At 46.7% G+C, this 121,896-nt stretch overlaps 1 protein-coding gene across 1 annotated transcript; it reads left to right on the forward strand.

The window, feature by feature from the left end:
• Positions 1-33,196: 33,196 nt before the first annotated feature.
• BACE2 (beta-secretase 2) lies at positions 33,197-120,120 on the forward strand. Its single transcript, XM_060150952.1, has 9 exons — positions 33,197-33,496; positions 66,964-67,052; positions 83,783-83,999; positions 87,235-87,363; positions 88,725-88,859; positions 90,809-90,910; positions 96,365-96,514; positions 100,426-100,594; positions 119,639-120,120. Exons 1-9 carry the CDS (start codon positions 33,197-33,199, stop codon positions 119,890-119,892), a joined length of 1,545 nt encoding a protein of 514 aa, XP_060006935.1. The 3' UTR covers positions 119,893-120,120.
• Positions 120,121-121,896: the final 1,776 nt, after the last annotated feature.

Here is a 121,896-nt window from a genome sequence, read left to right on the forward strand (position 1 = left end):
TGTCAAACAATGAAGCAAATCCCAACAGTATATACAAAAAACAGCTTTGCATTTACAAAAGATTGTTTCCCATACTGATTAATCCAGGCAGCTAACTCATCGGGAGTCCGGGATGGGAGCCGGTGGGAGATCACACCCCTTTCAGTCCCCCAGCAGGACTGAGCCCAGAGGCCCACGGTGGGAGTGGCTTCCTTCTGCTGGGTTCCATGTCTTCCCAAGTCCCTGGGATCGCTTCGCCAAATAACTGATGTGCAGGCTCTGCGCTGGGAGAGAACCCAAGCTAAGCTGTGTGTGTCACAGGGCCCTCAAACACCGAGAACACGTCACTGCCTCAGCCCCACTTCTCCCTGCCGCCCCTCCCCACCATCTTCCCATCTCCGAGGTCAGGGCTGCGCATCCGAATTCCTCGCAGGCACCCTCGTTGATTCTTAAATACATTCAAAGGTGAAAACCACCTGTCCAGGGTCTCTCACGTAGGACCCTGGATGAAGCGTTTGGGGAACGCTTAGAGAGGGTGTCCGCAGAAACCCTTTCTCAGGCTGAGTGCCTGTTAGGCCACGGCCCGGGCTGCCCTTCTCGGCGTGCGTGTGTGCACCCCTCCCAAGTCACCTAGGACGCCCACCGCCCCTCTGAGGGCAGCATGACTGCGTCTGGCATCCGCACGGGACCTCGACTGCCTGTGAAAACGCCCTGCCCCCGGTGTGATGTGACGTGAGCACCAGGTACGGGCCAGGCTGGCGCGCCCATCCCCTCCACCCCGAGTCTGACGACCCACCCCCCACGCTGCCTGCGGGCACAACCTGCGTGAACGAGGCTGCCGGCTCTGTGGATCTCAGCACACTCGGGCTCCCCCAGCCTTTCTCCACTTCTCGTGGACGGACCCACGCAGTTCACAGGCCCCCACCGCCGGGCTCAGCAGGGCCCCCCTCGCACTTTTCCACCATGAACTGCGGGCTGCATCCCTCACCCCGTCGTACTGAGCTCCACGAGGGGGCATGACCGCACGGCAGACACTGAGCTTCGAGAGACGTGCGCACATGCTTGTACACGCGTGCGCAGCGCGTGCACACTCCCCCCCCGCGCCACACACACACAGAGGTTATCTGCTTATGCTCGTGACCCAGAGGCCACTCAGGGCAGTGAGGTCCAGGGCCTCCTCTCCCCCTGTCCTCCCTCCTCTTCCTCCCTGGGAAGCAGCAGCCTTCAGTCCCCAGGCCCATTTGAAGCTTTGGGGACTTAGTCAAGTCCTTGAACTACTCTCTCCCTCAGTTTTCCCATCTCTAAATTGGGCAAAGTCCCACCCACTTCACGTGTTTGTAACGCAATTTAAATGAGTTGTTCGAGGGACTCCGGCAATGCAGAGGTCTTCCTCCCAGCTGCTGCAAGTTCTGGGATTCTGCCTCACGGGGCAGGACTCCATGGATGGGTCGGTGGGGCCCGTTAGTAGGAGCCGGGCTCCCTGGAAAGTGGAGCCAGAGACGGAGTGCTCGTGGCTAGTGCTTTAGAGGTGAGTCCAACCACTCAGTCAGGGGCAGACCGAGCGGGGCCGGGTTGGGGGTGGGGGACACAGAATCGATGCCAGGGAGCTGGGAGAAGCCATGAGCACCCGGTATCCAGCGGTCTCGGCAACACAGATGCCCCGAGAAGCGTGATACACCTCACTCAGGGGCACCCCCTGGAGGGGAGCCCCTGGCCCAGTCCTCTGAGCAGGTGATGGCAGTGGGAGGGGGTCAGAGGGGGCACTGCAGGTGGTGAGGGAGGGAGCTGGCGGGAAGAGGAACAGGGGGTGCAGCAGCGGGTGCTGTCAGGGCGCACACCTGTGCAGCCGGCAACACCCACCCCGAAAAGAGCTCAGGGCACAGGTGAGGTCTCCAGATCTGAACTGGAGCACGGGTGGTTCCTGACACACCTTGTTTCCAAGTGGAATCATCCCTCTGGTTTTCTCTGTTTTCTTTCTAATCTTGACTCTTGTCACCTCGCACCTCTCAGCAATTCTGGGGAAAGCTTGGGCTTGTGAAGATATCATCGTCCTAAGAAGCATCCTTTCATCCGACCAGGGGGCGGGGCCACTCAGCGTGTGGGATTCACTCCCAGGGCCACTCACCTCCTTTGCCGGGTCCTTGGGGAGCGCTGATGCCGTTGTGTTGCTGTGTGTGGTTGCTGTTCTCTTGTTGTCGCTGTTTAAGTCCTGGGATCGTTGAAAATCCAGAACTCTTCAGGTCTGGAGCCTTCCAGAACTCTTAGAACCAAGTTTCCTGCCCACCCCCCGTCTCCCACAGGCCCTGGCACGTGCCCGGCACACTGTAAACTAGGATTGATGGAAGATATTCCCGGAGAATAAATATTATTAAATTTAAAACAAATGAATGGCACTAGCAGGTACACGAAAGCCTATAGCTTGTGCCTGGGGCCAGAGGCGAATAGAGAGCAGCAGACGCAGGTGACAGGCATGGCTCCTGGAGGACTGCTGGGCCAAGGGGGTGTCCCTCCTCCACCAAGCATGTTCCAGCCTCCTGCCCTGCCCCACCCCACATGGCAAGGACTCTTCGTGTCATGGAAATTTGGGGCTACCCAGTGCCGAGGCGGGGAGCTCTGCTGCCGGGGGCTGCAGGATCGGGTCCGCTGGCCCCTCCGTTTATGGCCCAGCTGGGTGGCTTCTGCAGGAGGCAATGGGCTGACTCACTGGCCACCTGAGCTGGGAACTATCTGCTAGAGTGTTCCTTGCACCCCCTTTTCAGGAGAGAAGCAACAAGAAGGGGGAGCCCAGCGCTAACCCACTCCCCCAGTACGTCAGTCAGTTCGGGACATCCGGGCAGCGTCTTCCATGTCTGCTGGCTTTTCCTGTGGTGCCCCCGGAGGCCTGCCATGAACCACACCTGAGAGCTGGCCGGGGGACATCTGGGCCCTCCACCACTTCCCTGGGCGGAGACGGTGAATCTCGGTGTCCCTGGAAGCCCAGGACCCCCAGGTCCTCCCCTCTAAGGTAAGGGCCGCTGGACCATGGCGCTGCCCCTGGTGGAGACCCTGGATATGTGAACACTGATACCAGGACATGAGAGCCAAGCATCCTGCAAAAGAAGGGTGTTACGGTCCGGCTCACTAAGAAAGCCGTGGAATCTCCTTCTCCCTCCCACGCCCCACCTCTCCAGGCCTGGCAGGAGTGTGGGGAGCCTGTGGGACGTGGGTGCATCCCCTCACCACTGTTCTGGTGCACTTCCCAGAGGGTGGGCAGCGGCCACGGCTCCATCCATCTGTTCCTGGGTTCTGGGCAAGTGACCGTCCCTGTGCTGCAAAGGCCTCGCCCAGCATCCAAGGAGATGGAAAGAGGGAGGGTCTTGCTCCCCCACTGGGTCCCTCCGGTCTGAAACGCCGGAGAGAATAGCAAGCCCGGTGGGCTCTCACCGCACGTGAACTGTGCACCAGCCCTGGGGGGGGCCCTTTGTGTCCCTTCTCAGATGTTCCTGCCAGCTGTGCGGCAGGCTCTCAGCCTCGTCTTACATATGCAGAAGCTGAGTCTCAGAGATGGGGCTGGCGGTGCCCCACTGGCGCCACTGCTGGTAAGTGGCAGAGCCTGGATTTGAGCCCAGGTGTGTCTGATTTCCAAAAGAAGGAGGCAGTGGAGGTTTTCACCTGCACAGGGAGCCAGGAGTATGGGGCCTGAAACAGAGACATGGCCAGGAAACTGGCAGCACGTGGAGAGGGGGATGGAGAGTCCCAGGCGAGTCCCTCAGCCTCTGCTGAGGGCTGTGGCTCGTGTCCACGGCTGCAACGTGGCCTCTCCTGTGCCACTACGCCCCACCCCGACCCAAGAAGGTCAGGTCCACAAGCGTACGAGTTTTTCCTGCCTTGTTTTTTGCTGGATTCCCAGTGCCTACACCTGTTGTCTGGCTGTACTGGATGCTCAGTACATATTTGAATAAGTCAATGAGTCAGCTAGTCAATCAATTAATAGAATGGCTGACCACATGGGCTAAGAATTGAGCAGACCAAAACTCCCAATTCTGCGCGTTTACTCTCATGGAATTCATCCAGACCTATTTTCACTGTAGTCATTTTGAACATCCTTACATAATACGCCTCTCTCTCTCTCTCTTTCTGTCTCTCTCTCTCTCTCTCTCTCTCTCTCTCTCTCTCTCTCTCTCTCTGTCTCTTTAGCAAAAACACTACCCATCTGCCCCATGAATTATGGTCAGTGAAAAGTATAGGAAAGGGCAGGGGCGTTGGGGTGAGAATTCCGCGATAAATACAAATTCCTCCCCATTCCTGTACAGCCATCTCCAGACATCTCATTGGGGAAAAAAAGAAATTTAAAATTGTCTGCGTGTGAAACCTTTCAAAACTAAAAAGAGAAAACAGGGTTTTTCTCCCCCTCTCTCTATCTTGAAATTGGCTCACAAAGAAGTTTGAGAAAAATCTCTGTCCGTCTGCTGCCTGGTCTTCCCTCAGCTGAATGTTGCTGTCAGGGTACACGAAGCTGAAGAAATCATGAAAATGTGCAGAAAATCTCATCCCAGCCCACACGGCTGATCATTTTCCAAAACAGCGCTCTTGCCAAATGGGCTCCTGGCTTCATCCACTCAAACGCCTTTCTTGCGAGCTGCTCAGAAGAGGCGTTTTAGCAGGAAAAGGGATCCACGGCGTGAGCTTGACGCGACACTCCCGTTCTGATCGAAAGAACTGGGGTAGGAAACAAACACGGACACTCAGGTGAAGTTTACCTAGCGTTCTCCTTCTCCCCCAGGACGTCCCAGGCATCCTGGCAGCTACCTCTCTGCACACAGCTGGCTGCTCGCGTTACACACTCATTTCACAGACGTATGTTTAGGGCTGCGGTCGGCCTGGCACTGTGTAAAGTGCCTCGTGGGCACGAACCGTTCACAATCTGTAAGGTTGATATTACATCCATGTTATAGATGAGGGGGCAGAGGGTCAAGTTCAGGAAATTGTGTGAGGCCACACAGCTGGCAGACAGCAGGGCCAGGATATCCCTACGGAGGCCTCTGCTCCAGGGCCATCCATGTGCCCCACCAACACAGGGAGCCTTGAGGTGGACCAGCCTGGATCTCACCCTCAGAACCCCCGGGGAGCAAGGAGCTGGTCTGCTCATCCTTCTGTTGCTGATGGGAGGGAGTTAAAAGACTGTCTCCAGAAGCTTCTGTGCCCAGGCCCTTTCAGAAGCCACTCTCTTCCATTTAACTTTAAACTGGGGATGGGGCTCCCAGAGGGAGATGTTTCTGGCAACTTTACACCAATACACAAGTATCAAGTGGCCACTGTGTGTAAGCTTCTCTCACACCAGTCATTCTAGAGAATCCAAGACACTAGTCATTCTAAAAACTCTGAGACGACTCTCTTCTCCTTGCTTTTTTCTGAGGGCCGTTTGACAGGCTCAGAGGTGAGGGGGGGCACTAATGTTTGGGAACAAGAAGGGTTTTCCCAGCACCCTTTAAAGCCTCAAGGTTGGCAGTGGGTCTTGTAGGAAGCATCGGGAAGGCACAGTCTCTGACGGCCTTGCTTCTACTGCTTTTGGTCACTACTAACATTTGCTTTGTGGAACTTTATATCTATTTGGTTATAAATGCCCACCTGTTTCCTTAGGGCACCGTGACCTTAGAAACACTTGGTCCTCGATGTGGAAGAACCAACCAGGGAAGGTGGTTGGCTGTGTCCTCATCTGGAGAAACGAGAAGAGGAATCAGTGGTACAGATGTGTCCAGGGCACTTCTGGAAAGAAAGTGGGATCGGAAAGAGAGCACTGTGCGTCAGGAAAATCAGTGTGGCCTCACGCCTGAAAGGGCCTGGGCTGTCCAGGAGAACCTCTGCCCGTGGAGCAGCCCTCTGCAAGGTCACAGGTGGGAAAGAGAGAGCCCTGGACCACAAGGCGAGAGGCAGATGGCAGCGTGACCCTGGCAAGTCGCATCACCCAGGCGAGAAAGGCTTTGGCTTGGAGCAATCGCATGCAAATTTCTTCCCCACAGAACTTGTTCTTCCCAAGAAATTTTACTCAGAAACCTATCTTGGACCTGCCAGAGTGAGGAGAGATTTCCCTTGATGATCCTCTGCCCTGTGGGGTCCTTTTCTGTCCCAGCAGCCCAGGAACCCCTGCCCTACCCGCATGCTGGGATCCGTCGAGCAAAGGGGCGGGAGTGTGTCACATCAGCCAGGCTTCCCCTGCTTCAAGGCTTCAAGTACAGCTTCTCAGGCCGTTATGCTTCTCCAAGACAGAAATGAGGACCCAGAACTGGCTCCCGGTCACCATTCTCTTAAGAATGTCCGAGCGCCGCCATGACACAGCACCGCACGTGGAGTGGCTTAAACAACAGAAAATTACCATCTCCCGGCTCTGAGGCTGGAAGTCCACGATCAGGATGTCTGCAGAGTTGGTTCCTAATGAGGCTGTGAGGGAGAATCTGTCCCAGGCTCTCCGCCGGCTTCCGGGGCTCTGTTAACAATCTCTGTCACTCCTCGGCTTATAAACGCATCGCTGCCATCTCTGCCCTTCATCCTCATGTGGCCTTTCCCTGTGTGAATGTCTCTGTCCAAATTTCCCCTTTTTATAAGGACACCAGTCCTATCGGGTTGGGGTCCTCCCCACTCCGGTACAACTTCTTTATAACGGAATACGTCTGCGATGACCCTATTTCCAAATAAGGCCACATTCACAGGTACTGCGGGTGAGGACTGCAACCTAGGGATTCGATGGGAACACAGCCCAGCTCACACCCATTCTTACTCAACAATTAGGGCAGATGGAGCCGTGCCATTCGATCCCAACTTTCCTGCCTCGTTTCCGGAGTGAAGACGCTTCTTTTCCTCTTCGTCAAGACATTTGTTGAAAAGCAAGAAACTTCATTTCTGGATAAAGAAGGACCCCCACTGTGGCTCCTTGCTGGGCCAAGAGGATGCAGACTTTCACGGTAGCTTCACAAAGAGCAGTAACTGTCACAGCCTGCGAGCTCCGCCGCCTTCCTCAGAGAAAGAGAGATCGTGCATGTGTGTATAGGGGGCTCTTCTAGCCCTCCAGCGGACTTTGGCTGGGGGTCTTTCTTTAAAAGCCCAGTGTGGGAAACGGATGAAGAGAGAAGCTCCCTGGTGGGAAGAGGGAGCGGGCAGCTGAAGCGTCTCACTGTGGGATACTCCCAGGTCTCTCACCTCAGTGCCTTGTAAGCTTCTCCCGCCCTCCTGGAAGCAAACATGTATTTCATTTGTCTGTCAGGCCTCTCTCCGAGGCGCATCAGTGTCAGGCCGCCTGCGGCCGAAGCGTGCGGGGCATCCCTGGGCTCCTGCGGCGGGGAGGGCGTTGCTTCCATGAGCACAGGGCTTGCCTCCCTTGGGGTGCCCCCCGCATCCCGGCGCTGCACCTATGGCTGCAACACAGCCTCCCCCATCCTTACCTTCACCCCAAGCCCCAGCTGCAGACGCCGGCAGACGGCAGTGCCCTCCAGGGACAGCCAGGGCTGTAAGGCCCCGGCCACAAATGCCGCCACGGGGCCCAGACTCACGTGAGCGAGTCCGTCCAGTGATCTCTCCCATGTCATTGGCAGAAGAGCTCTGCCTCGTTTTTGACGCATCAGTCCCAAATTGCGTGACGGAGAAGTAAGTAATGGCTTCTACGAATAGCATATCTGCCAGGTTATAAAAAGCACTTACAGGTGATGAGAAAGTGCTCTGTGTTTATAAATTAGGAAGCTCAGATGCGCCCAGACCACGAGGGGCCCATCGTGTGCCCTAAAATTGCTTATCACATCACAGCCCTGGGAATGACATGCCGCCGTCCCCTGACAAACCAGACTTCAGAACAGAGGGCCGAGGGCTTTCCTGCATCAGCAGAACCAGGCAGAAGTAAGGCAGGTGTAGGAGAGTTTCTGTCTGGCGGCACTGGAATCAGCTCTAGAGCCTCCCAGGCCTCTGGGCTCCCGTCACCCCCGCCTCTCAGCATGAAGGCCAGACACATGAGCGTCTCCAAGCCTGGAGAGCTTGGCATCTTGCAGAAGAGCCCCATCAGATGTTGTATTAACCTCCAGATTTCTCTCCTTCCATTTAACCACAGTGACACTATGGCATCGGGTCCGCCTGGACTTTGGTTCTAAAACCAAAGGTTTTCTGAATTGTCCCTTTTGTACACAATGAAGCAGAGTGGACTTATGTTCTAATTTTAGTCACGTTGGTATTGACAACTTTAAAATGATTCACTGAACAAATCTGGGGTTTTCCGGTGTCCTTAGTCTTTGGCCTAATGTGGTGGGAAGAGGGGGCCCAGAACCCTGTGCGCCAGGCTTATGACAGCACATGGAGTCTTCCTGTCCCACGAGGGGAGAACGATTGCCCCACTTCACAGAGGTGGAAACTGAGGTCAAGAGAGGGTGAGACGCTTCACCCAAAGTCCCATAGCTGGGAAGTGGTGGCTGCAAAGCTGGTTTACTTTCCAAGTCTGTGCCCCTTTTTACGGCACCAGACTGCCTTTTTTTTTTTTTTTTTTTTTTTTTTACAGTACGCGGGCCTCTCACCGTTGTGGCCTCCCCCGCTGCGGAGCACAGGCTCCGGACGCGCAGGCTCAGCAGCCATGGCTCACGGGCCCAGCCGCTCCGTATCATGTGGGATCCTCCCGGACCGGGGCATGAACCCGTGTCCCCCGCATCGGCAGGCGGACTCCCAACCACTGCGCCACCAGGGAAGCCCCCAGACTGCCCTTTATAACTGGATGCTGAAAGCATTTGCTCCTCAAGACCTTTATAAAAACTAAAATCAGCACATCAGGGAGCCTCCAGAAACCAGTGTTCATTATTGACATCTAGTGAGGCAGCCATAGGAACAAACCCATGTAGGGAATCATGATGAAATGGGGATGAATTTTTCCTGTATAAATGTGATTTTGGGGTCGTTATGTGGAAAAATAAAGGGAGGACATTTGAGCTTTTGTTTTTTTTTAATCCTAGTGAATACAGTTTGCAGATTGAAGGCATAAAGAATGCCGGGGTAATGAGCAAGACCCAGTTTTGGTTTTCTTTTATAGATTTAATTTAATTAATTTATTTATTTTTGGCTGCGTTGGGTCTTCATTGCTGCGTGCGGGCTTTCTCTAGTTGCAGCGAGGGGGGGGCTACTCTTCATTGCGGTGTGCGGGCTTCTCACTGCGGTGGCTTCTCTCGTTGCAGAGCTCGGGCTCTAGAGCGCAGGCTCAGTAGTTGTGGTGCACGGGCTTAGCTGCTCCGCTGCGTGTGGGATATTCCCAGACAAGGGCTCGAACCCGTGTCCCCTGCATTGGCAGGCGGATTCTTAACCACTGCACCACCAGGGAAGTCCCTATCAATACCCAGTTGACAGGGTATTACAGAAAAAACACTGAGGGGCAAGCCTGCTGCTTGTGTCCAGGGAGGGGCCAGCTCAGACAGGGTGGAGGTGACGTAAATGTTTCCTGTGGCAAAGTATTCGGAGCTCATTTAGAAAACTACAGACAAGAAGAAAGTATATTCAGTTACAAGACAGGTTTTTCTAGTTTTACCTAAAATTTCCAAGTGAGCTTAGTAGCCCTGGGGATAAATCAGGGCAGCCCTCCTAAATCAGCAAGGACCAGGTTAACAGGTGTTAAACTATACCAATAAAACAACCAGTTATTTTACCAGCCACGCAGGTTTCTTTGGGGGCAGCAAGGAACGGTAACTCAGGACAGGCAGCTCTGCGGACCCACCTACTAGCCCAGTAAAGTAAAGGAGAGGAAACACCGAGAGGAGAAGGGGAGGTGGGAGAGGCTCTCACGAACAAAAGGTCCATTGGAGGAAACTGGGCATATGAAGGATACTGGCTTGTCATTGGCTGAGCTGTTGCCAGGCAAAGAGAAAGCCTCCCTTCCTCCTGCTGGGGTTAGTAAAGCCAGGTCCCTTCCTGCCTGAGATACCAGGTACTTCTCTTTTCTGGGGATCTGTGTTGATGTCCAGTGGAAGGTGCAATCAGAGCGCCCCCTTCTGGCCTCCCAACTCCATCTTGTGAGGTTTCTCTTTATTAATTCTCCCACGAGATGACCCCACCCATCACTAGCTGGTTCCCACCTTCCCCCTCACTCCTTACTTTCCACCTTTTTCCCTCTCTCCTTCCCCCACCCCAGGTGTGTCTCTGATCCAACAGCCACTGTTACTGAACTCTATGTGTCCATCACTTGGGTACATAGCTAATGAACACACCGAGTACCTTCCATCAAAGCAGAAGCTTTATTATCTGTGACAAATAAGGAGTCAGGCAGAGAGCTCTCAAAGCACTGTCCCCCCCGACAGCAAAATCAGGGAAGTTTTAAGCCCAGGGTGCAGGCACATTAGAAAAGGGCAAGTGTGACCTTCCACGTAGAGGTGGAGTCCTAGAGCCCTTGCCCGGTGTGACAACAGCTCCAACTTAAGTTTCATGTCCAAATATGGCAGCAACCCGTGCCCTCGGGGCAGAGATATTAGCATTAAAACGAGGCAACGCTTACTCCAGGTTGGTGTCGTGCAGGTACCTAGTTGAGTGACATCATAAGGGTCAGCAAAGGTCAGCGTCATCAATCCTTAGGCTCCAGTTAGCCTGGAGCACTCAAAGGGGGTTGGATCCTGCAAAACAGCTCAAGAACATACATCAGGCTGATCTTCACCTTTGGAACAGAACTGGGAGTCTTCGAGACTGATTCACTGTATCTGCTATAGTGACTTCTCTTGCCTGATAGTAGTCATTTCTCTCCACCTTCATTGTTCCTTTAAAATCATCAATTACTGAGATCTACCCTTTGTTCCACATGAAGACCTAGGAGGCCATAGTTTGTCTTTCTCCCAGTCATCAGTAAAAAGAACTCAAAAGGCTTCTGAAATACACTCTCTGGTTCTTAACTTCAGCTTGTCCAGCACCATGTTATTTAATTTCTCTTATCACCCGGTATTCACACACCCTGGTTTAACCCAGCCCTCCCTTAATACTGTCCCACGAACACCAGCACTCCTGTTTTCACCTGCAGTTCCTACCTGAGGCTCCGGAGCACAGGTGCCCCAACATGGGTTCCTGTGCTCGCTGGGGCTCCCCATCTGTTGAACCTACGGCAGGGCAAGCCCCCCACCCCGGGGCCCCATCCCTCCTCCAGGAACTCACAGTACATGGGCTCTGTGGCGCTCTGAGTGGATAAGACACGATCGGCGGCCACTGTTCAGTAAAAGGGCTGTATTGTTGAGACGATCCACCCCCAGTCTTCAGGTAGGAAAAGCTGTGGTGAGGATTTGCTTCAATCACAGAACTACGTAGTTGCTCACTTTTATTCATCAGGAAAATTGTCCAGAAACCCTCCTTCTCCAGGTCATGAGGCGAGTCTAGCCAGGCCACATTCTGCAAACTTTGGGCAGCAGGTGTGTCCCCAGCACGATGCCAGGGATAGTGGGGCCATCCGAGACTGTGTTGATATATCAGCTTCCATGGAGAAACTGGAGGAAAAAAAGCATGAAAAACGAGTGAAAGGTGTGTGTGGAGGGTCGGTGAGGGGCCTGTGTTCTGTAGGTCATCGGAAAAACAGAGAAGGTGCATCTCTGAATGGCTGCATCTGGTGTTGGGAGAATATGCACACGTGCACCCACACTTGTTTCTGGTGTCTATACCCAGAAGCCATAATTCTAGGAAGGAATTTGAGGTCTACAGTAGAAAAAAGTCAGAAAATCTAAAATCAAATCAAAACCTACTAGTTATTGGTGACTCCTAACAGTTCATCAAGTATATAAGCCTCGGTTTCCTCAAAATGTAAACTAGAAATAATCTTTCTTGCCCCCGACCCCTGGAAAGCTTGCTGAGACAATCCAATTGAATGAGTGAATTGAATGTGGGTTTTTTTAAACATAAATCACTGTAAAGACGCAAGGTACTTATTCGTCCCCTGAAATAAAGAGAACATTAGCATACTTGGTGTCGTTATATTCACTTTCTACTCCTAGGTTTTGTGATGGTGATGATGTGCTATAGATTGTATAGCCCCCTGAAAAGCTTTATTAGACACTGATCAACGACCAAAAAACCTTTTTTCAAATATGTGATGTCTGAAAACGGCAAAATGTTTATTATAAAACCTAATAAATGCCTCTTTAGAAAGATAATCTAGCGTCTACCCATTTTCCCGTGGCTATCGTGAGGCGCGGAGGACATAGTGAAGCTGAGACCTTTGAACTCTGGAAAGTTGTTGCTGGTGTCACTGGCCGTGTCAACTGGGGAGTAGCATGTGACCAGTTCTGAGTGCCACCGAAGGGAGGTTCCAACACCACTGGAGGCTAAGGAATGACGAGGGGCGTGGGGATGGGATGATAGCCATGAGGGGGAAGAAGGTGGAAAGGAACGACAGGGGCAGAGAGCACAGAGGTTCCCTGGGCAGGAGAGGGCCTCTCCCCAGCCCCTGATGGCTACCATTACCCTCACCCCAAAGACTGCACTCCAGCTGCCCCTGAGCAGGGCACCCCTGGGCATCGGACAGGAGCATCTGGCCCCCCCCCGGCCCAGTGAAGGTCATGAAACATAGCATGTTCTGAGACACATGGCCACCCTCAGCGGACACTGTGCAGCCATTAGGTCAAGGTCCTGAGACTAGGCGCTTGCCTGACTTTCTTCCTGGTCTTTGAGACCAAAGCAGCTGCCCGCCCTTGTCCTGGGTTCTCACGTCTGCTTCCCACGGATGTGACTGCTGGCTGCCTGCAGTCACAGTGTCCCCTTTACGTCCTGGAGCACCTCATCAGGAGAGGATTGTGAAGCAGGTGACACCTGAGAGGGCGGCAGGGACAGCTGACACGCCCCCCACCCCAGGAGCTGAGGGCTTCGGGACACATTCCTGGGCGGGGGTGGGAAAGGCTGCCAGGGCTCCCCAGAGCGGGTGTCTCTCCTGAAAGCACCCGTATTCTTCTTCGCCATCGTGGTGCCACTGAGCAGGGAGGTCACAGCCCTGGATTATTAATTAATTAGTGTGATAAAACTGGTATTTCCAGATGGCTCTGAGCCAGGTGTTACACCAAGCAAATGAGGTCTCTGGAGCAGGGTGTGGACAACACTGGCCCGACGGACCTCATTCCTGCGAACTGTGCTAGGGAACGGCCCCCCAGGGCTGTCCCGTCCCAACTGGCTCCATCCTGAGACGATCTGCAAGTCCATCTCCTCCAGAAGCAGGTCTCTGAGGACAGAAATTGACCCTGGTAACGAGGAGGTTGGTAGGTCACCGTTTGGGGAAAAAAGAAAATAAGCAGCTAAGTAAGAGACGCGGTTTCTTCAACTCCACTCCGTTCTATGGCATTCACTTCCTCAGCCACTTGCTTCTGGGAATGTACTCACTAGTCTGGAAATACCCCCTCTCTGTTGTTCCTTGAAAACAAAGAACGGAAACACAAGAAAAATCCTTTCATTACCTGGTACAGTGCTACACATGGACACAAGACGGGGGGAGATCAAAGCGGGGTTTGTAGTAGCGAACAAAGAGGGATTCATTGACTCAGCTGCAAACAGGCTGACACACAGCAGACAGACCAACCTATGCCTTTTCTTTTTTTTTTTTTTAAATATTCTAGAAAGGAAAAAAAAAAGTTTGATTCAGTGAGAGGAAAAATCAACCAGGCACTGAACGGATTCCAATGGATCTGAAATCCACATTTATATTCTTAAAAGGAACCCCGGGCACAATCTCCCCGCCCACATAAGCAGGGGGCCCTGGAGAAAGTTAGCGTTTACCCCCAAGGGATTTCCCAAGAGGGACGTGATTCTAAACCGGCCCAGGTGTCACTTGAAATGTTTTCAACGATTTCTTCAATTGTGAAAGTGGATTGCAGACAAGACCCAGGCTAATCCCTTCTGCCCTGGAGCCCAAACCTACATGCTTAAGGGAAGGTGCTGGTGATGGGTGAGAACTGCCAAGCTCGCGGGATCTTCCAAACCTCTGTCAATTGATCAGGAAAGAGAACATATTTGCAGACACAATGTGCCCCCAGGTTTATAAATTCCTATCATGGGATAAGCAACACTGTTCATTTTCCTCACACAGGGCATTTCACGCACGTTCCCTGACTGAGCTGCCTTGGCTGGAAGGGGGTGTGTGGAGAGGGGACAGGGGTCAGGGCACAGAGGGGGCTGTGACTGAACCCCTCCTCTGCAGGGAAGATGCATGGCTTCTCAGGGGACTGTGCCCCCAGAGAGCCTGCAGAGTCCCCCAAGATTAGGACCCTTGGGTTCCAAACCACATCCCCAGGTGCCCGGAGGTGTTCACGGCAACCCATCTCTGCTGACGCTCTGGGCAGAACCCTCTTTTTTTGTTCTAGAGGAGTCTGTCCAGAGTCAGAGTGCTGAGCAGGCCCAGGAGAAACCTTTGCCCACGAGAGCAGATGCCCAGGGGCTTGTGGCTTATGAGCCATCAATAGGTGGTCTGTTTGCTTGTGTGTGTGTGTGTGTGTGTGTGTGTGTGTGTGTGTAGGGTGTGTGTGTGTGTAGGGTGTGTGTGTGTGTGTAGAGTGTGTGTGTAGGGTGTGTATGTGTGTAGGGTGTGTGCGTGTGTGTGTGTGTGTGCCGCATGCGGTGTGTGTGATGGCAGAGGGCAGGGGTCACTGTGGACTGGGGTGCTCTGGGAACCTTCCAAGTGCGTTAGGACTTGTTGGTGCTCCCCAAACAGGAGGATGGGCAGAGCGCTGTTTGAACTGCTGTCAGGAAAGCCCACGCGATCACTCTGGGCAACCAGATGCAGGGAGGTGAGTACTGGTTGGTGGGTAACGGACCCCAGATCCCAGATCTCCTCACCATGAGACACGATGATGTGAGAGTTAGGATGCGTGTCAAGCGCCTCTCAGGCAGCCAGCGCTCCAAAGAGCTGCCAGCGAAGCCCTTAATGATGTTGTGAACTGTGCCCTGCAATATTCTTATTTTAATATTGTAAAATGTTCTTGCAGTAAAAGATTTTATTCAGACATTGGAATAATCTATCCTTCCTCTCCTCTAGAGACGCACAAGGAATAAAGCCCTGAGGCTTCCTTTAGGTTTGTATAGGGTTTTACATTTTGCAAAATACTCTCAAATGAAAACTCATCTCATCCCAGTCACCTACCCACCACTTACTCTCCAGGCTACTGCCCTAACCGTTTCGCACCCTAGTTTCTGCTTCTGTGAAACAGGGTTGATTGTTTATAAACAACTTAATAAAAGTAAAGCATCTGTACCTGTGTACACAGTGAGTTCCCAATAAATGTTAAGCAGCCTCCCAAGCTGGTCTCCTGGGCAGCTTCTCTGCTCTGCTTCAGATGTTTGGTCCTGAGTCAAACAGGGTCAGTCGGCCTGGTTGATAGAAGATACCCATGAAAGTGAACCTCAGAAAGAAACCAGTTCAAAAGGAAGAAGGAAGGGAGGGAGGAAAAGAGAGAAAGAGAGAAAGGAAGGAAGGAAGGGAGGGAGAGAGGGAAGGAGGGAGGAAGGAAGAGAGAAAAAAAAAGGCAGAAGGAAAGAAGGAAAGAGAGGGGACCAGCCAGAACACGTATGGGAAAGGTAACCAGACCACACATGACTCCAAGTACAATGTAACATGTTTCCATTTTCCTCTTTGATTTCCTCCCCAGCAGAACTTCCCAGCATACAGAGCTGGGGCCAAATCCAACATCTTACTGTGTTGTCTCTGGCTAGAAGTATAATTGAAAACCATGTACTATGTCCGTATCCAGATCTACTCACATTAACACTATTTCAGAGTTTATGCATCTGAACTCCCAAACAGCACAGTGACTTTTTTTTTTACTGAAGTATAATTGACTTACAATATTATATTAGTTTCAGACGTACAACGTAGTGATTCAAAGTTTTTATAGATTATACACCATTTAAAGTTGTTATCAAATATTGGCTATGTTCCCTGTGCTGGACAACATACACTTGTAGTTTATTTATTTTATACATAGTATCTTATACCTCTTAATCCCCTACCCCTATCTTGCCCCTCCTCTCTTCCCTCTCCCCACTGGGAGCCACCAGTTTGTTCTCTATATCTGTGTCTGCTTCTGTTTTGTTATATTCATTTGTTTGTTTTATTTTTTTTAGATTCCATATGTGGTAACATAAGGTACTTGTCTTTTTCTGTCTGACTTATTTTACTAAGCATAATACCCTCTAGGTCCATCCATGTTATTGTAAGTGGCAGAATTTATTGTAAGTGGCAGAATTTCATTCATTTTTATGGCTGAGTAATATTCCATTGTGTATATATTTATTTATTTATTTATTTATTTATTTATTTATTTATTTATTTATGGGATGCAAAGATGGTTCGATATCTGCAAATCCATCAGTGTGATACACCACATTAACAAAAGGAAGGATAAAAACCACATGATCATTTCAATGGACATGGAAAAAGCATTTGACAAAATTCAACATCCATTCATGATAAAAACTCTCATTAAAGTTGGTATAGAGGGAACATATCACAATGACTTTTGTAAAGGCATTTTAGTGCAAAACTATATAACATGGGAAATAGGTGTAGTAAGAAATAAATGGACTTAAAAGAATCATGCCTTAGAAAAGTGTTTAACATATATATATTCTGGGAATCAACTGGGTTTACGTGGCATGTGTAAGATGAGTTATATATATCCTAAATATTTAGTGACAGAAATGATGAAAAATTATCTCATCAATCTTTTGCCAAAAATTAGAAGCTTCAGTGACCACTCACTTGAAAGTAACTTAAACCCCCATGACATCATTTTTAATTAAAGTTTTATTTACTAGGATATTCTTGTCAGTATCGGCAGAAACAAAACAAGAATTTTGATGTCCTCAGTTTGTTCTTCTAGCTTTTCCTTTAATATTTATTTTGATTGAAGTCTAGTCGATTTACAATGTTGTGTTATTTTTTTGGTATGCTGCAAAGTGATTGTTATACATCATTTCCATCATAGTTTATCACAAGATATTGAATATAGCTCCCTGTGCCATACAGTAGGACTTTGTCGTTTACTTCTAGCCTTTCCCTGATAGATGTTTCTTTTGGTCTGCACCAGGAGTGTCTCCCGCCCAGGAGAAGATGAAGAATGGGTTACAACCACATGTCTTGGGCCCAAGGCACCGCCATTTTCATAGCTTAGTAGACAATTCAGCTCAACTAAGAACTAACACAGCCTCCCACTCACGAGAGCGATGTCACTGGAGAGTGGCCAACAGAGCACCCAGCAGTGCACCTAGTGCAGCCCACGGCGGCAGGAATCACATTAGCCAGGAGAATTTTTAAGGGCTACCCAGGCTGTAGGACGTGCTGGGACTCTAGGAAGGAAGAGGGGCCCTGGGGGCAATCGTGGGATTCCTTCAATTCTTTCCTTCCCTCCTTCCTTCCTTCCCTCCTTCCTTCCTTCCCTCCCTCCTTCCTTCCTTCCTTCCTTCCTTCCTTCCTTCCTTCCTTCCTTCCTTTCTTGCTTCCTTCCTTCCTTCCCTCCTTCCTTCCTTCCCTCCCTCCTTCCTTCCTTCCTTCCTTCCCTCCCTCCTTCCTTCCTTCCTTGCTTCCTTCCTTCCTTCCTTCCTCCCGCAAATATGCACTGAGTACTTACAGCATGCCCACCTCTGTCCTAGGCGTTTGAGATGTGTTAACAAACAAAACAGGCAAAGATTGCTGCCCATGTGGAGTTTATGAGCGGTGGGAGGGGGGTACTCAGGGAGATAGACAGTGAGCAGTAAAGAGAAAACAGAATGAGTGATTCACTTGTCTGGTTTGTTATAAAGCGAAAAGTGCTATGGGAAGAGAGAAAGAAGGAGGGAGGACGGAAGCAAGGAAGGGAGGGAGGGAGGAACTGAAGGAGGGAGAGAGGAAGGGGAGGGGAGGGAGGGAAAAGAAAGGAAGGCTGGAAGACAAAACAGTAGAGGCAGGCAAGGGTCAGGGAGCACCTGGGCCAGTCTGGGGAGAAGGGCGTGGTTGTGACTGGGAATAGAGAGGTAGCCTCTGAGCAAGGGCTTGAAGGAAGTAAGGGCGTGCAGTGTGAAGCTGTCCAGAGGGCGAACACTCCAGAAGGAGCAGGCAACAAAGAGCCCTAAGGGTGCAGCACATCTGAGCATTCCCTGGAATAGCAATGAGGCTGGATGCCCCGAGGGTTCCAGGAGGAGGGGCCTCCCCAGAGGGCCTCGCAGGTCACTGCAAGATGTGAGCCCCTGGGAACGATTGCAGAAGTCTGAACAGAGGAGTGACATGATGTGACATATTTTAACAAGGTCACTGTGGCCGCTGGGCAGAGAACAGACTACGAGGACAGGTGTGACAGCCAGGAGACCAGCTGGGAGGCTAGGGCAGGTGGGAGATGATGGTGGCCCAGACCAGGGAATGGTGGAGGAATGCGAAGTGGGTGGTCAGTTTCTCATAAATTTTGAAGGTGGAGTCAGATGATTCCTGATGCACGCGTGGGGTGTGAGGGAAAGAAAAATCAAGGGTGTCTCCTGAATTCGTGTTCTGAACAACTAGAAGAATGGGTGGGATATTAACTGAGGTGGAGAGCACAGCATGGAGATGGTTTAGGGGAGGGGTGGAGGGGAAGGGTAGTAAAGCAGGACTTGGTTTTGATCATGTTGAACTTGGGATGTCTATTAAAGATCCCAGTGGATTGTCAAGGAGGCAGAGGCCCTAGGGCCCTAGTGTTGGGAGTCGAGGAGAGGGCTGAGCTGATACTGAAAACTGACGTGATACTTCACATCTGGGTGAGACCCCAAGAACACAGGAGTGGACCAAGGATGGTACCCCGGGATCTCCAACACTGAAGGGTTGGGGAGGGAGGAGCCAGAACCTGAGAAGGAGAGAGAACAGGGAGAATAGAGGAAAAGTGGGGCAGAGATGGCAGAGAGATCAGTAGAAAAAAGAGTGAAGGTGGAAAGGTCAGCCCTGAATCAAACGCTTCTGAGGGCCCGGATCAGATGGGACCTGAGAACTCACCAACTCCCTTCTGGGGCTCGGAGCCAAAGATCATTTTCATACCCTTGATTGTCCTTCCTGGGTTGTGCAAGATCATCCCTAGGGTTCATGCCTGGTTTTCGTCAAGGGAGTCCATCAAGTTCAATGTCCAATGTGGTGAAAACAAGACTCAAGGAGAGGAGCTTATTTATTTAGCCTTGAGCTTCGAGTACAAAATGCCCCAGCCCAAGGTTATTGCAAAGAGCTGGAAAAAGAGAGCCGTTGCAGCCATCACATACCCAAGCAGAAAGGCAAGTTCACCACCCTCATTTGTAAACAGAAAGCCACCAGCCTTCAAGACCCGATAAGGCAAGGTTGCTTCCACTTCACGGGGTGGAGGTCGGGAGAGCTGAGCTCCACGACACCCTGATAAACTACAGATGCGTTAACAGTAGTTTCTTTCAAAACCAAATAAAAGCTTCCCTCAGATGGAAGTAATCTACAGGTACTGATGAAAGAAAAGCCTAAGGAAATATATTGCCCTCAAATTCTTCCTGAAGCTATGTACACAGTGCATAAGAATCTGTTACTCCCGCCTGGGGGCCAACATCCTCTCCACCTGCCACGTGGCAAGTTCCTTAACTTGTCGGGGTCTCCATTGCCTCCCCTGTAAACTGGGGGTGATAATGTTCACTGCCCACTGCTGCTTAAGGATTCAATGAGATAAAGTGTGTAAGAGCCTGGCATAAGGCGGCTGATGAATAGGAACTATTATGATGGTGATTGTCTGGCTTTAAACACTTCCCAGGAAGATAAGTTTCGCCAGAAGTCCTCATCCCCCAAGCCCCCAGGAAGCCTGGAAGTCCAGTACTGAGAGCTCTGGATCCACCCTCCCTGACCAAAACCCCTGAGTGACTCTTACGGGAGGGTAACCCAGGTGAGAACACCTGGCCCCCAGGTGTGTGGGAGAGGTCGCTCTTGACCTTTTCTCCTCTTCATGCAGGGAAGTAAGGCCCTTTGCAGGGGTTTGGCTGGCTGAAGGGAGCTCCTCAGTGCACTGCTGGCTTGTGGTTCAAATCCTATTCTTGTGGTTTAAAAACAAATAGTTACCATCTCACTCTGTACACAGGTCCACATCCTGCTCTTTGCCCGGAGGCAGAAGTCTCCTGCGACTTTCTTTTTCAGGTACTTTCTTGTTGGCTGTAGGCTCGGCCCCCATCCACCTGAGTGGGAGAGGCCCCAACCTCCCAGGAAAAAGCAAACAACTCCATCCTCCAGACCCAACCCAAGCCAGTCAGCCTGGCCGGGTCCACCTGCCTGGCTCACTCAGGGACAGGGCACCACACCCGCCTGCCCCAGGTCTTTAGAAAGGGATTTCCTCCACAGGACGCCATGGGGCACAGGTATGTCACCAGGGCAGGAGTGTCAATACTCCAAACGCAGAGTATACGTTGAAAGGGTTTCTGGTAAGTTTTTTTCTTTCTTTTGCCGTACGCGGGTCTCTCACCGTTGTGGCCTCTCCCGTTGCGGAGCACAGGCTCCGGACGCACAGGCTCAGCGGCCATGGCTCACGGGCCCAGCTGCTCCGCGGCATGTGGGATCTTCCCGGACCGGGGCACGAACCCGCGTCCCCTGCATCGGCAGGCGAACTCTCAACCACTGCGCCACCAGGGAAGCCCTGGTAAGTTTTTATAATGGTATAAATGAAGTTCTACGTTTTTAAATTTAAAAAAATATGTTTAAACATGGTTGAACCTGTATTTTTCTATCCCATCAATAATAATAATCATTGTTATTCATTAAAATAAAAGCTAGTGACTATCAAGCAATTAAAATGTGCTAGCTCTGGATGAAGTGATTGGCATTTGTTATGTACTAATTTCATCGTCTCCAGTGAAGTGGGTTTTCTCTCCCATTTTACAGATAAGGAAGGTAAGGCAGTGTGAAGATGGGACATAGTAGAGAATCCTGCGTCAGGATTCAGTCCTTGTTGTGGGACCCGGGGCATCTCCCCTCTCTCCTCAAGTAACCCTTCCCACACACACCCCCACCATCCCCACCCTAACCCAGGCTAGACCCCTTCCCCTCATCCCGCCCTACCCCTCCTCGCCTAAATGAAAGAGCTTGGCGAAATTATCAGGACACGGGGTTCTCAGTTGTTGAGCGGTTTTATTTTTTCACCTCCTGCCTCCTCTGCTTCAAGAATCCTTCCTCAACAATTGCGTTAAGACTTTCAGTCCTATTCTCAACAGCCGTTCAGATTCAGCTCTGAGATTTACAGTATCACTGGTCACTGTCTTTTATACACTGCGCCTTCCTTTTCTTGAATTCCTCCTTCTAATTCATTTTTTTCCGTTTGGTTGAGTATTTCATGAATAAGATCTTTTTCAGAAGTGGCACAGGAAGGCACACCACACTCCCCGTTCCCTCCCAAAGGAAAGAGAATCCTGGTGTTACCGACAGATCCAGCTGCTTACCGCTCAAAAGTCAATCCTCGAGAGAGGCAAAGGTAGGTAGAAAGGAAGCTTGCTTTTAATCAGAAAGACAGCAATCTGGGGGAACAGTAGACTCAGTGTCTCCCAAAAACCACCCCCGAAGATTCTGCTCAGCCATGAAAGCTTTTAAAGGGAAACAAGGGGGGACTTCCCTGGTGGTCCAGTGGTTAAGACTTCGCCTTCCAATGCAGGGGGTGCGGGTTTGACCCCTGGTGGGGGAGCTAAGATCCCACATGCCTCGTGGCCAAAAAACCAAAACATAAACCAGAAGCAGTATTGTAACAAATTCAATAAAGACTTTAAAGAATGGTCCACATCAGGAAAAAAATCTTTAAAAAAAGTGGGGCGGGAGGTGGGAGGCTTCCCTGGTGGCGCAGTGGTTAAAAATGCGCCTGCCAATGCAGGGAACACGGGTTCAAGCCCTGGTCCGGGAAGATCCCACATGCCGCGGAGCAACTAAGCCCGTGAGCCACAACTGCTGAGCCCGCGTGCCACAACTACTGAAGCCCACGTGCCTAGAGCCCGTGCTCCGCAACAAGAGAAGCCACCGTAATGAGAAGCCAGCGTACCTCAATGAAGAGTAGACCCCGCTCACCGCAACTAGAGAAAAGCCTGTGCGCAGCAACGAAGACCCAACGCAGCCATAAATAAATAAATACATAAATAAATAAATAAATAAATAAATAAATTTAAAAGAGGGGGAAACGGAAGTAATCTCAGTTAATCATTGAGATGGGGGTCAGAGTGATCGCCATCCCCCACTGCGTGCAGGCTTGTTGACTCCTTGTGGTCTTTCTTTAGATGCTACATTGTTCCTACAGTGTGTTCGTGAGACTACTGAAGGGGAAGCTAGGGAAGAGATCTGGCCATCTGTTAATTACTTAGTCTTCATTTCTACTTCTCTGATCTACAGAAAGAATCCAAAAGTTAGGCAAAGTAGGGCTTCTCTGGTGGTGCAGTGGTTGAGAGTCCGCCTGCCGATGCAGGGGACACGGGTTCGTGCCCCGGTCCGGGAAGATCCCACGTGCCGCGGAGCGGCTGCGCCCGTGAGCCGTGGCCGCTGAGCCTGCGCATCCAGAGCCTGTGCTCCGCAACGGGAGAGGCCACAATAGTGAGAGGCCCGCGTACCGCTAAAAAAAAAACAAAAAAACAAAAACAAAGACCAAAAGTTAGGCAAAGTATTGCGTGAGCAAAAGGTTTGAAAAGTGCGCTTCAGTCTAAGATGAGTAGAGTATGGGGGTGCCTAGTTTAAGGTTAGTGACAAGACAGAGAGGCCTGGGGCAGAGAGCTCTTTCCCTCCAAAAGCTGCTCACACTGGGACCAGCCCCGTTCACCTCGGATTGGTTGTTCTGCCGCCATTCAGGCTTCTGGAAACACTCCCCTGCCAGCCAGACCGTTGAAACAATTTCCTCTTTATCATTGAAATTCCTGAGTGTCCTTTTCAGTAATTGCACCCAGTATTTGGTGAGGATTTTTGACCTGATGTCTTTAGCTCAAGGAATGTTTGTATCTTTGGTCTTTGCTTCTCCTCCGTCATTTCAGTTCTACCTTCCTGAAACTTGTGACATGAAAGTAAACGTCCCCTAGATCCCCTTCCCCATAAATCTATCCTTTCGTGGTCCCCACCTCTTCATCTCTTTACTCTGGGGCTGCCAACCATTCCCTGACCTACACTGAGCCGCTCATTTACACTTCAGATTTCAGCTCTGTCCCTTTTGCCATGCACTGCCTCTATGAGTTTTTCTTTTATTCTCAAAAATTATGTTTTTATCTCCAAGAATTCTTTTTTGAGCTCCACTCGCATTTTTTTTTTAACAGTAAAATCTCTTATTTCCTTCTTAGAATAGCTCCTGAAATTTCCCTCAGGAGCAAAGTCTTAGAATTCTGTGTTAAGTTCTCCACTGCCCCCTCCGACCAGTGGCTCCCCTTCAGCCGCTGGTTCTCCTGGAGTGTCTGGGAACTTCTCACTGTCTGCACGTATTGGGAAGTAAAAGCTAAGACTGATGAGTCTAGGTAGTAGCGCAGGTTCTCTCTGTAGCCAGTTTAGTGGGAGTCCTTGGGAGAGGAGAGAATGGGATGGGGGCCGGGTGTCAGCTGATGTGCTTCCTCTTGGGGATGGAGCAGGGGCAGGGTGGGTGCAGGTGCCCAGACCTAAGAACCAGGGTGCTGGGGGTGGTGCTATTTTGAGCCGGGGTTGGGGGATGGGCAGTGCCTAGCTGCAGGCCACAGCTGGACAGTCACCCTATATGTGACGCTCTGGTGGAATTTCTGAGATCTTTAATGAGTTCTCCCGTAACTGCTCTGGGTTTGCCCACCCCATTTCCAGCGTTTCTGCTGGTGGGATTTTATTGGTGTCTCTGCAGTATCAAGACAAGGGCCCAGGAGCTCAGGGCAGGGGCCGGGCACGCTTGGGCATTCCACTGCTGCCTGGAGCCCTGCTCCCACCTTTGACAATGGCATCCTACAAGGAAATGCAGCACTGCCCTCTTGGTCTCCACTGTCTGCTAGGACCTTGCCAGACCAGTTGTCCCACATCACACAGTAGGTCACCCATGGGGGCGATCTGAGGTCAAGTGCCAGGGTTAGCTGCTTTTTGGACACCAGGGCCTTTCTGATTATCTGCCTCTTGGGGTCCTTTGCCTTCACTCCTCCAGCCCCACCCCGATGTCTCACATGGGCTCCTGCACCCTGAGCTTGCGGGGGAGGGCAGTAGGGAGGGCATCCTATGCCCTGAGCTTGAGAGAGAGGGTGTTTTCTGGGGCCCATGTTGCTTTTTTCTCCTGTGCGAGGTGAAGCTGATCTGATTTAAACTGGACGAGCCAGGGGCTCTGAAACTGCACTGGGCACGGGAATCTGCTGGGAGGGGGAGGGGGAGATGATGCTGTTTCCCAGCCGTTCCCCACACCCACTGCAGTCTGACTCACATTTTCTCCTGCCCTTTCTTCCTTATTCTTTCCCCTTCACTCCCTCCCTTTTTCATGCTTTTACTTTTTTCCTCCCACAAACTCATAAATCCACATAAAAGACAGTCCCATTCTCTAAATGGCCCCTGTCGAAACAGATGCTTTTGCATGCGCTAGCTTGAATTTGTCTTCCTCCAGACTTCTACCAGGAAAGGGAAGCGATTTCAGACGGTGACGGAAGTAAAAACAGCACATTAAAGAAGACGTTTGTGCAGAGAATGAGTTGGTCTGTGGCCGGCAACGCACTTCTGAGTTCACCATTCGAGGACTCTGCCTGCATTGGCACGAATATTCATTAATTACGATGATGTAAAAATCACCGAACTTGAAGGAGCTCTGAACTCCAGAGCTTCGCTGAATGCGGCGAAGATTCCACCCTCTCACCTGTGCCGTCATAACCAAGTGAGTCCCAGTCTCTTGAATGAGAAATGGAAACCGTTCCTAGTGCAATGGCAAAGAGCAGCGAAGTTGCAGAGGGGGAGGGAGGGCATCCCGACCACACCCTAGAGCCGAGTGACAGGAAGGATGACAGTGAAGATGGACACTCCCCCAAATCCCAGATATACACAGCCACGGGCACAGAGTCTTAAAATCTAAGACAGTATTTTCTGGAAAGGTACAGCATTTCTTGAGTGTCTACCGTGTAGCAAAGACTTCCACAAGTGTTGTCAATTTCACCAACTCTAATCGTGGTAAGATACACACCTCAGCGGAAAGAACCACTTATTCATGCACCACTGAGAAAAAAAAAATGTTACCGTTAAATCATCATACAATACTTTCTTAGCACTTAGGTATTTTGTTTAATGCCTAGAAAAGAGGTTTTCGGCCCAATTTAGGTATTGCTATATAAACATAAAATATAGGTGAAATAAGCTGGTAAGTGATTCTTAAAATTTTTCATACTCCAGCCAGCTCTCCTGAATCCTTTTGGGACTCACAGTCATCAATGTCTGTGTTTTTCCCTACAACATCAGTCTCTGTGCTATTAAAGTATGAAGGGATACAGTTTCCTAAGAGTGGTGTGTTAGTTTCCTACTGCTGCTGTAACAAATGACCACCAACTTGGTGGCTTAAAAACAGCATGAATTATTATTATCTTAAACTTCTAAAGGTCAGAGTCTGACTTGGATCTTGCTGGACTAAAATCAAAGTGCCAACAGGGCTGCTTTCCTTTCTGGTGCCTCTGAAGGAGAATATTTCCTTTGCCTCTACAACTTTCTCAGGTCACCTGAATTCCTTGGCTTGTGGCCCCCCCCTCCCTCTTCAAAGCTAGCAACATTGCATCTTTCTGACAGTTCTTCTGTAATCATGGCTCCCTCTGACCACAGCTGGGAAATTGGGACAATCCAGGCTGTTCGCCCAAGCTCAAGGGCCTTAATTTAATCAGGTTTTCAAGGTCCCTTCTGTCATACAAGGTAACTTATTCACAGGTTCCAGGGACAAGGACATGGACATCTTTAGGGGACCATTATCCTGCCACCACAGGGGTTTCCTACTGTGGTCCCCAGGAATCCCCCAGCCCCTGACACCTCTTTGCAAGCATTTATGCTGGGCTTTCTGGACGTTAACAACAGAAAGTTTCAGACAATCCCATGACTCATACACCTTTCTCAAATGATCCTTAAGCGGTTTGGCAACTGAAACGCCAAGGACAGTGGTCTCCACCCATGGCACAGGAATCATAACCAAATGCATGCTTTCTCAGGTGACTAGCATCTGCATCCTGGCTTTGCAGCAGTTACAGTGTGAACAAAGAGAATCATGGAAGCCTAATAAAGCAAGCAAAACCATGCCGATACACAACTCCAGGGGGCGCCATCCATGCTGATTCGATGACAACACACCCCTGGAGGAGGGTGTTTCCTTAGAAACCAAGGCTGAGAGAGCAGAAGAAAGTTGTCTGAGGATGTTCCAGTGGTCTGTGGCAGAAGTCGATCCCAGGTCTCTGGGCTCGCAGTCTTTGGGCCTTCCTTTGGCTGTTACCTCCGCACTCATTCAAAGAGCAGGGCTGGCGGTGGACAAACATTTGGAAACATCCACGAGTTTGGCAGCCTACCTTTCTAGGTAGAGCCTTGCCTAGGTGGAACCCAGCTGATGTAATATAATACTGATGGGCCTTATTTATCCAAGTGATGTGTTCCTGAAAGTGTACATGGCTTTCTGTAAAGTCATGACCTGTTTTAAATGCACAAGGGAAGGGAAGGTTGGTATAAGGAAGTCGGAAGTGAGCCCTTACTTCCCTGTGTCCCAAGATCTGCCTGATGAGTCATTTTAAGAAGACAATGTATAAAATAACGACATTTTCGCAACACGGATGGACCTAGAGATTATCCTACCAAGCGAAGTAAGTCAGAAAGAGAAAAACAAATACCGTATGATATCACTTATATGTGGAATCTAAACTATGACACAAATGAGCATATCTACAAAACAGAAACAGGCTCACAGACAAAGAGAACAGACTTGTGGTCACCAAGGGGGAGGGGGAAGGGGAGGGGGAGGGAAGGATTGGGAGTTTGGGATTAGAAGATGCAAACTATTATGTGTAGAATGGATAAACAACAAGGGCCTACTGTAGAGCACAGGGAACTATATTCAATATCCTGTGATAAACCATCATGGAAAAGAATATTTTTAAAACATGTATATATATGTATAACTGAATCACTTTGCTGTACATACAGCAGAAATTAACACAAGGTTGTAAATCAATTATATGTCAATAAAATTTTAAAAAAATAAAGGCGGCAACGTGGTTTAGGAAAAAGAACATAGGCTTGGGCAGTTTATGGACCGGATTCATATCAGGTTGGCTAGTTACTGGCCGTGATCTCAGGCTGACCTTCGACCCTGCCTGGGTGCCCATCTCCACGGCCTGAGCACAGGATGCCCACCTCGGAGAATAAGTCAGAGGATGTGAGTAGAGCTAAGAGCGTCCAGGATGTGGTGGGAGCTCATTGCTCCTGTCCCTCAGCGTCCCCTCATAAACAGGGACATCTGCCACCCCCGCCTCCCACTGTTTGAGGATCAAGGTGAGATGGGATTTGTGGCTCAGCTCTGAAAGTGGACGGGCACCAGCCATGAGCACACAGAAGCCATGATAACACAGATGTCTGTATGCTGTGTGCTAATGTGAGCCCTATCACCCTTCTACCCTATGTTGTGCAGATTTAACTTCTCAACATGAAACGCTAAACTCTCCTTTTCAGTGCCCGTCGCCATCATCCTCACGGACTCCTGCTGTGACCTCCAAATTGGTCTCATCTCCAGGCTCACCGCCCTCAACTCTCCTCCACTCAGAAGCTGGAGTGGTGTCTCCAAAAAAGAAGTATATTTACAGTCTGTCTGTGGTCTCTGATGGAAGGGGCTGTCTGGTCTTATTGGTCCATGTGGCTCTGGCTGTAATGTGGCATCTGACACAGAGGGGCACTCAACGTGTGTCTTTTAAAGGAGCGATGTGGATCCGTGGACGCTGTTGGTAGGCTCTCCCCGGCAGGTGTTCCTCTGGAGGTCCTTCCCAGCTCGACCGTCCTGTGATCTTCAGAAAATCCACATCAAAGGGGTGGCCCAAGCCCCGTGACGAAGAGCACAGGATCTGAAATCAGAACTCAGATTTTGAATCTGTGCCTCGGTTGTCACCTGTAAAATGGGAATAATAATGATGCCTGTGGATAGGGTTAGTTATTAGGATTATCTGTTTCACTGAGAACCCTGCCTGGTACTTTCCCCACCAACCCATATTATTTTGAAACAAACCTCATTTCATTCGTAAACACTGCAGTATATGCCCCCACTAGATGAGAACTCCACACACACACACACTCAATGCCATTATTACATCTAAAGTGTTAATAATTCCACAACATCATCCAACTAGTGCTCAAATGTCTCTGTCTCATAAGTAACTTTTTCAATATGTTCAAATCGGGATCTAAATAAAGTCCCTAAATCGCAGTTGATTGATAAGGGTCTTGGGACCCTTGTGATCTAGAGCAGGGTTGGCAGACTTTGTCTATAAAGGGTTAGGCAGTACATATTTTAGGTTTTAAGGGCCATACAGTCTCTGTTGCAACTACTTCAGCAAATAGGTGTGGCTGTGTTCCAACAAAGCCTTATTAACCAAAACAGGCAGCAGGCCAGATCTGTCTCCCAGGATACGGTTTGCCAACCTGTGGTCTAGAGGCTTAATCAGATTCAGGTTTGATTTTTTGACCAGAACATTTCACAGGCAGCATGGTGGCCTTCCATCAGGAAGCACAGAATGCTGTGTGCTGTTATCAGCTGTGTGTGCTCAGTGCCCAGATCCATTAATTCTTTAGGGGCTGCAAAATGACAACAGTCTAATTCAATCATTCCTTCACTTATTAGCTGCAATACTTCTATAAAGAGGAATTTCCCTTCATCAGTTATTTGGTTCCACTGAGGCATGGTTTATACAAGAAAGTCAAAATAATAAATGCTCGATTCTTTTCCTTTCTCTGCCAGTTTTTAAAAACAATGAATTGGGTTCCTCAGCATTCTTCAAAGATAAACAATGGACTTTTTAAAAGAACATTATGAACGAATAAGTTTCAACATAATTGAAGTGTTCTGAGCCATTGCAATTACTACTTTTAATGATGTTTCAATTGTTGCAGCTCTGCCCCAGCTCCTGATAGGACCTCAGGAATCTTTGATAACATCCTTACTTTCTGGTATGACAGAATGTCCCAGGGTCATCTTGTTGGGTTTCTGTTCCAAGCCTGGAGTCAGCCTTCTCCAAGGAGGCCTGGTATAGAGGGAAATGATATTTAGAAACCCTAATTCAGGCACTGGGGATGCTCACGTTTTCTAGGTCTTTTCAGTCAACACAGCAAGGAATCGTTTTTTTGAATTTGAAAGACCTCAGGGATGCATACTGAAATTTCAGGATTATGGGGGCACTGAGCCTCTTCCATCTGACGTTTTATCTCATTTCTTCCAGGCTCAGATTCCAGATCCTCCTGGAAGCTTTGAAAACTAGCAATTCTGGAGCTCTGCCTCAAGGCGCAGGCAGGATCCCCAGTGATCCTACTGAAGAGTCAGGCTTGAAAATGCCAGGCGTGGATGAAGAGCCCAGTGTGCAATGCTGTCAAGGGGGTGGGTAGGGACAAGGATGGAGAACTGTCCACAGGGACACAGCCTGTCAATGTGTGGGCGCAGAGTGGGAGGTGAGGAGTGAGTGGGGGAGGGGAAGAAGTTGGGACGAGGGGTGCAGGCAGCATTTCCAGTGGGGGGGCATCAGAAGCAGTAGCTGCAGAGAGGCAGGATCAGGACAGGTTTAAAAAGCGAGAGAAGAGGAGCCTTTAACTTCAACTTTCATAAGTTGCTGAGAAGGAGCCTGGGGGCAGGTGGGACATGAAGCCGCAGGGGAATGAAGAGATAAATCCACAAGCTTCCTCTGGGCTGCAGGTGGCCTGGGTCCCCCTCCTGCTAAGTCTGGGGGGGCGCCGCTAGGATAAAGGAAAGCGCCCCTCCATCTAGTCCGCAAACGTAAGGACCAGCTCTTATCTTGCCTTTTCCACCCAGTTGTTGACACAGTGCCTGGTACAAAGGAATCTTTATATTGAGAAGGACTTAAGATGCAAACATAGAAACCATAGAAAGCTAGTGCAAAACAACTGTTCTCAAAGTGTGGTCTGACCCTTCAGGGGGTCCTTTAGCTCAAAACTCTTTTTATTTCCTTGTTCACGCTCATTCTCTCCTGCCTGTTGGTAGAATTTTCTAGAGACTTCGTAATAGACTGAATGTACCATAGAAGCAGATATGAGAATCCAGCTGCCTCCTATTAAGGCAGAGAGGAATTTGCAAAAATGCAAAATAATGTCACTTCTAACTTTTCTCAGAAGTTAGTTTTCATTAAAATGTTATCGATCTTGTGGTGTGATGGGTTTGTTATTATGATTTTTACATGAATGACTACATACTGTTAAAATGTCTCAGTTCTATTTCCTCATTTGCTGACTATTGGTAGATATGATCCACATAAACAAAGGCTCTTTGGGGTCCTCAATTTTTAAGAGTGTAAAGGGGGCCTGAGACCAAAAAGTCTGAGAACTGCTGGTATAAAAGGAACTCAGAGCTAGTCCTAAGAGCCAGGGAACATCAACATACGCATCAATGACAATCTTTCTGGCCAAGTGCACCTCGTATTCCTGGAAGGAATCCCTGGTGAGCTCCTTGGGCTGGGGGGTGAGACCCTTCCTCACCTCCTGCTGTCCAGGGACACGATGATGGTGTTTGCTCTTTGCAAGGAAGGACGGCCCATCTCACTGTAGGGCTTTGGTTTTCCTGAATGGACCAAGGAAGTGTATGGCTGAAAATGGAGGTGCTCAGGCTGGAGGGAGGGAGGGGGAGAAGGGGAGGCTATGGATGAGGTGAGGGAGCATGGGCCAGTCTGGAGAGGATGCGGGGCTGCTATCAAGGAGTGAGGGGGTCACCTCCTCCCTCCCCACTGCATGGGTCACCAGCACCATGGAAAGTGGCTTCTTTCTTGGAGAAGCCCTTCAAGGATGCTGTAAAGGAAACCCAAAGCCAGCCAACGGGAAGACTGCCACACACGATTTCAGTTAAAACACCTGGGAGGTAAAATGATTGTTCCCCAAATCCAGCCAACACCATAGTTCTGAGTAGGGACCCAGAACTCTAAGACCATTCATAAAAACAGAGACCACAAAGGGTACGGTCATCAGATGCTGTCCCTTCTGCCTGCATCATTTTCTGACGCGGCAGCTCTGCCCTCCATTAAAACTGCACAAGTTTCTCTGTGACTATACCTACTGCACTTGTTTACTCACAAACCTAAACTAGCCCCCTTAAAATGAAAAGCTCATGGATACTCGTACTAGATGGAGTCCGGAGTTTCCTGAAGGACCAACCTTAATTAGACTGGATTTTTAAAAACTTCTCTTGTGCTGCTTAATTACTAGAGCTAACGTCTCTAATGTTGCGACTTCTATGTCATGTAGCCCATATGTCAGTGTCCTTAATAAATTTCACGGGCTTTTTACAAGGTTACAGTCTTCTGAGAACTGTCTGGATGTCTTTGGAAACCCCTCAAGACTGGACATTGAAGAGTATAAATAACCATTTTTGAAAAAAATTACACTTCTTCTACAACCTTGAATTTGAAATGTGAATATATGAATGTAATAGTTCTGGGATAACTATGCAGATTTATGGGGAATATCAACTTAGGTTATATCACGGGACCCAACCAGGCCTTTCTCTGTGTGGCTGGGGATTCGTTATAGTTGGGATATAGTTTGGGGAAATGTGATTTATAGTTAAAGCCATCTGAAAATCAATACTGCTGAAGATCTCTGACATAAGGGTCCCTTGCAGAGCTAGACCTGATTCTAAAATTGGGAAGACAGCAATAAAAATCAAATCTTGAGTAGAAGTAACTGGAAGCTACAGGGAGGAGGGAAGCTTTCCTCCAACCTCCCCGCTGTTTGAAGATGGGCTTGTTTTTTTTTAAAACAGCCAACGCAATTCAGCTGGAGGAGGTAGAGTTTTCTACTTCTTGTTTCCGTAGAAATCGATGGACTTTAGCTTATGGAATTGTCTCCCCTGCGTTTCGTATCTAAAATAAAATAAAAACCCTTGTGGCTCGCATTACTGAACGCATTTCTGGGTCTCGGTGTCTGTGGCTAAACAAGTATTAATTAGATAATCCGCGGAGAGCCCGGGGGGGGAGCGGGAAGCGGTGGGGGGGGGCGGGGAATGGAGGCAGAGCTGTAAATTCAATAGCCCTGATTTTGGATGATGACTGTAACTTGCTGGGTGGACTGAGGGAATCCTGGGGCAGGTGAAGGAGCAGCTACTGGCAGCATCGCATCTGCATTACGGTCGAGCAGTGGGCGGAGAAGCCCAGGCTCAAAGCCAGCTGCGGACGCCACCTCCCCGGCTCAAACGGTGGGCGCAAAGGGAGAACCGAGGCTGGTGCAGCTACAGCAGCCAAGCCCCCTACCTCCCCCAGATTTCTAGAGAGAAGTCTCCAAAGCTCTCGCGTCCTCCCCGGGTTCCCGCAACCCTTGCCTCTCCCAGCCTCCACTCAGACCTCTTCAAAATCACTCAGGGGCCCCCAAAGTGGGGACGGGGGATAGGCAGGAACGGGGCTGGAGGGGGTGGGCACAGAAGAGGCCCCGAGAAGCAGCAGGACCCCAGGGGGCGGGCGGCTGCAGGGCTGCAGGGACGTACTTGGCGAGGGGAGGCGCAGACTCTTTCACTCCTAGAGATGCTCGCGGCTTTTCTGCGTTTCCCTACGCTTCCCTCTGACCCCCACGTCACCCCTGGAAGTCCCCGCCACCAGGGGGCCAGGGAACACCGGCGGGGCAGCCGGGTGCGCGCGGCCAGGGAGCCAGTTGAGGCCCTCGCTGCCCCTTTAAGGGTTCCCGAAACTTTCCCCCCTGGTATCCGATGAGTCTCGTCACATCCGTTGGCCGTGGCAGCCAGGGCGCGTTCCGAGGAAACTGGGGACTCGAGTTTCCCGGAGAAGAGGCGCGGCCCAAGACAAGCGAGGGTGAACAGGGCAGGCCTGGGTGGACCCGGGCGTACCACGCGCCTCGCTTTGACCTTGGCCGGGGAGGGGGGAGGGGCCCGGTCCTTGCGGGGCAGCCGCTGCCCGCCAGAGGGGGCAGCGGCGACCAACTTGCTTAACTTGGCGCGGGCTGGAGCGGCTCCGGCGCCTCCTCCCCGGTCCTCCTCCCGTCCGCCGCCGCCGCCGCCGGCCCCGCTGCGCGCCCAGCCCTGCCCCGCAGCCCAGCGCGCCGCAGAGTCGCTGAGCCGCTGTCGCCGGACGGGACGGGCCCGGCCAGGCGCGCCCCCCGAGCCCCGCCGCGGGCATGGGCGCGCTGGCCCGGGCGCTGCTGCTGCCGCTGCTGGTCCAGTGGCTGCTGCGCGCGGCCCCGGCGGCGGCCCCCGCGCCCTTCACGCTGCCTCTCCGGGTGGCATCGGCCAGCAGCCGCGGGGCGGCGCCCACCCCTGGGCCCGGACCCCCCGCCGAGCCCCGCGCGGACGGCCTGGCGCTCGCCCTGGAGCCCGCCGGGGGTGCAGCCAACTTCTTGGCCATGGTGGATAACCTGCAGGGGGACTCTGGCCGCGGCTACTACCTGGAGATGCTGATCGGGACGCCCCCGCAGAAGGTAGGTCGGTGCGCGCTCGCCAGCCCGCTCGGACCGGGCGCCCTGCAGCCGGGGGGCTCTTGGGGGCGCCCAGCTGTGCCTCCACGCAGCTTAGCGTCGCCCCCAAAACAGCAGCTGTCCCTGGAGAGCAGATCTTGGGGACGCAGAGGGGCTCCGGACCGGGAGCCGGGGCGCGCGCACTCGGGACTCGGAGCGGTGGCAGTCCTGCCCCGGGCGCAGCCGGAGGTGTGTGCAAGCGCTTCAGAACTTATTAAGCTCTCCGTCTCCGTGTGGCTGCGAGGCGAGAGACCTGTAACTTCCCTCTAATGGGATTGCCTTCTGGCGAGCGACACGTCTTTTCAGCGAGGAGACCTTGCGGTGGGCCCAGGGAGCGATGTTGCTGTTACCGGGGGAATCACTTAGCGTTAATATTCCCGCCCCCTACCCCCGCGCTGTCTCATCGCTAAGGAGGCTCGTGGACGGCCTCCAAAGGCGCAGTACCCTTTCAAAGGGATTCTTGCTTTATCTCAGCTCAGAGCAACCCTGTCCAAGGAGACTCGCTCGCTGGCTGCTCGCGGAGGGAGCAGCGTTTCCCCGGCTCCACTTTGCTCTCTCGGGGTTGGCTGGTCAGCTTCCTCTGGGCTGGCCCTGCTGCTTAGCCCCTCTGCGCCGATCAAAGAGTCTACACACGTGTGGGGAACGTGTTAAATGCAGTAAAGAGACTGGGGAAAAAAAAATGCGCTGAGCCAGGCTTCCGGGTACCAAGAGGTCTCCCAGTGACAAAATAGAAATAAAATCAAACAGCGATCTTATCCTCATTTTCAATTATTAACACTTTTTGTAGCAAGAAACAAATGTGCCCAGGCCCGGTCATCTTAAGAAAAACAAAATCCCAGGAGTTGGTTTGGCCCCCTCCTCCTTCCTTCGAAACTACCTAATCTGTGAGTTGAAGTCAAGTTTTTCTTATCCATCGAATACGGTGTCTGAAGATACTTTATTTTTAACATTGTCATTTGGGTTTTAATTCAGCCATGATTCCCCCATAAATAGCACATACTCATGACTTTGGTGTAATTCTAATTAAATTATTCAAGACTTTCTTAAGAGGAAAGACATGCCATGCTAATCTCTTTAAAAAAAGAAACTCTACTGAATAACTTCTATACTTGTTTAATTAGTTTAAAAAAGAAAAGCCTTCAAAAATGTATTTCGGCTCAAAACTTTGATTCTAGTTGCCTTTCATCTAAGCGCTGTCTTTGGCATCTCCTCGGGTGGATGGTGGCTGGAGAGCAGGGGGAGGGCGGGGGGGGGTGTGGAGAGTCAGCTGAGGAAGCTTAACTTGACAAGAGGTTGGAGCTGATAAAAGCCACCACGTGAGAACACGCGCTGGTGTGAGAACCTGGTACATTTCACTTTTCCCAAGATTTCATGAGATAGTGTGAACCTCTTTTTGTGGCCCAAGGATAATCTTTTGGAACAGGCCTTAAATCATTCACCACTTGGGAAATGTGTGCCTTGATGTTTTAAGTGGAAGGGAATTCTCTCAACTAAAGTAAAGTAAATTTGGGCAGTTTGGGTCCAGAGAGGAGGGGAAGGAAAAAAAGCATCTAGAAGAACGAGAAAATATTTCTCTTGGGCTTGCAAACAAACAAACAAAACAACTTTTCTAAATAATAGTTTGTCTTTATTAATTAATCCAATGACCTTTACTCTAAAATAATGAAGTTTAATGAATTAACAAGAATGTATTGAGTATCTTATGCTGATATATTTACCTTGGCCAAGGAAATAGCTCATTCAAGGTTAGTTCTCAGTTACACATTCGCATGTTTCCGGGGAGGGCTGTTTTAAACAATCCGGATTTAATTTTTACACTTGATGGGAAGTGAAATATTCTGTGCCTCCTTCTTGGCCTGATTTAGTAATAAGCTGCTTTATAGAAGAATTCACGTGTGCGCTTTCCAGATGCCTACTGTAAACTCTTAGGTGTTAATGACGACTGCATCGGGATTCATTTCTTGCCTACCTCCCCCTGAAACATCTCCGACCACCAGTCAGGTATTTGCAGCAGGCAAGAGGGGGCAGCCATGGGGGGACTTTTGAACTTGAAGGAAGTTTTTTCCTGCTCTGTTCATCACCGAGAGTCACGCATATGTCCTCTGCTAATTCTCTGAAGCCTAAAAGAAAATTTGCTTAGGTGGCGAGAAAAATGGAATTGTACATTCAAGCAGTAAATAATCAAGAATTTTTTGAAAATTAAATAATAGTCATAGCTAGTGTGGAGGGCTCCCCTCGTGGCTAGCACTGTGCCGTGTGCCTGCCTAATGTGCCACTGTAGGAAATCCTCACAACAGCTCCAAGTTCTTACCCTGATACAGGGGATGGGACAGCTGAGACTTGGAGAGGTTGAATGACTTTCCCAGGGCAACGGGACAAGGAAAAAGGAAAGCACCAGAAGTTGAACCCAGGCAGCTGGACTCCAGAACCCAAGTTCTCAATGACCTGGCAGATACCTGGTCCCTTCCCTTCCTCCCTTCCGACTTCTTTTCTTTGGTTTTTGGCCTCCTGTCACCCTTTTCAGCCAGAGATCCCTGAACCGTACAACCCCAAGGTATTAGGAACTTAACACGTGACACAAACTGGACTCTCCCAGTCCCTGCCATTCCCTCCATCGAGTCCCCTTCCTTGCAGGCAAAGCTCAAGGCTCAGCTTCATGAATAATTGGATCCAGGTGTGCATAGGAGCGACCATGTGGGAAGATTCAACAGGAACCAGAGCTCCACCATGCCTGCTCTCCCATGGGGAAGGCAACTGTTGGAAATGTGCTCATTCCCTGAATGCTTTAATCAAGAACAGGGGTCCCTCATTCTGCCTGACACCCTTCAAGACATCGCAGTCATGCACCCGGAGGGCCGTGTGTGAGCAGCCTCACGTTGGCATGGAGATGAGTGCCGAGGCTCTGACACCATTCTGGGACTTCTCTCTAGCAGTGGAGAACCAACAGCTGCTTGAACCATGTAATTTGGTCTTATTAATAATAATAATGGTGTTCTAAAGTGATTATAATTACAGCAGTTTCCATTATTTTTTTTTAAAAAAGACTTCCACGCTAACACAATAAATCCAACTGAAGAAGCTGAAGGTCTGAGGCTATATACCTGGTAATGGCTTCAAAAAGTCTTTTGGGGTTTCTGTTGAAAGATTTTCTGTCATCTCCACTAATAGAGATAAAACAGCAAAATGCGTCTCGGATTTAAACATTGGAATGTATGTGAAGAGCTAACGAATTATTTGGGGGACTCACATTTTAATCATGGCACGTGGGCTTACTTGCTTCTTAGTACCCAGTTATCTGGGAGATTTTGGATTGAAGATATGTGTCTGTCGTATACAATTTAAAAGTTTGTCCTTTTCAGAATAAGCCACCCAGTGTCCTCAAATCACATTAAGCTCACTGCAGGGGAGGCTGAAAAAGGGTCAGCAAGAAGAAATTTGATGGAAAAAATTGAGACGGTAAACGACTAAGGACAATGAAGAAAGAATGGACCACTGGGATGGAAAGAGCCAGAAAGTCAAAGCTCAGTTCCCACCAGCTCCTTTCGGGGGAAAGATGCCCTTCCTGAGCTTTGGAGCAGTAATTCAACATCAAAGGCTTTATTATGGAGGACTGTGAAAGGCCAGGCCAAGGAATCCGCTCCAAACAACTTGGAGAGACAGAGTCTGAGAAATGGTTAACAACTGTGTATTAATGGCTAACCTTGATTTCAGGCTTATTGGGTTCTGGACACCATGCTAAGCGTCTTGCCTGGATCACTTCATTTTCTCTTCACAACAGCATGTACCTGCTGAAGTACGTACGGTTATTTGACTTGGTTTTCAGATGGGGAAACTGAGGCTCAGAGAGGCCAAGTCATTTGGCCCAAGTCACACTGATGAGTGCCTGAGCGGGCTTATCCGTCAGGTCTGCCCCAGTCCACAGTCTAAGCACTTCACCGCTCTGCACGCTGCTGTTTGAGTTGCAGTGACTTTCTTTCTTAAAGAACCATCTTTATTTATCTGTGAATGACTTGGAGGTAGTGGGAAGCGTCCTGGACCCGCTGCAGGGGCCCAGATCCTAGTGGCATTACATACTTGACGAGGGGCAGGTGGCAACCTCCCCGTGCTTCCTTTTCCCCATTGGTTGAAGATCTTTTAAGTTCTTCTTAGTTCCCTGCAGCTGCTGTAATAAATGACCACAAACTAGGTGACTTAAAACAATAGAAACATACTCTCTCAGAGTTCTGGAGGCCAGGAGTCCAAAGTCAAGGTGTCTGTGTGTCTGCGCTCCCTCCGAAGGCTCTGAGGGAGGATCCTTCCTGCTGCTTCCAGCTCCTCGTGGCTGCAGGCAGTCCTTGGTGTTCCCTGGCTCGTAGCTGCATCCCTCCCATCTCTTCCTCTGTCTTCCTGTAACATTCTCCCCCCAACCTCATGTTTCTATGTCCAAATTTGCCACCTGTTATGAGGACACCAGCCTTTCGATGAGGGCCGTCGTGATCCATTCTGACCTCGTCGTGGCTTGATACATCTATCAAGACGGGAACTGGGGTTTAGGGCCTCAGCATCCCTTTTTTTTGGCGGGGTTTGGGGGACACAACCCATAACAAGTTCATTCTAAGTTTATCATTCTGTGGATTTTTTTCTTTCATTCTACCCCATCTTTTAATTGCCGATAATTTTAATTTGGAATTCAAGTATAATTTTCATCAAAGGCAGCAGCACATGGTGGTTTTGGTGTTGTGTCGACACAGAGTCTGTGACAAGATATTGTGCTGGGAACAGGGCAGGGGGAGGGGGGCGGGGAGGGGAGGGGAGGGTTTGGGTTATTTTCTGTATTTCGGTATCAGTCTCCTCACTAAAGAGTAATCGCTTAAATTTTTTAAATGTCTTTTGTCGTGTTGCATTAATTCTAGAATTGCTGTAATTATTGCATAACCTGGGAAAAGCCCACTTAGACAAGCTCAGATCACTGGTATTTAAATACGGATGACTCACAAATACTCATGTTGGAAGCTGTGTTTCATGTTTTAAAGACTTTGTAAGGCATCTGTCACCCCTTTTCAATGGAATCTGTTTGATATGAAATCCACTCCTTTTCCCCTCAAGCATCTCCAGCATTTTCTAGACTCTTCTGCCTGACTTCCTTTGTTGTCGGTAGGTGGCTTGACCTCCTCTGGGCTTCCTGTTTCCTCCTAGAATGATCGCTGACCCCGTTCTAACTAAAACCAAAAGGGAAAGGTCGAGGTGAGCCATGGCGAGAGGGATTTCTCCTCCACGGTGGGCTGGGTCAGGCCTGAGGAGAGGAACTCAGAAGCGGCATTTTCCCTTCCTCGGGGTGTGGGACAGCACGCACTGGGGTTTATTTTATATTCCAGACACTGAATGGAACAGGTCAAGCCTGGATTCAGGGTCCACCTGGGCTGAGGATGGGGTTGGTGGCTGCGGACTCTTGCCCCAGCCCCAGGCAGAGGGCAGCAGGGGTGGGCGTTGGGTCCCGTCTGATGCTGAGAAAGGCACTTCTCCCTGGAGCCTAAGAGCCTCCTTTTAGGACTAACAATGGGCTTTCTGCTTACACTTGGCTCCCCTGCCATCTGTCACAGGTTGCTCCTTTGCGCTCACTCTGTTCTCCTTGCCCAGCCCGGGCTGAATGTCGACAGTGGACCTCATTGTTTGTTAGTGACAATGGATACCACCTGGAAAACAGAACCCACCTGTGAGGCAGGTGGACGGCCCACCTCGGCTTCTGTGCCTCGTGCATGGATACTGAGGAGCATGGTGTGAGTTAGGGTGTGTGTCCCATATTCTGGGCCAGTTTCCCGGGCTGTGGAGAATGTGTGTGTGATGCCTGGTTGGACTGGCTGTCATGTGGCCCCCCTTCATCCTCTCCTGGACTATTTGCTTTTTTTGCCTATCGCTACTCAATCAAAAAGTTGCTTTTTTGCTCTTGGAATTCTCGAAGAGGTGAAGAGACTCTTGGAGAGCCGACATCGCCACAGGAAGGAAACAAGACGTGTAGGTTTGTTTCTGAGTGAATGCTTGCTACCCCGCACAGGTCTCAGGTTGGACGTTTCCTAGTTTTATTATACGGCGCAGCATACACCAGTACCTAGAAGCACACGGTCTCAGCCCTGCCATTTTAGAAAGATGAAGAGGACTGTCTGCGGTGTAGAGGGTGATGCCCTGGGCCGGCTTCATCGTGCCCACGAGCCATAAAGGGCAGTGGAAAACCTCTCCCTCCACTTCCCACTAGACTGAGGACACAGGGGAGGAGGGTTTACACCCGGCCCTCCTAAGGAGCCTGCGCACCTCCAGCCCTCCCCAGCCCCCTGCTGGATGAATGCACTTCTTGGCAGTGGGCTGAGAACGACTTCAGTTTGTCTGCCCTGCAAACCCCCTGCCAGAAACCCAAGAGGACCACCCACAAGGCAGCCCCGGGGCACTGTGGGGAAAAAGGGTGGAAAGCGTGGAATCAGAAAGTTTTCCAGGTAGCCTAGGGAGGGCGGGATAATCAGGTCTGACCCCCTTTCAGGGTAGGATACATTGCCAGAAGGGAAGGTGCTGCTTGGTGAACGTGGGTGTGGACTCCAAGCCCCACACATCGGGCTGCCTCCTGGGGAAATTCATTAGCTTTTCCCAATCAGACAGGCCACCAAGGAGCAGGCAGTTCTGCGCGTTTGTCACAGCCTTTGGGAATTAGGCGTTTCTGCTGCTCATCCCAGATGGGCTGCTTGCCAGATATTGATGTGGGCGAGCAAGTTCTTCAGCCTTTCGGGGCCTCAGTTTCCTCGTCTGTAAATAGGGGATTTCACCGGGTAACCTGAGACGCTTCCTAGAAGCTCTGACACTCAGTGATTATAATCCGTTTTGTTGGGGAGAGCTTCCTATAGCCCTAATTTTCAGCAGCTGCCTGCAGGGGCGTCCCCCGGGGGTCTGTTAAGATGCAGAATCTGGTTCAGGCCCTGGGGGGGGGGAGGCTGGATGCTTCTGGCTCCAAGGGCAGAACTGGAGTCCTTGCTCCGCCAACCAGGGGGCTGCAGGGAGGACTAAGCACACCTTGTAGGGTTGGTTACAAATACAGATTCCCAAGACCCAGGCCAGACTGACAGGGCGAGAGAGCCTGCACCGGGGCCTGAGAATCTGCATTTTATCACGTCTCTCAAGTCCGTTCGCCACTTAAGCAGCAAGCCTGGCTCCATCCCTTGGACACTATTTGGAGGGGAGGCCACGAAGAAGCCAGTCTCCTCTGCTGGGTGGTTTCCTGAACGGAATCGGTGGGTTCTTTCATCTTCCTAAAGGCTGTTGTCTGATTAAGTGTTAACTCTGCCCATCTAGGAAATCTCTACCTGTAGCAGACTGGGTTCCGGAAGCTTCCTTGCACTTGGCAGGTTGGAAAGGTGGAGTGCGCATTCTCCAGAGCAAGAGCTCTAGGGCCGTGCTGTTCAAAGTCTCTGTGCTGACTGTGTCCTTTTTAAATTTCCAGTCTGTCCCGATCAGTCCATTGTAAATCAATGAAAATGAATTACTTGGAAAAGGAAAGTTTAAAAGACATACACGTACAAGAGCCATATTTTAAATGATTAGATTCAGCAGACATCCCGTGTTCTGCGCTGGAAAGTTTGCTTGCGCTCAGAGTTTCCAGGGCTTCCTCCCCCATCCTGTGGTTACCTTATTGCTGACACGTAACCATTTGTTTGTGGATGGGTGCTACCAGCAGGGCATTCATGGAGTACAGGTTAGAAGTTGTTACAGATGGTTCCACTTACGTTTGTTTCGCCACCTCCCGTCTTTAGCGGGACAGTGGTCATTTTCACTAAAGCAAAAAGGAAATGTGAGTGTTGGGTTCTCGGCTTTTAGCCCTCTCAAGAGGGGGTGGGTATAGAGCTTTATCCTAGGGGTAGCAAGTAAGTCTAACTCAGTGGTTCCCGATCCAGGGAAATCGTGTTCTCCAGGTTACATTGGGCTCTCTCTGGAGACGTTCTTGGTGTCACAGTTTGGGTGGTACCACTGGCATCTGGTGGCTGGAGGCCAGAGATGCTGCTTGACATCCTACAATGCACAGGACACAGCCCCTCACCCAACAGAGGATTACCTGTTCCCAAATGTCAGCAGTACCAGGGATCTGAAATCCTGCCCAGAGCAGGGAGGGAGGCTGTCCGTCAGAAGCATCTGTGTGGGCACCAGTGGGGAGTGGCAGCAAGCTCACACCTGTGGGTCTCCGGATCTTTGCAATCCTGTCTTGTTCCAGTGCCGTGGTTCTCCTTGCCAGATGCAGTAAGGCACTTCTAACTCGAGTGATTGGGGATTAAAGAGGTGAAAGAATTTTGAACTAGATTCAAAGGATGAGCATGCTTTATTCCTTCATTCTGTGTATTTATTAAGCACCTGCTGTATGCCAGGCCCTATCCTAAGCCCAGGGATGCAACAGTCAACTAGACGAAGATGGCCTTTGCTTTTCTAGAACCTGCGTGCTTGTTGGGAAGACAGATTGTAAAGCAAGTGAACAGAATTTTTGATGGGTACCAAGAGACCGTACAGCCTGGTGACGGGCGTGGGTAAAGACCCCTTTAGAAAGGGGGACCCGTGTTCCAGGATGAAGCCAGGCAGCAAAGCCTGTACCAGGAGGGCAGACAGCACCAGCACCGTGGGCCACGGGGAGCCGCTCCGACATGCCTGGCCTTTGGAGCAGTTCCTTATTCATCTGCTTTAAAACTGTGCTTTGAGGTTCGATGTTATTAGAACCAAGGCCTTGCAAAGTATGAAAACATTATGCTACATGCTTCTAGGTCACGTGTGTGCAGGGTGTGAGGAGTTGGGGGAGGGGAGTTAAGTATGGTTGTCAGGGAGAGTTTCTGAATAAGGAAGGAAAGTTAAACTCGGGGTGCCAGGGGCGGTGGGGTGCAGGAGACCACTTAGACTTGTGTCTTGGTTTGGGTTTCCCCAGAAACAGACTGAGATGAGCATGTGAGTTGGACAGTTCACTTGGAAGGGGATGAGGCAGTGAGGGGAGGGGAAGTGTGGGTGAGGAAAAGGTTGCAGGCGTGGGCAGTGGGCTCAGTCCCCTGGGATCTCTGAGAGGGAATGTCACCTAGACTCAGCTGTCCCAGCTGAAGGGCAAAGGAGCTGGACATTCATCATCCACTCCGGTTGGTCCTGGGTGAGGGCTAACGGGGGCAGGTTTGTGGTCCTGCAGCTGCTGGCGAGAGAAGCCGGCAGGCAGCGTCCCAGGAGACTTTAGGGTCAGGGGCACAGAATTATCGGCATCAGCGCAATGTACGGCGGCCACGGCATCCCTCCTGCCTGGAGCCATGGCTGGCCCAGGCTGGGCTAATATTTGAGGAATAAAAGAATGATTACTCTCTACCGCTGAATGTATTTGAGAGCATCGTTTGGGCCCACGAGTCACAAAGCGGTTTTAAAGCTCTGCTTTAAAATCCTAACTTCCTGGAGTGTTCTAGAATCTAACTCACGAAAGCCTCTGTGAGTCAGTCCGGAGCGAGCCTCTCATTGCTTGCGTGTACTTTGAACTTCTTTCTGGAAAAGGAGGATGTGATGTGTAAGCACTGGGAGAACATGGTTGGGGGGCAGAGAGAGATTTCGTTTGAGGTTAAAAACAACCACAAAACCTCCTTTGAAAATCGACTGCTCTGAACATAAGGATTTTCAAAACCTTTTGAGTGGCTGGCGCCTTGTGATGTATAAGAGCAGGGATGCAGAGGACACAAAACTGCCAAGTTCCTGATCCGGGGACACTGACGTGTCATCTGATCCGTAACCACGTTCACCCACGCGTCGCTCCCATGTGTGCGTAAGAATTCACTACCTAATAGTTTGCTTAGCGTCTCCAGCACGTCGATTCTTCAGTAGACACAAATTTCAAAAATATGTAAGAGATTTTTTGTTGTCCTTTGATCAGGAAGCGTGTGTACGTTTTCGCTCATTTACCCTGTAGGATGTGGGTGACTTCCGTTTCCCCACCTCCCTGGTTGCTTCACCCAAATAGGAGATGCTGCAGTGCCCGTTCGGGCTGCGCTGGTGGTCGGGGCGGAGTCCTCACCTTCCTCTCCACGTCTGAGCAGGTACTTCACTTGCCTGCTCATCTCTGTGTCTTTGAACGCACGCCTTGTTGTCCTGGGTTTATGAACCGTGAGGCTGGCCGGAGAACTGAGAAATCCCAGTATTTTGTGTTCAGACTTCTGGGGAGGCAGGGACCTGCTGAAACTCAAATCCGAGCTCATGCCCCAGCCCAGCTTCACCAGAGCTCTGTGGGGGGATCCTGGGGGTCAGCACAGCCAGTGGTCACTGGTGCCCTCTTCCCGTTTCCTGCTGGTCCTTCAGTCAGCACCACCTCCGATCCCCACCCAAGGGGGAGTGGAGACACAGGAGCCGGGCAGTCCCGGCTCCTCTGGCCAACAGCACCTTGATGTATCCCTCAGAGACGTTTTTCTTTATTATTGAAGTATAGTTGATTTACAATACTGAATTAGTTTCAGATGTACAGCATAGTGATTCAGTATTTTTATAGATTACACTCCGTTAAAAGTTACTACAAGAGAATGGCTATAATTCCCGGTGCTGTACAATATATCCTGTTGCTTATCTATTTTGTTCATAGTAGTTTGTATCTCTTAATCCCCTAGCCCGATCTTGCCCCTTCCCCTTTCCTCTCTCCAACTGTATATACACTTACTACATCTTCTTTATCCATTACTATTGATGGACAGTTGGCTTGCTTCCATATCTTGGCTATTGTAAATAGGGCTGCTATGAACATTGGGGTGCATGTGTTTTCTTATTCTTTGGCTATATACTCAGGAGTGGAATGGCTGGATGATATGACAATTCTATTTTTAGTTTTCTGCGGAACCTCCATACTGTTTTCCATAGTGACTTCACCAATTTACATTTCCACCAACAGTGCAGGAGGGTTTCCTTTTCTCCTCATCCTCACCGGTGTTTGTTATTTGTAGACTTTTTGATAATGGCTATTCTAGCAGGTATGAGTTGATATCTCATTGTGGTTTTGATTTGTGTTCCTCTGATGATTAATGATGTTGAGCATCTTTTCCTGTGCCTATTGGCCATCTACATCACTTCTATGGAAAAATTTCTATTCAAGTCTTCTTCCAATTTTTTGGTTGGGTTGGTTTTTTTCATATTGTGTTGTATGAGCTGTTTATATATTTTGGATATTATCCATTGTCAGTCATATCATTTGCAAACATTTTCTCCCATTCCAAGGGTTGACTTTTCATTTTCTCAGTGGTTTCCTTTGCTGTGCAAAAGCTTTTAAGTTTAATTAGGCCCCATTTGTTTACATTTTTGCCTTAGGAAACAGAGCCAAAAAAATATTGCTACGATTTATGTCAAAGAGTGTTTTGCCCGTGTTCTCTTCTAGGAGTTTTATGGTTTTAGGTCTTACATTTAAGTCTTTAAACGATTTTGACTTTATTTTTGTATATGGTAGGAGAAAATGTTCTAATTTCATTGTTTTACATGTAGCTGTCCAGTTTTCCCAACACCACTTGTTAAAGAGGCTATCTTTTCTCCATTGTATTTTCTTGCCTCCTTTGTTATAGATTAATTGACCATAGGTGTGTGGGTTTATTTCTGGCTCTCTATTCTGTTCCATTGATCTATGTGTCTGTTTTTGTGTCAGTACCATGCTGTTTTTATTCCTGTAGCTTTGTAGTATAGTCTGAAGTCTGGGAGGGTGATACCTCCAGCTTTGTTCTTCTTTCTCAGGATTGCTTTGGCAGTTCAGGGTCTTTTCTGGTTCCATATGAATTTTAGGATTATTTGTCCTAGTTCTGTGAAAAATGCCATGGGTGTTTTGATGGGGATTGCATTAAATCTGTAGATTGCTTTGGGTAGTAGGGCCATTTTAACAATATTAATTCTTCCACTCCAAGAGCACAAGATATTTTTACATTTCTTAGTATCGTCTTCAGTTTCTTTCATCAATATTTATAGTTTTCAGAGTACTAAGTCTGAAGGTAAGGTTAAGTTTGTTCCTAGGTATTTTATTCTTTTTGATGTGATTTTAAAACTTTCTCTTTCTGATAGTTCATTATTACTATATAGAAAAGCAACAGATAACCGAATATTAATCTTGTATACTGCAACTTTGATGAATTCATTTATTAGTTCTAATAGTTTCTTGGTGGAGACTTTAGGATTTTCTATGTAGAGTACCCTCAGTCTTGAAGCTATTTTTACATTGTCATCTGCCTTGATGCTGTTAATAAGCCCAGTGCCATTGTGATTTCTGATTTTTGTCTATGAACTGTATATGAACTATACATGAGATATTGTAAATATGTTATTATTAGACCTGGTATTCTGAAACTTCATGATGATGTCTTTTTTTTTTTTTTACGCTGGATGCTTGGTGAGTCTTTTCAGTCTCAAATTTCAAGACATTCAGTTCTGAGAAATTTTTTAGTAACTGTTCTCTCCTTTGGACCTCCTGTGATCCAGATGCTGGGGCCATCCTGTGTGGTCTCTCCTATTTCCCATCTCTTCGTCTTTTGGTTCTACTTTCCATATTCATTTCTGCTATCTTAATTCCAATTTTCAAGAACACTTCTGAATGTTTCTCTTTTGATTGTGCCTTATTCTTGTTTCAAAGTTGCATACCTTCTATTACTCTGAGAAAATTATGATTTTTTTTTTGAAGTTTTCTTTCAGCTTCCTGCCTTATATTCTGAATTCCTTTCCTCAGGGTGTTTGTCATGGTCTCTGTGTCTCACCTAGAGGCTTTTCTCAAACAATGGTGATTGTGGCTGTCTTTTTGTATTTAAAAGAGAAACATGACAAGGCTGATTGGAAGTTCAAGGCTGTGTGTACACAGGGTATGGAGTATGTTCTCATTATGTGTGTCCATGTCTAGTTTTTGAAACATGGCAATGGTAATGATTCTGTTACATGACCTGTGACATATATTTTCAGTTGAGTGATCAAACTAAAACACTTTCCCCAGTCTCTTCTCTCCAGCCTGAACCTGTTCACTGGAGCATCCTTTGTGACTAAGGACACAGCTGTGGACAATGGGATCTAAATGGGGTCTCCTGAGGGATTTCAGGGAAAGTGTATGTTTTCCTGATAAAAGTGGCAGGTGTGGCTGGGATTATAATTTCTCCTCCTTCCTGTGTTTGATGCAAATGCAACGCCTTCCACAGGGGCAACCAACTTCTGACCTTGAACAATAGGTCAGGGGGAACAGCAGAGATCTGACACTGACTTTCCCTGAGATGTTTATCTAATACCAACTTTCTCAAGAGACTTCTTGATATGGAGAAAAATAAACCCGTACTTGTTTGGGCTGCTCTAAACCTATAGTTTTCTGTTTACTTGCAGCCAAAAGCATTCCAAATGATGCATCATCATATCTTTGGGGGGGAAATAATAGCTTAATAATAATTAAAAAATAGTTTAGGGCAATTTGTCCTTCTTTTCCTCTCCTTGAACTCTCCAAAGAAGAGAAGAACACGTCTAAAAATCTTGTCACTATCGTCTTTGTTGCTGTTATGGACAAGGTGCTTATTTCCAGTGATCAAGGTGTGTCCCTGTTACAGCAGTCTAGGCTTTGGTCGCCACAGAAGGAACCCCACCAGAGAGGACCACCAGGGGGAGTTTGTATGGGGTATAGACCAGAGCTCAGCCAGCTAAGGCCTGTGGGCCACATCTGCCGGTCTCCTTAATAAGGTTTTATTGGAACACAGCCATATGATTTGTTCACATGTCATCTGGGGCTGCTTTCATGCTGCAGTGACGGAGTTGAGTGCATGAGACAGACACCATTTGCCAAGGTCTAAGATCCTGACCATCTGGCTTTATACGGAAAAGTTGGCTGACCCCTGGGTTGGACTGTCAGGTGCTAGAGACTAAGGAGGGAGTCGTAAGGGCCAACTGACTAGCAGTGGTTTCTGCCCACTGCAGGAAGCTGCAGGTGGGAGCCATCCGTGGTGGGGATGGGAAGGAAGAGACAGTGGTTCTAAGGAGCCCCCTGCATGTAGACATCAGCCACATCCAGAATCTACCAGCCATGAAGTCAGATAACAAAGTTGCCGCCTCTTACCTTTCCACTCCCCCTTGTTTCAGTCCCGGAGAAATCTGGGGCATCATTGTGATCGAGGTGGGGAAATAGAAATAAATCCAACCGTACCTCCCCTTGCCCTCTGTCTCTCTGAGCCTCAGGCGGGCCCATTATATTGGATGCCAGAAAGAAGCTTTGACGTGAAACAGGATGGGACTTATAATACCTAAAAATAAATTTATTGCCACAAAGCTGTTAGAAAAATATAGCTTTGGCCAAGATTTCATTAAAGCAGGGGGAAGAGCAATTTACAGAGCTTGTTTGAAGGCATTTGTATGACAAGAGAAATTTCTATTAAAATATTATCCCATCCTACAGAGGCTATGGAGGGGAGTTTAGAAATGTCTGGGCAAATTCATATGCATTTAGCCTTTGGCTGGGAAAGCCACTCCTAGGAATTTACACGAAAGTTACATTGGGCCAAAGTATGAAAAGTAATTCACAAGGCTATTCTTTGGAGTCTTACTTGTAATACCAAACGATTGGAAACAACCCAGATGCTCATGGGAAGGGGACTGGGGGTGTGAACCGTGGCACATCTGTCCCATGGACTGTGAGGCAGCTGCAAAGAAACGAGGATGCTCTTTAAAAGCTTCAAGTGAGGACGGCAAGGTGGAGAAAAGAGAGGACGGTGTGCATCTAAGAAAGTGGATCCAGCGCATGCAGGTGCCTCTCTCTCGAGATTGTCCAGGGCAGAAGTCTCCAGCATTGAGCAGGTTCTGCAGCCATATGAGCACAGCCTCTGTTCCCGCACACACTCCTCTTCTTACAGAGGCTGCCGTAGTTTTCAGGCTTCAGCACATCATTGGTCTGGTTTGTTTTTAAAGACAAGACCTCTGAAGATGAGTTACATGCCTTTATTTCCCAGAAAGCCACAGTTCCAGATGTGCTGGCTTTTATTGCAGCTCTAAGTGGCCGTCAGCAACATGCTGCTTCATAAGTATTAAAAAAAATAAATATAATTAAAACATGTCCTTTAAGGTGACATTTTATTTTATTTTTTTATTTTATTATTATTATTTTTTTGCAGTACTCAGGCCTCTCACTGTTGTGGCCTCTCCCGTTGTGGAGCACAGGCTCCGGACGCGCAGGTTCAGCGGCCATGGCTCACGGGCCCAGCCGCTCCGCGGCATGTGGGATCTTCCCGGACCGGGGCATGAACCCGCGTCCCCTGCATCGGCAGGCGGACTCTCAACCACTGCGCCGCCAGGGAAGCCCTATTTTTTAAAATTTATTTTGTTTAGTCTTTTTTTTTTTTTTTTTTTGGCTGTGTTGGGTCTTCGTTGCTGCAAGAGGGCTTTCTGTAGTTGAGGCGAGCAGGGGCTACTCTTCATTGCTGTGGGCGGTCTTCTCACTGTGGTGGCTTCTCTTGTTGCAGAGCTCGGGCTCTAGTCGCACGGGCTTTAGTAGTTGTGGCTCGCAGGCTCAGCAGTTGTGGCTCGTGGGCTCTAGAGCGCAGGCTCAGTAGTTGTGGCGCACAGACTTAGCTGCTCCGGGCCATGTGGGATCTTCCCGGACTAGGGCTCGAACACATGTACCCTGCATTGGCAGGTGGAGTCTTAACCACTGTGCCACCAGGGAAGTCCTTAAGGCGATATTTTAACCCTGAGCTGGAAGCAGCTTTTCGACAGAAACTCCTGCTTTGGAGAGTCCTTTGAAGATGATATCTTTAAGTGTCTCCATCATGATTTGGTTTCTACTACCAAAAATGATATAAGTTTGCTACTTATAAAAATAGTTTTGAACCCTTGACCTGGAAACTGAATTTTCTACCTGGGTAAAAATCTTCCAGAGGATTTCAGCTGTTTAAGAAAAATAACAACCTAGAGAGAAGTTGTACCTTATGGTTGGTTTGCCGGAGCTACTTATTGACATTTGGGAAGATGAAAGGTTACCATCCTCTGTCCCCATTTTACAGATGAGTAAGCAGAGGCGCAGACGGTCACAGTGTTGAGGCAACACACTGCATGAGGCCAGAGCCAGGATTTCAAAATGAGTGAGCTGGTCCCAGACCGTGTGCTCTGAACCACTTCCCCAAGCTGCCTCTTAGCACATAAGTTATGGATAGACACACATACAGGGGTTGAATACTCAGATATATTTTCCTTGATGGGGCAGTTTATCCAAAAATCTCACTAGTCTGTGAGAATTCAGGAGCCTTGTCAGGGACGGTGGACCTGGTTGATTCAAGAGAAACTGCCCATTGCTGAACTGAGCCAATGTGTCTGGTCCTCAGGCCAGCTCTTGGGAAAGCACAGATGCTCAGAAAATAGCCATTCATTTGTTCACGCGCCAGTCTGTCCCTGACACTTGGCCTTCTGGAGAATGGACCGGCCGCCTTCTTTAATAAGCTTCTCCGCCAGAGCAGTCCCAGAATAGAATTAGACAATTGAAAGCTTTATCTAAACCATAAATATCAACTCGCAGCGGCGGTTGCCAGGCGGTGCCTGGGTGCGCACACTTACCCCTCTTTCCAGTTAGCCTGTAGGAGTTACACCCCTTCGGTGTTAGCAGTGCCCACTTTTTCACGAGACAGTCTCAGAAGTCAGGGCGGCATCTGCTCCCCTTTTTCCGCCTGTGTGTGTCGGGGGGAGGTGGGTTGGCTTCCAGTGGAAAGCAGAGGCCGGAGGAGGCCGGCGGGGAGCAAGGCGCTGGAGACGCCCCTGTGGGTGCTGGAGGCCCTGCCGAGCGCACAGCAGGAGGCATCTGAGCTGGGTGCCCGGATGAAAGCAGCATCGCCCAGGCACTCGAGTAGGGAGTTTTCCTGGGACGGCCCTTCTGTCCTCCATCAGGGTGGCCAGCTTCCGTAACTGGACCGCTCAAGCTCCCTTCTCTTCTGGCTTGGGACTGGGCTCCCGACCCGCCTTCAAGCCAGGATGGGAAGGTTCCCATGGCTGCTGTTGGGTCCCGTGCAGGCCTGTGCTGACCCTCACTCCTGCCCCCCACTCCACGAGGGCCCTGCATCCAGCCTCCTCCCATGGAGCCTGGAGCAGTATCCCCTCTCCTGCTGGGCTCTGGTTGTGAGGACATCAGGGCAGCTGGTGATGATGACGGTGAGAGTGACACTTGTTTATGAGTCTGTCCTAATCTGTTGAGCCTTTGTATTCAGGCCACAGTTTATTTGGTTTGGACAGTTTATTTGAATAGACTGAGATGCACACACTCAACCAGGTGTCCAATCCGTCTTCACCGCCATCTCCTCCTACCCTGGATCTGGATGTCAGTGTTCCCGTGCCCACGGGGTCTCGGATCGAAACTGCGTCGTCCGCAGGGTCTCAGGGCCTCACCCCCGCACTGTGCTGGCCTGGCCCCTGTTAGGAGCTGAACTGTGTCCCCAAGATCCATACGTTGAAGCCCTGACCCCCAGTAACCTCAGAACGTGACTGCATTTGGAGATACAGGGCCTCTGAAGAGTAATAAAATGAGGCTGTCAGGGTGGCCCTAATCCCATCTGACTGGTGTCCTTTCAAAAAGAAGAGATGAGGGTACACAGAGAGACACTGGGGAGCCCGTGCACAGAGGGATGAGCGCGTGAAGGGGCAGCAAGAGGGCTGACGTCTGCAAGCCAAGGAGAGGGGCTGCAGGAGAAACCAGCCCAGCTGACACCTTGATCTTGGACTTCCAGCATCCAGGACTGGGAGAAGATGAATTTCTGTTGTTTCAGCTCCCAAACCTGTAGTATTTTGTTCTGGGCGTCCCAGCAAACTAACACCTCCTGCTTACGTGCAGCTCCTGGTGGGGGCGGAATGCATCTGGCCGTTCCAGCTCTGGCCCCCGACCCCTCACTCAGATTCCACAGGTTTCCAGTGTCCCAGGCCACCCCCTCCTTCCCATCCCAACATCTCGGATCATTTTATGTTGGCAGGAATGAGAAGGGGAGGACCTCCCGGGCTAGAATCGTCCCTGTGCTGCAAGATCCCATCTGGACCATAAAAAATACTTGTCCTATGAAGTCTTTTGTTCTTCAGTAAATGAATGTTAATATGACGGAAACACACTGAACACCCACTGTGTGCCGGGCACTGTTCAGCTCTCTTCCTGCACTGAAGGTAGACCTACGAGAAACACATTTCACAGAATTAAGTTTCTTTGTTTTTCACAAATCGAGACACATCCACTCGGGGCAAAGTCGTGACATTTGGGTGAATCAGAAAATTGTGGCTTCTTTTATAGCCAGTTATCCGAAGGCTAAGACCGTCTCGCTGCCTGTCCTTCGGAGCACTTGAAACCAAAAGGATTGAGATGTTTTGTACAAAACCTGGCACTTAAGCGTCTGAGGCTTTCAGCTGTGACTCTGATGGTCTCATCTCCATCTGGGCAGTTCATTGATCTCCAAACCTGGCAGCCTCCTCCAGGGAGAGAAGATTGAAGACTGAGCACCTCAAATCTCCCTTTTGTCCAGAAACCAAGAGGTGTGGCGGGCGCACTCGTTAGGCACATATTAACACTCGGTGGTAAGGCTGCGAGACTCTTCTTATAAATCAGAGTTCGGGAAATGGCACGGGGAAATTTCTTTCCAAAGTCTGCACTCACACTCATTTCTGCAGGAAATCTATTTTGTCAGTGAAGGAGATGCAGTTTGAGGTAATTTTGGTAGTTTCAGACAGTAATCTATATTTTCCAAACTTGCAAGCCCAGCCTTTTTTAGGATTGTTGTCAAGGATTAAAACTTGATTGTTTTAAAACTTCAGTTGGCTGCTAACAGAGGCCCTGATTGGACAGAGCAGGGTGTACTGGAGCTCTAAAAAAATCTTTATCAAGTTCATATCCCGCCTTTGTTCGATGTCGGCTTTTCTATACTTTTTAATGTATTAGGGAACTGTGAAATCATGTAATACGAGTTTTACTACGAATTATTTTCACAGGTCTTTGTGCTAAGTGGGCAAGTGTGACTGCAATTCAGTGTTTGTTGTGTGTATCGTGGTGTGGGTAATGTTGAGTTGACGTGTATGGAAATTGATCATTAGGTGATATTGATTAGTGGATTGTTGGAAGTTCCTATGGAGGCTGGATATTAACTTTCAACGGGACCCTGAAAAGCTACCAAGGTGGGGAAGGGGCAGGGAGTCAGGTCATATGACCAAGGCTTGGAGGACTCCAGGGAGATATACCTCCTGCCCACCCACCATCCCAGGGGAGGGACGCCATGGGCTCTATGTAGGGCACACTCCACCACACTTCACATATTCAACAAGCTGCTTCATGGAAGAGGGCGTTGCTGCAGAGGGCAGGCTAGGTCTCCTGGGAAGCCGTGGGGACCGTGAACTATTTAGCTGACTGGAAACTCCCTGAGGACAGGCACCGAGTCCCTCTTGCTACCCCTTCATCCCAGGATGGAGTATCATGCCTGGCACAGGGTAGGGCCTTAAAAAAATATTTGCTGAATTAAACTGAGCAAGGAAGAGCATTCCAGAATGAATACCCTGAACCTGTGACAAGTTAGGGCATAAGGTAATGAGCTTCTCATCTCTGAGGCATCCGGCAGAAACCTGACCACCTGTCAGGGTGGTTCTAGACAGCAGTGCTACATTACGGGGAGGCTGGACCACATCAGTGGTCCCCATACCTGGCTGATAATTAGTCATCTTGTTAAGTGCTTGAACTCCAGGCTTCATTCTCTGGATTGGAGAGTCTGTATATTTTTTTAATTCCTGGAGTGATTCCAGTGGACAAAACAATGACCCCCTAAGGTTCATTTCAATGCTTCAATTTTTGTGTTCCGTAACATCTAATCTCGTGGCTGAGTTTGGTTATTGTTTTGTTAAGGCGGTTACTATAATTCACAAGTGACTAAACACATTCAATAAATATTTGATGTGCACTGAATACTTGCCTGGCCCTCTTCTAGGCACAGAGGCTACAGCAGTGAGACATGGTAACAAGAAATCCTGCCGCTTCGAATCTTACAATTTAGTGAGGAAAGACAGACAAATCAAGTCAATGTACTGTATTTGGATGGGGGTAGAGGCTATGAAAAATACTAAACCATGGGCAAAGTCATGCTGAGAGCGTGACTAATTTGTATAAGTTAGCTGGGGAAGGCACCTTTGACTTGGGAGCTGAGACCTAAAGAAAGAGGGAGTGAGGTACCTGGGGAAGGGTGTCGCCTGCAGGAGGAACAGCCAGTGCAAAGGCCCTTCTTGGGAAGAGCGTGTGCTTGTGTTAGGAGGAGCCCCAAGGAGTTTCCAGCGGGCTGTAGGAGAGGGGGTAAGAGAAAAGAGGGGGCTGGGGTTGTTGTGGATGAGTGTGACATGGTTTACTAGGTAAATTGGGAGTTTAGTTTTGGAAAAGCCAAGTTGAGATGCCTTTTGTAACATCCAAGGTGAGTGGTCCAGGAGCAGCTGAATCTGCATCTGGAATTCAAGCAAGAGGTTCCAGACGGAGACCTATATTTGAGAGTCACTTGGGTAGAGGAGATGTGTACAGTCTTGAGGTTGGATGCAATCCCCGTGGGGTGGGTCTAGACAGAGGAGGTGGGCTCCAAGGATGGGGACTGAGACACCCCAAAACTTAGAGGCTGGGGAGAGGAAGAGGGATCGGCCAGGGCCCTGAGAAGCCACAGAGATGGGAGGAGACTAGAAGATGGTGTGTCCGGAAGCCGAGGGAAACAGAGTCGTGATCAGTGACAAATCCTACAACGGCCCCAGGGAGGGGGGTTTAAGGGTTGACTTACGCACGTGAGGATCGTGGTTGATGTAGGGAAGAGCTGTTCCCACCGGGTGGTGGGTTCCAGTGGGAATCGGAGGAGAGGATTCGCTGTCAACTCTTTGGAGTTGCAGACACGGATGAGAGTCACAAGGAGTGCAGAGAGATGGGGCCGAGGTGGGAGGAAGATGTGGGGTGAAGAAAGTTGTGTGTCATCTTTCTTAAGATGGGAAATATCACAATCTGCTTATACGGTGGGTGTGGTCCTGGTAGAGGAGGGAAAACCTGACGATGTGGAGGAGAGATGGGGGAGTTGGGGGTGTATTGTCCTGAGTGGTCAATGGGACGTGGGTCCACTGTCTGTGGAAAAGGCTGGAATTAGGAAGAGGTGGATCTGTGTCTACTTTTGCAGCATCTGTCATATTTGATGATGATACCCAAGAGCAGTCACATGTTTGCTAGAGATTTTGCCAAGGTTAATACGTTGCAGTTTTTTTGGGTTTTTTTTGCTAAGTCTTCGTTTCTCCCACCTCTAAAATGTTCTGGAAGGTTTCCGTGTGGCTGTTCTATACCCTAATTAGGAAAACATCTGTATTTTGCCGGCATAGATGCAAAAGAGGGATGCATCCGTTATTTCTCTTCTGGGCTAGCATTCTTTCAAAATATCTGGACACCATAAATAATGTGGAGATTTAATGTCTTTCCTGAGAGGAATTTACTTGGAAGGGCTTTAAAAAATCTTTCCAGCAGAGAATGATATCTTTGATTGCCATATGCCTATTAAAATATTTTTTTTCCTCGTGGGTTTAATAAGAAAAAAGAACCAAAACCTTTTAGGAACCTCATAGAAATGTCTGTTTCTTAAATGGCTGAACTGAAATTAGCGAAGGGTAGCAAATCTGAAAACAATGGCATTTTTGTTTTATACATTCCAAGTTTGGGCCTATCAGATCAGTATGCAAAGTGGTTCTGTAAAATGGAGATACCATTTTAGATGTTGAGAAGATGTCGTCCTAAAGGCTAGGTCACAGCATTTGACACAGAGATGCATATGAGGAATCTTAGATTATCAGTCATTCCCATTAACATACCCATGTACAGTCATCCCTGCTGCTAGAAGGTGTTTGTACCCTTGTGATACTTAGGACTTAAAGCACAATTTCTGCTTTCAAAGCACTTGATGATAGTATTGTACGTGTATTTTCACTACACGTACATGGAGTTTATTTCAAATCAACTCCGAGAGGCTAACCTCGAAAAGCTATTTGGCCAGGTCAGTTTCAGATTCAGTGCAGTTATGATGCAGTCATTTGTATACTAAAATGCAAAATAATATGATTGGCAGTCCATTTCCCTATTAGGAAATTTACTTTCCTAATTCTTTTGTGTTTTACACAGTGTTAAAATCGATTATAGTACCCTGATAAATATCATCATAAGCGGCGGGGGGGGGGGGAGTTTTTTTTCTTTAAGAGTGTTGATTGGAGTGAGAAAGGGCTTAGAAATTAAACTTTTAATTCAGTGGAAAAACCTCAAACAAGTCAACTACAGTTATTTGTACTTTATTCCTCACCAGTCCTATAGCCAATTCAGCAGAGACTGAAACCCATTACAGAAGAGAAGGCTGGTCTTCTGAATGTTAGGTGATAAATTCCATAAGGGGCCCATATCTTCTGTCTCCATGGCCCCGGCACGTGGTCACCACTCACTAAATATTCACTGAAAAAAAATGAATCTTCCCAAGAAAACTGAAACAGGATTCCGAAGAGATATTTGTACACCTACATTCATAACAGCATTATTTACAGTAGCCAAAGTTGGAAGCAACCCAAGTGTCCATTGATGGATAAATGGACCAAAACAAAAAGTGGAATATACATACAACGGAATGTTCTTCAACCTTAGCAGGGAAGGAAATTCTGACACCTGCTACAACGTGAATGAAACTTGAGGACATTTTGCAAAGTGAAATAAGCCAGGACAAATACTGGATTCCAGAGGAGTCAAATCTATAGAGACAGAAAGTTGAATGGTGGTTGCCAGGGGCTGGGGGAGTGGGGAATAGGGAATTAGTTTAGTGGGTACAGAGTTTCTTTTTTTCTTTTGATTTTATTTATTTATTTTTGGCCGCACCACGTGGGATGCGGGATCTTAGTTTCCCGACCAGGGATCGAACCCAGGCCCCGTGCAGTGGAAGCCTGGAATCTTAACCACTGGACCATCAGGGAAGTCCCTAGTGGGGACAGAGTTTCTGTTTGAGATGATGCAAAATTCTGGAGATGGATGGTGGTGGTGGTTGTACAACAGTGTGAATGTCTTAACTCTGCTGAACTGTACACTTAAAAGTGGTTAAGATGCTAAATTTCATGTTTTGTGTATTTTACTACAATTTACAAAATGAATCTTGATACCTAGAATAATAGTGAGGAGTAACCATTTTATAGTAATAGTAACTTGAAAATCTTGCCCGTTGCTGCAGTGAGTATATATGCTTTATCTTAATTTTTTTTCACATTTACTGAAAGTTGTAACAATAGTTGAATGTTGGGAGCCAGGATGAAGTTAATCCCATGTCTTTTCTTCTGCAAGTTCAGATCTGAAATGGCTTTCCATTCAAAGTTATCAACTCTTGAGCAAAAGGGAAAATTTAGTGAAACTCCAGAAATGTCTTGAGGGTTAAGACATTACGCCTTTGTTGAGAATCTGTTTAAACTCTTCTGAAAAATGTGCAGGAAGAACCGATTTTTAGCTAAAATGATGTCTCCTAAAAACCCTGGAAATGTGTAACGGGTTTTGGAGGGAGCGGCTGTAGTCATCTCTTTGGGGAAGAAAAGGCTGACTTGCCCTCTGTTAATCACACTTTCCCTATTTAGCCCTTCCCCCCACAATCACCAAAATAAGGAGACAGACCTGCTTTTGTCCTTTTTAGTAGTGCTTTCTGAGAGGCAGTTCGGCGTGAGTTTTCCTTTCTGTGGGAAAAAGGATCATGTTTATTGGCGTCAGTGAATGAGGTCCATCCAGCCTTGTGACTCTCATCCGTGTCTGTTTAAATATCCGCTTTCATTCTTCAATCGGTGGGATTGCATCCTGCCAGCAGGCAGACTGTGTAAGCTCAGAGGCTGAGGGGAGCTCCGCAGCCCAGGGAGGTCCCTGGGGCCCTGACATCCTCCATAGAAAGGGCGCCCCTTGTGTTCTTTCTGCCTCCCTAGCCCGCTCCCGAGTTTGCCTGCAAAGAGGGAGGGGCTGGCCAAGCAGGTGGAAGCATCCAGCCCACCTGTCTCTGAATTGCCCCTTGCAAACATCGAGGTACTTTCTGGCTTCCAGCTCTTACTTCCAGAAGCTTGGTGGACGCGAGGCTGCTTAGAGCATCTCCCCTTGTAGCCCGTGATCCCTGGAGACTGTGCTGCCATGTGTAGCCCTTGGCAGACAACCAAGTACCTTCTTCAGGTGTGATGGCAGCTACCCTGTGAGCTCTGAGCCCAGAGGTGAAGTGGCTCTGGCTTCTGGCCCTGGCTCTGCTGGACCAGGGGCAGCCCTGGATGCGTGATCACACCCTTGGACTTGAGTACGGATGTTTGTCTCTAATTCTCAGCAGCCTGAACGGATGGCTGGAGCCTTGGAATATTAAGGGAAACAAACCCAGGGTCAACTCTCACCTGTAAGGATGAGACCCAACGATGGAGACCCCCAGGTGCAGCTCTGTTAGGGCAGTGGCCTTAGAGTATTGTTTGCTTTCTCAAGTGTACGCTAATGCTATTGCTACACCACTGTTAAAAATTGTCCTCAGAGCCCAGGAGTCGCTGCGACTGGGAGACCCTGGAACTCACTAAAACCCCGGGGAGGGCTTGGACCCTGAGAAAACCCAGGCCGGAGAGAGCAGAAACTAGCTGGACTTAAGTCTCTTGCGACAGGATGGCCTCAGTGGTGTTTGGGCACCATTCATTCATTCAGCAAGCTTTACTGAGCACTTACTGTGTGCCAGGCACTGTGCTCAGAGCTAGCGACACAAAGACCCTGGGGTGAGCCAGGGAGGTGGAAGGGGAGAGAGGAGCATGAACAGTTTTAGAAACATTCTGGAAGTAGAATAGATAGGGCATACCGACTCCATGGTGGGGAAGAAAAGACAGGGTGAGCGAAAGCTGCATCCCTGGCTTCGGGATTAGAGCGTTCCCGGATGGATCTCTGCCTGGTTCCGGCCAAGTGCAGGTGCCGCTGACACAGGGCATCCCCAGATGTTTCAGCGCATGGTCACGTCCCTCTCAGCATCACCTGCAGCAGGACCAGCCACGGTGCATGGGGAAAGGCTGCTAAACACACAGGGGTGCCGGTTCTGGAGCTTATGCACGTTACTTCTGGGCTGCGTCCACACTCGCTGCAGTGTGGAGACTCGGAGTGAAAGTCTGGTGGGGAGCTGGATGCGTGTGATGTTTGGCACAGTGATGTATTTGAGAAGTCAGCCCTGTAGCAAGAGGAAAACACGTCACACTGCCCCTCTCTGAGGAATTGAAGCACCCCAATGTACCAGGCACTGTTCTGGGTGTATCACACATACATGAGGGGCATCTCATGTGCCCCTCAGAGCAACACTCTATCATCTTACCTTACAGGTGAGGACACCAAGGCTCAGAGATAGTAGTTTACTTAAGGTTCCACGGCCAACAGGAGTGTCAACTGCAAAAAAAAAAAAAAAGCATAACATAAAAGTTGAGAGTTATGTTTTACTTGGCGGACAAAACTGAGGACTTAAGTCCGGGACACAGCATCTCAGATGGCTCTGAGGGACCGCTCTGAAGAGGCAAGGGGGGAGCCGGGACATACGGGAGTTTTTGCAGCAAAGACCAGGTAGTCGGAACTTCAAGATATTATTGTTAATGAAAGAAAACCAGACATCTCAACTTAACGGATTTAGTGCTTTTCTCTGTATGGGAAGATGCAAGAGTCCGGGTTCACTGAAGTCATTCCTTTGATGTGCCCCTCAGCTCCCTGGGGCCAGTACTCTGTGCTTTCTCATCCTGAGTTTCCTCAGGGGGCACCATCAAGGAGGCTGTGACGTGATGGCTCGATGGCTGTAACAGCCTTTGTTTACCGATATGGCAGGTGGTATTCTTCATTCACAGGAGGCTAAGCCAGGGTTCAAATCCAGGTCTAACAGACGCTAAAGCTGATAGTTTTCATGCCACTCTGATTTAGAGAGAGTGCAGGGTGTATCCTGGGACCACAGGTAGAAAGTGAACTTGAAACCAGCATCCCATGAATGGACATAGTTGCAGCACGTTTAAGGGCATCAGCTCTGGTGTGTGATAAAATCTCCTCCCCCCACCTTAGAAATCCAGCCTTTCCACTCATCCTAACAGGGATGGGTTGTTTGAAAAGTTAGGAAACTCAATCACAGAGCAGCCCCTCCCTCCAGTAACTGTCCCATCACCCCGGTGACAGGTTTCAGCTGCAGAGGTAGTGACAGCTCCCGTGTCCAGAAGGATTCTGATTTCGGGGTGACTTTTAGTCTCCTAGAACGAGGACCGCCACACTTAACCTTCCTACAGCCTACGACCTCTGCAGCCGGCCTCAACCTGCCAAGCCCTAAGCATTCAGTGGAAAACTGCTGCCATGTTCGGATCAGACACAGCCAGGCGGGTGTCCCTTCTCCTCCCAGCATCCTTTCGGCAGTTGAGGTTTCCCAGGAACCAGGGAAGCCATCCGCGGGTCTCTGGGCTGTGTTTTTCTAGCAAGAGCCCCATCTGCGAGGAGGAAGCACGTGCACACACACACACACATGCACACACACAGAGCCTGAAAAGATTGTATAATCAAGCCCCTCGTAGCTAACTTCGGTAACATCTGTTTGTGTTAAGTGGAGCCCTTTGAAAATGATTTCTTTTTCCTTCTCTATAAAAACAACCTTAATTTTAGAACGTGGAGAAATGGCGCGTGGCAATTATTTTTGCTTCCTTCAACAAGGCGTGTTGAAGTAAAACGAGATTCATTTCCAGAATTGAAGCCCCAAGAGACCCTGATTAACAAGATCAGCACCTACAATCCCATGTCACAACTGTGGGCACACAGCCCTGCGGAGCCAGGCCGCCAAGGACCCCGCCGCTGTGCGTTCTGCTTGCTGGCAGACTTCAGCAGATGGGCTGCTAATGTAATTAGGAATCGTTGTGTTAAATGAGCCATTATTGAAATTATCTGCTCATTTTCCTATCTATTAACCTGCTGAAGAAGAGGCAGCGATATCTGAGAGACCTCAGGCTGCTAATCACTAACTAGACGTGGAACCAGTGCTTCTCCTTAATGCCGCCTTTTTCCTTATTACAGCAGAATTAGCAAATGGCTTTCTGTGGGGTTATTGCCCAGTGCATCAGCCGAGAATTGAGGACGGACTGTGGGAGCCGTGCACAGTCTGGAGGTTTCCACAGGTGGTGAACCTTGGGGAGGGAGCCCCTCCGACAGACGTCTGGTCTCTCTGGGGCACAGGAGGCAAGGCTTGTGCGAGTCAGCCTTCCCTGTTCCTCTCTACCCGGAGGCACTGGTAGGGGCAGGGCAGCAAGGCAGGAGGGAGGAGAAGACTAATACAGGGCAGCGCTACGGGGAATCCTGGAGGTGGCGCAGGGCACGCTCAGAGCCGTCCGCCCAGGGATCAGGATGCGGGGGCTTCATCCGTCAGCTGTGTTTTGGGGGTTCAGGGCTGCGCCCAGCAGTGAGCATTCATTCCTGGGCACCTCAGGCCTGACATGGATGCTGGAGGGCATTTTTTTCTTTTTTTTTGCAGGTGTGACTAGGGCTTTACTGGGAATCAGACAGGGCTGGGAAGGAAGCACACTGCGCCCTGGGTGCTGGAAGACCCCCAGCAGCTGGAGTGAGTGGGGCGTCAGGTGGAGGCACCAACAAACTCCCCCCACCCCATCATCTTATTCCTACCTCTGCTTAGCCTTGGATAATTAAGAGGAAGCGTGTGATCATATAGCAACTGGGAAGTTAAGTTAGCCACTCTAGCCAATTCTAGAAAAGCTAAATAAAGTATGTGCACAAGTGTATCAGGAATTCGCCTGGTGAATTCTCTCCAGCTTCTTGGCAGGCTTACCTTCTTTATCAGCTTTCCACTCCTAGGTGGAGTTCATGTGTATTTCCTCCCCATCTTATGGACCAGGTGATTATCGAATTCCTATCAAAGGTAGTCATTATGGAGATTGTTCCAAAGACTAATAAAAAGGGCTTTGCCCTCGAGCAACTTACAGGCTCACAGAGAGGAAACCTGTGCACCTCAGAGAAATGAGAGGCCAGTAAAAGACATCAGACAAGGGAGGGGGCCAAAAATCAGGCCACGGCTGTCAGAGGAGAGGAATGGATCAGGGCCGCCACTGAAAGGCCTTTTGGAGGACGTAGGACTCTGCCTGGGTCTCAAAGACAGCACTGTGTGTGGTTTGTAATTAACCTCCGCTCGCTGGCAGACAGCATGAGAGGTGGCTCATAACTGTATGAAAACAAAAGGAGGAAAATAAAACCCCATAAGATGTGCCATTTTAAAAACAAGCGGCTTCCCTGGTGGCGCAGTGGTTAAGAATCCGCCTGCCAATGCAGGGGACACGGGTTCAAGCCCTGGTCCGGGAAGATCCCACATGCCACGGAGCAACTCAGCCCATGCGCCACAACTACTGAGCCTGTGCTCTAGAACCCGCGAGCCACAACTACTGAGCCCGTGTGCCACAACTACTGAAGCCCATGCGCCTACAGTAGCCTGTGCTCCGCAACAAGAGAAGCTGCCGCAATGAGAAGCCCGCGCACCACAACAAAGAGTAGCCCCCGCTCGCCGCAACTAGAGAAAACCCGCGCGCAGCAACGAAGAACAAATGCAGCCAAAAATAAAAATAAATAAATTTAAAACAAACAAAAAAACAAGTAAGCTCTGTCTAGGCAGAGCAGGGCATGGCGATATAGAGTCCTGACTGTCCCCTAAAGGAATCTTCCTGGAGAATCTGTTAGCTTCAAATCGTTCCAGAACCGGCCCTGGCCAGAGGTTCCTTGGAGTGTCATGGAGTTTGTGGCAATGGCCACCGAGGACTGACCTCTCTCCCCACCTCCTGCTGAAAGTTGCGCGTGTGATCCGCGCTAGCAGTTATTACTCGCTTCATATGACTGAATTTACTCCTCGCAGGCATCCTGTGAAAGAGGTCAGTGGCCCCCTTCCCGCACGAGGGAGCAGAGGAACAGGACAGGAGGACGACGTGGTCTTGGTCCCAGGCCTTGTGTGCTCTGTCACTGCCCAGCAAAATGAAGAGCCACAGTGACATGAGGACAGGACTGCCCTCCTGACATGGAGAAAAATCTGTCCACCATCAAAAGCCGTCCGGTTCCCTCCCAGCAGTAACTTGTGCATAATGGCTGTCCCTGTTTCATGATTATTTTATAAAATTGCGTTCTGCAAGTTTGAGTGGGGCTGCTAAAACTGGGGAATATTGTCAAAGAAGCATCCTGCAAAGAAAAAAGTCTTCACTTAGAGGGTAATGGGATTTTCACACCTTGTCTTCTGGAAAAGGTCATCTGAGATCTTTTGCCCTCTCCACATTTTGTGTAGAATTGGTCGGTGCGTAATGCAGGTTGCTTTTATAAGTCAATAAACACATTCCGTTTGTCTGGAATGTGCATTTTTCCTATATTTATTTGTTTATTTTTAACATCTTTATTGGAGTATAATTGCTTTACAATGGTGTGTTAGTTTCTGCTGTATAACAAAGTGAATCAGCTATACATATACATACATCCCCATATCTCCTCCCTCTTGCGTCTCCCTCCCACCCTCCCTATCCCACCCCTCTAGGTGGTCACAAAACACCGAGCTGATCTCCCTGTGCTATGCGGCTGCTTCCCACTAGCTATCTCTTTTACATGTGGTCATCTCCATTTGGTGGAAGTCTCTCAGTCGCCCACTTTTTCATTCATTCAACAGCTGTTCATTGAGCACCTAGGTCGCCCTGGGCACTGTCCAAGGTGCTGGATGGAGAAAGGCTGGTGAGCCTCACGTGGGCCCCACTTGCATGGGGGTGCCCTGTGCTTGGATGTTCTCTGGAGAAGACAGGCTCCAGTGTGAAAATGATGCACAGTGGGGACCTGCTTCTTCCATAAAAGAGCCCTGAGGTTGGCAGAAAGATGGGAGCAGTGAAAAGCCGGTGACCATCAGAACACAGGACGCTTGCTCCTTGTGGAGACAGATTTTTGTCTGCGTTCCTAAATTCTGGAAGAAATGGCACGTGGGTTCTACAGGAGGCTGCTTAGTGTAGGGCAGGAAGCGGGGACTTGCAGCTCTCGGCGGCCTTTCTGCATTTCTTGTTGTAAAGCAGGAATGATGTTTCTTACACACTTCTGAATCATTTTCAGTTGTGCTTCGAAAGTGCAAAGCATATCCCGATTTTGTATGTATTTTCAGTGTCCCTTTATGGGGCTGAGCGACAGGCTCTGTGGTTAGACTGTTGTGTGTACTTGGAGCTGAACCCAAGGAGACGGGAAGTGATGTTGGAAGTTCCCAGGATAAGGACGCAGCAGGGCATGTGCAGCGAGTGGAGTAGGGGTGAGGCATCCAGAAGACTTCTGCACCCTGAGCCTTTGCCTGTCAGTGGTTTCAGGGTGGATGCTGCAAAATTTATAGGGCAAGCGACTGTATTTTTTTTTTTTCCTTTGCAGTTGAGACTAGGACTTGCAAAGGGAAAATCATGGCCCTGGCGCGAGAAGTCAATGTGAGAAAAGTCCGTTTCCAGGTCATCGCACAGAAAAAAGGTGTGGGCAGCTCAGAAACATGACTTGAAGCCCAACTCAGAGCATTTACTGCTCTCTAGAAATCCATTCCTTCCCTGGCTTTGTGGCTGCCTCATTTATCTGGGCCGTCTCTCGCCTCAAATCTTATCCTCCAGGAACGGCCGAGGTGGTGACCAACTTGGTCGAGCCGTGACTGCAAATTGAATTTTCTTGAAAGCTGTCTTGTGCTGAAACAGCTGGGGACGAACGCCTGGCCATTAGGAGTCTTCTGTGTAAAATAATGCCGTCTATGTTTGGGTGTGACTTTCTGTTTTGTGTCGCCTGCCTCTGCGAGGAGGGGTAACGTGCAGCGTGGCAGAAGTGAGGACGGAAGTGTATAAGAGGGCTTGGTTCTGATGTGTGATGCGGAGGCTGTAGGTGGGATTCCACACCCAAGAGAGCAGACTGAAATGTCTGCAGGGAATGGGGCCATTATGCCCAGGACAGCGGTCCTGTGTCTGCTCTGCCTGGGGCTGGTTTTGCAGGAGCATCGTGTGTGGATGTGGAATGCCAGCCTGGGAATCGGCTGTCAGGTGGCCTGGCCTTTCCACAGGCATCCTGCTGGGCTGTTGGGTGCGTGTTTGCCAGTGAGACCCAGGAAAGGCTTGTAAAAACGGCCTGCTTTCATGGCTGCCGTGAGCCTGGAATTCTGGGCTTTTGGGTTTCTTTTCCTTTCTTCTTCATCTCTCTACTACTTTCACCAGAGCAACTTTAAAAGCTCATCTTGCCTTCAGGAACCTTTTAAATCCAGGACGTGGAGATGGCACTGAAGACGCAAGGCCATGTGAGTTACATATATTATTAGGTCAGCTTGGACTATGTCTGCTGTGAGGACAGAGTGAGCTTTATTCCAATGATGGGTGAGGCTCCGGCCCTTGCTGAGTTCCCACTGTCCATATGTGATATTGTGATTTATATGAAGAAACACATTTATACAAAGAAATATGTATTTGGTCTTTGTCCGAGTTCCTGGCTCAGGGCTCCTGAAACCCTTGGGACTTCCTGGGTGATAAGGGTGATAAAGGTGTCTTTTGTTTCTCATAACAAGTCCCTTCCAACCGCACCTGCGTCACGTCAGTCAGCTGGCTGTTGGAAAGCCCTGAAGGATGGGAACCAACCCTGAGAGTAGAGAGTTGCAACTTTCAGCCTCATTTCCAGGGGGGGGAGACGGGTTGGAGGTTGAATCAGTCACCAGTGGCTAATGATTTAATCATTCATCGCTACAGATGAGGCCTCCATAAAAATCCTGAAGGGCAGGATTAAAACAGAAAATGTGACAGAGGAAGTGATAGGATTAAGAAAAATGTGTATAATTGGATGTAAATGAGATAAACCCATCTCTTAAAAGAATTGAAGTTAAGGAGGTATTTTTAAAAACATGCAGAGGGCTTCCCTGGTGGCGCAGTGGTTGAGAGTCCGCCTGCCGATGCAGGGGACACGGGTTCGTGCCCCGGTCCGGGAAGATCCCACATGCAGTGGAGCGGCTGGGCCCGTGAGCCATGGCCGCTGAGCCTGCGCGTCCGGAGCCTGTGCTCCGCAACGGGAGAGGCCACAGCAGTGAGAGGCCCGCGTACCGCAAAAAAAAAACAAATCAAAACAGAAAAAAAACATGCAGAGATTCTGGTATGAGTGCCCACTGAAAATCAGAGCATTTAGAAGCAGCAAGAAAGGGAGAACTCTGCCTGGTAGGACTATCTGGCCCAGCCCCATGGACCTCCACCTAATTTTCCTTGTTACCAACTGTTCAGTGGTACATGCGAGGATTCCTCAGCATCCCCAGTTCCCCTCCTGTAAAATCCAAGTTCATGCAGATTTAATTGGTGCCCTTGGAATGTTTATGTGAAATTCAGGTGACACCCAGTCCAATCCAGGTTGCGGCTTGGGAGATCGGGCTGTTGAACATCAAATATTTGAATGGAAAACAAGATTATATACTTTTTTAATTGCGTTCTGTCTGAAATCTTTCCGAAGCCTCTGTCGTGAGGCCCTGCAACTTTTCTAGTGACTGTGTTCGTAAACGGAATTAAGAGAATTCATTTCCCAAAGTTACGAGGCACAAAGGGGCATTTATCGTCTCTCTATTCAGTGCGAGAAGCCCCAAAACATGTTGAGCAGAAGAAGCTAGACCTTCCTCTCGCTCCCCTGACAAAAACGCCACATGATTCCATTTATATAACGTCCAGGAACCGGTGAGCTCAATCCCTGGTAATAGGATTCAGAAAGTGGTTGCCTCTGAGAAACAGGAGGGATTGACTGGAAAGGGGCAGAAAGGGACCTTCGGGGAATAAGAGGAATTCCTGTATCTTGGTTTGGGAGAACACCATGCCGGAGCGCACCAGTGGAAAAGCCAAGATCTTCTGTTTTTATTTGTGTGTAAATCCTAACTCGTTAAAACTAAAAAAAAAAAAAAAAAAGTGGTACCTCTGACAGGTGTTCCTAGGTGCTATGCAGCAGAGATGAGAGATGCCCAGGGCCGCCAGGACGAGTCTGGGAAAGCATCCTGGACGTGTGGAGGGAGAGGAGGGGGTGAATCAGGATTTCCAAGTGAGATTGGAAAGGCAGGAGGAGGGCTACCCCGGCCAAGTGACAAACCCGGCCAAGAGCCCAGGGTGAGAAAGGGCTCTGCCTGGTTACCAGGTGCCAACAGCTGAGAAAGGAAAAATCCCACTTATTCCACTGAACTTACCCTCGTTTAAGGTTGAGTGCCTCTCTGAGGCTAAACTGATTCCACCTCGCCCACGCGAGCTTCTGACAGACTGTTCAGGCTTCAGTTTTCTAACAGCTTTTTAAAGATATTTCTAATCGATGTAAGTGTTTTCCAAGTAATACATTGTTCTTGGTACTTAATTTTTAAAACAAGTAGTCAAGAGTGTTGCCTTATTCAAGTAACCTGATGGTTTCTCTGTTTTTCCTTTAAAAATAAAAGCTGCAGATACTTGTTGACACTGGAAGCAGCAACTTCGCCGTGGCCGGGGCCCCGCATCCCTACGTCGACTCATACTTTGACACGGAGAGGTGAGTGATGGGTCCGTGCCTCGCACGGCCGGGCTTGGGAGCACCGCATGAACACTTCAGAACACACTGGGAGAAAGTCAGCAAAATGCTGTTTCATTTTGAGGGGGATATATTCATGTGTATATCTGTGTATGTATGTATATATTTGTGTGTATGTGCATACGGTGGTCTGTATATATGTATGTATTTGTGTATGTGGAGGTACCTGTGTGTACGTGCACATGGTGGTGTGTATATTTGTGTGTGGTGTGCAGGTGTGGCACGCGTATATGCGTACATACGTGTATACCTCCATTCCAGATGAATCCACAGGAGGATTCTCCTAATAACCTGGGTGTGTTCTCATGAGCGCCGCTTTATAGAAACTCGGTCAGACAGCAGTTTTGTAGTCAGACCTGAGTTGCAGGGAGGTGACCCTTTGATGTTTGTTGGGCCCCTCTAGTCCTAACTTGGAGGTGCGCCTGAGCCGGGCAGGGGGCATTGGAGGTGAGTGTGAGACTGTTCCGGGCAGCAGCCTGGCGTTGCTTGGAAAGCCACCTTTGCATCGCCCTGAAGATTGGTGGCATGGGTCAAGGTGTGGTTCACTGAAACACTTTCTGTGCCAGGAGGTGTTTCTGACAAGAGGAATCCATGACTCATTGGAAAGGATGTATTGTGAGCACAAAGCCCTCAGGCCTGAGGCCGCAAGATAGCAGCTGTGGGCAGGGTTGTGAGGAAGTGTGGAACCCAGATAGAAGTCTCTGGAATAAGGTCAGACTGCGTGTCCAGGCCCTGGGACTCGTGTGTGTCACTGTTCATCTCTGAAGGGGCCCATGGAGTCAGAGTCACTATCCCCCAGGTATCTATTGCTGCCCTAATGCTGTGCACATTTTAATTTCACATCTATTTTTGTGACCCTAGAATTTAAAGGAAACAGATAAGGCGAGTAAGCTGACGTGTGGTTTGCTTTTTAGGGTCGTGAGCTGGCGTATCACATTTCCCTGCTGCAAATCTTCTTCGTGTCTTTCCTTTTTCACTTTCCCTACCCACAGTCTTTGGTTCTGGGGAATAAACCCCAACTTCAGTTGGGGGGGGGGGAAGGAAGGAAACATATGAGGGAAAGTTATAACTGGGAAGGTTCAGCAAAGCCCGGGCAGCATCAATAAGGCAGGAGACGTTATACCGAAGTGCTCATCTCTCTTCTGCCCGTGCATCTTGGTCTCCATTTTGATGGTACAAAGAGGTATGGTCTCCTGTGTGTCCACTGGAGGCAGTGGTAGTTGGTGCTACATGGGCCCCTGGGGCTACAGCGATAGCTGGTTGGCACCTCCTTCAGGGAATCTGTAGCTTAGTTTATGACTCAGCGTGTTGATAACCTTTAATCACTGAAATTCTGGATGAAACTCCTGGCTTGTGATTGCTTTGTGAAGATTAATGTGTGCCCTGAAGTTGTTACTGTGACCTCAGATGCCTGGAAATTGGGGCAGCGGGTGTGCAGCCAGGGGAAGGAGGTTGACTTTTGATCGCCGGCTGCCCTTTGCCCTTTCCCACTCAAATTGTGGTTTGTCTAAATCCTCTGCCCGCTCCCCTCAACCACTTCGTCATCGAACAGAAGTCAGTCCAAACCTCTCATTTTTATTCACGTAGCACAGGAGGTCCAGGAACCAAGAGACTGGCCCAGGTTCAGGCTTCTAGGACAAGAGGTCCCAAACTTGAGCCCTGGCACTCCCTCTATAGAGTGAGTGCTTTGTAATGCCCTGAACTGAAACGCAAAGGTAGTGTGACTCATCTCCATATGTAATTCTAAACGCACTGATGCAATATGCAGGAGTTTGGGGGTGCAGGGTAAAAGGAGGGAATTCACAGGAAGGTGATGAGTACCTCAATGTGTAAACACCCTGGGTAGGATACACATGAAGTTGGAGGATGCCTGAGGCTGTGAGCATCCCCACAGACATGCAGCGCCCAGTGCAGACTGACAAATCGGATTAAAATAGACTCAGACGCCCAGAGCAGCTTGGTTTGGTGATGTGAATTTCCCAGATTGGTGAAGAATCTTAGTAAAGTTTCCCCCTGAAAATATCACCTTCCTCAATTTACACAGTAGTTGCATTCCTAGAAAACGCAATGTATGTTAAACTATGTAAAAGATGTTTATCCTGGTGGCAAGGCAATCCCAGCTCTATGTTTTTTCCACTACAAGGCTCTTCCTAGTCTACACATTCACGCCGTTTCCCCACGCCTACTGGGGGCTCTGCCTGCCGTAGAGACAGAACAGACATCCCTGGAGCTCAGTTACATCTTTAACAGTTTTCCTCCCCAGAGCAATTTTGTTTTCCATCACGCGTCTGTGGACACGTGATACGATACAACAACAGTACAGCACAGTAAAGCCAAGTTCGGGTCATGTGTGTATCCACTTTATAGATTTAAATGTGTAAATCTAACACCACGGGTGGGTGTTTCCTTCCCAGCAGGTAAGTGGCGCAGCCAGGGGTCAATAAAGGTCAGAGTGTGCTTTCGACCAGGTTACCCTTTTGCTATGCAGATGCAGTTATGGAAATGTACAAGGGTAAATAATAGTCAACATTACAAATCCTGTGTACAGTGTCCTTTAATAAGTGCACAGTATTTAATCGATGGTAGACAACGGGCTGTCTTTCTCATTTGCCTTCGACTTTGTTCATGGTTGTGTTGAACCATGGTTCTCTTTCAGCCTTCAGTGGGACACATCCTTCTAAGCTTCCTGCTAGCCAGTTTGGGCTTCAGCTGGCAGATGGCTTTTGTCTTTCCTACTTAAAGGTGGAGCTCCTCTGGCTCTTTCGCAAACCTGATTTAATGTGAAGACTCCTGGGAACGTGCATAGCTCCCAGCAGGCCTGCCCTCCTGCTAATCCCACAGAAGAATTCCGGGCTCCCTCCCAGCTTTCTGAGCACTCAAGGTTCTCATCTACTTCTCCCTTCTGAGCAAATAAAGAGAGACGTAGCAGAACCTGCCAACTTTCAGAAGCCCCAGACTCCCCTGCATTTTCAGCTTCATCCCATTGGCACCTCCGTCATTCAGACTTCCACCTGCTTTCCTTATTTGCAAGTATTGTTGACATTTACTTAATACCTTTAAAACATGACCCATTTTGGACCTCTAGCCCTGGTACTGCCTTTCTTTTAAGGAGATCTCTTCTTCAATAGGGCTATCAGGTTTCTTCCTAACTGAATCAAAAGTAAAACATCACATTTCTGAATTTTAGGCAAGTTCTCTTCCTAAACAGCATCCCTACGAACACGTGTGTCTTGTAGGGTAAATACTTGCTTAAATTTATAGTAACCTTTCTTTCTCTCCTTTCCTCTGTTTTTTCCTCCACGCTTCTCATAGGCTTATGTCAACACAGATTTATCATTATAAAGACATGAACTATAATTTACATAGTAAAGTACGTAGGATTAATTTGTCTGATGCTTTCAGCTAACTTTAGAGTTGGCCTAAGGTACTCCTTCCACCATGGTATTTGATGGAAGCCGAGGGAACGTTCTACGTCCTTTCTCAATTTTTGACAAAGGTTTCTTTTCTGAGATGCAGCTCCCTGCCTTGTGATGTTTCTGTATTTGCTTTGTCCCTCTGATCTCTCTTAGTTATAATAAGGTTTCTGGTTGGGTTTGTCAGCCTCTGATTCAAGTCCCCCAGTCTCTGGATATTCAGGTTTAATGCTTCCTGAAACACGTCCCAGTAATTGGAGATTTGACTTGGGGTACTTTGACAAGATCTCTTTGATTTGTGGAATCAGACATCAGGTTACCATTAGTCATTTGTGTAGCTTTGTCCCACCAGAAGCCCTCTTTTCATGTTGGTGAATGTTCCAATGAATTACTATATAGCAAAAAGACTATCATGTATTTTTTTTTAAGATGTACTTCTTTTTTAGCGAGTAAAATAGCCTCCAGTCAATTGGCTTCATGAGAGAGTCAAAAGACTCATTCCCCCTGACCTTATCCTAATCTTTTCAGGAAATTAAGTCTATTTTCATTAAAAAGCTTCCTCCTCCTATACTCCATCTGGGGTGAAGCCCACAGAGTAACTGTGGCAAGAGAGCAATTTCTTTTCCTCAACTGATGCTTGTAAGTAGAATTGGGATACTAGAAAATTACCAGCTAATCTCCTTAAGGAGGCTGAGCTGGAGCCTTGAGACCCAGTGCCTCATCTTTCCATGTGCTGATGACAGACATTTTTGCCTGATTATTTAGATAATTTCTTGAGCCTGCCCATTGCTTGCCTGTCCAGGAGAGGTCTTGCCATATTGGAGCCCTGAAGCATTTGCCATTACTGAGGACGTTGATGACGTTCCAGGATGGACGGAAGTGCTTGGGCTGTCAGTGGCCCCGTTCACTCTGATCTGGTCACTTCCAGACCTTAGAAGAGCAAAACGGGTATCTGGTCACCTGGTCCAGGCCAGCTATCCCCAAAGGTAGACCCAAAACTGCGAAACGTGTGGAAGAGCCCCGGGGAAGTCTCTGGGCAGAGTTTTTCAGGAGACTCAGCATTCCCTGGGTGGGGTGGCTTGCGGGAACCAGAGCCGACCCCAGGATTCAACTCTTTTGAATTCTGCCCTTTCACCTTTTCACTGTATGTTCTCTGGGTTTCTTTAAAATAATAAAATGTTCTGTGGTTCTTTTCTCGTCAGTTCGATTGATTTCACTTTTCAGTCCTGCATTCCCTGAACACTCTTATCAGAGGCAGAATGTCCCCTGAATTTGGTTCAAAGTGATTTTATTGCTGTGAGTGGACTTTTTCCTGGCTACTCACATCCTTCATGGATGGCTGTTTCTGTGCACCCAGAATTGATACTGCAAAGGAGCAGTCAATCTGGGGTTTGCTCTCCACATAGTTAATTAATATGCAGAACAGTTGAGAGCCAAAGCATTTTAGTGCCCAAGAGATGGGATGTTAGAACATAAAGATGGAGGAGTGCACTTTTTTAAAAAGTCTGCTCCTGGAAACTATACATTAATGACCCTCAGAATTGCTTATGGTTCATCTCTGGGGTTTCTACTCTTTGAGGTTTAGGTTTAGTTCGAGGAGCCCAGTGAATACGAGCTAAGAATTACTTTTTTCTCACATTATCTGGAACTGTGCCTTCTACAAGGGTAGCTACTAGTCACATGTGGCTATTAAAAATTTTTTTAACATCTTTATTGGAGTATAATTGCTTTACATTGTTGTGTTAGTTTCTGCTGTATAACAAAGTGAATCAGCTATACGTATACATATATCCCCATATCTCCTCCCTCTTGCATCTTCCTCCCACCCTCCCTATCCCACCCCCCTAGGTGGTCACAAAACACCGAGCTGATCTCCCTGTGCCATGCGGCTGCTTCCCACTAGCTATCTATTTTACCTTTGGTAGTGTATATATGTCCATGCCACTCTTTCACTTCGTCCCAGCTTACCCTCCCCCCTCCCAGTGTCCTCAAGTCCACTCTCTACGTCTCCATCTTTATTCCTGTCCTGCCCCTAGGTTCTTCAGAGCCTTTTTTTTTTCTTTAGACTCCATATATATGTGTTAGCATACAGTATTTGTTTTTCTCTTTCTGACTTACTTCACTCTGTATGACAGACTCTAGGTCCATCCACCTCACTACAAATAACTCACTTTTGTTTCTTTTTATGGCTAATAGTCCATTGTATATATGTGCCACATCTTCTTTATCCAGTCATCTGTCGATGGACACTTAGGTTGCTTCCATGTCCTGGCTATTGTAAATAGTGCTGCAGTGAACATTGTAATACATGACTCATTTTGAATTATGGTTTTCTCAGGGTATATGCCCAGTGGTGGGATTGCTGGGTCATATGGTAGTTCTATCTTTAGTTTTTTAAGGAACCTCCATACTGTTCTCCATAGTGGCTGTATCAATTCACATTCCCACCAACAGTGCAAGAGGGTTCCCTTTTCTCCACACCCTCTCCAGCATTTATTGTTTGTAGATTTTTGATGATGGCCATTCTGATGGGTGTGAGGTGATACCTCATTGTAGTTTTGATTTGCATTTCTCTAATGATTAGTGATGTTGAGCATTCTTTCATGTGTTTGTTGGCAATCTGTATATCTTCTTTGGAGAAATGTCTATTTAGGTCTTCTGCGCATTTTTGGATTGGGTTGTTTGTTTTCTTGATATTGAGCTGCATGAACTGCTTGTATATTTTGGAGATTAATCCTTTGTCAGTTTCTTTGTTTGCAAATATTTTCTGCCATTCTGAGGGTTGTCTTTTCGTCTTGTTTATGTTTTCCTTTGCTGTGCAAAAGCATGTAAGTTTCATTAGGTCCCATTTATTTATTTTTGTTTTTACTTCCATTTCTCTAGGAGGTGGGTTGAAAAGGATCTTGCTGTGATTTATGTCATAGAGTGTTCTGCCTATATTTCCCTCTAAGAGTTTTATAGTGTCTAGCCTTACATTTAGGTCTTCAATCCGTTTTGAGTTTATATTTGTGTATGGTGTTAGGCAGTGTTCTAATTTCATTCTTTTACATGTAGCTGTCCAGTTTTCCCAGCACCACTTATTGAAGAGGTTGTCTTTTCTCCATGGTATGTCCTTGCCTCCTTTGTCAAAAATAGGTGACCATATGTGCATGAGTTTATCTCTGGGCTTTCTATCCTGTTCCATTGATCTATATTTCAGTTTTTGTGCCAGTACCATACTGTCTTGATTATTGTAGCTTTGTAGTATGGTCTGAAGTCAGGGAGCCTGATTCCTCCAGCTCTGGTTTTCTTTCCCAAGATTGCTTTGGCTATTCGGGGTCTTTTGTGTTTCCATACAAAGTGTGAAATTTTTTGTTCTAGTTCTATGAAAAATGCCATTGGTAGTTTGATAGGGATTGCATTGAATCTGTAGATTGCTTTGGGCAGTATAGTCATTTTCACAATGTTGATTCTTCCAATCCAAGAACATGGTATATCTCTCCATCTGTTTGTATCATCTTTAATTTCTTTCATCAGTGTCTTATAATTTTCTGCATACAGGTCTTTTGTCTCCCTAGGTAGGTTTATTCCTAGATATTTTATTCTTTTTTGTTGCAATGGTAAATGGGAGTGTTTCCTTAATTCCTCTTTAGGATTTTTCATCATTAGTGTATAGGAATGCAAGAGATTTCTGTGCATTAATTTTGTATCCTGCTACTTTACCAAATTCATTGATTAGCTCTAGTAGTTTTCTGGTAGCATCTTTAGGATTCTCTATGTATAGTATCATGTCATCTGCAAACAGTGACAATTTTACTTCTTTAAATTTATTTATTTTTATTTATTTTTGGCTGCGTTGGGTCTTCGTTGCTGCGTGCGGGCTTTCTCTAGTTGCAGTGAGCAGGGGCTACTCTTCGTTGCAGTGAGTGGGCTTCTCATTGTGGTAGCTTCTCTTTGTTGCGGAGCACAGGCTCTAGGCACACAGGCTTCAGTAGTTGCAGCACGTGGGCTTCAGTAGTTGTGGCTCACAGGCTCTAGAGTGCAGGCTCAGTCGTTGTGACACACGGGCTTAGTTGCTCCACGGCATGTGGCATCTTCCCAGACCAGGGCTTGAACCCATGTCCCCTGCACTGGCAGGCGGATTCTTAACCACTGCGCCACCAGGGAAGACACTGTTTTACTTCTTATTTTCCGATTTTGATTCCTTTTATTTCTTTTTCTTCTCTGATGGCTGTGACTAAAACTTCCAAAGCTATGTTGAATAATAGTGACGAGAGTGAGCAACCTTGTCTTGTTCCTGATCTTAGAGGAAATGGTTTCAGTTTTTCACCATTGAGAACGATGTTGGCTGTGGTTTTGTCATATATGGACTTTATTATGTTGAGGTAAGTCCCCTCTGTGCCTACTGTCTGAAGAGATTTTATCATAAATGGGTGTTGAATTTTGTTGAAACCTTTTTTTTTTTTTTTTTTGCGGTTCACGGGCCTCTCACTGTTGTGGCCTCTCCTGTTGTGGAGCACAGGCTCCAGACGCGCAGGCTAGCGGCCATGGCTCACGGGCCCAGGTGCTCTGCAGCATGTGGGATCCTCCCGGACCGGGGCACAAACCCGTGTCCCCTGCATCGGCAGGTGGACTCTCAACCACTGCACCACCAGGGAAGCCCTGTTGAAAGCTTTTTATGCATCTATTGAGATTATTGTATGGTTTTTATCCTTCAGTTTGTTAATATGGTGTATCACATTGATTGATTTGCATATATTGAAGAATCCTTGCATTCCTGGGATAAACCCCACTTGATCATGGTGTATGATCTGTTTAATGTGCTGTTGGATTCTGTTTGCTAACATTTTGTTGAGGATTTTTGCATATATGTTCATCAGAGATATTGGCCTGTACTTTTCTTTTTTTGTGACATGTCTGGTTTTGGTTATCAGGGTGGACTCGTAGAATGAGTTTGGGAGTGTTCCTCCCTCTGCTATATTTTGGAAGAGTTTGAGAAGGATACGTGTTAGCTCTTCTCTGAATGTTTGATAGATTTCGCCTGTCAAGCCATCTGGTCCTGGGCTTTTGTTTGTTGGAAGATTTTTAATCACAGTCTCAATTTCAGTGCTTGTGATTGGTCTGTTTATATTTTCTATTTCTTCCTGGTTCAGTCTGGGAAGGTTGTGCTTTTCTAACAATTTGTCCGTTTCTTCCAGTTTGTCCATTTTATTGGTATGGAGTTGCTTGTAGTAATCTCTCATGATCCTTTGTATTTCTGTAGTGTCAGTTGTTACTTCTCCTTTTTCATTTCTAATTCTATTGATTTGAGTCTTCTCCCATTTTTTCTTGATGAGCCTTGCTAATGGTTTATCAATTTTGTTTATCTTCTCAAAGAACCAACTTTTAGTTTTAATGATATTTGCTATCATTTCCTTCATTTCTTTTTCATTTATTTCTGATCTGATCTTTATGATTTCTTTCCTTCTGCTAACTTTGGGGTTTTTTGTTCTTCTTTCTCTAATTTCTTTAGGTATAACGTTTGGTTGTTTATGTGAGGTTTTTCTTGTTTCTTAAGGTAGGATTGTATTGCTATAAACTTCCCTCTTAGATCAGCTTTTGTTGCATCCCATAGGTTTTGGGTCGTCGTATTTTCATTGTCATTTGTCTCTAGGTATTTTTTGATTTCCTCTGATTTCTTCAGTGATCTCTTGATTATTTAGTAGTGTATTGTTTAGCCTCCATGTGTTTGTATTTTTTACAGTTTTTTTCCTGTAATTGATATCTAGTCTCATAGCGCTGTGGTTGGAAAAGATACTTGATACGATTTCAGTTTTCTTAAATTTACCAAGGCTTGATTTGTGACCCAAGATATGAGCTATCCTGGAGAATGTTCCATGAGGACTTGAGAAGAAAGTGTATTCTGTTGTTTTTGGATGGAATGTCCTATAAATATCAATTAAGTCCATCTTGTTTAATGTGTCATTTAAAACTTGTGTTTCCTTATTTATTTTCATTTTGGATAATCTGTCCATTGGTGAAAGTGGGGTGTTAAAGTCCCCTACTATGAATGTGTTACTGTCGATTTCCCCTTTTATGGCTATTATAATTTGCCTTATGTATTGAGGTGCTCCTATATTGGGTGCATAAATATTTACAATTGTTATATCTTCTTCTTGGACTGATCCCTCAACCATTATGTAGTGTCCTTCTTTGTCTCTTGTAATAGTCTTTATTTTAAAGTCTATTTTGTCTGATAGGAGAATTGCTACTGCAGCTTTCTTTTGATTTCCATGTGCATAGAATATCTTTTTCCATCCCCTCACTTCCAGTCTGTATGTGTCCATAGGTCTGAAGTGGGTCTCTTGTAGACAGCATATATATGGGTCTTGTTTTTGTATCCATTCAGCCAGTTTATGTCTTTTGGTTGGAGCATTTCATCCATTTACATTTAAGGTAGTTATCAATATGTATGTTGCTATTACCGTTTTCTTAATTGTTTTGGGTTTGTTTTCGTAGGTCTTTTCCTTCTCTTGTGTTTCCTGCCTAGAGAAATGCCTTTAGCATTTGGTGTAAAGCTACTTGGCAGTGCTGAATTCTCTTAACTTTTGCTTGTCTGTAAAGGTTTTAATTTCCCTGTCGAATCTGAATGAGATCCTTGCTGGGTAGAGTAGTCTTGGTTTTTCCCTTTCATCACTTTAAATATGTCCTGTCACTCCCTTCTGGCTTGCAGAGTTTCTGCTGAAAGATCAGCTGTTAACCTTATGGGGATTCCAGTGTATGTTATTTGTTACTTTTCCCTTGCTGCTTTTAATATTTTTTCTTTGTATTTAATTTTTGATAGTTTGATTAATATGTGTCTTGGCATGTTTCTCCTTGGATTTATCCTGTATGGGACTCTCTGCTCTTCCTGGACTTGATTGACTATTTCCTTTCTCATGTTAGGGAAATTTTCAATTATAATCTCTTCAAATATTTTCTCAGACCCTTTCTTTTTCTCTTCTTGTTCTGGGACCCCTATAATTTGAATGTTGGTGCACTTAATGTTGTCCCTGAGGTCTCTGAGACTGTCCTCAATTCTTTTCATTCTTTTTTCTTTATTCTGCTCTGCAGTAGTTATTTTTAATATTTTACCTCCCAGGTCACTTTTCTGTTCTTCTGTCTCATTTATTCTGCTATTGACTCCTTCTAGAGAATTTTTAATTTCATTTATTGTGTGGTTCGTCATTGTTTGTTTGCTCTTTAGTTCTTCTAGGTCCTTGTTAAATGTTTCTTGTATTTTCTCCATTCTATTTCAAGATGTTGGATCATCTTTACTATCAGTACTCTGAATTCTTTTTCAGGTAGACTGCCTATGTCCTCTTCATTTGTTTGGTCTGGTGGGTTTTTACCTTGCTCCTTCATCTGCTGCATATTTCTGTCTTCTCATTTTGCTTAACTTACTGTGTTTGGGGTCTCCTTTGCACAGGCTGCATGTTCATAGTTCGTGTTGTTTTTGGTGTCTGTCCCCAGTGGCTAAAGTTGGTTCAGTGGGTTGTGTAGGCTTCCTGGTAGAGGGGACTAGTGCCTGTGTTCTGGTGGATGAGGCTGGATCTTGTCTTTCTGGTGGGTAGGACTGTGTCCGGTGGTGTGTTTTGTGGTGTCTGTGAAATTATTATGATTTTAGGCAGCCTTTCTGCTAATGGGTGGGGTTGTCCTCCGGTCTTGCTAGTTGTTTGGCATGGGGTGTACAGCATTGGAGCTTGCTGGTCGTTGAGTGGAGTTGGGTCTTAGCATTGAGACGGGGATCTCTGGTAGAGCTCTCGCTGATTGAGTTTACGTGGGGCTGGGAGGTCTCTGGTGGCCCAATGTCCTGAACTCAGCTCTCCTACCTCAGAGGCTCAGGCCTGACACCCGGCTGGAGCACCGAGACCCTGTCAGCCACATGGCTCAGAAGAAAAGGGAGAAAAAAAAAAGAAAGAAAGAAAATAATAATAAAAGAAAATAGTTACTAAAATAAAATGTTTTAAAAATATATTAAAATAAAAAAATTAAAAATTAATTTAAAAAGAAAAAGAAAGAGAGCAGCCAAACCAATAAAGGAATCCACCAATGATAACAAGCACTAAAAAATAAACTAAGATAAACATAAAACCAGAAGCAAATTAGATGCAGAAAGCAAACCCCAAGTCTACAGTTGCTCCTAAAGTCCACCTCCTCAATTTGGGATGATTCGTTGTCTATTCAGGTATTCCACAGGTGCAGGTACATCAAGTTGATTGTGGAGATTTAATCCGCTGCTCCTGAGGCTGCCGGGAGAGATTCCCCTTTCTCTTCTTTGTTCGCACAGCTCACAGGGGCTCAGCTTTGGATTTGGCCCCGCCTCTGTGTGTAGGTCTCCGGAGGGCGTCTGTTCTTCGCTCAGAGAGGACGGGGTTAAAGGAGCCGCTGATTCAGGGGCTCTGGCTCACTCAGGCCGGGGGGGAGGGAGGGGTGCGGATGCGGGGCGATCCTGTGGCGGCAGAGGCCGGTGCGACGTTGCACCAGCCTGAGGCACGCTGTGCGTTCTCCCGGGGAAGTTGTCCCTGGATCCCGGGACCCTGTTAGTGGTGGGCTGCACAGGCTCCCGGGAGGGGAGGTGTGGAGAGTGACCTGTGCTCGCACACAGGCTTCTTGGTGGCGGCAGCAGCAGCCTTAGCATCTCCTGCCCGTCTCTGGGGTTCGCGCTGGTAGCCGCGGCTCACGCCCGTCTCTGGAGCTCCTTTAAGCAGCGCTCTTAATCCCCTCTCCTCGCGCACCAGGAAACAAAGAGGCAAGAAAACGTCTCTTGCCTCTTTGGCGGCTCCAGACTTTTCCCCGGACTCCCTCCCGGCTAGCTGTGGCGCCCTGGCGCCCTTCAGGCTGTGTTCACGCCGCCAACCCCCGTCCTCTCCCCGTGATCCAACCGAAGCCCGAGCCTCAGCTCCCAGCCCCGCCCGCCCCAGCGGGTGAGCAGACAAGCCTCTCGGGCTGGTGAGTGCAGGTCCGCACCGATCCTCTGTGCGGGAATCTCTCCGCTTTGCCCTCCGCACCCCTGTGGCTGTGCTCTCCTCCACGGCTCCGAAGCTCCCCCCTCCACCACCCGCAGTCTCCACCCGCGAAGGGGCTCCTAGTGTGTGGAAACCTTTCCTCCTTCACGGCTCCCTCCCACTGGTGCAGGTCCCATCCCTATCCTTTTGTCTCTGTGTTTTCTTTTTTCTTTTGCCCTACCCAGGTACGTGGGGGGTTTCTTGCCTTTGGGGAAGTCTGAGGTCTTCTGCCCGCGTTCAGTAGGTGTTCTGTAGGAGCTGTTCCACGTGTAGATGTATTTCTGATGTATCTGTGGGGAGGAAGGGGATCTCCACGTCTTACTCCTTCACCATCTTGAAGGTACTTGTGGCTATTTAAATTTAAATTAATTAATATTAAATAAAGAGTCGTTCTGTAGTCAAACTGTCCAGACGGTCCCGGACTTACGATGGTTTCACTGATGATTTTTCACCTTGACCATGGTGCAAAAGCAATGCACGTTCAGTAGAAACTGTACTTTGAATTCTGAGTTTTGATCTTCTCCCAAGCTAGCAATACGCTGGACGATCCTCTCTTGTGATGCTGGGCAGCGGCAGCCGTAGCTCCCTGTCAGCCACACAGTCATGAGGGTGAAGAGCTACACACTGATAACCATGCTGGACGCAGACAACCACTCTGTTTTTCACTTTCAGTATAATATTCAATAACTTACAGGAGATATTCAATATTTTATTATAAAATAGGCTTTGTGTTGGATGGTTTTGCCCAACTGTAGGCGAATATAAGTGTTCTGAGCATGGCTAAGGTAGGCTAGGCTAAGCTAGGGTGTTCAGTAGGTTAGGTATATCAAATGCATTTTCAACTGAATGATAATTTCAACTTACAAGGGTTTATCAGGATGTAACCCCATCGTATGTTGAGGAAGATCTACAGTCACATTTCAGGGGCTCTGTAGCCACCTGTGGCTACTGTATTGGAAGCATAGGTAGAGAATATTTCTGTCATTGCAGACGTTCTATTGGACAGCCCTGGTCCAGAGCACAGAAGAGCTCCGTCTTTTAGAAACCTAGAAGGTTCCTCCCCTCCCTGGATCGTTTTAACCAAATCTTACCCAAGACTTGCCTCTTTTCCTGGAAGTTGTTGGACTTCAGAATGAGACAGTTTTGGATATTCAGAAAGAGTATCTCTACAGGAACATTTTGTAGAAAAAAATATCTTACGTTTTCTAATAGCAGTCCATAGATTGAATAAAGGTAGCACGTGATTAGATAATTATAATAATAGCAGCTGTGTTTGTTGTGTACCTGCTGTGTTCCAGGGTTTTGTTCTAGATGGTTTACAGTATTAACTCTCTTAATATTAACCCCATGAGGTATGGTACTGTACTTGTCCCGACTTTTTAGTTGAGGAAACCGAGGTCCAGAGAAGTTAATTAACTTGACTTAGGGTCCCACATGGCTCCTAAGTGGTTGAAGTACTATTTGACTGCAGGCAGTGTAACTCCAGCTGCCTCTCGTCTCTCTGTAAATAGCACCGAAACATCCAGAATGTTCGCCCATGAGGGAAATAGCAAGCTGGTCAGTATACTGCAGGGGACGTGCTACTTAGATGGCAGCCTGGTCCATCTTATCAGTAACATTGGCAGATTGTAATGAGTTTTCTGTAGTCTGGACAGAGTAAAAATAAAAAAAAACTTTTCCAAAGGAAGTCATGGTACTATAGAATATTTGGGGAGATAATACTCTTCTAGATCAGGAGTTGGCAAACTAGGGCTGACAGGCCACATCCAACCTGCTGCCTGTTTTTGTAAATAAAGTTTTACTGGAACACAGACACACGTTTGTTTATCTGCCGTCTGTGGCTGCCGCTTCACTAGCAGAGTGGAGTAGTAACAGAAATCATGTGACCCGCAAAACCTGAAAGATTTGTTTTCTGGCCCTTTACAGAAAAAGTTTGCCAACCCTGTGCTAGATTACATTCTCTAAGCCTTTCAAAATAATTAGCCTCTTCCATTAGCAGTAGTGTTTTGCAGTCAGATGCTCTACCACTGATCTATACCCCCAGCAGTAGTGCAGTTTTAAACTTATGGAATGACCCCAAATTGTCAAAAGGGACTGACAATTTAGTATTTTAATTGCTTTTCATCCTAAACATGTGCAGTCCCTGCTGTGTGCCAGGCATCGTCACTGAATTGATGTTGGCACTAAAACTTGGCACTAAAACACCAACCCTCAAGTGCCTGCATTTCAATGACCTGACTACGCGCTTTATATGTGTAACTTCTGATGGGTCCCTTAGAGCTCCATGTGCCCGGGGTGCATCCCCACTTACTTTTTGGTCTGTGCCTGCCCTTGTCAGAAGACGTCTGGACGTAAAATGTTCACTTAATGCTGCTCTCTTTTTAAGATCATGGTGGAGTTAGCTAAAGTAGTCAGAAAATGTTAAAATTAAATATTCTTCATATTTCATATCCCATTATGAAGTTAGAATAAATTAAGTTTCTCCAAAATGTGTCTGCCAGACATTTTAAAAATAACCTATTTTCCCTGATTATAAAAAGTTATATATGCAGAAAATATGGAAGGATCTAACCACAAGAATGAGAGTTTCCCCTACAAAACCCCACCACCCAGAGGTAGCACTGCTAATGTTGGAATGTATTAAATTTTTTGAAGAAGATTCTGCCACATATACAAATGTTTCTTTTACCTTATTTTTTTACTGTGTCATTGTCATTGTCTTACTCAACAGCATTTTTCAGGTACATCATATGGATGTACCATAATTTACTAAACTATTTCCTTTTTACTGTGCATTTAGGTTGTTTCCAACTGTTTGCTGTTATAAGTAAAACATAATGACTGTCTTTGTTCATGAATCTCTGTTTGCGTCATGGGTGTTTTTCTTAGGATCAGATTCTCAGAAGTACAATTACTGAATTAAAGACTGTTACCATTTTTAAAGCTTATGAGATGTATCGAAAAAAAGTCATATCATCCCTGACTTAACTTTCTCCCTGACTCCCAAAAAGACCATATAACCCATACAGCAAATTCATATAATCCTATAGCAAACACTTAGTAACATGTATTAATGTTCAGAGATTTAGTATTAAAACAAAATGAAGTGAAAACTGCAGACATACAGGAACACTTTACAAGGATATATTTGGTGATTTGACACTTCTCTTAGGAATCTGATCATTTTCCTAGGGGAAGCCTGGTTTGAATGCCCAGATATCTGCTCAGAGGTGCCCCTTGGGTTCCTGCCTATAGTCAACAGAGTTTTCAAGCTCAATTAGGTATAAGAATGACCTCACAGGATTGGACACCCCAGGACCTTGACACCTACTGTTCTCTCTCCAGGCTGCCCCTCCCCAGAGAGCCCTGGGGCTTGTTGTCTTCAGGCAGGTCTTACCCAAATGTCCTCTTTCAGAGAGGCCTCAGTGACCACCCTCCCCTCACCCTGCTCTCTTCTCTGGGTGACTCATCACTCTATCGTCACCTGGAATTCTAGGGGTTCATTTGTTTACTGCCTGTCTCTGAAATCCCGAGAGCAGGATTTCCATCTACCCCCCCCACCCATTGTCTGGTCTCGTTCATGTTATTCTGTTTCAGTAACTCTTGCCCTTAGGGGTTGTGGGGTTGTCACAGTGACTTGTGTCACAGTGACTTGTCATCAGCATCCTCCTTCATGTTTGGATATGAGTATAATCAGCTTGGGGCACAGGGACGACCTTGAGAAGGAACCTGTGACACCAGGAGGTCGTGCGGGCCCTGAGGAGGGATAGCCCTGGTACTGGGGGTGTGTGGCTTGATCTTTATTTATCCCGTTGGCTGTTTGTGTGAATCTGAACCCCAGGCCACAAGCTGGTGGCCCCTCTTTCTGGGCTGCCAGCCCCTCCCTTTGTCACAGAGTTGCAGTGCAGGGTTCCCGCAGAGCCAGAGGGCCAGGCAGCCCACATCCAGTTGTGGCGTCCCAGGCCAATGCACTTAAGTACAACACCTGGCTTACGGGGCAGGACTCGGGCGGAGGGAAGAGTTAAATTCGGGGCTACACGTTGACCCCAGCGCTCCCTTACGCGTGGTGCAGAAGACGCCATTACCCAAATGTTAGTGATTATTTTTTATGGGAAACGTCATCTTGTCAGCGTGAGGAGTCTTAATTATGAAGAATTGCTTACGCAGACCTTCTGGGCGTAGGGCCGCTGTCTTTGCAGCCATGATCGCCATGTGGTCAGAACAGGGACAGGTGGACGGGATACAGGACACGCTGCCTCTTCTCTTTTTCCAGGTCCAGCACCTACCGCCCCAAGGGCTTTGATGTCACCGTGAAGTACACGCAAGGGAGTTGGACTGGCTTCGTTGGGGAGGACGTTGTCACCATCCCAAAAGGCTTCAACAGTTCTTTTCTGGTCAACATTGCCACCATCTTTGAGTCAGAGAATTTCTTTTTGCCTGGGATTAAATGGAATGGGATACTTGGACTGGCTTATGCTACCCTGGCCAAGGTAAGAATCATGAGTGAATCTAAGGAAATCAAGTGATGGGACAAGATTCTGAAGCCAGACATTGGAGGGGCCAACAGTTGGGTCCAGCTGTCTGAGACAGTCAGTGAGAATCATATGGTTGAAAGATCAGTGTTCGCACAATTAAGGTTATCTCTAAGCATTTTTAAAATCTAAGATGAATGGTGACATTCTTTGAACCTTCCTACAAGGTACACTCATAGCATCACTTTTTTCATTTGCCTTTCGTTTATTTTACTTGTATAGTTGACAGGTGTTAACAGAAGCTGAATCCGTTTGATTATGCTGTTTGTTTAGGGGGTTTTATTTGGGCAGGATTAAGAGTAAGCACATTTATTAAATTCATACATTCACATAAAGACGTGACACTGGAACCTCGGCAGGAAGAGGTGTCCCACCAGGCACAGAGAGCATCGTGCTGCCTTCCCCTCACTCTGTAGTGGGAGCACAGACAGCCTGCAAGCGCGCCCTGGGGATCACCAGCCACTGGAATTAGCGATGCAGCGAGGAGAGATGGTGGGACCCTCGCTCTCTTCAGCGTCAGAACCTTCACAAAACAGGGAAAGCCAGGATTGAATGTTCTCCAGTTATCTGTCCTTGATCCCACCCAGAGGAAGTGTGTTCATGAGCAGGATGGGTGAGGTGGGCTGGGAAATGTCCAGGGGCAGGCGGATCCGACACCCGTGCGTCCCCGGGGCTCCGGGAGACCAGGGCAGGTTAGCATACACTTGAGGAGAGGTTGCTCCTCCTGGCCTGTAAACGGGCACCCGGCGCGGCCCCTCCTCGTTCAGAGTTAGGCTTCGAGCCAGAGCTAAGTGTGGAACAAAGAATCGTGGGTGCAGAAAGGCCTGTTTTCTCTCCATAAGGACATTTGTTCCAGCTCAGGTTTACGAGCAAGCGACGCAGGGCAGCGATGTGAGGGGGTGGAGATGGGCCAGTAGGCAGGGGCCGTTTCCCAACACTGCGGCTTCTCAAGGACAAAAAATAGCCCGTGAAGCCCTACTGAGACCATTGCAAGGTGTCTGAGACCTCCCCACAAGGCAGACTTTGTGGGCCCCTGTTATCCCCATTTTAGAGATGTGTGGACTGAGGGTCAGAGAGGTTTACCCCTCGCCTAGGGCTGTCAGAGCACAGAGCCCCCTCTACGGAGCCCAGATGGCTTCTGGAGCCGTTTCTTTAGCTCAGCACTGTAGGAGATGCTTAACATGAGTTCCCAAACTTGTAGCAACTTACATTCCTCAATACTTTTCACAGACGATGTGACCTCAGGCAAAATGTTTCATCTTCTTGTGACTCTGAAAATAAAAGATGTATGATCGATTTGATGCTGGTTATTTAGAGGATGGTAGCATAAAGCTAAATTATCTGGAATTAATAATATGTCAAACTTCCTTGAGAATAGACTGCTTTGGGGTTCTTTTGGGTGTCCAGACTCCCCACATGACTTTTTATCTTTTCACCTATGAAATTCCAAGATTGCCAACAATTGTCTTCACTTCCCTAGGTTTGGGGAGACAGTAACAGGATTTGTAGGAAGTGGAGCACGGCTAGAAACAGGACTGGCAGGGCGGTCTGGGTTGGCGGCCCAAAGGTGTTTCTGAAATAGGTTCCCCGAGCACCCAGTGGGGTCACAGTGTGTGGTGGCCCCCGGCCGATGCCAGGTGCTTCTCATCGAGGATGTGGTCAGAACCACCTGTGGGGTCTCTCACACTACAGTTGCCTGCATCCAGCAGCATCCCTGCTGAATCAGGTTCTCTTGGGCTGGTCCTGGGCAGCTGTGTGCTTTTAAACCTTAAAGGATCCCGAGTCCTACTGAAGAATGACCTGACAGAATAATAATAGATCCTATCCCGTGTGCCAGGCACCATTCCAAGCACTCTGTGTGAACTGACCCATTTAAGCCCCAGAAGAGCCCTGGGATGCGACTATGATCCCCATTTTACAGATAAGGAAACAAAGGGACAAGTCACACGGTTAGCAGGTGGGCGGTGGAGCCAGGATTCAATTCCGGGCAGTGTTTTATCTCATTGCCTCTCAAGAAGGTGGACGCTGACTGGGTCATCACCAGACCCAGCCCGTTTCAAAAGGGGGCTTTGTCTCATTCCTTGACCCAAACACAAAGTATTTAGACAAGGTTACATATAGAGATGGTACTGAATTCTGCAAGAGAGTCCACAGCGGCTGGGAAAGAGGCAGATCGGAGGCCAAATACAAAGGAACTAAAGAAATGGGAAGGTTTCTGTCTGTCTGGTAACACTCCTCTCACTCCCTCTAGAATTAGAGTTTCAGTTCTTACAGATTATAAAGAATCCTTCCTTATATTAACCGTAGAAGCTCAGAAGATGCCAAGAGCATCTATGCTGCTGCAGTTGTTTTCATCAAGAACTAACCATTCGTAGTAACCAACTCTAATCTCTCTCCCAGTTGTCAAAGCCCAAATCGAAACATAGGTCTATGACCTTCCTTCCTAACCACCAGCACCTGTGACCCACCCCCAGCTAAGACCTGCTCACAGACCATCCCTCCTTTTCAGTCCTGGAGAAATACAGCTGGTCTCTGAAGGTGTGGTTACATGTAACAGAAGCACAGAGGACATTATTGACATACGGCAATGGGGGATAACGAGCTTTTAAACTGCAGGAGAAAAGAATCGTTCCTTTCCCAGTTGCCAGAGTTCAGTAGACAGCCGGCAGAGCTAAGCCGCTCCCAGGGTCCGGGATCTGGGATGTGACCTGTCCTCATGATTCAGGCACCTGTCATTTGCATGATGGACGACTACAGCTGAAACGGGTGAATAAAAACTTTTTCTGAAGCTGTAAAGGCAGCTCCTGGAGACACTGTTCTCTCCTTACTCTGAACTGTCTAAGATTAGAATCCACCACCTACCTGGGTAACCCACTTCCACATCTTCTCACGCCTGCCTCACAAGGCAGTCAGGATGGTAAATGGGGCAGCCTCTTAACAGCTTCTGGAAATACTATCTTATTTTTCCAACAGAGCCGCCATCCCAAAAGGAAAAATACCAAGTCTTAGGGAGTTCTGTTGGAGGTTTCTGAATCAGTGTACTTAATCATAAGCTCGTTTATTCCTTAGCCTTGAAAATATTAAATATAAAGAAATGCCATGTTGTATACCATGCCTGGTGCCTGCGTGGGGTCACTCCTTGTCTACACTGCGAGTCCTGAAGCAGCTGTGCTCTTTCCCAACCCTCCCGCAGCCATCAAGTTCTCTGGAGACATTCTTTGATTCCCTCGTGGCACAAGCGAAGATCCCCAATGTTTTCTCCATGCAGATGTGTGGGGCTGGATTGCCAGTCGCTGGATCTGGTACCAACGGAGGTAGTCTTGTGGGTATCTTTTCATTTTAAAGGGGGAACATCAGAGATCAGTGGGGCTGCTCTTTCTGCTTTATTAAGACCCTGATAGAAATATTAGACATGTAGGCATACATAGGTACTGTCTGATATGAATAATCCTTGTTTGAGAGCCCTTAAAAATGGATAAAACTAGCTCTTATTTTTATCTTTCCTAATCATCCTGCCAGCTCATAAGATGATTCTCATTGCTTCCCCAAATTCCTTTATTTTTTTTTATTCCCATACCTTTTTTTTTTTTTTTTTCCAATTGGGGTATAGTTGTCTTGCACTGTTGAGTTAGTAAGATTCCTTTAAAGCTTTTTAAAAAAAATGTTTGTTTGGAAGGTAACTGTTCTGATTGGGTGTGGTAGGGGCACATGAGGACCAGTGGGATGGGGTGGCAGGTGGGCCTTACTCTGGGGAGGGGAATCAACGGGAGAGGACTGATTTCATAAATTTGGTGGGGAGATGGGGAAAACTGTACATCCTTTCTCTCGCTCTGAATACACGCACACAGCCCCACACATATACACATACATATACACACATGAACACACATACACAGCTATACAAACATACACATACATACTTACATACACCCACTTACATACACAGCACACACATAGTGAAGCAGAATCAACACTGTGAACATGCCATAACCCAAGTGTCCCTTTGATGGGCCCTGCACCCAGACATCTAAAGTAGGAGGTGATGGGGAGAATGTCCATGAAGGGGCCCCCTCAGGGTGGGTGATGTTGACCCCTTTGCTCTCCAGCTATGAGAAGCAGACTCATCTACTTTGATTGCTAACAATACACCTGCTCTCAGCACCTTTTTTATCACCTTTTCAGGGGAGCGGGTAGCCTGGATTTGTGGGATGATGCTATACAGATGTGCAAATGAAGTTTGGGTTAGGGAAGCTCTTTTGTTCTGCTTTCCATGCAAATGTGTGGGGCAGGAAGTCATCCTCTGTCTTCTGAGGAACTAAATTTTTGTCAGTCTGTATGGTTTACAATTTTATTGCATTTCTTTGCCAGTGGCCGGGGTCGGGGGCCGGAGGGGTGGGGATCTCAGTATCATGGAGCTGGAACTGTATGTACTAACTTTAGATAAGGGAACCCATCAAAGCCTCCTGATTAGACTAGGGTACAAAAGTCTTTGATCTTTGGACACATGGCCCCAGAATGTTCCCTGTTTAATTTTCAGGTGTATGTATTTATTTATAACATCCCAATAACTTGAAAGTACTAATTCTAGTGAAGTTTTGCCTTATAACAACATGCTTCTCTGTGTAACTTGTTACATGCCTGTATATTTTTTTCTCTTATACCTGTAAATATCTTCCATCCCAGGTCCTGGGTGGAATTGAACCAACCTTGTACAAAGGAGACATCTGGTATACCCCTATTAAGGAGGAGTGGTATTACCAGATAGAAATTCTGAAATTGGAAATCGGAGGTCAGAGCCTTAACCTGGACTGCAGAGAGGTATTTCCGCTCTGTGTCTACCTGTCTGTGTGTGCCTGGGTCACTTAAATATTACAGCTGGGACCTGAATGTGAACTCAGAGGGTACATTACATTGCGAGATAAATCAAAAGTTCATGACGTTAAAAGTTACAGGGCCTTTTTGTAGATGATTTTATACCAGTGATCCCCCCCCAAAAAACATTGCTTCCTTTCAACTGCTTCTCTTAATAGAGAGGAATTAGCCTGAAATGGTGAGTGAAGAGAACTGTCCAGAACCATATCATCTTGGCCTGATGGTCCCTGATCTCGGTTCAGGACAACGAGAAGTAAGCAGGGTTTTATCAGTGTAAAGTGGGACTAAAAGATAAGCAAAATGAAACCAAAAGTAAATCAGCTTTATCCTCCATTCACAGCTAACCCCCCTTCCCCCCCAGTATACAGTTCTCACTCGAAGAAACATGTGCTCTAAAGATGTGCATGGCTTTTGATGGTGCTCGAAGGAGGCACACGTGCAGAGCTGGGAAACCACATCTCTCGTTAACCTCGTTCACACCCTCTCGCTGCAGTTTGGCTTGTTTGTGGCACATAATGACGTGATTATGAGGATCTGAGGGAGACCTGGTCCTCTACAATATTTTCAGAATGGTTTACAAAAACCACCAGCATTTCATCAGCATTCCTTGTACTCTTACCTGTCATCACTGCCTTTCAGTTTAACCATCACATTGTATCATAAGTTCTCATATACACAGATGCCTCTGAAAAAACAAGTCAAAGCTTGATAAAGGGATGGTCCATTCCATTGGGGTGGTGTTTCAGTCCTAAGTCCACAAATCTGTGTATTGTCAAGAGGCATTTACTTGCCATTGAAGAGTCCAGTGATAGAATCAGGTGGGAGGGCCTAAAAGAAAGCACCGACTCCGCGCGTGTGTGTGTGCGCGTGTGTATGTGTTTGTGTGTGAGTGTGTGTTGGAGAGCGTAAGCATTTATTTGGAGGTTTGATTCTCATATTCCTGGTTCTTTTCTGCCCGCCACAATCAGCCAAGCTTGCCACACAGAGCAAACAACAAAACCCAGAACGTCCCACCGCCCAGCATTTCAGTGTGCGAGCTTTTCTTACACATACAAGCGCGAACAAACTAGATTATATTTCAATTAACTTTGTTTCTAATCTGAAATTCGTTCTACATTTGAAAAACTATGAGTCAGTTGCTGTATTTCAATTTCTCAAAATTCTTCACTCCTCCCACCTGCTACCTAAACAAATCCTTATTTCCTTTTGACCTGCTTGGTGTACTTGGTCATACGACTCATGGATTTGCCGTAGAAGCAGGAGGATTAAATTGCCCATGACTCATTCCATTCCTGGGTAGCCTTGCTCATACAGTTATGTCCCTAGAGGTTGGGTGACTACTCTGGTCTTGGCCCACTGACCTCCATTCTTCCCACTCGGCCACATAAAGAATGACAGAGGCGGGGTCCGGGCTGGGAATTCCTCTGTGTGTGTGAGATTCTCTTGCTGAAGGTGGCTTTGGTTCCATTCTAAATGCAAATATGGGATATCTATGGAAAAACTGTCCTTCCCCCTCCTTCTCCACTAGCAGGGTAATAGAGAGTTGAGTTTTCATGATTTGTATAAATGACATTTAATGTATCATTTCAACCTCTGAAGACATATGGGTCTTCCCTCTTTGGAGGATCCCTGACGGAATCTGGCCACACTGATTTCGGTCAATGTCACTGCCCTTTCCTGGCCTCGGTTTCTTTATCTATAATGAGAACATTGGGCAAGGAAGTTCTCGGTGCCCAAGTTCTGAGAAGATGAAATGAATTGTAGCCACCAAGGAGGTACCGTGACTGCCGAACGTGTGTATCACAGATCCACGGTGACGGCGGGCTGGAGCCGTGCCCTGATGTGGGTGCCCTGTCGCTCATGTGCCTTCTCCCCACCCCCTCTCCCCGTTCTAGTATAACGCGGACAAGGCCATCGTGGACAGTGGTACCACACTGCTGCGCCTGCCCCAGAAGGTGTTTGATGCCGTGGTCGAGGCAGTGGCCCGCACGTCTCTGGTGAGTCCCCAGGATGAATCTCAGAGGTCACACCAGGTCATGACCGCATACTGGGGAATACCGCCACGTAGTCTAACAGTCTCCGTCTGAGGATTTTGAGGTGGTTTTATTTTAACCATTACTTATTAAGCTCACGGTCTTATTCTTTGATATTAACCAGCAAATAATTCCTTCACTTTAACCTCAGAGGACTTGGATCTGAAGGTGTAGTGCTTTTTAGTATTTCAAATAACATTGTAGTTAGCATAGTAACTTTTTTAATCTCAGGGGGAAAAGAACCACTTGGTAATATACTATAGTAAAGTAAGTAGTAAACCAGGGATATGTTTGTAGCCTTTAAAACAAACCAAAAATTGTACTCCTTTTTTGGCCTTCATCCAAGCTATGCTGGGATTGTAATTCCTACTTCTGTAAAAGAATGAGATTCACAGAAGACAAAGGGTAATCCACCAATGTAATAATTCTTTTCTGGCCATGCTTTGAAATACAATTAAAATCATGGTCAAGGACAACATGCCTTTTGAGGGCCTGGTTAACAGTATTCCCAATGTGACCCCAACTTTCCAGTTAGTTCAAGGCAACAGGATAGACCACAGGGCATTAAGTGGGAGGACCGCAGCCTTAAAGGGCAGATGGAATTGAATTTCAGCTATAGCTTCTGCCACTTACTAGCTGAGTGCCGGGAGAGGGCTCTTGTGCCCCTTGAGCGTCTCCGTGTTCTTGTCGTGGGGTTGTGAGGAGGGTCGGGCGCAAAAGCCTGGCACCATGTGCTCGGTCAAGAAGAGCTTCTATTTCATGTCCAAACCACAGTGCTACTACTGTTTGTCTCGACACAAGATAAACGTTTCTCTCGACTTCGTGGGTGTCTTCATAAGCATCTGTTCACGCAGGGCCACCCTGGCAAAGTGACCAAAAATGAGCGTTTCCTACACAAAGTCTTTCTATTGGCACTGACCCCAGTGGGGCTGACAGTCCCACAACTCCACCGGGCTGGCCAAATCCAAAGAATGATGGATAGGATATGCACAGCAGTTGCTCTGTTACAGGTGACAGCAGGACAGGGGAAGGAAGAGCAGGGTTTTGCTTGTCCTGGACCCAAACTTGAAAAGTCTGAATGTGCTGTCGGAAGAACAGCAGGCAAGTCAAAAGAATGCAGACGGGAAAAAGCAGGAAGAAACAACACCGAGGTCCTTTGTGAGCTGAAAGGTCAAGGGAGCAGCGGACTGCCTTTTTTGTCCACTGCGTGTCTAATATCTGCTGAATCAGAAAAAACTGGCAGGTCACATTCTTAGTGCCTTAAATTTAGAAAACTGGCTGAAAACCAGACTGCTGGAAATGCAGGGCAATATGCTGCCTTCTTCAGAGTAAAACTGGCCTCAGTGAAATTAACATGAGCACCCTCAGATTTGCTATTCTGAGCTAGGAGTGTTTTACAGCCGTCCCAAGGACGTCCTGGCAACATCAGCGTGTGACTCCAACAAGCCCGTGACCAGCCTGGGTCTCTGCAGAGTCCGTGACTTTGGCGGGGACCAGCAGGACTGTGGCAGAGGGGCGCTAGCACCCCTGAGGTCAGCACAGCGCGTGTTCTGCAGTGCCTGACTGTAATTAAAGCACGAGAAGGAATGAGAGTACAAAATTTGTCTGCCTAGTCTAAAATTATCCTCTGATTTCATGCCTCCATCAGGAGGGAGAGGCCCGGAGGGGATGTTTGTCTGGAGCAGGGAAAGCTCAGCGAGGGTGGGAGCTGTCTCTGTCTCATGGTGTGTGGACCAGAGACGTGCGCGTTCTCTCTCTCTGCCAGGTTCATCTCAGCCGGCTCTCTTGGCTTGGGTTTTCTTTCTTAGTTAAGGAGAGGACCGGCTTTGAAGAGTTAAACACCATACAGATGCCGGGCTCTGTCTCTGGGCCTAGAGTCTTCAGATGGCATTTTAGAAATGAATGGTTTGTAGGTCTGTAGTTCTTTTTAATTATTGAAGTATAGTTAATTTGCAATGTTGTGTTACTTTCAGATGTACAGCAAAGTGATCCAGTTATACATATATACGTATTCTTTTTCAGATTCTTTTCCGTTATAGGTTATTGCACGATATTGAATCTAGTTCCCTGTGCTCTATGTAGGTCTGTAGTTTTAAATGAGCCTGGTGGGGAGTTCTGTGTTTGGCGGGGACCTGGGCTTCCTTCCTGCCCAGCTGTGGCCCCCTCGTCAGCTCAGGCACGGTGCTTCTCCCTCTGTAAGACCCAGAAGTAGGAAGACACCTCCTGTAAATTGACTTCTGACTTTCAATTCTATGATCTGAGTGTCCAAACTCTCCCCCGGGACACAAGGCTTGTCCCCCAGGGAGGCTTTCCAGACTTGTAAGCACCTCTTTGGAGGCAGACGGTCCCCCTTCCAGTCCCGAGCTGTGCCTCTTAGGCAAGTTACTTGGCCCCTCTGAGCCTCATTGTTCAGCTGGAAATTGGAGCTCTGTGCCCTCTCGTGCAGCCCTAGCCACGCTTCACTTTTCCTGGAATCCAGCAAAATGACTGCACCACCCCTTCTCAGCTCATCCAGCGAGGGGTCCTTCCCTGTGATACACATTTCAAACTGGCTTCCTTCTCATAAAATGTACAAACCTATGAAGGCCAGCATTAGAGACTTTGCAAATCGGCACTGACAGTTTCAGTGGAGGACCTGTGATGGGTGAAGAGACCGCACGAGCTTCCTCCCGGTTCTCTGCCCCGAGGGCGGCGGCACATGCCTGCGAGGTCCTGAGCAGGCAGCTCTCACTCCGTATTCGTCCAGGGACACCCAGTTTGCTCACTTTCTATCTTCCTTGACCTCTGCAGCACCCCTGCTCACCTTCCTTACCTGTTCTCTCAGCTTCCATAACACCCTCCTCCCAGGACCTCTTCTAATGCCTGTGTTCCTCTTCATGGGGGTCTCCTTTGCTGCTCCCTTTCTCAGGGTGGGTCCTACGCCCCCCTCTTCTCCCTGTACCCTCTCCTAAGCGATCCCATCCATGGCCACACCATCACTTCCCACCCATTGGTCACTGACTTTCAAATGCATCTGTCTAGCCCAGGCTGATTCCTTGGAGGTTAGACTCAAAGAACCAGTGACCTACACAAATCCTGCTTGGATGCCTTAATCCCACCCCATGTGCCACAGCACTCAGATCTCTGATAAATGATCTCTGATAAATGCACGATTGTGCCCCTAGGTCCTTCCCAGCCTCATCTCCTGCCCCTTCCTGTCCTCAGCGCCAGCCTCCATGGCCATCACGTTGTCTAGTGGGACAGGTTCCATGCCCTGCCTGCTCTCCCCACCACATCTCCCCGACGCCCACCTGCCCCTCAACTCAGCTCATGTGCTTCTTCCTCGGGGACCTTGACAGATACCCCTTCCTCCCAGTCAACACTCTTCTAGCTCCACCCCACATCCCCATCACATGTCCTCCTAGCTCCTCCCCTGTCACATGCCCTCCTAGCTCCGCCCCATCACATGCCCTCCTAGCTCCTCCACTGTCACGTGTCCTCCTAGCTCCTCCCCATCACATGTCCTCCTAGCTCCTCCCCATCATATGCCCTCCAAGCTCCACCCTGTCACATGCCCTCCTAGCTCCTCCCCATCACATGCCCTCTAAGCTCTGCCCCGTCACATGCCCTCCTAGCTCCTCCCCTGTCACATGCCCTCCTAGCTCCTCCCCATCACATGCCCTCCTAGCTCCTCCACTGTCACGTGTCCTCCTAGCTCCTCCCCATCACATGTCCTCCTAGCTCCTCCCCATCACATGCCCTCCTAGCTCCTCCCCATCACATGTCCTCCTAGGTTCTCCTCCATCACATGTCCTCCTAGCTCCTCCCCCATCACATGCCCTCCTAGCTCTGCCCTATCACATGCCCTCCTAGCTCCTCCCCATCATATGCCCTCCAAGCTCCACCCTGTCACATGCCCTCCTAGCTCCTCCCCATCACATGCCCTCTAAGCTCTGCCCCGTCACATGCCCTCCTAGCTCCTCCCCTGTCACATGCCCTCCTAGCTCCTCCCCATCACATGCCCTCCTAGCTCCTCCACTGTCACGTGTCCTCCTAGCTCCTCCCCATCACATGTCCTCCTAGCTCCTCCCCATCACATGCCCTCCTAGCTCCTCCCCATCACCTGTCCTCCTAGGTTCTCCTCCATCACATGTCCTCCTAGCTCCTCCCCCATCACATGCCCTCCTAGTTCCTCCCCTGTCACGTGCCCTCCTAGCTCCTCCCCTGTCACATGTCCTCCCCTGTCACATGCCCTCCTAGCTCCTCCCCCATCACATGCCCTCCTAGCTCCACCCTGTCACATGCCCTCCTAGCTCCGCCCTGTCACATGCCCACCTAGCTCCGCCCTATCACATGCCCTCCTAGCTCTGCCCCATCACATGCTCCTCTAATTCTGACCTGAGCAGTGCAGTGTGCTGGGTGTGTTAAAAGAGACACATCCAGCATAGTCCTTCCCTCAGGGAGCTGGCAGGAACAGGGCAGGCCTGCTCTGGAAACTTCACTGGGCCTGCTGAGAAGGCACAGAAGTAATTTGTAATTAACTTGCAGATTCAGCAGTTAGTGGGTAAGCATGGTTGGCATTGCCCTTCTGGTCCCCGGATGAGAGGCACAGGTGAACAAGCATTCTGCATTCTCGGCCATTCATTTTTTTACCCACAAACATTCCCTGAGTCTTTCCTATGGGCCAGGTGTTAAGGCTATGAGGAGGAGCTGGGGGAGCAGACAGCACACCTGTGTCGTTAGAAGAATCAGATTCTAGTGCAAGAAACAGAAGTTAATCAATCACACCAATAAATTTAAAATTAAAACTGCTACAAGGAGAAAGGTCAAGGAGGGGAGATATATGGTGGAGTACCAGCACTGTGGGGGCCAGTCAAGGAGGGCTTCCTGGACAAGGTGGCATTGGAGGTGAGATCTGGGGGAGGAGAAAGATGTTCCAAAAGAGCATAGAGCCCCCGCAGGGCTCTGCACCAGTAGGAAGCTTACTGGGCTCAGGGAATTTATAGGGAACTTGATGCCCAAAAGGGCCTTGAGCACCACATTTAAGATCTGGTCTGTCTTCTAAAGGGTATTGCCTACTACAGTGTGACCTTGGGTGAGTTATTTTGCTTCTCTGAGCGTTGGTTTCCTCATCTGTAAAGTGGAGGGGATGATGTTACTGCCCTGATGCGGGTGTTTGAGGATTAAAGTACTTAGTGCTGCGAAGTGCTCCTAGCAGTGCCTAATACCAGTAAGTTTTCCACATGCCTCGGTAATTTTAACAATTGTGATTTTGTCGTCACCATCACTCTTCCAGAGGACGGATGTCTTGCTTTACATCCAAATTAAGCAGTGTTTATCGCCATGGGCATCTGGCAAGGTGATGAGGAGAGCTGAGAGCTGCTTCCTGTTGTCGTGCCAGACTCGTCATTGTTTGTCATGTGACCTTGTTTTGTCTAGATTCCAGAATTCTCTGATGGCTTCTGGACGGGGTCCCAGCTGGCATGCTGGACAAATTCTGAAACACCTTGGTCTTATTTCCCTAAAATCTCCATCTACCTGAGAGATGAGAACTCCAGCAGATCATTCCGCATAACTATCCTGCCTCAGGTATGAACTTGGACTGTGTTTTCTCTTTTTAACACGGAACGTGCAAAAGTAAAGCACTTCTTGCATAATGAGTGCATTTCAATATCACACCTGTATTAGGCAGCAATTACCATGATAGTGCTGCGTAACAAACAACCCCAAAATCCAGCGGCTTTAATCAGCGAGCTTCTATTTCTGCTCGTGAGTCTGGGCAGGTCTGCTGGTCTCGTCTGGCTTGCTCACGTGGTCTCTAGTCAGCTGGTGGTTGGCCAGGGATAGGTTGGCCTTGGCTTAGAATGATCTCCGACGGCCACACTTGCATATCTGGTGGCTCGATTGGTGGGGGGGTGGGGCCATTGTCTCTCACCACCCAGCAGCTGCCTCAGACAGTGGCAGCAGGATTCTGTGAGAGAGAAAAGAAACCTGCAGGTGCTTCTGAAGTCGAGGCCCTGGGACTGGCCACCACCTCTTGCACAATGTTTCCCAAACCAGGCCAGGGGCAGCCCAGATAACCGGGGTAGGGACGTAGACACCACCTCCCAATGGGAAGAGCTGCAAGGTCACATCACAAGGGTGTGGCTACAAGGAAAGTTAAGAATTGAGGCCATTTTTGCAGAATCTACCACAACATCAATATATGTTTACTTCTGATTTATTTATGAATAGAGACTAACACTGGATGCTCAGAGATGGAAACAGCAGTTTTTCCGTACTCAGTAAATCGTTGATTCCTCCTTTATCCTAAGCATCTTGTTACATAGACCAAGTTCCGTCTTCCCCCGTCATGTGTCTCACCTCTTCCTCCCCCTCTCCATCCCCAGAGCCCTCACTCACAACCCCTCTCACTGCCACCTCAGGACCCTCCACACACCCCCACCCTCTCCTCCTTCTAAAACTATCGCCAGATTCGTCTTGCTAAGCCACAGCTCTCCACCCCACTACTACAGTCCTGGAGGCCTCACTCGCCAGTGTGGCTTTCCATGACCTCATGGGACCCGTGCTGACTCCCCAGCGTATTTCCTGCTGCGCCCTTGACCCTCCACTCTTGGTGGCTCTCCTCCAGCACCGGGTGCCCGCTGCCGTCTCCTCGCCTTTGCTTCCGCCAACCCCCCTGCCTGAAATGCCCCCGCCTCCCCACTCCATCTGTGTATCCACATTCTTCCCATCCTTTAAGACCCAGTGCAAACAACCCCTCTTTGTTGAACCTCTGCTGAGCAGAATGACCCATTCGTGAGCTTTGCCCTTCAAACTCATAATGCATGTTTTCTAGTCTCCACTCATCTGGCCTGGAATCATATCTTCAGGGTAGAGTTTATGCCCTTGGCTTTTTCATTTGACTTCTTTTTTCTCTAATCGCACACACACTTCTATTTCTTCCCCCATTAAATTCTTAATTCCTTGAAGATGAGAACCATGAGATTTAAAGATCATCCTTCCTTCCCTAGCATTGCCACGTGGTAGAGGGTGGTGCATAATAATAACTGTTTGTTGAATGGACAGATCAATGTGTCTTTGTTGCAGTTTGCTGAATTTGGGATAAAGGAGTGGGACTGGGGGATAGGGAGAGAGGAATAATTTCAGAAGAAAAAAGTAAATGATAATTTGGCTTTTCCCCATTCTCAGCTTTATATGGGGGGAAAGTGCCTTCCACAAATGGAGAGTTGTAGGGGAAAGGATTGAAAGCTTTATGAGAAATACGGCCCAACAGAGGACACATACGCTGAGAGCTGGAAGCTTGAGTTATATTCTCAGTACTGCCCTTGACTCACACTATAACTTTGAACAAATCACTTAGCCCTTTCTGTGTCAGGCTCTTTAACTATAAAAAAGAAATAATAATACTTGCCAAAGACATTTTCAGAAGAGTGCAGTATCCTTGGATGAACACCACTGCATGGAGTGATGTTAGAATGATATGTTTTCAGCATCCTTAAAATAATGTGCTCTCTGTGATTAAATTTTGGTCAGCCCAACAGCAAAATGTGGACATTATTTCATCAAGGCGATTTGTAACTAAAGTTGAAACCCAGCTTGAGGACAAAGGTGAATGTGAACTGGAGAATAAATGGCATGTGGGTGAGTCGACAGTCAGGGACTCATAAGAAGTAGGAGGAAAGCAGGCATCCATGGGGAAAATCTATAATTATGTCCAGGGCAGGCAGAGCTGAAGGTCTGCTGGGGACCGCCAGCCATTTTTAGGGCTGAGCACTGGGGAGCGTGAAGATATAATGAGGGATGTTTGGGAGTATTGCATTTAATTTGCATAACTCTGGATAAGAATTCAGTTTTATTCTCACTTAGAAGACTGTAGATATCTTTTGTCTAATTTTGACATTGTCCACATTTTCACTCTTTAAAAATCTGCTTCCCCGTGTTTTCCTCATTTCTTATTCACCGTCCCAATCCCGTTTGCTTTCCATTGCCTTGTTGAGAAAGGATGGCAGTTAGGAACCATGACCCGATGAGAACCTCACAAGCACACTCCTGGGAACAGCGCTGGGGGTCCCTTCCTAACACCCCAGCTCTGCCCAACTGAAGCCCTTCCTAACATTCAGGCCAATCATCAAGGCTCCTTGTCACCAAAGTTTTAGAATGAGGCCCCTGCCCAGGACCGTTCAGGCATCAGCAACAGTAGATGGGCAGTTGATTGCTAGTGCAGGAGAGTCATGCCAAAAAACAGTGTGTCCATCCCCAACCTATTTTCCAGAAACACATGGGCTGAATCCTATTCGGCCTGTCTAAAAAGGCAGCCCCCAAGCCCAGCCCACAGGCAAATTCTGATTTTTTTTTCATAGAATCCTAAAAACGTAAATAGTTTCAGTCTAAATACCACCGGTTTGTCTATTTGTGCTATTTCAGTTAGAAAGCAGGCATTTTATTCTGAGACCCAGCAGTACTGGAGCTTCCCCACATGTTACAGGATTTACAGTCAACTGGTACACACCCAGAAAGGACAGAGGGAAAGATACAAATTCAGTTTGTGTCATGTTTGTATCGGTGTCATCATTTGCATTTTATTTGGTGATTTGGGGGGGTTTTAGTATGGAATTAGTTCATTCAAAGGTAGGAGTGTGTGTGCGTGTGTGTGTGTGTGTGTCTGTGTGTATGTTCTAGGACCTGCTTACAGAGCCCTAAATGGAAGTGTTTTGGTGGTAGCCAAGTGTATCCACCATCTTTTCTTAATTTACGTTGACCCTCAGGAGAAGTTGTCTGTTTCGTCACACTGCTCAAGCTCATTCATTTAATACCCATCTGCTGAGGCCCTACTGTGTGCCCGGCATATACCAGATGCCGAGGTGCCAAGACTATGTGAAGAATAGGATGATTCCTTGCCGTGAAGAAGGGTTTACAAACAGACACCAGTCAGTGCAGGGCTCTAACTGCTGGACTCACCACCTGCACGTGGCAGCCGCTTGATGCCCAGCAGGTTATGACTCTGGGAACAATCCTGGCGTGTCCTTGCTCACCTTCATGCCTCGAGACCCCTTTCCCTCCGGTCCTCCCTGCACGGGGCAAGTGCGCTGTTGTGCATCTTCCTCACGTGTCAGTTCGATCATGTATGTTTTGATCATGCAGGGAGCATGTGCTGTTATTCATCTTTGTATGGCTGTACTGAGGACAGCGTCTAGGCCTTATTAAGTGCTCAGTAAGTGTGGAGCACGTAGACGACAGATGGATGGACGGACAGATAGACGTCTCCTGGATGGGTGTACCTGTGCACAGTCAGAGGTGGTGTGCATGTTCCTATCACTTCAGTAGTGTTTATCACCGGGCACATGGTCCCAGCTCCTGGATGTCAGGGCTGGTAGCATCCTCTCCATCCTCCGTAGCTCCCAGGGCACCTTGGAGAGTCTGAGCACACGGCAGCCTCAACAGTTTGGTGACGTTGCCTGACTCGTGTTTTTTCTTGTTTGCTCTTTCCTCTTCAACAGCTTTACATTCAGCCCATGATGGGGGCTGGCTTGAACTATGAATGTTACCGATTCGGCATCTCACCTTCCACAAACGCGCTGGTGATTGGTGCTACCGTGATGGAGGGCTTCTACGTGGTCTTTGACAGAGCTCGGAAGAGGGTGGGCTTCGCAGCCAGCCCCTGTGCAGGTAAGCGATGCTTGGATTGGACAGGGGGCCCTCACAAGAGCAGTTATCTGATGTCAGATAACTGACTTGGAAGCAGTTCTTGATAATGAATCAGTTGGCATTGAATTCTTTCACTCACGCCTATCTCAGAGATCAAAGTCTTATCCTCAAAGTGTACTGGGCGATTGCGGAGAGGAGTAAGTGAGAATAACCCATGTCAGACTTTTAGTCCAGCACTTGACACATGGCAAATGTGCACTAAATGTTAGTCATTGCAATTCTCTCTCATATTAAACTTTAAACTGCATCTCATACCAGGAATAAAAATACTCTATGGGGCCTTGGGGATGAATTACAGTTTTTGGACAGTAAAAGCAAAATGAATAAAAAAGAAAATGCATAGATAAGCTGTGTGTATTTTCTTCCTCAAAGATATCCTCATTATGAAATCAGAGGTAAATGCCTGTCATTGCTATTTCTAGAAATTCTAAAATCGTGAGTGCATTTTTCTCATAGTATTTTTTTGAAGAGTTGCTATGAGGGTGACACAGCAGCATTATTCGGTGAAGTCTAGCTTAAGGATTGGGTGTATCTTCAGAGAAACCAGGAGAGCACAGTAAAGTTGATAGGGTGGTTAAACCCCTTCCACTTGGAAATGTCACAGAGTTAGCAGCTTGCTTGAAATGAAGTGTTCCCGCAGCACACGATTTAGAGGGAGAATCAGGTACTTCTGACCGATAGCCCAAGCTAGCGAGGAGAAAGCAAATCACAGAAGTGGCAGGAGATGCAGTCGCTGGAGCATGTGCACCAGGGCGGAGGCCGAGAGAGATGCCGCGCTCAGGATAGGGTTTCAGAGGACTGAAAATGTCCCAGTACATTGGATTTGGGATCAGGAACAGAAGGGAATCCCCAGGTTGTACTGGTAACATGCTAAGGGGGAGAACAAATGTGAGGTAGAAAAAGAACTGACAACAAAAAGATAAAACAAGAAAATCAAGGGTTGTAGTGAAATACAAGACTGCCATGCAGTGAAGGAAAGAAAATATGGACTTGATGAAGAAAAAAGTCTTAGACATTAGATGTAGTTGTATGACAAGCAGGGATGCTGGCTGACCATGCTGGTAGCCTGTACTCGGACCAGACCTTCACTCTGATCTAAAACCAGCTGGGGGGTTTGGAGGCAAACAGAGGAGGTGAGGGGACACAGGCAAAATGCCAAATGATCACAGCTGATTTATTCAGGAGGTGAGGTTTCAGCTCTTATTTCTTACTATCTAAATCGTGGTCTTAAAATAGAGGCCCAGTAAATTCCCATGAAGTAGAATAACAATTTGGAGAACAGAAAAAGAGAAATATTCAATGGAAAAATTAAGTATTAGGCCAGTTCCTATTCTATATAAATAAAATCATCTAACCCCAGGTACATATTTGATATCTTGCAATATATCTTCTTAATATCAGTGCAGATTTCTTTGTATTAGTGAAAAGGCTTGGAATCCTTGAGACTTGACATTTTCTTTTTATCTTAGTCATGAGTACATGTTTACCTTTCAGCTGTGTATTAACTCTTTCAACCTGTTAGATATCACTGTTAGATTATCACTGAAAGAGAGCTTTCTCTGTAGCATTACCTGGGACTGTACAACCTGGAACACCACTGTATCTCCCAACTGTGACTCTTTCCCTTCTTCTAACCCAGAGGATCTAAGAACTACAGCAATTTCCCCACAGTTTCTGTTCTCTTGTTAAATACCATTAAAGTAGAGGCTATGATGCCAACAGCTGTTATATCATCCACTTTACTTAATACGTCAGAGAGCGTAATCACCGTATGTTTCCCGAGTGAATAACTGTTGCAAATAGTTTAATCCTAAGTGTCTCTAAGCAGACCGTCTCTTGCACTTCATCATGAATTCTTTGTTAGGTGCTCTTATACAACTTTTTTGTGGCTATTTTTTTTTTAAATGTACTTAAGGTCTTGGTACTTAAACATTAGATTTTACCAGCTGTGGGAATATACTCTGATATGTCTCCTCTTTAGTGCAAATTGTTTAGCCATTAAAGTAATTACTTCCCTCAGGGCAGCAGTTAGGAGCTAGACAGTGGTCTAAATAAAGCACCGTAGTAAGTGGAAGAGATACCCTGCTTTTCTTTTTCTTTTTAAAAGTGTTCATTTTTAAGTTATAGCATGTTTTAAATAACAAAATGTTTTCAATTGCAAGAAATCATGTATTATATACACACTTGGGAACACCCAGATTTAACAAATGCTAACATTTTGTTATGTTTTCTTCAAACATTTTTCATAGAAATAAACATAAATATAGCCCCATGCCACTGCCTTCCCCAGAATTACTCTTTATCCTGAAATCTGTGTATATTCTTCTCCTAATTACCGCACACTTATAATTTCACTTTGTGGTTGTAACTACCCTGGATTAGTTATCCATTGCTATATAACAATTACCCCCAATTTAGCAGCATTCCATGGCCTTGTGCAGGTGCCTAGGGGCAGGAATTGAGAGGGGGCGTAGCTGGTGGTTCTGGCCCATGGTCTCTTGTGAGGCTGCAGCCACCTGAAGGCTGGAGGGTCCACTTCCAAGTTCACTCATGTGGTTGTTGGCAGAAGTCCTCTTTCCTCACCATCTGGACCTCATCACTGGCCTCCCTGAATGTCCTCAAGGTAGGGCACTGATCACCCCAGAGCAAGTGATCCCAGAGAGAGAGAGAGAGAGAGAGAGAGAGAGAGCACGCAACAGAGTCCCCCAAACAGAAGCCACAGCTCTTTTATAACCTAATCTTAGAAGTGCCGTGCTATCACTTCTGCCTACTCTTCTGGTCACACAGAGCAACCCTGGTTCTATACTACCTGGGGGGGGACTACACGGAGTAGATATCAGGCAGCAGGGGTCACTGGGGCTCATCTTAGAACCTGCCTACTGTAAACGAGTACCTATACCAAAACGTAGGTTCATTTGTTTTGGTGTTTTGGCGTTTTTAAATTTATATGAATGCCTTAGTACTGTGCAGATTCCTTGTCAACCTGCTCTGATTGCTCGACTTTACATTTGGTAGCATTTCCACGTTGAAATGAGTACTAGGTTATTCATTTTGACTGCTGTGTAGTATTCCATTGTGAGAATATACCCAGATTATTTACCCACTCTGGCCTTGAGTAACATGTGGGTCGTTGCTGATATTTCAACTGTGTTGAACATCTTTGTGCACGTGAGTGAGATCTTCTGGAAATGGAATTTCTGGGTGATTTGCTGTGCCAACCTTCAGCGTTACTGCCTGCTGACTAATTTGTCTTCCAAGTAGCTGGACCACCAAAGTTATACAAGAATTTTCATTCCCTCAAAGTATTATCATATTTGTCTTGTTTTCTTTTTTGCCAATATGTGTGTGAAATAGTGCCACATTTTAATTAATTGCTCCTGAGATGACATAACTTTTGATATGTCTATGGGATGGTTAAGCTTTTTCTCTGATAGTGAATTTTTCTATTAACAGCTTGTGCACGTTTTTCTAATTACTTTTTATTGACATACATATGTTCTTTATATATTTTAGATACTGATTTTCTGGGTTATATGCATGGCACATATTTTCTCCTAATCTCTCTGGCTTTTCTTGGTTTTTGTGTCTTTTATTTACATTTTTAATTTAATGAAGTAAAATTTACTAATCCCTTTTTATGGCTTCTATTCTGTACTTTATTTGAGAAATTCTTCCTTTCTCTAAAAAAATAGAGATTATTTTTCTTCTAAAGGTACTTTATACTTTTGTTTCATTTTCTTCTAAAATGTGAAGTAGGAATCTAATTTTTATGAGGCCACTGAATTTTCTCAGCATCATTTATTGAATATATGTTTTCCCACTGATTTTTTCAATATTTTATTGTAAAAAAATTTAATATACAGAAAAGACTAAAAATAATACAATAACATCCTGCATACTGACCATCTAGACTTAATTTTAACATTTTGCCATGTATCAGTATGTGTATATGTATATATATTTTTTTGCTGAACCATTTGCAGATATCATGACATTTCATCCCTAAATATTTCATTGTTCATCTCTTAAAAATAAGTACATTCTCCTACTTAACCATAATATCAATATGACACCTAAAAAGGTAACAATATTTACCTAATATCATATAGTATCTAAGCCATATTCAACTTTCCCCAGTTGTCCCAAAAATGTTTTCCTTAGCTTTTATTTTTTTTGAAGGCCAGTTGTATTATAGAATGTATCAGATTCATCTGAGTATTTCCTGATGGTATCATTTAACATTTTTGATTGATATCATATTCCTGGAAACTTAGGACTAGAGGCTTGATTAGATTCAGGGTAAATATTTTTTGCAGGGTACCTACTGAATTTTAATAATTTCTTTGTCATGTATATATATCTGGGTCTATTTCTGAGCATTCTGTTCTGTCCCAGCAGGGATAGTGGTGTATCTCTGTGCTATAACATATGGTTTTAATTTCTGTAGGTTATAGTAAGATTCAATGTCTGGTAGGTGTTTGACTCTTCTCCTTATTCATCTTTAAAATTGTCCTGGCTACTTTTATCCTGTTATTCAGCTTGTCAAGATCCCTGAAAAATCATATTGAGATTTTGATCAGAACTACATTGAATTTATAGATTCACTTGAGAAGACATCAGATTTTTACTGTATGAGTCTTTACCCCATGAATGTGCTGAATCTCATTTGTTTAGGTCATCTTTGATGTCCTACAGCAAGGTCCTGTGGTTTTCTCTAAAAAGGTCTTACACGTATACTTATTACTAGATACCTGTTAGCGCTTACTGTTATTATAGATGAGATTATTTAAAATTGTATTTTCTAATGGATTATTTGGTATACAGGCTTTCCATTTTATTGTGTAGTAATCTTCTGTCCAGCCACCTTGCTGGATTCTCCGTTTTTTAAATAGTTGTTAGAATCCCTTGGATTCTCTTTGGAAAGGTAGATGATCTGCAAATAATACGCTTTTTAGCATTTCTAATCTTTTCTCTTTTAGTTATTTTTCTTTTACTGATGCTTTTAGAGACACTATTGAATAGAAAATAGTGATGGACATTTCTCCTTACTTTAATGGGGGTGATTAAAATACTTCACCATTGAGCATAATGGATGGGTTAGGTTTGTGGAAGTCCCTTCCAATCCTCAATTAAGGGATTCCTAGTTGCTGACATTGTTTAGTATGAATTTTAAAAAGCTGCTCAACAGTTTCTACTAATGTTAAAAATACTCCTACTCAATGGATTTGAGCAAATTTCACTCTTAGCTATATGCAAAGGAGAAATGAACGTGTGTGTCCACTGAAAGACTTGACCAGAAACAGCTTCATTCATAAAACTAACCAAAGTGCTGCATTCATGATAATTACATAAAACTATCATTTTCATCAAACTAAAAACAGTCCGAAGTCCTTCAAAGGAGAATAGATAAATAAATGGTCATCTTTCCATTCACTGGGACACTACACAGCAATTTTCTTTCTGCTGCAGAATGTACTTTAGGATTTCTCTTATAAAAGTTTGTGAAAGGTAATTCTTATTTTGCCACACCTCTTGAATCATAATTTAGCTGTGTGTGGAATTTAGGTCAACCGTTTTCCCTTAGTGTTCTGGAGATGCTATTTTATTACTCTCCTGCCATCATAATTGCTGGTGAAAAGACTCCAGTGAGTTTCAGTTGTTATACCTTTAAGGGTAATCTATTCCTTCTCTCTGGGTGCTGTTGAGACTTCTTTTATTTTAAATTTTTAGCGTTTTGATCTTTCACCATGATATATCTAGATATAGATTTTTTTTTTTTTTTTGCGGTATGCAGACCTCTCACTGTTGTGGCCTCTCCCGTTGTGGAGCACAGGCTCCGGACGCGCAGGCTCAGCGGCCATGGCTCACGGGCCCAGCCGCTCTGCGGCATGTGGGATCTTCCCGGACCGGGGCACCAACCCGTGTCTCCTGCATCGGCAGGCGGACTCTCAACCACTGCACCACCAGGAAAGCCCTAGATTATTTTTTCATTTTGCTCAAGACTCACTGTGCTCTCTGATTCTGACAACTCATGTTCCTTGTCATCAACCCTAGAAAATTCTCAGCTGTATCTCCACACCCATTCTTGTACTCTCGTCTAATCTCCTATGAAATAAATTTTGGGAGTTCTCGTTTTTTCCTCCATAACCCTTGACCTTTCATTCATATTTTCTTTGCTGCATTTTGTGTAGGTTCCTCAGGTACATCTTATATTGGTCTAGTTCTCTCTTCAGCTGTGTTCAATCTATTTAACCTATTCTGTGAGTTTTAAATTATGTTGACTGTATTTTTCATTTTCAGAAATTCTGTTTTGTACTTTCTCAAATGTACTAGTTTACTTTTCTGTAGTGGCCTGCAATAATTTTGTTGTGGCTTGTATTTCCTTTATCTCCTTTATCATTTTTTATTTAATTTTAGAAAACGGCTGGGTAATATTCAAAAGGTACAGTGATTTATACAGCACCCCACTCTCTCAGATTCAATCACATGAGTACATAAAATCTTCCCTCGTTATTACTTTTTTGAGCCTCATGATCTCCTATTGTATGGGTGTTTCCTAATTTGTTTAATTAATCTTTATTGATAGGCATTTATGTTGTTTCTAATCTTTTGTTGTTACAACAGTGCTGCAATGGATACTGTTTATATATGTCTATTCACAAATAAGAAAGTATACTTCCAGGTTAGATAACTAGAAGTAGAATTACTGGGTTGAAGGGTGTATCATTTGTAATCTTGGTGAATATTGTCACATTGCTTTCCATAGAGGTTATACTCACTTATACCTGACTATACTAGTTCTCTAGCAATGTATGTGATGGCCTGTTTCTCCAGTCAGACTCACCAACATAGTGACGCACTTTGGGGAATTTTGCCAATCTGATAGGTGAAAAAAGATCATCTCAGTGCAGTTTTAATTGTATTGCTTTATATGGGTGAGGTTGAGTTTCTTTTCATATATCTAAGGGTGTTTGCTTTTCCTTTTCTGTGATCTATCCACTCCTATCTTTTCCCCATTTTTTTCTGTTGGGTTTTTACTTTTTGGTGTCAATTTGTAAAAGCTCTTTATGTCTTCATTTGTCTGGAGGAAGAAAAGCTAAAATTCATATCTCAATCAGAAATTATTTTTAAACTTTGCTTCTGATGAATTTTAGTGTAAAAAATGTTTACTTTTATGCATGTAAATATATCAGTCTTTTGCTTTAAGTTTCTTGGGTTTAATGTCCCTTTTAAAATTACCTTTCTCACTAAAATTATTTTGTGAGTTGTTTAAGTATATACTTCTATGTTTGATTTCCCTTGGCATAGAATACAGATTAAATCTTTTCTCCCCAAGATGACTACCAGATTGTTCCTATAACATTTATCAAATGAACTATCATTTCTTGAGTAATTTGAAATCCCACTATTACTGCACACCAAATTCGAGTAAATATTTGGGATATATATATATATATTTTTTTTTTTTCGGTATGCGGGCCTCTCACTGTTGTGGCCTCTCCCGTTGCGGAGCACAGGCTCCGGATGCACAGGCTCAGTGGCCATGGCTCACAGGCCCAGCCGCTCTGTGGCATCTTCCTGGACCGGGGCACGAACCCGTGTCCCCTGCATCGGCAGGCGGACTCTCAACCACTGCGCCACCAGGGAAGCCCTGGGAGATATATATTTATTATTTTGTTCCATTGATATGTTGTATAGTATTAGTTCTTTTTGTTCCATTGATATGTTGTATAGTATTAGTTTCCTTTTATTGTTCTTTTTTCAAAACTTCCCTGCTAGTCTTAATTTTCTTTTCCTTTATGAACTTTTTTTTAACATCTTTATTGGAGTATAATTGCTTTACAATGGTTTTTATGAACTTTTGAATCAGCTTGTTTAAAGAAATAATCTTGTTGGTATTTTAGTGAGTTTTTAATTCCTTTAAACACAGCTGTTGTATAATGCAAGCAGATTGTTGTATTTTCTATCATTGATAGAGAACTAATCTCCTTGTTTTTGTGTCTGCTGACTGTTTTCTCCTGGTGGATTTTTTTTTCTCACTTGGTTTGTAGTTTTTTGTTGTGAGCTTATCTTTAGTGAGAGTGTTTTGTTTTGTTTTGTTTTTTCCAATCTGAGAGAGTTCAGTGCACTTTGGGTTGTAAAAATGTTCCTGTAAAGCAATTTGCATGTTTCTGTTGAGTGTTTTTCAAACCATGAGAAGTATAGTGTTTCTACACCAAGTTGTGTAAATTTAGATGCCAGCCATGATTTAGGTATTGGTTTTGAGGTCTGTTTCTCATGGGACAGCCTTTCTTGCACTCAGCTTCCACCCTCCTCAAACCTCAGAGTCAGGCTTCCTTGTTGGTAGAGTTTTCCTGGCTCCCTGTACTGATGGTCCAGACATTTGCTGGCATGTCATCTCTAGCACCCATGTCCTTGGTGCTGGGGTCAAGTCTTCTGTCCACCCCCAACTTGTTGGGAATTGGAACCTAGCCCTAACGCCTATTTCTGAGCTCAGCTACAAATTTAAAATTAAGGGTTGTTTTTGTACTCAATTCTGTGTGTTATAGCAGGAGAAAGTTCTACCTTTGCACCAACCAGAACTTGAAAATCTTTGGGAGCTTCCCTTCTCCCCTAGTGTCTTTATTTTGGTTTTCATAATAATCTGTGTTTGTCAGACAACACTTAGCTTATGGGATTAGGCTTCTCTATAAGGGTTGGGGTGGGAAAGAGGGCAGTGAGTGGGAGCTCTTTGATTAGAATCTCCTGGGGAGCTTTTTAAAATATGCATGGTCTACATCCTCATCTCCTTTTTCAGCCAAGGTATACAGGAATGGTGGTGGGTGGGTGCTTGATGGGTATTTTGGAAGAAGATCCCCAGATGCTTCTCTTCTGCTGCCCCTGCTTCTCCTCAACTCACCCTCCACTCCTACGGACAGTCACTATTCTAGTCTCAGATCAGAGCCAGATAAACAAGGTGGCAGTCGTGGTGTGTCATGGAGATGGCCAGCCTGGGTCTGCAGCACATAGTCGCACATACCTGGAACAGGTACCGGGGACTGGAGCACATTCACCTGCCTCTCTGTTGCCTGGACCAAATGTCCTATAGCTAGGAAAATAGTAGTGTGTTAAAACTGACAGCTTTCTCTTAATGTATCCAAAGCTTCTGAAATACCACCCATCTCTTTTTATAGATTGAGACATTTAGCACCCAAGAACTGTATAGATTTCAGCTTAGACAATTTGAGACACATCATGGATTGTGGCAGTCGTTTAACTGTGAATTTTCTTTGCGGCAGGTTGAAACTGGATATTCTGGTTCATGTTTAAAAATAGGAAAGTTAGCTATTAAGAACAGTGTCTCAGAGATATGCCTCTGCTATCTACTTAGAGTACAACCAAAAGATGGCAAAGCCAAGGGCCCCCAAAGGCATAGATTAGGCAGCCCTGCTTCCTCATTTTACAGAAAAGAACATTGAGGCTTTGGGATGGTAAGTGGCTTCACATGGTTTCAGAGCAAAACGGTACTGAATCCATTGCACTGGTCCTATAACTCCAGGACACTCTTCCAAGTAAACCACGTCCACTCAGAAAGCATCTCAGTACCAACTAATCCATGGGAGGGAACGGGTCACTTCATTTTGTATGCTGTGGTGGAGAAGACCTGACTACTATAATTTTTGTAGTTGGTAAAGGAGCTGTCTTCCTCAGGCACTCATTATCAGCTGGGTCCTGACCTTCTAGGAGACAAGACAGAAAATGCATAATTAAAATTTTAACCCAAGCCCTTGATGAAAGAATTTAAAGTAACTGTATTAACAGCTGACATTTAGTAAACACTCACCTTAGTCCAGGCACCCTGCTAAGTGCTTAACTCCTGTTGACTTGGTTATCTATACAACAAGACTCTGCTGTTATTGGCTTCGCTTCACAAATGGGGAAACTGCGGGGCAAAGAAGTTCAATAACTTGACCAAAATGACACAGCTCATAAGCGGCAACTAGGACTTGCACCCCAGGGACCGTGCTCTTAGCCACGGCACACTATGGCCTCTCATAAACAGATCCAATGTGAAAAGTGAAAATCTGTTCTGTGACCGCAGAATTAGTAGTATGTGTAATAAATACACAGGCTTTTCAGTGAATGGCATTTCTAGAAAATATTCTCCAGAAGTAATTTTAAATCAACTTTAACATTGGGTGGCTCGTTAGCGAATGTGAGAAGGCTGTTGTTTCCAGATAATACATTACGTCTGACAACCTTAAATTGGGGCTAGTTCTCAAAAACTTTAAAAAAAAATACATAACTTTTCTGATTATAAAAATAATACATGTACATTAAAGAAAATTGGATGATGTTGGGTTGTTTTTTTTTTTTTTACTATTTTTATTGTATTTGTATATATGTACAGATGGTCCTAGATTTATGGTGGTTTGACTTGAGATTTTTTGACTTTATGATGGTGTGAAAGCCATATGCATTCGGTAGAAAGCTGACTTTGAGGTGTAGATTTTGATCTTCGGCTGAGCTAGCAATCTGCTGTCGATGCTCTTGGGGTGCTGGGCACCAGCAGCCTCAGCTGCCACTCAGCCCCATGATCTCCAGGGTAAACAACCGATGACACGCTTAGAACCATTCTGTACCCAGACAGCCATTCTGTTTTTCACTTTCAATACAGTATTCAGTAAATTACAGGAGATATTCAACACCTTATTATAAAATAGGCTTTGTATCGGATGATTTCGCCCACCTGTAGGCTAATGTAAGTGTTCTAATGTAAGTGTTATGAGCACTGTTAAGGTAGGCTGGGCTCAGCTAGGATATTCAGTAGGTCAGGTGTATTAAATGCATTTTGACTTAATGATATTTTCAACTCATCATGGGTTTACTGGGCTGTAACCCCATCTTAAATCTAGGCAGACGTGTGTGTGTCTCATATATGGAAACATGTGTAAACTTGGGCGTTCCACTTGAAGAACAATACTAAAATACTAAAATCCCTAGGTACCTAGCAGAGCTGGCGTTGGTTTTGTTTTTCTTTTTTAACCTAAATGCAATCATTTCACATGTGTTATTCTTTGACATACTTTTTTGACTGCCTTGTTCTTTTGATTTTTTGAAAGCGTCATTGAGATATAATTGGTATGAAATGAGCCATTTGTGTTATAGGGTACAATTTGGTAAGTTTTACATTAGGTGTGCAACCTAAAAAGACATCCCCACATACAAGATGATAAACATTTTCATCATGCCCCAGAGTTTCCTTGTACTTTTCTGTCCTTCCTGCCCCCCAGCCCTTGCTGCCTCCGACCCCAACCCCAGGTAGCCACTGATCTGCCTTCTGTCACTATAGATTACTTTTCACTTTTTAGAATATCATATGAATGGAATCATAGCATGCATTCCTTTTTGTCTGGCTTCTTTCACTCGCATAATTATTTTGAGATTTATTTCTTTTTTTCATGTATCAGTAATTCATTCATTTTTATGCTGAGCAATGCTCAGTTGCATAGATATATCATAATTGGCTTACCCCTTTCACCTGTTGAACTTTTGGGTTGTTTCCAGGTTTTATTGGCTATTATAAATAAAGCTGCTCTGAAAATTAGTGTAGAAGTCCTTGGACATAATTTTCATTTCTCCTGAGTAAACACCTAGGGGTGGAATGGCTGAGTCATAGGAGAGGGATAGGTTTCACTGCCTAAGAAATTGCCAGACTGTTTTTCAGAGATGGCTGTGTCATTTCCATTTCCACCAGCTGTGTATGAGAGTTTCAGTGCCTCCACATCCTCACCAGCATTTGATATGGTCCCTCTTTTTCATTTTAACAGGTAGTTAGTTGTATCTTATTGGGGTTTAAATTTGTATTTCCCTAATGACTCATGGTCTCGAACGTCTTTTCATGTGCTTATGTGCCATTTACACATTTTCTCTGGTGAAGTGTCTTTTCACATTTTCTTGCCCATTTTTGTATTGAGTTGTTTTCTTATTTTTGAGTTTTCAGAGTTCTTTATATTCAGAATACAAATCCTTTATCAAAAATGTGACTCGCCAGGGGACACGGGTTCGTGCCCCGGTCCGGGAAGATCCCACATGCCGTGGAGTGACAGCTGGGCCCGTGAGCCATGGCCGCTGAGCCTGCGCGTCCGGAGCCTGTTGCTCCGCAACGGGAGAGGCCACAACAGTGAGAGGCCTGTGTACCGCAAAAAAAAAAAAAAAATGTGACTCGCAAATATTTTCTCCCAGTCTTTTCAGTCTCTTAATATTGTCTTTGAAAGAGGACAGGTTCTTAATTTTGATGAAATAAAATTTATCAGTATTTTTCTTTTATACATTGTGCTTTTTGGTGTTAGAGCTAAGAAATGTTTTGCCTACCTCAATGACACAAAGATTTCCTCCTGTGTTTTTCCTAGACATTTTATAGTTTTAGAAATGTGTTATTTAGTTTCCAGATATTTAGGGATTTTCCAGCTTTCTTAAATTTAGTTGTTGATGTCTAGTTCCACTGTTGCCAGAGAACACAGTATGAATTGAATCTTTTAAAGTTTATTGAAACTTGTAGTGTGGCCCAGGATATGCTCTATCTGGGTAAATGTCCTATGTGCTCTTGAAAACAATGTATATGCTGCTGTGTGGGTGGAGTTTTCTGTAATTGTCAAATTGATAGAATCATTCAGGTTGTCTATATCCTTACTTACTTTCTGTCTCCTTGCTCTGTTATTGAGCAAAGGATGTTGAAATCTATGACTATATTTGTGAAGTCTATTCCTCCTTTTGTACTTTACCATTCTTCTTTTACATATTTGGAAATTCTGTTGCTAGAGGCAGAAATTATGTCATATTTATGAATTGAACATTTTATCGTTATGAAATTACCATGTTTATCTGACAGTCTTCTGCTCTGGATCTACTCTGTCTGATATTAAAATAGCCACTCTGGGTTTCTTTTTATCCGCATTAGCACTATACATCTTCTTCCATCCTATGACTTTTAACATAATGGAGTATTTACATTTAAAGTAGGCTTCTTGTAAGCAGCCTATAGTTTGGTCTTGCTTTTTATCTAGTTTGACAATCTCAGTGTTTCAACTGGGGTGTTTAGACCAGACTTGAGCAAACAGCAGGCAGCAGGCTAAATCTGGCGCGTAGCCTGCTTTTCTGTGGCCCGTGAACTAAGAATGCTTTTTACATTCTTAAAAGGTTGTTTAAAAAAATCAAAAGGAATATATGATAGAAATCATGTATGACCCAAAAAACCTAACATGTTAACATGGTCCTTTATGGAAAAAGTCCACAAACCCCTAGTGTAGAGTATTTATATTTAATGTGATGATTGATATGGTTTGGTTTAAGTCTGCAGTCTTGCTATGTGTTTTCTCTGTCTCATCTGTTCTTTCTTTCCCCTTTTTCTCTTTTTCTGCCTTTTTTTTTTGGCTGCATTGGGTCTTTGTTGCTGCATACAGGCTTTCTCTAGTTGCAGTAAGCAGGGGTTACTCTTCGTTGAGGTGCGCAGGCTTCTCATTGTGGTGGCTTCTCTTGTTGCAGACCATGGGCTCTAGGCACACGGGCTTCAGTAGTCGTGGCACGTGGGCTCAGTAGTTGTGGCTCACGGGCTCTAGAGTGCAGGCTCAGTAGTTGTGGCACATGGGCCCAGTTGCTCCGCGGCATGTGAGATCTTCCCGTAGCTGGGCTCAAACCCATGTCCCCTGCATTGGCAGGTGGATTCTTAACCACAGCGCCCCCAGGGAAGCCCCTCTGCCTTCTTTTGAACTGAGCCTTTTTTTCGCCTTGTTTATTAGCTATGACTCTTTGCTATGTTATTTTAGTGGCTCTAGGGTTTGAGGTATCCACCTTTACCTTATCACATCTACCACTTCCTGTAGTAAAAGAACCTACACAGTGTACTTCCCTTTCTCCCCTGTCAGTTGTGCAGTTATTGTCATACATATTACTTAGATGTGTGTTACAACCCACCCAATATATTGTTATTATTTTTGCTTTAATCAGTTATCTTTTTAAATATTTAAAGCTAGAAATGAAGATTTTACAATTGCCTACATAGTTACAATTTATAGTGTTCTTTTCTGTGTGTAGGTCCAGTGTTCCCACCTGATATCATTTTTCTTCTGCTGGAAGGGCTTCCTTTGGTTCATTTTATACTGCAGCTCTATGGTGATGATTTCTTCCTTGTTTTCAGCTTTATTGAGATATAATTGACAAAAGTTATACATATTTAAGGTATACAACTTGATGTTTTGATATATGTGTACACTGTAAAATGATTACCACGCTCAAGCTAATTAACATGTTCATCGCCTCACAGAGTTAGTAGTTTCTTTCTTTCTTCCTTTTTTTTTTTCTTGGTAGTGTTAAGAACACTTAAGATACACCCTCTTAGGGCTTCCCTGGTGGCGCAGTGGTTGAGAGTCCGCCTGCCGATGCAGGGGACGCGGGTTCGTGCCCCGGTCCGGGAAGATCCCACATGCCGCGGAGCGGCTAGGCCCGTGAGCCATGGCCGCTGAGCCTGCACATCCGGAGCCTGTGCTCCTCAACGGGAGAGGCCACAACATGAGAAGCCTGTGTACTGCAAAAAAAAAAAAAAAAAAAAGATACACCCTCTTAGCAAATTTCATGTATACAGTATTGTTAACTATAATCACCATGCTGTACATTAGATCCCGGACTTAATCATCTTGCATAACCGCACCTTTGTGCCTTAACACCTCCCCACATTCCCACCCCCCAGCTCCTAGCAACCACCATTCTACTCTCTGAATCTATGAGTTTGACTTTTTTAGGTTTCACATGTAAGTGGATCATGCAGTATTTGTCATTCTGTGTCTGGCTAATTCCATTTAGCATAATGTCCTCCAGGCTCATCCATGTTACACAAATGGCAAGATATCCTTATTTTTTAAGACTGAATAATAATACTTCATTATGCATATGTGTGTGTGTGTTTGTGCACGCGCGTGTGTGTCTGCCTATGATAAATTCTTTCTGCTCGTGTGTGTCTGAAAACATCTTTTTTATCTTCACTTTCGAAAAATATTTTTGCTTTGTATAGAATTCTAGGCTGGCAGGGTTTCTCCCCCTGGTATTCTAAAGATGTTGCCCCACTATCTTGTGGCTTGTATTATTTCCGACATGAAATCTTCTGTAATCCTTTTCTTTGTTCCTTTGTACATAATATTTCCTTTTCTCTCTGCTTTAAAGATTTTTCTCTTTATCACCGGTTTTTAGCAATTCACTGGTGTATTCATGTTTCTTATACTTGGGGTTCTTTGAGCCTCCTGGATCTGCGGGTTTATACTTTCTATCAAATCTGGAAAATTTTTGTTACTGTTTCTTCAAGTATTTTTTCTGTCTCCCATCCTCTCCTCTCATTTAGGTGGTCCCATCGTTTACTGATTTTCTGTTTTTTTCAGTATTTTGCTCTTTTTTTGTTTCATTTCGACAGTTCCTACTGGTATGTTTTCAAGTTCACTTGTCTTTTTTCTGCAGTGTATTATCTGCTATTCACACCATTCAGTGCATTTTTCATCTCACGTAATGCAGTTTTTAATCTCTAGAAGCTTGATGTAGGTCTTTCTTTTTTATACAGTTTGTATGTCTCTGTTTAACATGTCTAATACTTCCTCTAGTTTCCTGAGTGGAATAGAAGTATAATAACCGTCTTAATATCCTGTCTAATAATTCTGTCACCTGTGTCGCTTCTTGCTAAGTTTTAGCTGATTCGTTTTCCCCTGCTACGTCTTGTGTTTCCTCTTTCCTTGCCTCTTGGTAATTTTGTGTTGGATGCCGGACATTGTGGACTTTACCCTGTTGGGCACTGAATACGTTTGTATTCTCTAAACTACTCTTGAGGTTTGCTCTGGGTCACAGCTAAGTTCCTTAGGAAGAGATTGATCCTTTTTAAGCTTTATCGGAGGGATCAGAGCAGTGTTTAGTCTGTGATTAATCTTTCCTATTACAGAGGAAAGACCCTTAGTACTCTAAGTACCCTGTGAATTGAGTGACTTTTTCTGGGGTTTTGTTTGTTTTTGTTTGTTTTTTTCACTGTGGGAAACAGAGTGAACAGGAAATAATTGGCAATAGGCATTATTCTCAGCCCTGCGTGAACTCCAAGCACTGTTTCTTTTAATCCTTCCAAGTAGTTCTTTCACTGGCATTCATCCATTTTAAGGTCAGCACTCCGCTGGAGGCTCAGGGGAGGCCCTCTGGAGATGTGTGGCATTTCTCTGTGTAGCTGTCCCCTCTGCATCCCTCTCCGTGCAAACTCTTAACAGCCTTTGCTTCTCTGGATTTCTGCCTCTGTCTCCCCAACTTGGAGAGACCACCATACTCTGCCAGTGTCACCCTTCTCTGTGCCACAACCCAGAAACTCTCTCAAGGCAGTAAGAAGGGCACCTGTGCGGCTCACACCATCCGTTTCCCATCTCTCAGGATTTACTGTCTCTCCTTGTTCAAGTTTTAATATCTTCAGAGTCTTTTTTTCATGTTTGTTTTTTTTTTTCTATTTTAGTTGTTTCAGGTGGGAGGGTAAATCTGGTTCCTCTTCCATCTTGTCTAGAAGCAGAAGTGGTTTCAAGTGATTTTTCATTTCTTTGTGCTTTGCTCTATTAAGATATTGTCTTTGCACTAAGCATGTTTCACTCTCATAATTGCATTTGTTAAAGCTTCTCTATTTACAAAGTAAATAAATCTTTGAAAAGACAAATGACCTACTGTGGAAAGATATTTGCAGCAAAAAAAAAAGTTTTTTACCATGTAAACGCCTCTTACAAATCCATGAGAAAAAGATAGAAATGATAATAGATTTAGAAATGGCCAGTGAGTGTATTTATCAAATGGTCCCCCAACTAGTAATCAAAGAATTGTAAACATTATGATCTTGGGTTGAGGACCATCATTCTTCCTTATAGATGCTGGTGCGAGAGTGGGAAGTGGCACCCCCATCCTATGCTGGTGGGAATGTGTGCACAGTGGCTCAGCCTTTCTTGTGGGCCTGTTGTCAGCATATATCCAGATGCCTAAAAGTGAGCCCACCTTGAGCCATATTTTACTTTATTTATTCATTCTGAAACATAATAAGAATATGGGCAGAGATTTAGGTACAGTGTGTTTCATATTCAGTGTTTATAATGGTGGAAATATTGAAAACCACTTAAAGTCACAGATAGGGATTGATAAGCAAATGCGATACATCTATAGTTTGGCTTTTTGTGTAGTCATAAAAACAGCATTGTGGAAAATTAATATCAAAAATTAATATCATTGTGATATCAAAAGATTTTTATCACATGTAACGTGAACATACAGTGTATGAAACAGCATGCGTTACATGATCCCATCTTTGTTTAAAAAATTGATGCCTATGATTATACTCTAAACTATGAATATTGACGTTTCTGAGTGGTGAATTTATGAGTTTTTATTTCCTTATTTACTTATATTTTCAAACTTTCTATTGTACGTATGTACCGCCTTTGTAATAAGAAGAGTGGAGTGATTTTTTGTTATTTAAAATGTTTGTTAAATGCTATAGGCCAGGTATTGGCAAGCTTTTTCCACGAAGAGCCAGATAGTAAATATTTTAGGTTTTTGAGCCAGATGGTCTCTGTCACAACTGTCCCACTCTGCTGTTTTAGCACAAAAATAACCATAGACAATACATAAGTGAATGAAAGTGGCTGTGTTCCAACAAAACTTGATTTTCAAAGGGACCTGGCAGGCTGCCGGTAGCTGAAGATGCTGTAGGCACTTGGGTGTCTAGATTAACTGAAGGCCAGCATCCCTCTGCTCGTAGGTATTTGCAGGCTCTGTTCCTTGAATCAGAGGATCCACATTAACAAAATCCACATTTGTAACAGGAAAACGTAACCTCTTTGCAAACTATTTGAGTTTGTCTTTTCCCGCATTTTAAACCATACTTTTAACTATTATTCCATTGTTATTTTGACTTTTTCTTTCCTCAGTAAAAAAAAAAGATCTTACTTGGCAGGTCTTAGGATCTGGAGGCTTTACTTACAGGACAATTAATGCTTAGCAATGTTCTTGTCTGGCACCTAAATATTCATTTCTGCAGTTAAATACAGGTAAATGGGTCATGAGGCCTTTTTCTTTTTCCAGGTAGAACTGGAGATGCCAAGCAAATTCTATACTTCTGAAAGGAGCAGATCAGGCTAGTGTAGACAAATGAAATACTGGCAATCCCCAACCTGCTTCAGGAAATCACTTCAACTTCCTTCTCCAGGAAGAACATTTTTCAAGAGTCAGTTTGCAAAAGTCACGGGATGAATTGTAGCCGTGCTTTTTCTTGGTTACCCGTTACGTCCTGAATCTGCTCTTGCACTCACGAACCACCCTTGATCCTGCGTCCTGTGTACACTGGAGATGTGACATAGGACAGGAGTGCAGTGGGGAAGGGTCTCCTGGGCCAGGCTTACCCAGCTGGTCCTGGAACCCATTAGGAACGTGGGTCAGGCTGACGTGAGCATGTTACCTCCTGGGGAATCCACCGCGGAGCACGCACTCCGGTTGACTCCACAGGGGAGATCCGTGAGAGTCTGGCAGGTGCGGCTGAGTTTTCTGTTCTAGATGCTACTTCTCTTCCTACTTCCTTGTCCTGCTCTTCCTTCCTCATCTCCTCTGAGGAAGCACGACCACACAGCTCCTAACAGGCTCTGACTGACACACCCTCACCTGCATAGCGCTCCAGCCTTGCCAGCCTCCTCGAATCACCTGACGCCTCCGCGTGGGCCCTTCTGCACATTGCTTCCCACCGTGTGGGTCCCACACCTGCAGACCTTGAAACGTGCTGTCGTTCCAGCGCGAAGGGGACCGGACCCTCTGAAGGCACACGGCCACCGAGACCCCCCTCGGTGCGTGCTCAGACGCCTGGGCCCTTGGAACCTGGTGCCCATGTGGCCTGACTGATAAAGCACAGGGTTATCTCTTTTGTCGTGTGATAGAGGTGGACTGCTCATTTCACAGCTGTGGATTTTCCCCCTTCTGTCTCCTCAGAAATCGCAGGTGCTCCGGTGTCTGAAATTTCTGGGCCTTTCTCGACAGAGGACATAGCCAGTAACTGCGTCCCTGCCCTGCCTCTGAGCGAGCCCATTTTGTGGATCGTGTCCTACACTCTCATGAGCGTGTGTGGAATCATCCTTCTTACCTTAATCATCCTGCTGCTACTTCCATTCCGGTGCCGGCATCTACCCCCAGATCCCGAGGTCGTCAATGATGAGTCCTCTCTCGTCCGGCATCGCTGGAAATGAAGAGAAAAGCCTAAACTCTAGCAACCTTGAACTCAAGGATTATGACAATTCAAGGGGCAGCAGGCAGGGGTTATAAGGCAAGGTTTCTCCCTGTGTCCATTAGTCTTAAGTCTCTGTTCTGCTCCCAGATGCCTTCCAGATTCACTGTATTTTGATTCTTGATTTTAAAGCTTCCGCCTACTCTCCTACTTCCAAGGAAAATGATAATAAAAGACACCTCATTCATAATCAAAACAGAGTGAATTGGGCTTCAGGCTTTATGTAGCTGGTTATGCCAAACTATCTAGGTGTGCCACCCCCCCACCCCCCAAAAGAAAGAAAAGGAAAGAAAAGAAAACCAAGAGCCTTGCTTGTTTGGCTTGTTCTCTTCTCCCTCCTCTCTCTGGAGAAATAAGTGCATATAGTTTATAACTCTTCTTAGCTAATGGGAAGCTTTTTGTATTAATCACATTTAAGGGTATTTTGTACCAGGCTCGGCCTGCGTCAACGTGGTACAAGAAGGCTCACAGTATGACTGCAGAAGAAGTCTGGGGCCTGATGGTCTAGCCATCCTGCCCCCTTCTGAGTTGGAAAAAGAGCAGCAGGCCCCTTTTCTGGGTCTCTCTGTGCTCTGACCGGGAGCTGGACTCTACTAGGGAGAGATGAGCACTCAAGTCTTCACCAGCCTCTTCTGAAGACGGAAGGCCTTCGAGTGGGAAGGAAACCTACTCTTTGTACTCAATACTTCCATAGTATTGTGGGTATAAAAGTAAAAACTACCTCTGTTGAGACTTTTTCCCAGGGTCCTGTGCCTGATGGGGGTACAGGCAGCCTGGTTCCAGCCGCTGCCCTCACCTTAAGAATCCTCTTTCCAGCAGGCGAGACCTTATAGGTGCTGAACCACACGTCAACCTGGAGACGTTCTGTCACCGAGCTGGTTACCGTCACATAAGCTTACTCTTACTTAAAATGAACAAACACTGTATTAAGGAGAAAAACAAATTCTCTTTCACTAGCTTAATTGTTTCTTTTTCCAATTCTCCTCTGAAGGTAGGTTGCTGATTATTCTTTTGGGGAATAGAGAAATGGCTAAATACCCATACTCCTGACCAGCTCTCCGAGGAAGGAAGGCACAAGACATGCAGAAGATGCTAGGGAATTTCTACTTTTTCCTGTGCTTTGGAACCATGTGCTTCTCTTTGCAGGACTCCCTAGGCTCGAGCACACCCATCTGTAACAGCTTAACCAAGTCCGTCAACAGTTGACCTACATGCGTCTTCCCTTTGGCGTGTTCAGTCTTTGGTGATGAGTTGGGTGTGCAGTGGTATCCTTATTTGGGGAAATCCACACTTGCTGTCATTTATTTGAGGGCTTTGGCGAAAGAAAAGCAGATGACTTTAACGTGATGTCATTTGAAGAAGGGTTTGAAGCCAATATCCCTTCTGTCACTGGGTGCCAAGTTCAGGGTTCCCTTTGCATTGCTATTGGGATGGGTTGGATATATACTACAACCCCATGGGAAGGGCTAACTGAAGTATCTCCTCTGGCTGGAGTGTTACGTGTGTTCAAAATAGGCTTCCTATGGATGTTTCAGCCACCTGCCCTGCACACTGTCTCCCCAGGTCACCTCCATATTGAGAAATAGGTGACCGTGCCAAAGAGACGTGGAGCCACTTATACATCTCTTGGTGTCCTCACAGACCCTCTAGAAGCCACAAGAATCCGTGGGATTCTTGTGAAGAAGGTTTGAGGTGTGTCTTAGAACGTGGATCTTCTGTGTTCTTCAAGATTCATTCAGGTGTGGCCGTGGTGGGAACGATGCCCTCTTGAAATGAGACGATAGGAGATTCTGTTATCAGAAGCTCATTATCATTTCCACTCTCAGCTAGTTGAGAGGTAATAATTTCAAAATACATTTCAGAGATAGAAATCTCTGGAATTCCAGTTCTCTTTTTGCCCTCTTGGCTTTTTCATGGGTTCCTATTTTGTGGGCCGCTTTACCTAGGTGTGAAGGCAACAACCCTA

The sequence above is a fragment of the Lagenorhynchus albirostris genome, chromosome 5 (assembly GCF_949774975.1).
Source record: "Lagenorhynchus albirostris chromosome 5, mLagAlb1.1, whole genome shotgun sequence".
NCBI lineage: Eukaryota > Metazoa > Chordata > Mammalia > Artiodactyla > Delphinidae > Lagenorhynchus > Lagenorhynchus albirostris.

Bases quoted from the DNA above. Each gene is read 5' to 3' on its own strand.
- BACE2 (XM_060150952.1), top strand. From the start codon at position 33,197: ATGGGCGCGCTGGCCCGGGCGCTGCTGCTGCCGCTGCTGGTCCAGTGG. The intron at 33,497-66,963 runs GTAGGTCGGTGC...TAAAAATAAAAG, and splicing joins TCGGGACGCCCCCGCAGAAG to CTGCAGATACTTGTTGACAC. The intron at 67,053-83,782 runs GTGAGTGATGGG...CTCTTTTTCCAG, and splicing joins TCATACTTTGACACGGAGAG to GTCCAGCACCTACCGCCCCA.